The sequence below is a fragment of the Sus scrofa genome, chromosome X (genome assembly GCF_054392235.1).
Source record: "Sus scrofa isolate SSC_HxYL_T2T_F1_AM1 chromosome X, Sscrofa_HxYL_maternal_Yorkshire_Landrace_v2.0, whole genome shotgun sequence".
NCBI classification, from domain to species: domain Eukaryota; kingdom Metazoa; phylum Chordata; class Mammalia; order Artiodactyla; family Suidae; genus Sus; species Sus scrofa.
This window is the reverse complement of record NC_139401.1, coordinates 3954826-4097700: the sequence shown is the minus strand read 5'-3', so window position 1 is coordinate 4097700 and position 142875 is coordinate 3954826. Positions and strand designations below refer to the sequence as shown.

The window sequence follows — 142875 nt, the reverse complement described above, 5'->3', positions numbered from 1 at the left end:
TCAGATATATAGGATAGGGATTCACAAGTTTTACAGATTATATTCCATTTATAGTTAGTATAAAATCCTGGCTGTATTCCCTCTGCTGGACACCATATCTTTGTTATTGATTTCCTTTTCTTTTCTTTTCTTTTAAAGGCCACCCCCCCGGGGCCTATGGAAGTTCGCAGGCCAGGGGGTTGACTCAGAGCTGCAGCAGCCAGCTTACACCACAGCCACAGCCATGCAGGATCTGAGCCACCACTGCGACCTACACCACAGCTCACGGCAACACCAGATCCTTAACCCACTGAGCGAGGCCAGGGATCGAACCCACAACCTCATGAATACGAGTTGGGTTCATAGCCTGCTGAGCCACAACTGGGACTCTTACTGATTTTATGCATAATAATTTGAACTTCCTAACCCCCTAACCTCTCTCTCTCCCCCCTCCCTTCCCTCTCCCCACTGGTCCCCATAGCTCGTTCTCTAGATCTGTGACTCTGCTTCGTTTTTTTTATATTCACTAGTTCATTGTCCTTTGGGGGTCTGGCATATAAATGATGACATACAGGATGTGGCTTTCTCTGACTCATTGCTCTTAGCATAATGCCCTCCAAGTCCATCCACGTTGCTGCCTCCTTTGCATGGTTTTCAAGGGCCTGTGAGAAGGCCAGTCTGTTTTGTTCCGAATACCTCAGCACTATTCCACCCAGAGACCCTCATGAGCTGTTTGTCCAGCTGGATTCGTTCTCCTGGTTTATGGTTTTGGAGACCCTCTGTGCGCTATAATAATTACCTTTTGATCAGTAGTTGACTAAACACTTTCACTTACATCGTTTAAGCCTCAAAACATTTCTGCCAAAGACATCTCATGCCTAATGCTTTTTTTTTTTTTTTTTTTTTTTTTTTTGCTTTTTAGGGCCACACCCCCAGCATATGGAAGTTCCCAGGCTAGAGGTTGAATGAATCAGTGCTGCAGCTGCCAGCCTAGGTCACAACCACAGCAACGCGGGATCCGAGCTGCGTCTGTGACCTACACCACAGCTCATAGCAACGTTGGATCCTTAACCCACGGAGCAAGCCCAGGGATCGAACCCACATCCTCCTGGATCCTAGTTGGATTCGTTTCTGCTGAGCCACGATGGGTGCTCCCCGCCTAACGCCTTTAAGCAGGAAGCAGTACACACTGGTGAGCTTGGATTATGTAATTCTGGGTTTTCCCACTGAGGATCTTCAGGATCCAACTGGACTCACAAGCAATAATATTTATTATTTAATCATGAAAGAAGATTGAACTGAGTCTTCCCTTCTCGTTGTGGCAAACACACCTCATCGGTCCCGTGTCACGGCTCTTCTTAGAGATTTAAACACACCGTGTGAAAAAAAAAGATTGTGTTTAGGACTCACGGAACAGAAAAAGACTCCAAGGTTTAGAAGCCAAACTCATGGCCACCAAAGGGGAAACGTGGGGTGGTGGAAGGGCAAATTAGCTGTTTGGGATGATCAATGGATACCACCACCGATCACATAGATACATAGCGAGGACCCACTGCAGAGCACAGGGGAATATTGTTATTCAATAATATTGAATATTGTTATTGAATATTATACGTATATGTTCATGGATAACTTGTGTGGGAACAGAATCTGAAAAAAATGGATATATGTCTATGTATCACTGATTCACTGCGCTGCACCCCTGAAATAAACACAGCATGGTAGGTCTGCTCTACGTCCATAAACTTCAAAAGAAAAGAAAGAGAATCTAATAAAGGGTACCTAAAGTAAAACAAAGTAAAATAAAACCTTCCTTTCCTTTTTTTTCAAACCACAGTAACAGCAGTACAGTTACAATGCCAACACACACACACACACACACACACACACTTTTCCGTGCAAAGACTGTGCTCCCATTAGCTGGAAAACTTCTGGTGATATGTAATTATAGAGGAATTAGGCGTGTAATGGTGTTTTTATTGTGCACTGGATTAGATGGTTAGCATAATTATAGCAATCGTTTCACTCTCTGTGAAGATCATGTAATTGCTGTTGGGGCTGGGTGACACACAACAGAGCTGACAGTCCCCGGAAAACAGAGATGCTAAATCAATCCGCCCGCCCACCGAGAGCTTATGTCAAACACGGTCGTTTCAGAAAAAGCAAGGTTTTAAAAAAGCATCAAGGGCATTCCCATGTTGGCTCCATGGATCATGAACCCAACACAGTGTCCTTGAGGAGGCGGGTTCCATCCCTGGCCCTGCTCAGTGGGTTAAGGATCCAGCATTGCTGCACGTTGCCATGCCAGTCACAGACACATCTCAGATCTGATGTGGCCGTGACTGTGGTATAGGCTGGCAGCTGTAGCTCCGATCCCACCCCTAGCCTGGGAACTTCTATATGGCGCAGGTGTGGCCCTAAAAATAATAATAATATAATCATAATGCCGTGTGCAGCAACATGGATGGACCTAGAGAGTCTCATACTAAGTGAAGTGAGTCAGACAGAGAAAGTCAAACACCTTATGAGATCACTTCTGTGTGCAATCTAAAATATGGCACAAATGAATCTCTCTACAGAACAGAAACAGACTCACAGACAGAACAGACTGACGGTTGCCAAGGGGAGGAGGAGGGAGTGGGATGGACGGGGAGTTTGGGGTCCGTAGATGCAAACTAGGGCAGGGAGATCCTGCTGTCCATGAGGTCCTGCTGTCCAGCACAGGGAACTCGATCCAGTCTCTTGGGACAGAACATGATGGAAGATAAGGTGATAAAAAGAACTACGCACACACACACACACACACACACACACACGCGTGTATGCCTGTGTCACGTTGCTGTACAGCAGAAATTGGCCCGACACTGTAAATCAACTCTAATAATAAAAAGACTTGGTGTGGGGATCCCCCCGCGCCCCTCCCACACACCACGCACACATCTTGGAAGCGGCGCTGGAATGATTTTCCCAGCAAAGGAGATGGTCTTACCCCACGGTGTGGGGTTTGACATGTTGCCGGCCGAGGGCAAAGCAGCATAAACAGATGACCAGGGTTATCAATGCGGCTGCCTTGTTGGCCTGGTCCTCCTTATGCCCATTCTCTGCCAGAAACGCAGGGCCCACCAGGTGTCCACTGCCCCGTCTGGGCTCCAGCGTGAAGTCGCAGGGAGGAAGGCAGGCGCCCACCAGAAATGGGGACTCCAAGCGATCTCCGTTATGATCAAGGGTCTGATTTTTCCAGACCCTCTGGGGGTTGTCCTCATGTCTCTGGAGCAATGATTCACAACCAGGCTGATGTTGCCCCCCAGGGACACTCACCAACACCCGCAGACGTTGTGGCTGTGACAGTCATGGGGGGGAGGAGGTGCCCCTGGCGGGTGGAGGGGTGGAGACCAGGGAGCTGCTCACCCTGTCCCCTCAGCGCACAGGACGCACCCATTAGCGTCCTCCAGCCCCCACGTTACTGGTGCTGAGGTGGAGAGACTCTGACTTAGTGCGAGAGAGTCTTCTGTCTGTGTATCTGTCTACTATCTATGTATCTATGTATCTATCATCGGTCTCTATCATCTATGTATCTATCATCTGTCTCTATCATCTATGTATCTATGTGTCTAGCATCTATCTCTATCATCTTTCTATCTATGTATCTATCATCCGTCTCTATCATCTTTGTATCTATGTATCTATCATCTGTCTCTATCATCTATGTATCTACCTACAGCTATCGTCTGCCTACCTATTAGCTGTCATTTATCTCTCAATCATCTATCACCTATCTTTTTATCTTTCTATAATCTCTCTCTCACACTATCATTTGTCTATCATCTATCATCCATTTATCTATCATCTATCTACATCATCTGTCTGTCATCTTTGTCTATCTATCATCTATTTATCTATCATCTATGTCTGTCTGTCTGTCCGTCTGTCTATCTTTCCACCACTCGATCTATGGCACTTCTTTGCAACCCAGGACATTTTCACCACCCAGGACAATTTCATTTATCCATGTCTGGGGACATTATTTGCTGTCCCAACTTGGAGGAAGAGGGATACTGGCCCATGGGGGGTGGACACGACCACGGCGGCAGCTCAACCCTCACAGTGCCCAGGACACGCCCCACCCCACCCTGCCTCCCCCTCCAGAGTCCTCCAGCCCCAGTGTCAGTCGTGCTGACGTCACAAGGCAGTGGCTTTACACACAGTCGAGTGAGTGTCGTTTGTGGGAGAACGACCCCGTGCAATTTCCTAGCACTCACTAAGTGCTCTGTTTTAGACCTTCCCGTCCAGACAGAAAATGTTAGAGTCCTTTTCTCTATCATGTGCCAGATAACAAAGACCGCGTTGGACCTGTATGTAAAACGCCTTTCCAACAGACCCTACAAATATACTTAACGTTTCGATTCTTAAGGATGTACATTGCAGACTTTTTTTTTTTTTTTTGCTTGATTGGTTTGAAGCATTTTATTCCACTCCAGTACCCAAAGTGTATTTTAGGAAATGCATTGGGGTTTGCAAATGTGTTTTTGTAATACAGGTTAGTGCATTTGGAGAGGAGCTCATGACTGTTTTCCTCTACAGGGGATACAAATTGAAGTTCCTAGTTCTTGGTAGAGTCAGAGGATGTTTCAGAAATGACAGAGTGACTGCACCAGCCCCAGAAATCTCGGGAAAATTGAGAGGACGTAGGCCCCACTTGGGGTGAAGATGATAAGTTTCAATTCCCTCTTCTTAAATCAAGGAAGGTGTATGCATTTTAGCTGCTGATGCTACGTGTAGAAAAATGCCCACCACACCTGCCCGTGTCTTCATAAAAGTCACTTTAAACACTCCAGACGTAATGATACATTGTTTTTTATTTCAAACGCCTTCTATTGTCATAATCAGCGCAATAACTTCAAAGACATCTCCCCCCCCCTTCTTTGTCTTTTTAGGGCTGCACCTGCAGCACATGGAGGTTCCCAGGCTAGGGGACGAAACGGAGCTGTGGCTGCCTGCCTACGCCAGAGCCACAGCCACACCAGATCCAAGCTGCAGCTGTGACCTACACCACAGCTCACAGCAACGCCGGATCCTTAACCCACCAAGGCCTTGGATCGAACCCGCATCCTCATGGATCCTAGTCGGGTGCGGTACCACTGAGCCATGACGGGAACTCCCTGTTTTATACGTTTAATGTCCTTTGTTACAAGTGTCACGATAATAACTTCGAAGACATGTTCTTCCTTTTAAAACTATGTGTGAAGGGAAGATTCAATGAGTACAAGCAGCCACGTGTCTTTGTTCACAGAGCTTGGGGATGCCTTTGCCTTTTTTTTTTTTTTTTTTTTTTTTGTCTGTGTGTTAAAAAGTCATCCAGGTCCATACAAGACGGATAGGTGGGACCCCTGACCCTGGATTTCCCCTCTGAGTCACTCTGAGATAAACGATGACATTAGGAACAGTGAGGGCTGCCGACAGAAACCCTGCCAGGAACTGCACAGGCTCCCCCAGGAAAGTCTCGTTGGACAGACACGATCGGAAGCCCATGGTTGGAGGTGATTGCTTCCCGTCTAAATCTCAGTTGCTCAATGCAAAACAAACACACCAGAACGAAAGAATATACACATCCACAGATGCCCTGAGGGCCATCAGCTCAAACGTTTGAAAAGGTTAACCCTAGAAAGTTCCCGCCTTGGCTCAGTGGTAACGAGACTGACTAGTATCCATAAGGATGTGGGTTTGATCCCTGGCCGCTCTCAGTGGGTTAAGGATCCAGCGTTGCCATGAGCTGTGGGGTAGGTCACGCGGGGCTCGGATCCCACGTCGCTGTGGCTGTGGCATAGGCTGGCAGCTGCAGCTCCGATTCGACCCCTAACCTGGGAACCTCCATATGCCGTGGGTGTGCCCCCCCACACACAAATAAATGAATAAGTAAAATAAAAATGTCAAGCCTAAAATTTCAGCATCAGAGTCTCAAGATTTTAAAGCATAATCATTCCCTGGCTTCTACCTAATGTGCAGCTGCTCATTTACCCAAAGTAATTTTACCACTGAGACAAAATTTATCTGGAGGGTGTCATTATGCTGCAAAGAGGGCTTTTGAGATTACGTCGCCGCCGAATCCAGAGAAAAGCTGCATTTGGCGATGGCTTCGCAACGATGCCTTCTCCCTTCTGCTCTGGACCGCTGATGTTCTAGGGCATTAATGAAATGAGCTCGAGAGAGCTTCAGAGACAGCAAGCTAATGCATCTTCGTCTTCTCTGAGAAAGCTTTGCAAATGCAAAGCACCTCTCCCATATGTGCGATGGGGGGACAGAGTGAAAGTCAGTGCAAACAAAAGTAGGTCTTAAAAAAACAGCAAAACTCGTTATGCTCATGGAGCCTTTACAACTTAAAACATACAAACACGGTCATTTATTTGTTTGTGTCTTTTTTTTTTTCTTTTGCTGGGGGCCGCACCTGCGGCATATGGACGTTCCCAGGGGAGGGCTCAAATAGGAGCTTCAGCTGCCAGCCTACACCCCAGCTCATGGCAACACCTGATCCTTAACCCACTGAGCGAGGCCAGGGGTGGAACCCGAGGCCTCATGGATACTAGTTTGGTTCATGACTGCTGAGCCCCAATGGGATCTCCTGTTTTCCTTATTTATTGGGGTCACCATGATTTTTGCCTTGGATTTCTGACTGCATGATTTTTCGATACAAATAACATTTTGGCCTCTCTGCATGGAGTGTCTCTCCAAGGCGAGCATTTCACCGAGCATGCGGGTTTTAGCTTTCTCTCACACACTGTCACTATGAACTGCTGAGTTGCTTAATTGAGCATGACTGTCAGAGGCCGGGTACCCGGATGCTAGCTAAGTTTGTAGGATGACTATTTCTTTTAAGACTAAATGGAGACCTGGAGTTCTCGCTGTCTCGTGCCGTCGCTTAAGAATCCAGCTGTAGTGGTTCACGTTGCTCTGGACGGGCGGGTTCGATCCCTGGCCAGGTGCAGTGGGTTAAAGGAGCCGGTGTTGCCACAGCTGTGGCTCAGTTTCCATCTCTGGCCTGGGAATTCCCATATGCCACGAGTGCCGTCATCCAAACAAAAGGGGATGGGGTCAGTAACATGTACCTGTTTCGGCAATCGTGGAGCACAAACGTTGGATGATTCGAAAGAATTTTCCAGCATTTCATAATCCTGCTTCCTACTCCTTACTGTGGACATCTAGCCCACGTTCTGAACCCCTGCTTTAGGGATTTTGGCCAGTTGTTCTTTCTGCTTACAATTTCCCTCCTCCGCAGAGCGGCTCATTAATCTTTGCTATTTTTTATTTTTACGGCTGCATGTGCAGCATGTGGACATTCTCAGGCTAGGGGTCAAATTGGAGCTGCCGTGGCCACACTGGATCTGTGACCTATGCCAAAGATTGAGGCAATGCTGGATCCTTACCCCACGGAGTGAGGCCAGGCATGGAACCCACATCTTCATAGATACGAGTTGGTCCTTAACCCACTGAGCCACAATGGGAACTCACTCCTTTTTTTTTTTTTTTTAACAGCAGCGTAAAAACTGGAAACACCTCTCCTGAACCCCTCCAACCTCCGAGCATGTGTAGTTTACACACTGGGATTGACTGCAAGAGTCTGATGGGTTTTGACGGCACCCTGAAGCAGGAAGTGTGAGGGCGGGGCTGGCCGGCAGAGGCCCCAGGGGTTTTAGACGTCAGGAAGACGGTATTAAGAAAAGGCTATCCAGCGAACTTTCGTGCCTCTCAGGAATATGCCTGGCGCATACTGGAAGTTCCCAGGCTAGAGATCGAATCGGAGCTGCACCTGCCAGCCTGCGCCACAGTCACAGCAATGCAGGATCCGAGACGCATCTGTAACCTACACTACAGCTCACGGCAATGCTAGATCCTGAACCCACTGAGCAAGGCCAGTCGGGTTGGTTACCGATGAGCCAAGACGGGAACTCCACAGGCATTTTAAAGGGGGTACAGCTGAGGGCCATGCTCCAGAGGGGACCTGGCCTCTGCCACCCACATCTTGTCCTGCCAGTCCTCCAAGACCTGGAGGCTCAATGCCCTCCCCTGGCCTTGAAGATAAACATCCTACATCCCACAGGACTTGATGCACTAAGGTTCTCAGAACAACGTGCCAGTGACTGATGCATTTCTTGTCTCTGGTCCCGGAGGCTGGAATTGGAGATCCAGGTCTCAGTCTGAGCCGCAGCAGGAACTCCGGGGTAGACAGGCTTTGACCCCGAGATGCTTGCTTGTGCTTCCTCAGGTCACTAAAAGGTTATGAAGGTGAAAGCCTGAACCCACACACAGCAACTGCCATTGCACTGGGGAGCTTAAATCTGTGAGCCACTGGCCTTAGGGCTCTAGGACCTGGCTCTGAATTCCAGCTTCCACATGGGTTTCTGTTCCCTTGGGGCTGGAACAAAGGACCACAGATGAGGGTGGGGGAGCGGTGGGTGTTAAACAACAGACATGAATTTCTCCATCCTGGAGGCTGGCGCCTGAGCCCCAGGGCGGGCAGGGTGGGTCCCTCCCGAGGCCTCTCTCCTGGGCATGTAGGCGGCTGTCTCCTCCCCGTGTCCTCACAGAGTCGTCCCTCTGTGTGTGTCTGTGTCCTGACGTCCTCTTTGTCTAAGGAGCCCCGTCCTGGGGGATCAGGACCCCCACCCCCTCGTGACCTCATGAATCTCCATCCCCTCTTGAAAGACCCCGTCTCCAAACCCAGCCCCATCCGGAGGTGCTGGGGGTCAGGGCTTCTACAAAAGAATTTTTTTTTTGAAGTTTTATTTTTTTTAATTTTATTGGAGGGTACTTGGTTGACAGTGTTGTATTAGCATCTGGTGTTCAGCAGAGCGAATCAGTTATACACATATCCATGCTTTTTTTTTCCCATATAGGTTATTATGGAACATTCAGTAGGTTTCCCTGTGCCGTAGAGCGCATCCTGGGTAGTTCCCTCTTTTATACAGGAGAGAGAGAGAGAGAGAGAGTGTGTGTGTGTGTGTGTGTGTGTGTGTGTGTGTGTTAATACCCTCCTCCTCCCTCCCCGCTCCCCTTTGTTAACTGTATCTTTGATTTCCAAACCGGTGACTTTGTTTCTGTTTTATAAATACGTTCTTTTGTATCCTTCTTTATTCGATGCCACACCTACCTGTTAACACCTGATATTTGTCTTCCTCTGTCTGACTTCACTGAGGAGAATCCTCTCTCTTTCCATCCATGTTGCTGCAAATGAATTTTTTTTTTTCCTTTTTAGGGCCACACCTGCGGCACATGGAGGTTCCCAGGTGAGGGGTCCAATCAGAGCTGTAGCCGCTGGCCTACACCACAGCCAGGGAAACACGCGATCCAAGCCACGTCTGTAACCTACACCACAGCTCACGGCAATGCCGGATTCTTAACCCACTGAGCGAGGCCAGGGATCGAACCTGTGTCCTCATGGAGCCTAGTCAGGTTTGTTACTGCTGAGCTATGGCGGGAACTCCAGGACTTCATTCCTCTAAATACAAGACCAACCTCATCATACTTCCTGCCACACATTAACCTGAAAACCAGGAAGATAGAGGGCAGATCCCTTTCCATTCCTTATGGGTGAGAAGAAACCCAGTTACAGTCCGGAATAACTGCATTCGACTCTCCTAGATTCAATGTTCCAGCAGCCTTTATTTTCATTTTCACAAGCTGGCACTGCACAGGGTATAGCCTGGAGACAGAGGCTCCCTCTGGCCCCACACAGCCCTGATGCAGGCGCTGCCTGCAAGCACCCCAGCAGACACCACGGGAGCTCAGAAGCATAAACACCCCACCAGGTAACCACAAAGCTGGGCAGCCTCCTAACACCCCCACCTCAGGAAGTAAGAACACGCCCCTATCAGTGAACACGAAACACCAGGACCAAGGATGCTGCTTGTCACCTCTCCGTCTCATCTCAGGGCTCACTGCAGACACAATTCTAGGAAGCTCTTTTTCTCTCTTTTTATGGCTGCACCTGCGGTTTATGGAAATTCCCAGGCTGGGGGTGGAATCAGAGCTGCAGCTGCCAGTCTACACCATAGCCACAGCAACGCCAGATCCAAGCTGCATCTGCCACCTACACCACAGCTCACGGCAACACCAGATCCTTAACCCATTGATCGAGGCCAGGGGTCAAACCTGCGTCTTCATGGATACTAGTTGGGGTCATTAACTGCTGAGCCATGATGGAAACTCCTAAATTTCAAAGTTTTAATTGAAGTACATTTGCTAAAATTAATGAGGTACATATAGTGATTCACAATTTTTAAGGGTTTTCCTCGTGTATAGTTGTTATAAAATAGTGGCTATATTTCCTGTCTTGTACAGTATATCCATGTAGCTTACTTTATACCTAATAGCTTGTACCACTTAAAACCCCCTTCCCTGTCCCCACTGGTCACCAGTAGTTCGTTCTCTGTATCTATGAGTCTACTGATTTTTTTGTTCCATTCCCTAGTTTGTTGTCTTCCTTGATTCCATCAATGAGTGCGACCGTGCAGTATCTGTCTTTCTCTGTCTGACTTACTTCACTTAGTGTGAGAATCTCTAGGTCCATCCCTGTGGCTGCACATGGCATGCTTGCATTCTTTTTTATGGCTCAGTAATATTCCACTGTGCATATGGACCACATCTTCTTTATCCCTTCATCTGCTGATGGACCCTTTGTTGCTTCCATGTCTTGGCTACTGTGAACAGTGCTGCTATGAACATAGGGGTGCATGGATCGTTTCACCTGAGAGTTTTGTCTGGAGAGGTGCCCAGGAGCGGGATTGAGGGATCCTATGGTTATTCTCTATTTAGTTTTCCAAGGAGCCTCCATCCTGTTTCCCACAGTGATTGCATCAATCTCCATTCCTACCAACAGTGTAGGAGGGTTCCCTTTCCTCCACACCCGCTCCAGCTGAAGCCGTCCTTGTGTGGCAGGTGCATGCTTTATCTTAGGTAGGCAGGACCCTGGCCCATGCCTGCCCCATCAGTCTGAGCTGTGACCCTTTTGCAGATCCCCGGGGGCCCCAACCTTGTCCTGTTGCAAAGAGGAAAGCCCACTGCCTGCTGGCTGGAGGTAGACAGATTTGCATTGGTTTTTAGAGATTTTGTGCAAAAGATTTGTTCCATGCCCTTGGGGCGACAGCTAGGACTGTCTTCCCCCAAACCGCCCAGCTCTAGCCCTTGCACACTCTGCTGTGACTCTTTGGGGAAACAGAAACGCTTTCCCCTGTCTCTGGACAAGCCCACATCGACTTGTCATGGCTCCCGTTTAATAGCGAAAGCCCTGTGCCTGGTGTGCAGGGAACTCCGCTTCTGGGCATGTCTGCACATGTTGAAGAGCAGATGACATTCCTTTCTAAATTGTGGTTAGTCCTGGATCCTTCCCAGATGTCCCAACACAGAAGGTCACCACCACAAAGGTCTTTTCCCCCTCGTGTGCAACCTCAAGCATATCTGTAACCTCAGGTCATCTTGTCCTCATCTTTTTCCTCAGCAGCCATGAATTCAGCAAGACCCCAAACAAGAGATACCAATCCCTCATTTCATCACAGCATTCCCCAGCTCATGAGGCAAACGCATTGTTTTATTGTTGGTGGTGGCGGCAGTAACAACCGTGATGGCCCCAGAGACAGCAGGTGGGTGCCTGGCGAACACGTCCTCTTGTATGTCTTATCCTGCAGGCAGATCTTTGAGGAGAACTCCAGGCGTGAGGGCGTGGTGGCAGGCTTATGCAACCTCTTCTCCTTCAAGATGTGGGATGGGACGATTCAGGGCTCCTTGTGGACACCTCCAGTCTTGCCTGTTTTCATTCGTGTCTACCCACGCTTTCTAGGACCGTCCCGAATGGCCCTTGTGCCGAGTGGGCGAGCGAGCCCTTCCCCGATACTGAATCGCAGCATCTTCGTGGTCAGCCACCTGTTCTGCAGGTTTCCCACAAAACAAAACAAACCAAACCCTGTGCCCTTCTCTACTTGGGTATCATCTCCCCCAAGAATACGCTGCCCCTTCAGAGGAGAGTGGCATTTTGTTTTTTTGTTTTTGTAAAATTTTATTACTATAGTTGATTTACACGGTTCTGTCAAATTCTACTGTACAGCAAAGGGACCCAGTCACACATGCATATACATTCTTTTTCTCACCTTCTCCCCCATCCTCTTGCCTCCCAAGTGACTAGGTAGAGCTCCCTGTGCTGTACACCAGGACCTCATGGCTCATCCACTCCAGATGCAGGAGTTTGCATCTCCTAATGCCAAACTCCTGGTCCAAGAGACTGATATTTTCGTCACAGGCATATCTTCCAGGATGCGTTTCAGTCTCACTCTTCCATGGGGTCTCTGTCTAGAGCCATAGGATGTGCTGCCACCTCACCCACGGGGGAGCTGTGCAGTGGGAAGGCTGCCCCACTGGGGTCGGAGTTTTCCTGCTCTTCTGTATCATCTGTCTATTGGACTCAGAAACAGCTCCTACATTCGAAACACCTTGCAGGTGGCTCTTCACCTGCCCTCCTTCGGGGCTGTGCTTCCTTTTTTATGACACCAGGTTATTGAATAGAGTTCCCTGTGCTCTTCAGTAGGACCCTGTTGTTTATCCACCTGTAGGTTAGGATCTGCTAATCCCAAACTCCGCATCCATCCCACTCCCCCTTGGCAGCCACCAGTCTGTTCTCTGGGTCTGTGGGTCCGTTTCTGTTCTGTAGATCGGTGCATTTGTGCCCTATTTTAGATTCCACATAGAAGTGAGACCCTATGGTATTTGTCTTTCTCTTTCTGGCTGATTTCACTTAGTATGAATATCTCTAGTTGCATCCATATTGTTGCAAATGGTGTTACATATGCCATTCTTTTTTATGGCTGTGTAGTACTCCATTGCGTATATGTATCATGTCTTCTTTATCCGTTCATCTGTCAATGGACATTTAGGTTGCTTCCATGTCTTGGCTATGGTAAATAGTGTTGCAATGAACATGGGGTGCGTGCATCTTCTTCAATTATAGTTTTGTTTGGATAGATGCCCAGGAGTTGATTTACAATATGTTGTGTCAATTTCGGCTTTACAGCAAAGTGACTCAGTCATACATATATATCCATTCCCTTTCTTATTATTCTCTTCCATCCTGGTCTATCCTAAGAGACTGGATAGAGTTCCCTGTGCTGGACAGCAGGACCTCACGGCTGATCCATTCTCAATGTCACGGTTTCCATCTGCTAATTCCAACCTCCCCCTCTACCCCTCTCCTCCCTACTTTCTTTACCTCTCTCGCCCCAAATTCAGATCCCAGAAAAGCTCAGGCTAGATCCTGTGCTCTCTTTCCCAAGAGCAGAGCTGGGTATTATCTTAAAAACCAGCTAGTCTAGTCCTAAGGAAGATACTCACTTAAAAACCAGCTAGTCTAGTCCTAAGGAAGATACTCACTTAAAAACCAGCTAGTCTAGTCCTAAGGAAGATACTCACTGCATTGTTTATTTTTTTTCTCTGTGTGTATTTTCTTTCTCTCCCATATCTCAAGCCATCTTATAAAGACAACGGCGCTTATAAATTCAAAAATAAATACACCGTAATTAGTGGCTTGAGTTACACTCAGCCCATCATTTTGGGTCTCACGTGGGTTGGTTTAATCATATGTGAGAAGCCATAAAACATTAGAGCGGGGAGATGGTTAACTCCAACAAACACGGATGCTTTGGTGGTCTACTGTCTTTGAGTGTCTTTTGGTTTGGTGTGGTTTGGTTTGGCCCCATCTTCTTCATGAATATTGGCTGACTTGTAGGAATGACCAAAATTCTCCTGGTGTGCATAGGTGTAATTAATCTGTACTCTCCATTTTTTTTTTTTTTAATGAGGATGCTTGGTGAGCTCTGTTAGGCATTCAACATAATATTATCTCCCTGTGTGTAGGAAATAGACCTGCACCCATCATCAGTAAAGAACGCCCCTTGAATTGTTTTTCTGTGGACAGTGGCATGTCTCCTCTTGCGTCCCCTTGCTGGGGCCTTGCTAACTTTACGACCCTCAGCATGTCTTGGGCATTTCAGGAGAGTGGACTTTGAGGGCCCAACACAGAAGCCCCAACACAGAAGCCCCGCCCCTGGCAGCTCACCCAATTCACTGATGCTAAGACCTATGACCCAATAACATCTGGTAGGGAACAGAAACCACGTGAAGAGGGTGAGATGAAGAGGAAGGTGCCAGCTGCGCCATTGAATGCCCACCACCTCGAATCAACGTCCCTCTTCACGGGAAAGACGTGTTTGGGGGACTCAGGCAGGGTTTTATTTTTATGTTTCCTTTTTTAGGGCCTCACCTACCGCAGATGGTACTTCCCAGGCTGGGGGTCTAATTGGAGCTGCAGGTGCAGGTCTATACCACAGACAAGGCAACACTGGATCCAAGCCACCTCTGTGACCTACATGGCAGCTTGTGGCAACGGGGATCCTTGACCCACTGAGCGAGCTCAGAGATGGAACCCACCTCCTCACAGACACTGTGTGGGCTTCCTAACCCAGGGAGCCACAACTGGAGTGCCAGAATATTCCATGACTATAGAGACATCTGCTCTTTTACACGACACAGCTAGTTCTTATGATATAACTTGTCTCTTATTCATATTTGTTGGAGATTTTCCCAACAAATACGCCCATAGAGACCATTCTCATTTATTTTTTCAAATGAGTACAGCACAGTCTGGTGTAAAGCCATGCATTGGTTTATTTTTACTTTTTTTTTTTTTTTTTTTTTGGTTTACCATATCGTATTAGTTTCAGGTGTACTGCAAAGTGCTTTGCTTATATGTATAGATACACGAACACATATATGTATGCATATATACACCGTTTTTAAAGATTCTTTTCCATCGTAGGTTATTATAGGATATTGACTTCAGTTCCCGGTGCTGGACAGCACGGCCTTGTGGTCGATCTGCTTTGTGTATAGTAGGTGTCTGCTAATCCTAAATTCCCAATGTATCCCTCCCTTCTTTGCCCTTTGGTAACCGGTACCTTTGTGTGTGGGTGTTGGGTCCCACCCTGCTCATCTCTGCTTTATTCCAACACCCACATCTCGCGGTCGGCAAAGGCACTCCCCCAGCACCCGCGCAGCGACAGACTGCAGCCCGCTGGTGCAAAGCTGGAAGCGACCCTCTACCGCAGACAAGCTCGCCGCACCTGCTGCGCGCACCTGGGCGCGAGTCCCGAGCCCCGCCCCCGCCCGGAGCGAGCGCGCACCCGGGGAGGTTTTCACAGTCGTTTCCCAGGTGGTCCATGAAGCCGCAGCCCTGGATGCCTGGGTGGGTGGGGTCGCCAGTGCCTGCCGTCCCCCCAAGGCCAGGCCCTCAGGGTGCCCCTCCAGGGAGAACAGGTGAGGGGCGTCCCCGCCCTGGTGAGGGGCGGAGTCTTTCTCAGGTGTGTCCGCACAGATGCTGCAGGCTCGCGGCCACACCTGAGGACCTGCGGGGCCACACATCGAGGCCCTGGCGTACCCTTTCTCAGCATCAGTGGTGACACCACCAGGTCCCGGCTGCTGTCCAGAGGGAGGGAGGCGAGGCAGAAAATGGACCACAGCCCGCGAGAGACCCAGCAGGAGGTTTGCGGGCCTGGGGCGCCAAGGATTTTCCTTTTTACGCTTGCCTTTAAAATGAGCGTAAATGAAGCTTATGTCAGGGAATTATGCAGACAGAAGAACAAATATATATATGTATCTGTATATACATAGAGACATATACACACGTGTAACATGTACCCATATGCATTACATATACATAATACATATATATGCATATACACATGCTTATATACTCATGTATGAAAGTTTATATACATTTGTCTGCTATATATGCTCTATATACATGTATCTATGAGACATTATTAATTGCATTGTATATATTCTTTATATATCTGTATACACATGCATGTACAAGTCCACGTAAAAACATATGTATATTTTTCCTAGGCAATATAAGCACAGATATGTCTTTATTGTGGTTTGTTGGAAAACCATCCCTATTCCAACATTATATACTTATGTATAGATGGTAATGTTTCATATATCAATTTTGATATATAATATGTATAAATTATATAGTATATGTAGTATAAAGTACATAAATTATATTAAATTATATGTAGTATAAATTTTATACATATAATTGTATGTAGTATAATTGTATACATATATCACATCTATACATTTTATAAATTATTATACATATAAATATATGTATTTTATTACACATATAAATTATTTTCTATACATTATAATAGAAATCACATATTATGTAATAGTATATTGTATATTATATATAATACTTATATAACATAAATTATACATTATATAAATTACATATATTATAAGGCATATGATTATAACCATTATATAAAATAAATGACGTATTTTATATTAATTACATCAAAGTTGTTATAAATTATGTATTTTACATATAAAACATGCATTACATGGGGTCTACAAATATTTATTATCACTCTCGTACTGTAAAAGTCCGCATTCTCATCCAGGATGCCACGGTTTTGTTTTACATGTGCCTTTTGAAACCGGAAGATTTTATTTTGGCGTCAGTGTTCAGAGGCCGTCCTGCTGGGTTTCCATTTAAGTTGTCCTGCAGTTTTCCGAGTAGCACGTCCTGGGTGAGCCTGTTAAAAGGGCAGGTGCTTCTCCCAATGTCCTTCCTCTCCAGTCCCGAACTCTTTCCTTTTTTCTTTTTTTCTTTTTATTATTTTGCTTTTCAGGACCACACCTACGGCACATGGACGATCCCAGGATAGGGGTCTCATCAGAGCTACAGCTGCCGGTCTACACCATGGCCACAGCCACAGCCACACAAGATCCGAGCCGCATCTGTGACCTGCACCACGGCTCAGGGCAACGCCAGATCCTTAACCCACTGAGCAAGGCCAGGGATCAAACCCACGTCCTCAAGGATGCTCATCAGGTTCATTTCCACTGCACCACCTCGGGAACTCCCTGAAAACTTTGGAAAAATCCTGGCTTTCTCCTGAGAACAGCTAGTGCCCACCCCATGACCAGTACGATTTGTCTGGATTTCAGAGCCCAGCTCTGCCCTGTGTCCTTCCAGATGCACTGTAACGTGACACTGCCAGGTTCCAGCCGCCTTGGAGGGGGGGCGGTGGGAGAACGAATGGCCACATCATCGCTGGAGGAAGAGTAGACCCAGCAGACGCCACCTCCAAGGTCGAGGCACGTGTTGCATCATTGTCACAGCTTCTGTACGGCCTTCAGCGTCCTCAGACTTTCCTCCTGGTACCAGTCAGTACCGGTGACTAACGCCAAACATCTCTGTCTCGGATAAGAATTGATACATGTTTTCTCACGTCTGTCTTGGAAGTTAAGATTAACTACAGAACCGCAAGGTCTAAGATAACTCTAATCTAATCCATCACCTTCTACAAAACAAAACAAAACAAACCCCAAACCCCCAGATTTCCTCACTCAATCTCTGGTGAAATCTTTCTGTTTGTTTCTTTCTTTTTGTAAGAATGCTGTCCTCAGTGAAGAAATGAGTGTTCTTTCTTTCTTTTTCTTTTCAGGGCTACACTGGCGGCATATGGAAATTCCCAGGCAAGGGGTCGAATGGGAGCTACAGCTGCCAGCCTACACCACAGCCACAGCCACACTGGATCTGAGTCACGTCTTCAGCCTCCACCACAGCTCACGGCAACGCTGGAGCCATAACCCACCGAGCGAGGCCAGGGATCGAACCCGCGTCCTCATGGACACTAACTAGTGGGGTTCGTTTCCACGGAGCCACAATGGGAACTCCCATTCCTATATTTTTGGATATTGAAAGCATCTCTGTTTATTTCTGCATAATTAAAACTGCCTTAAATCGTGGGTGTCATTGTCGGGCAGGGTCACTACCACACAGTATCACAGACTTGGGAACTTAAACAGTAGAAATTAATGTCCTCCAGGCCTGGAGCCTGGAGTCTGAGCCCCAGGGGCGGGCAGGGCGGGTCCCTCCCGAGGCCTCTCTCCTGAGCAGGTCAGTGGCCGTCTCCTTCCTGTGTGCTCACAGGGTCGATCCTCTGTCCATGTCTGTGTCCTGACCTCCTCTCCGTCAGAGGACCCCGTCTTGGGAGGGGTCAGGATCCCCCCTTGTGACTTCATTTACCTGCACCCCCTCTTGAAAGACCCGTCTCCTAAGACAGACCCATCCTGAGGTCCTGGGATTTGCACATGTGAATTTGGGGAGCCCAGAAACCCATTTCCGTTCATAACCATGGGCAACTCTGAACACAAAGCTTTTGATAGTCTCCCAAATTTATTTCTTTTTTTTTTTTTTCTTTTTTTGTCTTTTGTCTTTTGTTGTTGTTGTTGTTGTTGTTGTTGCTATTTCTTGGGCCGCTCCCGAGGCATATGGAGGTTCCCAGGCTAGGGGTCTTCAGAGCTGTAGCCACCGGCCTACGCCAGAGCCACAGCAAGGCGGGATCCGAGCCGCGTCTGCAACCTCCACCACAGCTCACGGCAACGCCGGATCGTTAACCCACTGAGCAAGGGCAGGGACCGAACCCGCAACCTCATGGTTCCTAGTCGGATTCGTTAACCACTGCGCCACTACGGGAACTCCCCAAATTTAATTCTGAAAAAGAAATTTCTACCTGTAGCGTTACAGGACACCCTGACGTGACAAGGAAAAGTCAGCTGATGGAAGTCTCTCCGCAGCAAGGAACACTGCATCTTTATGACGTCAAGGCGACTGAAAAAAACTGAAAAGCAGGAGGAGTTCCCATTGTGGCTCGGTTGTTAACGCACCCAACTAGGATCTGTGAGGATGGGGGTTCGATCCCTGGCCTCGCTCAGTGGGTTAAGGATCTGGTGCTGCTGTGGTTGTGGTGCAGGCCTGCATCTGCAGCTCCAATTCAGTCCCTGGCCCGGGAACTTCTATATGCTGCAGGCGTGACCTTAAAAAAGAAATGACATTTTTTAATACAATTTTTAAAGGCTACCTACGCTCCATTTATAGTTAGTCCAAAGTATTGGCTCAATTCCCCGTGTTGTGTGATACATCCTTGAGCCTCTCCTATGATTTCTCCCTCCTTCTTTATTTTTTATTTTATTTTATTTTGTCTTTTTGCTATTTCTTTGGGCCGCTCCCGCGGCATATGGAGGTTCCCACGCTAGGGGTCCCATCGGAGCTGCAGCCGCCAGCCTACGCCAGAGCCACAGCAACGTGGGATCCGAGCCGCATCTGCGACCTACACCACAGCTCACGGCAACGCCGGATCGTTAACCCACTGAGCAAGGGCAGGGACCGAACCCGCAACCTCATGGTTCCTAGTCGGATTCGTTAACTACTGCGCCACGGCGGGAACTCCCCCCCTCCTTCTTTAAATCCAGTCCTTGTGAAAGGCAGTTTTCTTTCATGGCAACGCCTTTGTGGTACGTTGTACTAACACTGAAGCCATCTGAACTAGGTCACTGCTGCTGGAAATTAAGATAACTCTGGCTCAGGTCGTCAGTGTTGGAAAGTGAGACACCTGGACAAGGACAAATCTCGACAAGGCTTTTGACTTCTGCAGAAGGGTGTGGGTGCTCCAAAAAGCTCTCGCCGGGAACAAAGGACCCTCCCGTATTTATCCCTAACGCAGGTGATGGACCTGTCCCCTTCCCATGGGTCAGGTCAGGGCGCACACTCTTCCCAGTTGGCTCATTTGAAACAAATTGTTACTGGGAGAAGAGCGGAAACAGGAAGGGGGCGGGGGTGGCAGGTGTGTTTCAGGCTGAAACCAGAGCAAAATGGAGTCACCAAGATTTCCTTTGAGAGAAGAGATATCATGTTGCTTTCCTCACAGTGGATATCTCCATGGCGAAAACTGCACTTCCCCCAGCACAGAGGGCCTCTCCAGGTCCGCCTTTGGCCGGGTGAACGTATATCTTGGGTCAAAGACTTGAACCGCGAGTGAACTTGAAGCTGTTTGACAATGTATGACTGGGTCTCTTTGCTGTGCAGCAGAAACTGACAAAACATCGTAAATCAACTCTAATTTAAAAATTTTTTTAAAAAGAAAAAAAAAAAAGAAGAGGGGTCTGTTTTGCAGGAAATACCTCTAGGGAGCCAGATGTGGGGTGGCCTGCAGCCAGCTTGTGCATGGCAGGGATCCAGCTGGGCACCGGCGGGGCAGCCCCCGGAGTCCTGTGGGTGTACGTATCATAATCATCAAACGAGTGGCACCATCGTTGATTCGTTGTGATGGGCCTGGCTCCACCTGGGGAGGCACAAGGACCCCGGGATTGGAATAGAACGTAGCCAACTCACTAAATTATTGTGATTTCCTCACCCAGCACGAATCCATCACAGGGCCAACCCGACAAGGAAGAAGGAAGCAGAGATGGCCCAGCCACCAACGGTAAGCGCCTCCAAGTACAAGAATCATTCCTGGCCAGGAAGACGGTCCCTGGTGATGAATGACAGCACCCAGGCTGCCACCTGTGGCCTTGCAACAGTGCATCTGAGAAATGGGAACAAAGGTACTGAGCCCAGGATATAATCTAGCACAGCCTCAGTACACAGTGACTTCATCTGAATGACGGTAAAATCAGAAACCGTGTCCTGTAACCAAAGACTGCTCTGTGTTAGACTCCATCCTAAAATACATCAGAATGCATGAGGGTCATGGAGAAATACAGCATCAAAGCATCGTTTTTTCTTAGGGACAGGTTCCACAAGAAGAGGAGTGAATGGGATTTGCCGTAGAGCCGACTTCAGCGCGCTACTGGAAATCAATGATATGTTAACCTAAAAAATAGGTTTAGGGAGTTCCCGTCGTGGCCCAGTGGTTAACGAATCTGACTAGGAACCATGAGGTGGCGGGTTCGGTCCCTGCCCTTGCTCAGTGGGTTAACGAACGATCCGGCGTTGCCGTGACCTGTGGTGTAGGTTGCAGACGCGGCTCGGATCCCGCGTTGCTTCGGTTCTGGCATAGGCCAGTGGCTACAGCTCTGATTGGACCCCTAGCCTGGGAACCTCCATATGCCGCAGGAGCGGCCCAAAGAAATAGCAAAAAGACAAAAAAAAAAAAGATTTATTTTAGGAGTTCTTGTTGTGGCGCAGTGGAAACGAATCTCACAAGCATCCATGAGGACGCATGTTCGATCCCTGGCCTCACTCAGTGGGTTAAAAATCCAATAGCTGTGGTGTGGTGTAGGTCGCAGAGGCGGCTTGGATCTGGTGTTGCTATGGCTCTGGCGTAGGCCAGCAGCTACAGCTCTGATTGGACCCCTGGCCTGGGAACCTCCATATGCTGCAGGTGCGGCCCTCAAAAAACAAAAGACAAAAAACAAACAAACAAAAAACCAAAAAAAGCAAATGTACCTGCGAGAATACACTGGAATACAATGAATCATATAACATAGGTAATATCAAATGTAATCTATAAATTGTAGCATCTGAAGGCAGCTGAACATTTCTTTTGGAATATATATTGGAACACATAGTAAAACATACTAGAATATAGATCTGAGACTAGAATGTATGTGACATAAATAATATCTAATATATATAAAAATGTAGTCTGTGAAGGCAGTTGAACACTTGTTTTGGAATATATATAATAGAACATCCAATAAAACATTTTAGAATATATATCAAGGGATAAGTTGGAATATAATACATGATACATATTATCTAATATACATATATAAATTGTGGGAGTTCCCGTCGTGGTGCAGTGGTTAACGAGTCCGACTGGGAACCATGAGGTTGCGGGTTCGGTCCCTGCCCTTGCTCAGTGGGTTAACGATCCGGCGTTGCCGTGAACCGTGGTGTAGGTTGCAGACGCGGCTCGGATCCCACGTTGCTGTGGCTCTGGCGTAGGCTGGTGGCTACGCCTCCGATGGGACCCCTAGCCTGGGAACCTCCATATGCCGCGGGAGCGGCCCAAAGAAATAGCAAAAAGACAAAAAAAATAAATAAATAAAATAAAAAAAAATAAATTGTGAAGTCAGTGCAGGCAGGTAAACTCTTAGTTTAGAATGTATGTTAGAACATACTGGAGGAGTTCCTGTTGCGGCTCACTGGAAGTGAATCTGACTAGTATCCATGAGGACGCAGGCGTGCACTGAGCTGTGGTGTAGGTCACAGATGCAGCTGGGCTCTTGCTTTGCTGTGGCTGTGCCCTAGACCTGCAGCTCCGGTTCGACCCCTAGCCAGGGAACTTACAAAGGCTACAAGTACGGCGCAATAGGGAAAAAGAAAAAAGAAAAAAAAAGGGATTAGAGTTCATTATTACCTCACCTCCCCACAACCTCATCTGCATCATAAAGGCGCGGTAATGACCCTATCACGCCTCGCTGGCGGGAATTTTTCCCTTTTTTGCCCTGCAAATAGTATGCTGTGGTTTCTCAAGCATTTTTATGATCCTTCCAGAGGAAAGCTGCTTTGTTCCTCTCGGGTTGCGAAACCGCCCGGGATATTTATAGGAACAGGTAGGTAGGTATGTGATGGAGCCCAGGGCGAGAGAGGGTCAGGTGGCCTGTGGAACCCAGAGCTTAACTCTGAAAGTTTCTCTGCTGCCTTTGCCTCGCTGTCTGCCTGCCATCGAAAAAGGCGTGCCTTTCATTGGGTGTGAAACCCCAGCCGTGACCACCGACCCGCGCGCCCGCAGTCACTAGGTCGAATCCCCGGGGAGAGGGCGCGCCCTCCTCCGGGGAGACACCCACTTGCCCCTGGGGACCGTCCTGTCGCCCCGAGCCCCTTGGCCAGGCAGGGCCTGGTGGCCTGATCGCACGGGACTAGCCCGTGTCTAATCAGCTGCTGGGGCGCACGCGGCCGGCTCTCTGAGCGCATTTTTCGCATTCCAACTCAAGATTTGGCGACCAGCAGCGAGCAGGCGTCACGCCCGGGGGAAAACACCACCCACAGCGTGCAGAGGGGGGCTGGGGCGAGGCTGGCAGCCGGGGGCCTGAAAGCCACACCCAGAACCACTTCTGATTTCCTGTCACCCCCTTCCAGTTGGCCAAGCGTGGCAGCCATGGCCTGGTCCCTGTAAAAGGCGTCCCTTCTAAAGTTGGTCCAAGCTGACCTCACGGGTTCTAGCCTCTGCGACAGACCCCCCCTCCCACCCGGACCTGAGGACTCAGGGGCTGGACACTCCTATGCAAGGGCGGGATCGCTGGAATCTTGTTACACGAGAGGACAGGCAATGTGCCCTCTTGCTGCTCAAACTGTGGTCCGCGGCCCGGCGGCCCGGATGGCCCGGATGGCCCTGGGCACGGCTCAGAAAGGCCGCTTCCAGGCGTTCCTTGCCCGGCTGGCTCAGGTCCAAGGCGCATTTTAACCAGATCCCCGGAGAAACAGGGGCCGGATAAAATACAGGACATCTGCCTACATTTGAATTTCAGATACGCCCACGACACTCTGGTATAATTGTAATCAAATAGGGCCTGGGGCACACACTAGAGAAAAACCGAAACGACCGTGTGCCAGAAATTTCGACGTATCGGATCGTCCCGGGTTTCTTTGTCCACGTTGTCCCTGGCGTGTTTAAACCAGCGTTCCGTCATGCGGCAAGGCACTGCATGTGGTTGTTCTCTAATCATCTGGCTCTTAGTATTTTTTTTTTCTCAAATAGTTGTTTAGAAGTAATTGTAGATTTGTCGGAAGCTGCCCAGACACGCACCGGGAGGTCCCGCGCAGCGCCGCGCCTCGCTCGGTGCACATCTTACATCACTGTAGCCCAACAAGCCAGGGCTGGAAGCCGCCTTGGTCCGGGGGCTGATCGTGAGCGCAGCGCAGTCTGCTGAGCGCCGGGTCCCTACGGAACTCCTGTTTTATTTTTTTAACTTTACTTTTCTTTGAACCACGCCCTCTCGCTCCCCAGCCGTTCCCTCCTCCCCACCTTCCGGGCTGGGGCTCAGAGAGCGCCGGGGCACGCCCGCGCGTCCCCCGGAGGAGTTTGGCCGGGACCCTACTTTCGGGCGCTCCGAGGCGCGGAGGGCGCGTGGGTAACTCCACCGCCCCGCTGGGGCGGGAGCAGGCCCCGCGGGCCCCGAGCTGGGGCGCGGGCCACGCCCCCAGCCGGGCGGGCCACGCCCCCAGCCGGGCGGGCCACGCCCCCAGCCGGGCGGGCCACGCCCCCAGCCGGGCGGGCCGGCGCCGGGGCTGGCGGAGGGCGCGCGCGGCCCCGCCCAGGCCGCTTCCGCCCGGCCCCCCAGCAGCGCGCCCACAGCGCCGGCGCGGGTGGCGGCGGGCGCGGGACACGAGGAATGAACAAGCAGCCGGGCGCCCGCGGCCGGGACCCCACCTCGTCCCAGCCAGTCCGGGCCGCGCCCCCAGCCGAGGCCGCGCCGCCGCCCCAGCCGCCGCCCGCCCCGCCGCGCCCGCCCCCCGAGGCCGCCGGCTACTCCCATCAGCTGCTGCTGCTGCTGCTGCACTGAGCGCCGCCCCGCGCCCCGCCATTGTCCCCGCCGCGCCGCCAGCTGCGCCCGGCCGCCGAGCGGGAGGCGGGGGCCGCGCATGGGTGGGCGCCGCTGATGCCGCCGCCGCCGCCGCGCCGCCCTCCGAGGCTGCGTCCCGGGAAGCCCGGCCCTCCGCGCCCCCTGGCCCGGCCCGGCGCCCCGGCCCTGAGCGCGCCCCCATGGAGGCGCCCGGGCTGGCCAAGGCGGCCGCGGCGGACGCCGACCCGCGAGGGAGCCCGCAGGAGACCCCCGACGGAGCGCCCGCGCACGTCCCCGGCCCCGAGGCGCCGGAGCCGGAGCCTCCCGCCTACCGCCTGCAGGACTTCGACACGCTGGCCACAGTGGGTGAGTGCGACGCGCGGGGACCCGGCCCCCAGGGGCGCGCGGCGCCGCCCGGGACGCCGGCGTCAGACAAAGGGGTAGTGTGCAGCCGCCCGGCCGCCTGCGGGGGGGGGCCCTGCCGGGTCCCGCCTGCTCGGGGTCCCCAGGCCGGGCTGCCCCTGCTCGCAGGGTCCCCCGGGCGCCCCGAGACTTGGACGGTTTCCCCTCGGCCCCCCTCGAGTCCCCCATCTACGGGCGCTCTGCCCTGCGTCTCCAGAGGCTCCGTGTCTAGATCTCCCTGCCCGCCCGCCCCCCACCACCGACCTGGGTGTCTGGGAACCCAGGGAGGGGTGAGGATCTCCCCTCAGATTGGAGACCTCGCGCCCCCTCCCAGGCAGGGACTTCCCGGGACAGAGGTGGTGGCCCTGAAGACACCTGCAGACACCATCTTGGCCAGCCTCCCCCTTGCCCAGCGGTACGATACTCCCTTTTTAGCCCCTTTCTGGAGTTTGGGGCGTCCGGTGTTCCGTGGCATTTTGGGGGTGCGGGATGCTCCCGCGGGGACTTTTAGACCCTCTCCGGGGTTTGAGGTGCCGGCGTCCCGTGGCAGTTTGGGGGTGTAGGGCGACGTTGGGGCGGATTACACGTTTCTCCACACCCCCGGAGTTTTTGTCTGTGCATCTCAAACTTGGCAATTTTTTATCAGAGCTTGTTTCCTTTTATCATCCACCTTTGAACCTGGCTGCTCCTAAGTAGCTGGAAGTGTAAGTTTCCAGTTCCCTGGGCGCCTGGTTCCCGTGCTGGTTTATGGGGTTCTCCCCCCACCCCCCCAGAGCCGTTAGAATGTCAGGGGCCCCACCAGGACCTGCATTCACGCTGTGGGCTCCTCCAGCCTGTGGCTTCTTAGCAACTCTTTGTTGCTAAGGGGACTGTGCTGCCCTGCTGCTTGTCAGGAGGGAAAAATGAAGGGGGAAAGGGCTGTGCCCTCTGTGACTGTGGGGCAGGTGTCCAGGTACTTTCTGGGGTCCTCTCCCCCTCTTTTTTTTGGAAGCATTGGCCTCAAGGTCATGGCTTGGGGCTCAGTAAGACCGAGGGGCACAGCGCTGAGACTTTCTCTTTTCCTTCAGGAACCTCTTCCCGTGTGCAGCGAGTTGTGAGGAAGGAAGGTCCCCAGGAAGCCTGGTTTGGGGGGAGGAAATCTGATTTGAGACTGAGAGGGTATAGAAGGCACCCTCTCTCTCTCCTGCTACTCTCCCTCCCTCGGAACCCTCGCCCCCTGCTCCTCCTCCATCTCTGTCCTGTCTCTCTCCATCTTCCATCTCTCTCCCTTTCTCTTTTTTCTCTAATCCCTCCCTCTGTCTCCCTCCCTCCCTCTGGGACCCCCTTCTGGGCTGATTTAAAAGCTAATAGCCCTGTTTTGCAAGGCAGCAGGGTAGGACAGAAAGCCTGACCGCCGCAGGCACACTGGGTAGGTGGAAACACAGGTCCACAGTGGAAAGTTGGTGCAGGACCCACTACTGGCCTTTGGCACACAGCTCCAGCCATCCTATCTGTTTGGGGCCCTTGCTCGAGTCTGTTGTGAAAGGTGCCTGTGCGACGGGCGGGGCACCAGGAGGTGGGTGGGCTGTAGACATGGTGACACCTGCTGTCTGCAGTCCTGTGGGGGCCCTGTGGGTGTTGCCAAGTCGGCATAGGGTGCCTGGCCTCATCGTGTCCTTAAACATAGAATGTCCCTTAAACATAGAATGTCACTGCCTCTGGGGACCGGGCAGTGCCGGGTGGGGGGAGGGGCGAAATGAACTCTCCAGTTGTCTTTTCTTAATGAAGATGATGCTTGTTTCTCAAGGATAACTTCCTGTGGGCTCCAAGGGTGTGAAGGGAGAGCCAGGTGGCCCATGTTTAGGATGTTGGTCTGGGACCTAGGGTGTGTGTGTGTGTGTGTGTGTGTGTGTGTGTGTGTGTGTGTGTTGCTTGGCAGCTTTGATGGCTTTTTTTTTAAAGTCACCTTCCCCTCCCCCTGTCCAAAACCTCTTTCTTTAATATTAAAGCTTAATCTGAGCATGATTTATCGAAGAGGCAGGATAAGATTTAAAAAACCCCAAAGCCTTCAGAGCTTACTGTCACAGTGTCCAGCAACTTGAGATGGTGATGGGTAAAGGACACAGGCGGGGGAATATCTTGAGCTCTTTACCGGCAGTGAGAGCCCCGTTGGGTCTGGCATGATGTCTTTTCATCCTCAGCTTCTGGCTCAGAAAGTCAGTTGCCTTTTCTCTGCCCTTGGTCCTTATTGCTAACGGCCCCCATCAGAGACAGGTGCCCTCAGGGGCTTGGAGTTGTGCGAGGGTGACTATACACAGTTTCCCCGCAGAGCAAGGCTATTTTCCGTGATGGGAAACTAACCCACGCACAAAACAGACAAGTAAACAAAAAACCTCCCAAGCGTCTCGACCTTTTTTGCCTTATCACAGTTCCCATCCTTTGGAACCTTCCAGAGTGAGTCAGGGTTGGAATGACCATGTCGCTGGCTGGGCGTGTCCTCCACCCCGAAAGATGTTGGAAATCCTGGCCACACACACTTGTGTGTTTTCATCTGCTGTGGTCTCCACCCTTGTGGGGGAGCTCTGTTTTTTCTCACCAGCTTGCGTTTTTTTTTTGTTTCGTTTGTTTTCATCCTTTCCTTTTGCCCGTGAGCTGGGCCCCAGGGGGAGGTGCTCTGGGGACAGACTTGCTGACTCATAGTCCCCCAAGGACACTTCTGATGACGTAGACATCACAGCGCAGGTTGCATGCTGCAGGTGGACCCAGGTGTGCCTCTGCCTGATTTAGCAAAACCCACAGCGGCCCAGCCGGTGGTGGGTCCCCTGGGCGAGGTGTGTGGAGTTCAAAATCCAGCCAAGTTCATGGCCACGACCCCTAGGAGGTGGAATAAAGAGGAAAGGCAGTGACGGGTAAGGTTGTAGATGCCTTTATTCGGTGCTCCCGGAGAAACGTTCTCTGGGAAATTGTCAGTGTTACAGACTGACCGCTTCTACACACAGTCAGACAGCCTGGGAGAGAGAGCGCTCAGCTCTTGCTGAATGGGCATTTTTAAGAGTTCGGCAGGAACTTTGGGGCCGCTGTTGGCTAAACTGTGAAATGGTTTGCACCTCCCCGGCCTCATTCCCCATCTGTGGCTTGACGGACGGCTCGCCGTGAGCACGAACCGCAGCCCTGTTATTAAAAAGACGCTTTTGACAACGTGTTAGATGCACAGGGGATTCCTGAATCCTCGCTGACAGTCGTGTGCGCCCGTCACGAGGCTCTCAAACCACCATGTCAGCGTGGGTTCCAAGAAAACTTTTCCAAGAAAAGCCCTTTTGGGGTTTGTGAGTAGGGGGCAGGTGTGGTGTGTAGTGTGGTGCAGTTTTATCCCATGCGTCCATCTGGGCAGCCGCCACCGCTGAAATCAAGGTGCAGAACTCATTCACTGGAGTTGCCTTTGTGGCTCAGCGGGTGAAGAACCCGACACAGTGTCCATGGGGATGAAGGTTCGATCCCTGGCCCCACTCAAGGGGTTAAGGATCTGGCGTGGCCACAACTGTGGCGTAGGTCAAAGATGCTGCTGAGATTTGGCGTGGCCGTGGCACATGCAGGCTGGCAGCTGTAGCTCCATTTGACCCCAAGCCTGGGAACGTTCATATGCTGCAGGTGCAGCCTTAAAATAGAAAGAAAGAAACTCATTCCCTCACCCCAGACAGCAGACAGCATTCTCATGCCTGTCTCTGTATTTACTACCCCAGGTCACGCTGCCAGGTAGTTGTGTTTTCTTGGATTCTAGGAGACCTTCCACGATGCAGAATGAAACCTCCTCGTTCTGTCTCACCCCCGGATCCCTCCCTGCTGCAGGGCTCCCAGCATCAGCCCTAGTTGTGTGGTCCCCAGCTGCCCTGTCACGTTCTCCGTCACACAGGCACGCCCTCCTGGGCAGCCGGAACCTGGGCGGGGAGCCTGTGCACAAGAATGAGCTTCCGTGGGGGCGGCGCTGTCAGGGGGATGGAAGGTTGCTTCTTGCTTCACGATACTCAGAAAGTTGCGTGGCCGTCTCCTCTTAGTCACCTGGCGTGGGTGCCTTAGAGGACCTTGGTTGAACACCTGTGAATGGCAGGTGCTACTTCAGAGCATTGCGGTCGCTTTGAAAATGTGGTAAAATACTAGGAAAACACTGTCCCGAGCACAGAAGCCCTGCAGGCTGTTCCTCCTGGTGTGCAAAAATTGAAGTGAAATCTGCGTGATGTAAAAGGAAGCATTTAAAGCGACCATCCAGGGGCCTTCCGCACACGCACCAAGGAGCACCCCCAGCAGACTCTGTCTGGTTTCGGAGCATTTTCATCACCTGCACAGGAGACCCCCCCACCCCGACCTGTGAGCCGTCCCTCCGCGTGTCCTGCTCCTCCAGCCCCTGGGGAAGCTCCATCAGCTCTCTGTCTCCGTGCATCTGCCTGTTCTGTGTTTCTCTTCTTGTCACACCCTCTGCGTCCTCTCCATCACCAAGGGGCTGGAGGTTTGGGACGACAAACTGAGGAGATGCACAGCCAGTAGTTCCTGCTCCAGGAGAGAAAAGAAAAAGGGGCCTTGGGAGAGGAACTGGGGCTGGGAAACACCAGAGGAAGACAAAGCTGGGGTAGAAGGGTCCCGTCCCAGAGAGACAGGCTGTACAGACACGGCACAGGTGCAGGAGATCGGCTATCCTGGGCATGATAGAGACCCAGCCACCCCCAATCTGTGTCTCCCAGACCCTCAGAACCGGATCTTATCTGAAAACAGGGTCTTTGCAGATAGGATGAAGTGCAGGGTCTGAGAGGAGGTCCTCCTGGATGAGGGGGGCCCTCCCTCCAAGGACAGTGTCCTCCCAAGAGACAGAAGAGAAGACCCAGACACAGAGGAGAAGCCACGGGAAGACGGAGGCAGAGACGGGAGGGAGGCGGCCACCAGCACGGGGCCTCCTGGAGCCCCCAGAATGTGGAAGAGGCAGGAAGGACCCTGCCCTGGAGCCTCAGGAGGGAGCATGGCCCTGGGACCCCTTGACCTCAGACGTCTGGTCTCCAGAAAGGGGAGAGAACGTAGCTGTCTGTGGTTTTAAGCCACCACGTTGTGGGAGCTCTAGGAGAGTAATACACCTGCCACCGAGAATTGCAGAGTCCACTTCCGTGGCTTGAGAGCTTGGTCCACCAAGTGGTGTCTCCCAGATCCTTGGAGGTGAAGGACGTCACGTCACGTCACGTCGTCACGTCCCCTTACGTCACCACATCTGCCGGCGCGTCCCAGGTGCCCCCTCATCCACGCAGCCTGGGGTCTGGTGGCAGCAGAAAAGGCAGACGTCCATTGCCGAGGACGAGGCATCCTAGGTCACTGCTGGACAGAGGGACCCCCCTCAACACGACACAGCAGAGTTAGAGCCAATTTCCCACAGGGCCGGGCCTTGTCTTGACTCGGTCCCCACTGGGGCGTCTTGGCGGGCGTGGGCTGCGGTAACAAAACACCGTCCACCGGGTGCCTTCTGCACAGCATGGGGTGGTTTCCCACGGTTCTGGGGGCTGGGAGTTCGAGGTCAGGGTGCCAGGGTGGTGGGCTTGGGGCGAGCGCTGCCCCAAGACACAACGTTGTCTTGTGGCTGCGTCCTCGGGTGGCGGAGAGCGCAAAGGCGAAGATGCTCTCCCCGCACTGGAAACACCCGCCTCGTGATCTCATTTAATCCTAATCGCCTCCCAGAGACCCGCCCCCAAGCCCCGTCTCCCTGGGGGAGTGTGGGTCAGGGCTTCCACCTAGGATTTTTTTGGGGGGGCAGACATCCCGTCGGGCACCCTCTCCTTGCATGTTGTGCTGCCTGCCCTGTCCAGAAGGCCTGCCCGTCGGGGGGGACCCCAGAGCACCCTCACCTGGTCACACTCTGAAATTCCTACAGGAGGACACCTCAGTCCCGGGGGCTTGGGGGCCACCAAGGATGGCGCCATGGTGCCCTGATGCTGGCATCCGACCTGCTTCTGGGATGGGTCCCTCCACATTTGAGGTCCTCCTGGGAGGCCCCCTCTGTCACTTGCAGAAAAAGGCACCAGCAGCACGGGACACAGACCAGAGCGTCCCCTCCCTGGGCTTGGTCGCAGCGTGTAGCCTCTGTGTTCTTCCTGGGGAAAAGCGTGATCGCTTTCTCGGTACGCCTTGATCGGTCCCTCTGGGAACGGCTCCGTGGGGCTTTCTTGGTATTTTTCCCACTTTTTTTTTTCCCTCCCCCCAACATGCAAGCATCACCTCCTTCCCTGCCATTAAAAAGCATTTCCCTGGAGTTCCTGCTGTGGCTCAGTGGGTTCATAACTGGACTAGGATCATGAGGATGCAGGTGCCATCCCTGGCCTCGCTCTGTGGGTTAAAGATCCAGTGTTGCCGCCAGCTGCTGTGTAGGTTGCAAGGCGTGACTTGGATCTGGCATGGCCGTGGCTGTGGTGTAGACTGGCAGCTGCAGCTCTGCTTTGACCCCTAGCCTGGAGACTTCCATATGCTGCAGGTGTGGCCCTAAAAGGAAGCACACATGTCCCTTTTTCCTCTCGTCTTTGAAGCTGTCCACGTGCTCTTTCTTGCTGGAAGAACCGTGAAGTCCTGGGAAGCTTCCTTCACATTTGCTTCCTTCCCGGATCACATTTGCAGCTTATACAACCTGTTCTGGGTGGAGCCCAGTCACCTCCCATGATTTTCAGGGGGTCTCTGGCGGGGAAGGGCTGACCCTTCCAAGGGGGTTTGCTCCCCACACGTGTGCTCAGGCTGCTGGCTGGGTGGGTTTCTGGTCACAGCGCCTGGCTCCTGGCGGGCGGGTGGCCATCGTCTTCTGCGTCCTCTCATGTCCTTTCCTGGGGGGGGTGTGTTTGGGGACAGAGCTGGAGCAAGGGACGGGGGATGGTCGTGGCTGCGAAGGAGGGGCCGCTCCCCTCTGCCCCCTCTTTGCCTCCTTAGGGGTTTGTCTCCAAAGGCAGTCACCCCGGGAGTGGGCGCTGCCCCCGGGCTTCGTGGGGAGACTAGCCCAGGGGTTCCTGACGGTGTTGGAGACAGAGTCAGGGCAAAGTCCCCGGTTTGGGGGCTGTCATCGGAAGGCCGGTGCTGCCGTTCGGGGACATGGGCGGAGGGCGTCCGGGATGGAACAGCCTTTGGGGGAAAAGACCAAGAGTCCTGTCTGGGGCGTGTGAAGTTTGCTGTGTCTGTGCGACAGCTCTGTGGTCCCAGCCTCATCACCACAGCCTTCATCAGCACCTCTCCTCGCCGGTGGCCACGTGCCCGCATCTCCCTGTCTTTATCCTCATACCTCTGCCATCATCCCCATCTTCACTTCCTTTCTTTGTTGTTTTAGGGCAGCACCTGCGGCACATGGAGGTGCCCAGGCTAGGGGTCGAATCGACCTACAGCTGTGGGCCTGCGCCACAGCCGCAGCCACTCGGGATCTGACCCGCGTCTGCGACCTACACCACAGCGCACGGCAATGTTGGGTCCTTAACCCACTGAGCGAGGCCGGGGATCGAACCTGCATCCTCCTGGTTTCTAGTCGGATTTGTTTCCACTGTGATACAACAGGAACTCCCTGGATGGACTCTGTTGCAGGAGTTTGCTTGGAGAAGCCATGTACCACAGACCTGGGAGCTTAAACAACAGACATTCTTTCCCCATCCTAGAGGCTGGAGTCTCAGCCCCTGGGATGGGCAGGGCGGGTCCCTCCCGAGGCCTCTCTCCTTGGCGTGTCAATGGCTGTCTCCTCCCTGTGCCCTCACAGGGCCGTCCCTCTGTGCGTGTCTGTGTCCTGACCTCCTCTTCTTCTAAGGACCCCCGTCCTGGGGCATCAGGACCCCCCTCGTGACCTCATGTATCTCATCTCCACTTGAAAGACCCGTCTCCTATCATAGCCCCATCCTGAGGTCCTGGGGGTTAAGATTTCAACATGAAATTCTTTGGTGAGGGGTCACTGTCCAGCCCATAATCCCGTGAACCTGTTAATGCATCACATGGTACTGCAGTGCCTTTGGAGTTTCCCATGATGCATAGTTGGCCATCACTCCAGGTAGACTGGGCTGATCAGAAGCAAGACAAGCATCACCCTCCCCCCACCCGCACCCCCACCCCCATCATGGTCATCTTTTCCAATCACAGGCTCATCTCATCTTTAGGGCCGGATGGCGCTGGTCTTTGCATGGAGTTGGCGCTTGCTCCTTGCAGCCGACCTGGTGCGTCCACACCTCATGCACAGAGTGCCTCCTTGTGACGCCACCCAAACCGCCTGGAAGGAATTTGCATGGTGCCTGCGCACGAGACAGGCTCAGAACACGAGGCACACATTGCGAGGAGCTGGTGGAGGTCGTGCATTTGAGCAGGGACTCCCATTACACATTAGCCCACCCTCAGTGGCGTAAAACAGCGTGCATTCATCAGCCTGCAGTTCCCAGGGTTAGGAATCTGAAAAGCAGGTGTCACGCGGTGAAAACTCCAGGTGCGGGCAGGACCTTCCGCCTTTGGGAGGCTCCAGGACAGAATCTGTTTTCTGGCCTTTTCCAGCTTCTGGAAGCCGCCCGAATGCCTGGGCTTCTCAAGGAAGAGGGCACTGTTGAATCGTATCCTTCTTTTTTTTTTTTTTTCCTTTTTTTCTCTTTCCTTCTTTTTTTTTTGGCCACTGCACAGCACATGGAAGTTCCTGGACCAGGGATCAGATCTGAGCTTCAGCTGCCACGGTGCTGGATCTTTACCCCACCATGCCAGGCGGGGGATCCAACCTGCATCTGACGCTGCCCCGACGCCACCCATCCCATGGAGGCACAGTGGGAACTCTGGGCCGTGTTGCTCTCATGCTGCTGTTTCTCCATCTCCTGTCTCTTTCTTACTCTTCTAAGGATCCTGGTGATTCCACTGGACTCCCAGAATCCTCTTGCACTTCCACCTGTTTAAGGATGAACTGATGAGCATCAGTAATGAGCCCCGGAAACCCAGCTTGCCCTGTGCCCTGTGAACAAAAGTGTCCCCACGTTCTGGGGAGGAGGACCAGGACATCTTATCCTGTGTGCCACCTGCTTCTTCTAGGGGACTGTGGATGCCTCTTCTGGGTCATGAAGGCTCTTGGGAGATCGTGCTGGCTGGACAGCTGCTCCCAGCCTGGCCTTGATGATGCGGCAGCATGGCTGTCTGTAAAGGGAGAAGCCACGGTGATGATAAAAAGCTTGTCTGTTGGTTTCTAGGAGAAGAGCTGGATCCAAGGACCAGCGGATGGATGGGGCTGGAGGGGTGTGTGTATCTATGTGTGTGTGTGCATGCACGCACGCTGGGGTGGACAGATGAGTTAATTGAGGCTTTCTTGGATGTGCCCTCTCCTGTGGGACTGGACCTGTGTCCCCCTCTCATGGTCCCTCCCCTGGTCCCTCCCCTGTGCTGGTCCAGCAGAACTGGTTCTGATGTCACAGCAGACAGGATTGCTCCGAGGTGAGGTGACAAAGCCTGACCTCAAGAGTGTCTGGAACCTTGAGGCACGCAGCTCTGACCCCAGGGGACAGCAGGCTGGGCAGGCATGTTGGGCGGGTGGCCATGCCCACATGGGATCCCAGAAGCCAACACGCAGGCGCGTGGAGGAGGGAGATGAAGGTGACAGAGGGAGGATTGTCCTCAAGGAGTCTTGAGCAAGTTGACTAACTTGACAACACAGGTATGTTCTTACGTAAACAGGCAGGTTCTTTTTGCCCAGGCGACCCTTGCCGGAATGATAAAACCGACACTCTGGAGGCTTCTGCCACACCAATCCCAGGAGCGTCCCCTTCCCCCCACTTCACAGGTGGGATCTCCGTTCTGTGCGGGGTTGGGGGGTCACGGTGCCACATGGGCTGCTCCATCCTTAAGGCACAGAGGCGGAAGTCCCTTGGGTACCTGGCTTACGTTCTTATAGGACAGAGGGCATGAACAGACACCTGGTGCTTTTGTTTTTGCTTTTTGGGTTTTTTCCCCTCATGCAGTCCCTTTATTTTTTAAATTACTTAATGCATTTTATTACATTTATTGGTGTACAGCAGTCATCACAACCACATTTTACAGCATTTCCATCAGACACCCCCAGTGCATCCCCCCACCCCCCAACCTCTCTCCTTTGGAAACTATAAGTTTTTCAAAGTCTGTGAGTCCGTATCTGTTCTGCAAAGAAGTTCCCTGGGTCCTTTTTTCAGATTCTACATGTCAGTGATAGCATTTGGTTTTGGTGTCTCACTGTCTGACTGACTTTACTTAGCATGATAATTTCCAGGTCCATCCATGTGGCTACCAGTGCTGTTATTTCTTTCCTTTTCATGGCTGACTAATATTCCATTGTGTCTATGGACCACATCTTCTTGATCCACTCGTCTGTCGATGGACATTTATTTAGGTGGTTTCCATGTCTTGGCTATTGCAGATACTGCTGCAATGAACATCAGAGTACATGTGTCTTTGTGAGTCATGGTTTTCTCTGGATAGATGCCCAGGAGTGGGGTTGCTGGATCAAATGGGAGTTCTAGTTTTAGTTTTCTGAGGCATCTCCATACTGTTTTCCACAGTGGTCGCACCAATTTACAATCCTACCAACAGTGAAATAGGGTTCTTTTCTCTCCACACCCTCTCTAGCACTTATTGTTTGTGGACTTTTGGATGATGGCCATTCTGGCTGGTGTAAGGTGGTACCTCATCGTGGTTTTGATTTGCATTGTCCTAATCATGAGTGATGTTGAACATCTTTTCATGTGTTTTTTGGCCATCCGTATGTCTTCTTTGGAGAATCATCTCTTTAGATCTTCTGTCCGTTTTTTGATGGGGTTGTTTGTTTTTTTGGTATGGAGCGGGAGGAGGTGCTTATAAATTGTGGAGATGAATCCCTTGTCCAGTCGATTCCTTTGCAAAGATTTTCTCCCATTCTGTGGGTTGTCTTTTCGTGTTGTTTAGGGTTTCCTCTGCTGTGCAGCAACATTTAACCAAGTCCATTTGTTTATTTTTGTTTCTATTGTCATTACTCTTAAGAGGTGGATCTGAGAAGATGTTGCTGTCTTTATGTCGGAGAGTGTTTGGCCGGTGTTTCTCCTCTAAGAGTTTTATAGTATCTGGTCTTATATGTAGGTCTTATCCATTGGGAGTTTATTTTCGTGTCTGGTGTTAGGAAGGGTTCTCATTTCTTTCGTGGACAGTGGCCGTCCAGTTTTCCCGGCACCCTGTATGGAAGGGGCTGTCTTTTCTCCACTGTACATTCTTGCCTCTGGCACCTGGTGCTTTTGAAGTTGTCCCCCGGCTCCTGTGTTCAAGCCACCCCAGCGTCCCCAAGACTCGCCCCGTCGGATGCGCCTCATCCGCCATGACCGCGGATGGAGCGAAGGCGTGGGGGGGTGGACCGGGGCACGGGAGATTCTTCTTGTGGGCGGTTCCTGCCCGCCCTGTGCGTCAGCCTTGTCCCCACGTGGGAGCTCCCTGTCAGACACCGCTGGGTGCTCCTTCCAGCCTTTCATCTCCAGCCAGGCGCCTCCAGCACCCTCCCCAACCCCTGCTTGACCCGTCCCGTCGCAGTGAGTCCAGGAGGGCTGTCCAGGCTGGACCCTGGGCGTCGGAGGTGCCCGCCCACTGGTTCATTGCGCTTCTGAGCAGAAGCTCCACTTCTGGCACCTTGCACACTGCTTTATCCCACGTCCCCCGAGCAGAGTCCCACAGGGTTTTTGAGCAGGTAATAGAAAGCAGGCAAGCCGTCTGCCACCGTCCGGGTTCCCGTGCATGACTTCCTGCACACCCTCGCCTCCTGAGCCCGGCTCATGTGCAGGTGCCCCAGGTGGTTTGTTTTGGCGGATCGGTGATGACAGGCTGCGAGTCAGGGAGGTTTGGCAGGCAGAGCCCCCCAGGGGGCAGCCCGCCCCCCCCAGGGTTCTCGCAAGCGCTTGACCTTTAATTCGGTGGATGATTTTACCCGGCGGGATCCTTACCTCAGGAGCCCCTTCACCTCACAAAGGGCGGTGTAGATCTGAGGCTGGGTGAGGCTGGCGGGGCTCAGGCTCTGCTGAAAGAAAGCCTTTGTGAGGCCGAGGGCGCCTGGGATCGGCATCTTGGGGTGTGGGGGGGGGGGGGCAGACACGTGGGGCTCTGTGTGCTGAGGCAGAGCCGGAGCTCACGCCCGGGGCTCGCAGGGAGGGGCGAGAGGTGGGTCCTCGGCCACCTTCTGTTTGGGGTCGATTCCAAAGATGACCATTCGGCAGAGGGCAGAGATGGAGAACGCTGGCCTTGGAAGGACCTCCCCAAATCGGAAAGGCCATCACCAAGGCAAACTCTCTCTAGAGTTTTCCTCTTTTGGAAATTCTGCCTGGGCAATAGGTGCCATTTATCTATCCTGACACCTTCAGAAAACAACTTACCTGGAAAAAAGAAAAGCAGTGAGTCAGAGACTCACCTGTCTCCTTGCACATGAGTAGTTCTTGTTGGGGGAGGTTTTACTGCCGAAGCCTGTGATCTAGCTCATCCTTGAACGGGTGAGTTCGCCTTTCATTTGGGTGACAGATTCTGCTGCCGCAGGGGTTGCCTTGCTTTTGGTCAGAGCCCTTGCTTCTGGTCACCGTGGTGATGACGGTATTGAGTTTGTCTTTCGAGGGCGGCACCTGCAGCAGATGGAGGTTCCCAGGCTAGGGGTCCAGTCGGAGCTGCAGCTGCAGGTCGACCCCACAGCCACAGCCCATGCCAGATCTGAGCCACGCCTGCAAGCTACACCACAGCTCACGGCAACGCCGGATCCTTAACCCACGGAGCAAGGCCAGGGATCGAACCCGCATCCTCAAGGTTCCTAGTTGGATTCGTTAACCACTGCGCCACGATGGGAATTCCATTGTTGTTACTATCTGTGTGGATTTCTGCTTTTCACCTTCATTGATTTCTGCTCAAATCTGTGTTAGGTCTTCTGCTTGCTTTGGGTTTGTGTTCCTCTTTTTTATGTAGTTTTCTTTTTCTTTTTTTTCCTTTCCTTTTCTCTTCTTCGCCCCCCTTTTATTTTCTTTCTTTCTTTCTTTTTCTTTTCTTTTCTTTTTTTTTTTGGTCTTTATTTGCTTTGGCTGGTATTAAAGTGCTTTATTTTGATGGAGCTTCTGGACTGCGGCCCTGAGTGTCTCAGACAACCATGGAAGAAATGGAACCTTCAGCGCTCCCATTGTGCCTCAGCGGGTTAAGGATCTGACATAGTGTCCGTGAGGTTTCAGGTTCGGCCCCTGGCCTCAAGCCCCGGATGAAGGACCCGGCATTGCCACAAGCTGTGGTGTAGGTCGAGGATGTGGCTCAGATCCCGCATTGCTGTGGCTGTGGTGTAGGCCGGCCGCTGCAGCTCTAATTTGACCCCTAGCCTGGGACCCTCCATATGCTGATGGTGCAGCCCTAAAAAAAAAAACAAACCTGTGACCCAGGAGACCTGCTAAGCCGGGGGCATCTTTGCCTGCCGCCGTCCTGGGCAGCCCAGCTCCTCCAGGTCACTGGCCAATCCGCTGTGCTCTGTGTGCTGGGGCTGGGTGACCCTCCTCGGCAGCTGTGCCTTCCTGTGGGTTGACGGGTCCCTCTTCCAGCCTGTGCTCGTTCCTCTCCCTCCTCCTTGTGTGAAAAGCCCCAGCTGCTTCCCCTGGGGACCAAGCTGCAGACATAAGCGCGGAGAAAATGAGGCATTGGCCACCTGCTCCAGAAGCCGGGCCCGCATGTGCAGGGCGTTTCAGGGCAGCTGCTTGTCTTCCTGAAAAGCCAGAGTCACGTGAGGGCACAGCCCGTCAGGTCGAACTGCTTGCAAGTGTGTGGTCTTGACGTCGAGAACTCCTGTCTAGTCTAGACCTTGGGATGCTCTTGACAGATGGCTCGGTGGGCAGGTCGGGTGCCTGCGGTATCAGCGGGCTCTGCCTTTGCAAAACGGAAAACCTGCATCTTTATGTAGTTGGCTGGTGATTTTGTGGTGTGCGTTCCTGTCTACGTTGAGCGGTACGTGTGCGCCCGCGATGGTTCCCGGAGCAGACATAGGTGCGCACACCCACGGGCACCGGTGGCTGATGGGGTGGCAGTCTGGCGCACTGTGGAAAACGCTATGGGTCTTTGGACTTGGACAATTACTCTGCTGAAACCAGAGCACCGCCGCCTCGTCCAAGCTCGCGGCCCCGGCTGTCCCCTTGGGTCAGCAGGGCAGGTAGTTCCCAGGTAGATAGACCCCAGTTCGGCCCCCAGAGGGGGCGTGTGAATTCTTCCTTTAGAAGGGAGCCACGGTACGTGGGACGGTAGGGTTCCAGGCTGCTTCCTTCTGCCCCCAGAAAAGACACCCAGGAATCGTGACACACATCGCATAGTGATCGGAACGTTCATAGCAGCATTATTATAAGGTGGGGGGGACCGAGTCCAGCCCAGGAATCACTCAGTTGCACAAAGAGCAGGACTCTTGGGTGTGGGTGCTTGAAAGAAGGCATTTAAAAAAATTTTGTTGTTGTTGGCGTCCAGTTAACTTTCACGTCGTGTTGGTTTCAGGTTCCTGCAAAGTCTGTCTTTTATATATATATATATATATATATATATACACACACACACATATCCATTTGTTTTTGGATTCTTTTCCCATAGAGGTTATTACGCAGTGTTGATTCATTATCCTGTGCTACACAGTAGGTCCTTGTTACCTATTTATTTTACTATAGTCGCACATGTGTGCCAATCCCAACCCCCTAATTTATTCCGTCCATGCCGTTTCGACTCTGGTCACCATGACTTTGGTTCAAAATCTTTGAGTCTGTTTCCGTTTTGGAAGTTCTTTTGTATCATTTTTCATTAGCGTCCACGTATTAGTGATCTCCTGTGACCCCTGTCTTTCTGTCTGATTTCACTTCGTATGATAATTTCTAAGTCCATCCGGGTTGCTGCAAAGGGCATGATTTCATTCTTTTTGATGGCTGACTAGTATTCCATTGTATTTCTGGGCCGCATCTTCCTCATCCACTCCTCTGTCGGTGGACATTAAGGCTGTTTCCATGTCTTGGCTCTTGCGAATAGGGCTGCTGTAAACATAGGGGTGATTGGATGTTTTTGATGATGGTTTTCTTTGAATAGACGCCTGGACAGGGGACGGCTGGATCCTATGGTGGTTCTATGACTAGTTTTCTGAGGAATCGCCCTGCTGGTTTCCATAGTGGTTGTGCCAGTTTGCATTCCCACCCACAGTGTAGGAGGGTTCCCTGTTTCTCCACACCCTCTCCAGCTTTTATTGTTTGTAGACTTTTGGATGATGGCCATTCTGATCAGAGTGAGGTGACACCTCATTGTAGTTTTGATTGGCTCATTTCACTTCGTAGCATAATTTCCAGATCCATCCGTGTGGCTGCAGATGGACATTATTTTATTACTTTTTTATGGCTGAGTAATATTCCATGGTGTATATACCACAATTTCTTTTTCTGTTTTTTTTTTTTAATTAAAGTATGGTGGATTTATAGTATTTGGCCTATTTCTGCTGTACAGTAAAGTGCCCCAGTCATGCATATACACACATTCCCTTTCTTATAGTATCTTCCATCAAGTTCTTTCCCAAGAGACTGGATAGAGTTCCCTGTTGTGTAGACAGGTTCATTCGTGTCATTTAAAAAAATTTTTTTTAAGATTTTTTTTTTTTAATTTTAGTTGAGTTACAGTGTTCCTTCGAGTTCTGCTGTACAGCAGCGTGGCCCATACATGGTCACACATAGATAGACATTTTTTTTCTCATATTGTCTTCCGTCATTTTCTAGGGAAGGCACAGTTTACTGGAGGGCCTTCAGGATGGGGTGAGTAGCTTTCATCAAGATTCTTGAGCAACTGAGACACTGCCTTTCGGTTGATTTTATTGGCTGCCGGTGTTGTGCCTCACCTCCCGAGTGGCTGGTGTGGCGTCGCCCTTTGGAGCAGGGCTGTGGCATGCCCGCCGTGCCCAGGGCTGTGGCATGCCCGCCGTGCCCAGGCTTGAAGGACAACATGCCTTGGGCTGGGAACGCGTCCCCTGGCTCCGGCCGGGCAGGAGTCAGGCACGGGCACTGGAAGACAGGCTCGCTTTTGTTTTCTAAGCAGACGTTAAGCTCCCCGTGCTTGCCCAGGACACGGTTCACCTGCAGCACACAGTGATGGGTGCTCACCCAGCGTAGGGCCGGGGGGCTTTTAAGACACCCTCAGGTCTCCCTCCCGAACCCCACTGGGGGACGATGTGGCTTCTTAGTCCTTGGTCTGGGGAGACAGGGTTTTGTGGGTGGCATTGGATATGTGGGGAGCTCGAGGCAGTCCCAGAGGAAGACGGTTGATGGGAAGGAAGCATGTTTTTGTCTCAAATGACGCCTTTGATCTTGAACAGGTGCTGTTTTCTTTTTTGTTTTTGTTTTTTGTCTTTTTAGGGCCGCACCCGGTGCGTATGGAAGTTTCCAGGCTAGGAGTCCAATCGGAGCAGCAGCTGCCAGTCTACACCACAGCCCCAGCAACGCGGGTTCCCAGACGCATCTGTGACCTACAGCGCAGCTCACAGCAGCACTGGATCCTTAACCCACAGAGCGAGGCCAGGGATCGAACCCGCATCCTCATAGATCCTCGGGTTCGTTAACCTTGGAGCCATGACGAGAACTCCACGGATGGTGCGTTGAAGAGGGAACCTTCAGAAAGGCTTCGGAGACGTGGGTTCGATCCCCGGCTGGACAGAGTGGGTTAAGGATCTGGCGTTGCTGCTGTAGCAGCAGATCTCACAGACTCGACTTGGATTCCACCCCTGGCCTGGGAACTGCCACATGCCTTGTGAGTGTGGCCGTTACGAAAAAAGAGGCAGGATTGCACGTCACATTTTCAAGCAGCTTATACATAGAAATTCATATCAGGGAAGGGCAGACATTGTGAGGCGTGGAATCGGGGCCGACAAGCAGGCGAGGCGTTCACAGCGCAGGTGTGGCGGTGGCCGGGATCGGGGCAGGTGTGATTGGAGGGGAGACGCACGGAGCCCCGAGCTCGTGGGGGCGTTGGGGTTGAGCTGTGTGAGTCAGAGAAGGCTGGATCTCGACATAGGTAAGATGCAAATAATGGGCATCTTTACTGCCAGGCGAAAAGTTTGTAGGTGTTTCTAAATACAGGGGGACCATATCATCCAGCAGTCCCCCTCCTGGGACTTCAGTTCCAAAAGACACAGGCACCCCAATCAGTGTTCATAGCAGCACTCTTCACAAGAGCCGAGACATGGAAGCCAGTTACGTGTCCATTGACAGAGGCATGGATGAGGACGTGGCATGTGTGTGGGGTGTGTGTAGATACATAGATGCTTTTTAGGGCCTCACGTGGGGCATATGGAAGTTCCCAGGCCAGGGGCAGAATGGAAGCGACAGCTGCCGGCCTGCACCGCAGCCGCAGCGACGTCAGATCTAAGCTGCATCTGTGACCTACACTGCAGCTCACGGCAACGCTGGGTCCTTCACCCACGGAGCGAGGCCAGGGATTGAACCTGCATCCTCACGGAGGCATGTTGGGTTCCTAACCTGCCGAGCCACCACGGGAACTCGGACCTTACACAGTTTTAGTACTACTGTCTGTGACCAAGAATGAGTTTTGAGCTGAATCCTGGCCTTCTCCTATCATGAATTATAAGGATCATTGTAGCTCTGGAGCCATCTGGTGGCCTCAGCCCTGACTGTTATGCAGACAAGACAGGCTCCTGAGTAGACTCAGCAGGACTAGTTGAGCCTGACCGGTTCACCAGGTTGGTATGACTAGTTCCAGACTCACCCGTCTCTCCTAGACGGTAGGGTAGCAGACTTCTTGGTTTCCTTCTAGCAGCGCGTCCGACACGCCTTGGTGCCCTGAAGATGGTGTGTGCGGAGTCAGTGTTGCTATGGCAACCCCCAGATACCCCCAACTTCTTTTTTTTTAAATTTATTTTATTGAAGTAGAGTTGACATACAGTGTTGAGTTGGTTTCAGGCATACAGCAAAGGGACTCATTTATACATAGGTATTCTTTTTCGTGTTCTTTTCCGTAATGCTTGATCACAGGTGAATAGGCTGCCCTGTGCTGTGCACTAGGACTTGGTTGCTGTCCTCTGTGTCCTCGGGTGCATCTACGAACCCCAAACTCCCCCTCCATTCCGCTCCCCCCCCCCCCCCCCCGCCCTTGACAACCACACTCTGTTCTCCTGGTCTGAGTCTGTTTCTGTTCTATAGTTAGGCTCCTCCGTGCCGTAGTTTTGATGCCATGTGTAAGTGAGATCATACGCTTTTTGTCTTTTGCTATCTGACGGACTTCATGTTGTATAAGAATCTCTAGTTGCACCCGTGTGGCTGCACGTGGCATGATTCCATTCCTTTTTTATGGCTGAGTAATATTCCATGGTGTACATGCACCACATCTTCTTTATCCGTTCCTCTGTCTGTGGATGTTTAAGTTGCTTCTGTGTCTTGGCTGTGGTGAAGAGTGCTTCAGTGAACATAGGGGTGCATGGATCTTTTCTAATTAGGTTATCTTTGGAAAGATAGATGCCCAGGAGTGAGATTGCGGGATCATCCCTGTCTTCTTTCTTTGATTCAAGCTCACGTCTTTTGACTTTAAAGAGCCCTAGGGGTTTGCCTTCCATCTTTCAGAACCTTGACAATCACATACGTAAACAAAATCAGACATCAGAATTCTATCCTCCTGGGGGGGCCTGCACCTCAGGATCTTTTTAATTTTTTTTTTAGGGCCACACGCATGCCATATGGACGTTCCCAGACCAGGGGTGGAATCGGAGCTGCAGCTGCCGATCTACGGCACAGACACAGCGACGTGGGGTCCAAGCCTTGTCTGCGACCCACACCATAGCTCACGGCAACGCCAGATCATTCACCCACTCCGTGAGACCAGGGATGGAACCCGCATTCTCATGGAGACAGTGTTGGGTTCTTAACCCACTGAGCCACACGGGGAACTCCCGAAACAGCTTTTGAATAATATTCTTGGCTCTCCCCCAATTCATTTGACACCTGAGATACACGACACACCCAAAAGACCTTTCCCTAATCGCACTGAAAGTCCAGAGATATAACGGGTGTTTTCTGAAAGCCATTAAAACCAGCTCCTATTTTCTAAGCATCGCTGGTGCCTGATCCTGCACGGAGCCCTCTTAGTGTCTCTGCTGTTTCTGTACGGTCCGAAGGAAAGGTGACGTGAGGATTTCAAAGCAAAACATCTTCCTCACCGAGGGGTCGATTGAGTTCGCCAAGGGACCAGCGGGCTTTCTTGAGAACTTGTCGGGAGACTCATGGTTTACTCCCTAGAGAACAGGTATGCAGGTGGAGCATGCCTGCCTGCGCTTTGCTGCTAATTGCATTTTTCTGTGATGGAGGGTTTGTGGTAACCCTCCGTGAGCAAGCCTGTCGGGGCCGTTTTTCCAACAGCGTCTGTCCGCTGCGTGGCTCTGGGTCCCATTCCTGTAATTCTCGCCGTATTTCAAATGTGTCCGTATTTGTGATCCGGGAGCTTTCACGTAACTATGACAACAACACACTGAAGGCTCAGGATGGGTAGCATGTGTTATTTATTGATTCATTTGTTTTTCTTTTTACGGACGCCCCTGTGACATCTGGAAGTTCCCAGATGGAGTCCCAGCAGAGCAGCCGCTGCAAGTCTATACCACAGCCACAGCCACAGCGGATCTGAGATGCATCTGCAACCTCAACAGCATAGCTCGCAGCAATGTTGGGTGCTTAACCCATGGAACAAGGCCAGGGATTGAACCTGCATCCTCACAGACACTATGTCGGATTCTTAACCCACTGAGCCGCAGCGGGAGTTCCAGTTCACATATTTTAGCAAGACAGCCTTTTAAAATGAAGGTCTCTGCCTTGTCTTTTAGACATAAAGTGTTGTACACTTAGTAGACTACAGGGGAGAGTGGACATCAGTTTTTTTTTTTTTTTTTTGGCCACACTTGGAGTATGCAGAAGCTCCTAGCCAGAGATCAAACCTGAGCCACAGCAGTGACAATGCTGGGTCCTTAACCCCCTGAGCCAACAGGGACTCCCTCAGCATCACTTTCACAGGCACTGGGAAATCAAAAAAATCTCTCTGGCGCGTTTTATTGTGACGGTTGATTTATTGCAGTGGTCTGGAACTGAACCTGAAATATCTCCGAGATCTGTCACTGTGTGTGTGTGTGTGTGTGTGTGTGTGTGTGTGTGTGTATTATTCCTAGTCTCTCACCATCGTGAATACGGTCGGAGACTTTCATGTGTCAGTCTGCCTGCACACAGTTGTCTACCTGCACACCCTGCACACGGGAACACACAGAATTACACACACCCACAAACACAGAAACACACACAGAGAAATATACACTGCACAAACACAGAAGTACACAAGCACACAGAAATACACTTGCACACACAGAAACTCACATAGAGAAATACACATACACACAGAAATATACCTACACAAAGGCAGAAATAGAAATACACACAAAAACACACACAGAAACACAGACACACAAACACAGAAACTCACACAGAAATACACACACACACACAAACATACACACAGAGAAATACACACAAACACAGAAACACACACAGAAACAGAAAAGTATAAACACACACACACACACGCACACACACGCTCACAGTCTACCTTTTCCAAGGTTGCGTTAAACTGATACCACAGTGCATTTCCAGGGACACAGGAATAACGTAGGTGTAGACACCCAGCAAGAAGGAACTGCACGGGTTGAGGCTCAAAGGGAACTTCTCTGGCGACCACCACGTCCCCCTGTTGTGAACACAGTGCCCAGGGAACCATCCGCACCGTTGGAAGTTTTCTCTGTCCAGAAATGCAAGGCAGGAGTGCTTGCTGTGGCTCAGCAGAAACGAATCCAACTAGTACCCATGAGGATGCAGGTTCGATCCCTGGCCTCGTTCAGTGGGTGAAGGATCTGACATTGCCGTGAGCTGTGATGTAGCTGGCAGACGAGGCTCGGATCCTGCATTGCTGTGGCTGTGGTGTAGACTGGCAGCTGCAGCTCCAGTTGGACCCCTAGCCTGGGAACCTCCCTATGCTGCAGGTGCAGCCCTAAGAAGACCAAAAACAAAACAAAACAAACAAACAAAAAAAAGCAAGGCAGCAAGAACTGGCTGTTCTTTCAAAGCCAAGCATCCCAACCTCACTCACACACGAAAACTTGAGTGGTCCTCCAGAGACTCATTCTTTCTTTTTTTCTTCTCTTTAATGTCTTTTGTTGAAGTGGAGTTGACAGACAGCGCTGTTTTAATTTCTGCTGTACAGCCGCGTGACTCAGTTACACACATAGATATTTTGCCGTATTCTTTTCCATGATGGTTGATCACAGGATATTGAATATAATTCCCTGTGCTCTGCAGGAGGACTTGGTGGGTTATCCATCCTACAGACAATAGTTTGCATCTGTCAACCGCAAACTCCCAATGTATCCCTTCCCCTTCCCCCTCCCCCTTGGCAACCACACGTGTGTTCTCCATGTCTGTGAGTCTGTTTCTGTTCTGTAGATAGTGCCGTATTTTAGATGCCACATAGAAGTGATCTCGTATGCTCTTTGTCGTTCTCAGTTTGACTTACTTCACTTCGTGTGATCATCTCTAGGTCCATCCATGTTGCTGCAAGTGGCATTATTGTGTTCTTTTTCATGGCCGAGTAATATTCCACGGTATGCACAGACCACGTCTTCGTTATGCACTGTTCTGTCGATGGACATACAGGTTATTTCCATGTCTCGGCTGTTGTACCTAGTACTGCAAGGAGCATTGGGTGCATGGATCTTTTCAGAGGATTGTTTTCTCCAGAGAGATGCCCAGGCGTGGGGTTGTTGGATCCTACAGTCATTCTCTGTTTAGTTTTCTGAGCAGCCTCTCGACTGTCCTCCATCGTGGTGGAACCAATTTCCGTTCCCACCCTAACCCTCTTCTCCACACCCTCTCCAGCATTTACTGTTTATGGTCTTAATAGGAAAAGACCATCAGCCTTGTCTTGATCAGTAGGTTCCTCTGTCCGAGACATCAAGACGGCAAAAGACCCAAGATTCCAGAAAAAGCACATAATTCGTGGAACCCGAGAGACCATTAAAACAAAAAGGGAACATAAGGTTTTTTGTTTTTTTTTTAAAGTTTTCCTTTGAGTCATAATTTCGGAGAAGTGTGACAAGATTCTGTCTCCATCAACAAAAATAGGATGTTCCGGTGAAGGAGCAACAGGAAGAGCTTCTTGCAGGACGGCTGGACGTTTCAAGGAGGGATTTTTCAAGGTCCAAAGGGGGAACTTGCCCATCCTTGTGACGTTAGCTGTCGTCCTGCAGCTGGTGGCTCCCAAAGGCGTGGCTCTCAGCTACACCTTTGTTTGGGTGCTGGCGGCCACTGCCTTTGGGGGTGTCTGTCTGCCCTGATATCGACGGGGTCCCTTGTGTTAACTTCCTGAGGCTGTTGTCACAAGCCGTGAGAAGCCAGGTGGCCTAAAACGACAGATCTCCACCCTCTGCCCAGCCCTGGAGACCACATGTTTTGAGGTCAAGGTGTCACAGGGCTGGGTTCCCTTGAGAAGCTCCAGGAGAGGGTCCTTCCTGCCTCCGCCAGCTTCTGGGGGCTCCAGGCAGCCCTGGGCTGGTGGCTGCCTCCCTCCCGTCTCTGCCTCCATCTTCCCGTGGCTTCTCCTCTGTGTCTGGGTCTCCTCTTGTGTCTCCTAGGAGGACACTGTCCTTGGAGGGAAGGCCCCCCTCATCCAGGAGGACCTCCTCTCAGACCCCTCACTTCCTCACACCTGCAAAGACCCTGTTTCCAGATAAGATCTGGTTCTTCCCAGAACAGACTTCCATCCAGATAAGCAGACTAGGGACTTAAACCCACAGGCACCCACGCTCCCCCATCCTGGAGACCAGGTGTCTGAGGTCAAGGGGTCCCATGGCTGAGCTCCCTCTAGAGGCTCCAGTGGAGGGTCCTTCCTGCCTCTTCCAGCTTCTGGAGGCTCTGTCTCTTTGTCCGTCCGTCCGTCCGTCCATCCATCCATCCATCCATCCATCCATCCATCCATCCTCCTTTATTTTTCTCTTTCCTTCCGTGTATGTGTCCGTCTCCTATCTGTGTAATCTGTCATCCATCTCACCCGTTTTTCTCTCTCTGTTTCTCTGTCATCTCTGTGTCATCTGTCATCTCTCTTCTCCGTTATGTATGTATCTATATCTGTCGTCTGTCCGTCTGTCATCTCACTACTGTATCTCTCTGTCGTCATTGTTACTTGTCTCCCACTGACCTATTATCTTTTATCCATCCATCCGTCCAGCCACCACCACCTGTTTATTCTCTCATCTGTCTCAATCATCTGTGTCATCCATTTACATCTGTCTGTATTTCTCTGTCATCTCTGTATCACTCTGTGTTTATTATGGATGTATGTGTGTATGCGTATAAAGCATCTTTGTATCTGTGCATGCCTCTACCTAGTATTATTTTTATTTCTTCCACCTGTCTCTCATCTGTCTTTTATCCATGCATCCATCCATCCTTTTCCCATCTTCTGGAGCAGTTGTTTTGCAGCCGAGGGCATTGCTGTTTTCTCTGGACACTTGGAGACATCGTGATTGTCACACAAGCAGAAAGGGGGCTGCTGCTGGCCTGCGGTGGGTCAACTCCCCCCCACCCTCCGCCCCAGTGCCCTGGACACCCCCAGCACACAGGATCCTCTAACCCAGACTGTCCATCATGCTGAGGTGGAGAAACCTGCTGATGCACTGTTGGTCATTGGAGCTGGGGGGCTGTTTCTGTGACTTAATCACCTCCCCCTGGGGGCAGTTTAGGGCTGCTGCTCTCACTTGGCCGGCTTTGCGCAGTGAACATACAAAGACCAAGCACATCTGCTGAGAGAAAGCGAAGGCGGGGCCGGGAATTCCAGGCATTTCCTGGTGTGGCCTTTGTCCGTGTTGGGGCTGGAGCTGGCACGGTTGGTATTCTGTGATTCTACATTTCGTATCCTTGCCATCAGGGAGTAGCACTCAGTAAGTCATCTGTCAGTGCAAGAATTGTGGTTCTATCAGCTCTGTTGTTATCTTTTAAAGCAGGACACGGTGAAATGGAATGTTGGCCTCAGCAGCATTTGGGAGCAGTTACTTGGTGGTTTTTTTCGCGCTGTCTAGACGCGTGATCTCACAAAGCCCACTCCTCCCCGCCAGCGCTCAGCGGAACCGATCTTTGAAGTTCAGGCTCCAGGCTTAGTTAAAAAGCCTTCATAACTTTATCCAAAACAAACATCATTTGGGATAAATTTTGCTTATTACGATATGATACGCAAGCCATAAAATTCACTCTTTCAAAGTGTCTAGTTCTTGGTTTTAAGTTGAATCAGACTTAGCACACATTCTTTTTTTTTTTGTCTTTTTAGGGCTGCACCTGTGGCATATGGAAGTTCCCAGGCTAGGGGTCGAATTGGAGCTGTAGCCACTGGTCTACACCACAGCCGCAGCGACGCCAAATCCGAGCTGCGTCTGCAACCTACACTGCAGTTCACGGCAACATCAGATCCTTAACCCACTGAGCGAGGCCAGGGATCGAACCTGCATCCTCATGGATGCTAGTAGGGCTTCTAACTGCTGAGCTCTCACGGGAACTCCCAGCACAGGTTCTTTAAAACACCTTCTAAAGGTTCCTCCCTACCCCCCGATAAAACAGAAGTTTGTCTAAACTTGTTTGCAGCCGTAAATTCCAGAATCCAACTTTTGAAAGAAGTACCCACGTTACCCACTTACGATGTCCTGTAATGTAGTTTACAATCGTTTCTTTAAAAAAAATTTTTTTTGGGGTGCAATGATGTCATGTAATGTAGTTTATTATCTTTTCTTTCTTTCTGAGATTTTTATTTGGCTGCGTCTTTTGGCATGTGGAAGCTCCCAAGCCAGAGATGGAATGCACGCCACAGCAGTGACAGTGATGGATCCTTAACCCACTGCGCCACCAGGAAACTCCTGTAATCTTTTCTGATATGACTTTGGTGGAGAGGAATCCTTAAGGCAAAGAGATAGGTTTGACAGCAGTACATTCTTTCATCAAGGCATCGTAATTATTTTGGCATCCTTGTCTAATGTGTGCGTATTAAATTGATCAGGTAACATATATTTAGCTATTGTGTACGTAAGACATTTCTATAGTTCAGAAATAAAAAAATTTAAAAAAATTTGGAGTTCCCTTTGTGGCTCAGCAGGAACGAGCCCAACAGTAGTATCCGTGAGAATGAGGGTTTGATCCCTGGCTTTGCCCAGGGGGTTGAGGATCTGGCGTTGCCTGAGTGGTGGTGTAGGTTGCAGCTGTGGTTCAGATCTCATGTTGCTGTAGCTGTGGTGTAGACTGGCAACTGCAGCTCCAATTTGACAGCTGGCCTGGGAACTTCCATATGCTGCAGGTACGGCCCTAGGAAAAAAAGAAAATTGTTCAGGCAAAGGCACCCCTGTTTTTGGCCCCCATCTGCCCTCATCCCCTCACTCCAGGCCTGCAGCTCAGTGTCTTGTTCTTTTTGCAAACACCTTTTCAACAGACAGAAGCAAAAATCACCATCAAGAGGGGCATTTTATTAAGATGCGGCCTCCTTTCAGTCTCCTTAGAAGTTATATATCCTTTTTCTTTTTTAAATTCTTTGAAACATTCCTGAACGAGTTTCACCAGTCTAAATGTTGAAAGAGATAAAACCTTAGCGTCCCGGAGTTCCCGTCGTGGCACAGTGGTTAACGAACCCGACTAGGAACCATGAGGTTGCAGGTTCGATCCCTGCCCTTGCTCAGTGGGTTAACGATCCGGCGTTGCCGTGAGCTGTGGTGTAGGTTGCAGATGCGGCTTGGATCCTGCGTTGCTGTGGCTCTGGCATAGGCTGGCGGCTACAGCTTCGATTCGACCCCTAGCCTGGGAACCTCCATATGCCGCGGAAGCGGCCCAAGAAATGGCAAAAAAAAAAAAAAGACCAAACAAACAAACAAACAAAAACCTTAGCGTCCCTTGAATGGAGGGGAGCTTGCAGCCAGTGTTGCAGGTACAGGGAGGTGACGGCCGACACTGGGCCGTGTGGGTTCCACTGATGATGGGAGGGCTTTGGAAGGGACCCTCAGAGCCCACCCACCAGGGACCAGCCTCCCCTGAGGTGTCTGGGAATTTCTTCCTAGCTCCAGGAGCACCTGGCGAGTTAGGGGTGAATGAGACCTGCCCTGGAGTCCCCATCTTGCAGAATTGCTGCATCGGGGGGTGGCGGCGGGGGCAGGGGGGGGGCTCAGATCCTCAGGCACCCTTGGGGCTGAAGCGCAGTCAGGATCTGTCAGACGTGTCCCAGTGGTGATCTCAGCACAAACGTCCTGGGGTGACCTTGGTATCTTCATCCCTCCCGCGCAGGAGGAAGGGTGAGGACAAAGAGTGTTCCCTGGAAACCCAGGGGCTGGCCGGGTTGTAGAGTGGGGGAGGGGAGCCCTGCTCCCTGGGGGTGAGGGGGTGGAACCTGTGTTGAAATGCTCCCAGGCTCTCAGAGCCCCGTGGACAGGAGCCGCTGTCCCTGCTGGACTCTCTGCGCCTGTGGCGGTGTTCCGCCCTGGCTGGCCTGTTGCCTGAACTTCCGCCTGCCTTTCGGGCAAGGTTGGGCTTCTCCATCCCCACACTGAGCCCTTGACTGTGCCTGGCTCTGCTTTGGTAGCATCCGGGATGCTCGTGGGCAAGGCACAGGGGGCCTTGACGCTTCAAGTGAGAATGACGGAAGACGGAAGACAGTGGAGGAAGGATGGGGTGGCTGGGAGACAAGTTAGGGGGTTGCGTTTAACAGATACCCAGTCTCGTATGTAAAACAGACAGAGAACAAGGACCTACCGGGCAGCGCAGGGAACTATACTCAATGTATCGTCATCACCTAGGAGGGAAGAGAATCTGCAGAGGAATCGATATGTGTGTGTATAACGGAGTCGCTTTGTTGCACGCCTGAAACAAGGGCAACGTGTAATTCAACTATCCTTCCATATAAAGGTCCAAAAATATCTTTTTTCCCCCTTCTGTTTATAGCTGCACCTGCAGCATATGGAAATTCCCAGGCGAGGGGTCAAATTGGAGTGGCCGCTGCCAGCCTACACCACAGCCACGGCGACCAGATCCGAGCTGCATCCGAGACCTACACCACAGCTCACGGCAACGCTGGATCCTTAACCCACGGAGTGAGGCCAGGCATCAAACCCTCATCGCCCGGTGGATACGGTGTCAGGGCCTTAACCTGCTGAGCCACAATGGGAACTCCTCCGCCAAATCTTTAACTTAGGGCAGCTGCTTTTCAAAGCCCGTCTTCGCCCCCCATGGAGTTTCGAATTTCCATAGTTGAGACGAGGAAGAGCAAAACCATACATCGTACTTTGTGCACATGTGTGGGTGTGGCCGCGTGTCATTTGGGGAGAGTATTTTCTAATGCAAAAGGACACACGCACTTAGCCTCTCATACTGAGTGACGTCAGTCAGACAGATACTGTAAGATATCACTTCCATGTGGAATCTAAAATAGGGCACCAATGAACCTGTCTGCCGAACAGAAACAGACCCCCAGCCACAGAGATCAGACGTGGGGTTGCCGGGGGGGGATGGGGAGTTTGGGGTCCGTAGGTGCAAACCCGGACCCTGAGAACGGAGAAGCCATGAGGTCCTGCTGTGCAGCGCAGGGAACTCTGTGCAGTGTCCTGGGATAGATGGAAGATCGCGTGAGAAAGGGCATGTGTGTCTGCAAATGCCTGGCTCCCTGTGCTGTGGGGCAGAAATGGACACAACATTGCAAATCAACTGTACATTCATTTCAAAAAGTATCAATAAAAGTGTTACTTGCGGGACAGGGATGAGAGGCGAGGTGAGTTTAGTAGCGTCCAGATCCTGGGCATCTTCACCTGTGAGGGTGCGGATGCCAGAAGCCAGGTGATGGCTGTGTTTAATCTCTTTTTTTAGGGAGGGAGGATTGCCTATAGAGATTCAATTTATTTTTTTTAATGATTTTTATTTTTTTCCATCATAGCTGGTTTACAGTGTTCTGTCAATTTTCTCCTGTACAGCAAGGTGACCCAGTCACACATGCATGCATATATATATATATATATATATATATACACACACGTTCTTTTTTCTCACATTATCCTCCATCGTGCATGACTAGATAGAGCACAGCAGGAAGCTTGACAGGTCTTAAGGAGGAGTTGGGGCCGTCCTGATGTTGTGTGGGCTGTGATTAAGTCCAGGCAGGGATTCTGGGTCGTTGTCAGGTGGGTCGTGATGTGGTTTTAGCTCCTCTTTGGGAAATAGGCTGACGGAGCCGTCTGTGCTGATTGTGTCTCTCCATCCATCCCAGCTTCTGTCTATCTGTCCATCCTTCCCTTCCTCCTTATGTAAGGGGGGGGGGGATACAGGTAAGAGAAGACAGGTGGGAGGGGGGTGTTTCCTGCCACTGGACCGCCAGGTAAACAGACGGGAGAGGTGGGTGAGCAGGAGGGGACCTTCTTTACGGATGCCCTTAGCAAATGTCTCCAGTCCAGTCTGGAATCTGAGTGGTGTCCACGTGGCACAGCAGCTTAAGGATCCCTGGTTTCCGCAGGTTGCAGTGGCGGCATGGGTTCGATTCCTGGCCCCAGAACTTACACATGCCATGGGTGCAGCCAGTTTTTTTAAAAAAATGGGGACTCTGTGGTTGTAAGAGACGGGGCGTCCTCAAAGATTATCCTGAGGTTCGTAGTACTCGTCAGGGTACCAGATAGGGTTGATTTGTTTTTTTGTTTTTTTTTTTTGGCTCCATATGGAGCTCACAGGCCTGGGATCAGATCCAAGCTGCAGCTGCAGCAACGCTGGATCTTTAACCCACTGTCCCAGGCCAGGGGTCGAACCTACATCCCAGCACTTCCCAAGACCCATTGCTCCACAGTGGGAGCTCCAGAGGTTTTTTTTTTTGTTTTTTTTTTTTAAAGAATTTTTTATAGGCATTCCTATGGTGGCTCAGTGGGTTAAGAACTCTGCTAGGATCCATGAGGACACGGGCTTGATCCCTGGCCTTGCTCAGTGGGTTAAGGATCCGACGTTGCTGTGAGCTCTGGTGTAGGTTGCAGATGCATCTCAGATCCGGCGTTGCTGTGGCTGTGGTGTAGACCTGCAGCTAGCTGCAGCTCCAGTTGGACCCCTAGCCTGGAAACTTCCATATGCCACAGGTGAAGCCTTTAAAAAAAAAAAAAATTACTTTTATAAGCTCCTACCAGCCCCTCACCGTGAGGACGAGATCTCATCCGAGGTAGAGCAAACCCTTCACAGTGGGAGCTCAGGCCTTTTTAGGGAACCATGACTTATTTCTGAATCTCTGAAACGGGAAGAACATATCAGGTGATTTCTTGTTAGGTGCAATGAGCGGTTCAATTCCTTAATATTTAGGCGCATACGGGAAATAGTTGTTTTTTTTTCTCCCCTCCCCCGCCGGGGCGAGGGATTGCATCCAGTTGCGGCTGCAATCTGTGCCACCGGTGTGGCAACACCAGATTCTTGAACCCCCTGTGCAGGGCTGGGACCCGAGCTGTTGTCGTCGGATTCTTAACCCCTGGAGGAACACGGGAACGCCTCTCTGAATGCTGATCCACACGTCATGCCAGGGGTGGTGGTATTTCAGGTTGCCCCGTCCGTGGTTGGGAAAGTCATGGATCTTCTTAAACATGCCCTCAAATGGTGTGTTTCTACCCCTTTCATCCTCACAGCGTGGATACGTGCTTTGTTACGGGGCCTTTTCCCTTCGAACCCAAGAAGAAAGTGTGTCAGACACTGTTACTTGACGGTCTCGGCCTTATAAAGCAGTGAAAGTGCAGTGTTTCTGAGAAGTCCCCAGTGTTGGGGTATCTAGGCAAAGATAAGGGGATAGGAGTTCCCTTGTGGCTCAGTGGTTAATGAAGCTGACTAGGATCCATGAGGATATGGGTTCGATCCTTGGTCTTGCTCCGTGGGTGAAGGATCTGGCGTTGCCGTGAGGTGTGGTGTAGGTTGCAGATTCGGCTCAGATCCTGTGTTGCTGTGGCTGTGGGGTAGACCGGCAGCTGCAGCTCCGATTCGACCCCTGGCCTGGGAACCTCCATATGCCGAGGGCGCGGCCCTAAAATAGCGAGGGATAAAGGGATATTCCATATCTTATTTGATATTTCTGCAATCCCAGAGATTAAAAAAAAAATAGGTCTTGGCAAAGAAGCAAGACTTTCATGTCATAACTGTTCATGTAATTACCTCCACGTTTAGGGCAGGACGTTATGCATGTATACACATTGACAAAGTGAAAATGCAGTTCCTAAAAGGGAATGTGGGAATTCCCATCATGGCTCAGCGGGAAATGAATCCAAATAGGATCCATGAGGACGTGGGTTCGATCCTTGGTCTCGCTCCTCAGGTGAAGGATCCAGCGTTGCTGTGAGTGGTGGTGTAGGTCGCAGATGTGGCTGGATCCCGTGTGACTGTGGCTGTGGTGTAGACCGGCAGCTGCAGCTCTGATTCGACCCAGGATCTAGAACCCTCCATCTGCTGCAGCCCTAACAAGACAAAAAAAAAAAAAAAAAAAAAAAAAAATCAAGGAATGTGGAATCAGGCTGCCTTCTCAGTGAAACTTCCTCTTGTCAAGTCGCCTGGAGAAATTCCCCTTTTCTGGCGGGGGCGTCTCCCGGCCAAGGACCGGGGGACTTACCCACCCACCAGGGTGGAAACCCAGCACTGCTTCCTTTGCCCAGCACATGTTGCTATTCTTAACCATCTCTTATCCTCTCTGGGAACAGACTCACAGTTTGCAGGCTTCTTTTGATAACGCTTTTGGAAAGTTCATCACTCTTCTAGAACAGACGGGCTTTTCTTTCTGGGAATGCTCCTGGTTTTTCTGGGAGTTTCTGCTCGTCAGCGCCCTGCAGAATGACCGCGCATTGTTTGGGGGTGTCTTCCGCACTGGCCTGCAAATTTCCCCACAATTTCCCAAACCGCATCAGTGTATCAAAGCCGGGAACGGAACCCTGGGGCTCTTGGAAACCTGTCAATTTTGATTTCCAAACGTGTCCTCAAAAAAGAAGGGGGATAGCAAGGAAAACGCCTGTTGGGTTCTGCCTGCAAAACCGTGAACAAATAACCGCCACACTGGGAAGCTTAAAACAGCAGGACTCCACCCCCCACCCTGGAGACCAGACATCTGAAGTCAAGGGGTCCCGGGGTCCTGCTCCCTCCAGAGGCTCCAGGGGAGGGTCCTTCCTGCCTCTTCCAGCTCCTGGGGGCTCCAGGCGGCCCTGGGCTGGTGGCCGCCTCCCTCCCGTCTCTGCCTTCGTCTTCCCGTGGCTTCTCCTCTGTGTCTGGGTCTCCTCTCTGTCTCTTAGGGGGACACTGTCCTTGGAGGGAGGGCCCCCCTCATCCAGGAGGACCTCCTCTCAGACCCCTCACTTCCTCACACCTGCAAAGACCTTTTGTCCAAACAAACTCCCTTTCCCAGGTACCGGGGTTAGGAATTGAACCATTGTCTTGGGGGACACACTTGGACCCTCCAGAAGGGGGAGGATTTAGAATGACCATGTGCAGGTGACCCCAACAGGACCAGGCTCGCTGTGGGGTCCCCTCCCAGCACAGGGGCCGGGATGGGTGGTGGTGGCTTTCTGGTGTTTGGTTCCTTGATGGGTTTTCCTTAGAAGGTGCTGTGGGGGATGGGAGGAGAGCAGAGGGGGATGCAGGGTCCTGCCTGTTTGGCTGAAATCGGAGCAGGTGGCCTCCCTGTTAGGTCTGTCATCACCCCCTCTGACCCCCGGACCTGAAATGAAGACCAGAATTGTGTCTTTTGTCCTTGGCATGGCAGCCTACCCCTGCTGTTCTCATTCTCTGTGGATTTTTTCCCAAGTGATTTCAGTTCCAGGTAACTTAAAACAACCGTCTTCCCGCGGCTTCTCCACCAGCTTCAACCAATTTAAAGCAACGCACAGCAGGTTAAGCCAACTTAGAGCCACCCTTAGTGGCTTAAACCCACTTGGAACAACCCCCACCAACTTAAACCAACTTAAAGCAACCCATACCAGCTTAAACCAACTTAAAACAACCACCACCAACTTAAAGCAACTTAAAACAACCTGCACCAGCTTAAACCAACTCAAAACAGCCCCCAAACACTTAAACCCACTTAAAAAAGCCCCCACCAACCGGGACAAACTTTAAACAACCCCCACCAATGTAAACCAACTTAAAACAACCCACACCCACTTAAACCAATTGCAGACAATGCACGCTAGCTTAAACCAGCTGAAAACAACCTGTGCCAACTTAAACCAACTGAAAGCGGTCCCCACCAACTTAAACCAACTTAAAACAGCCCCCACAAGTGAAAACAACCCTCAGCAGCTTAAACCAACTGAAAACAGCCCCCATCAGCTTAAACCAATTGAAAACAGCCCCCACCAGCCACAACAGGAGTTTGCTGTCACACGTGCTTCCCTTTGTGGGTTTTCAGAGATCAACTGGCGGTGGGGGGCGCTCTTCCACGTGGCGTCTGAAGGGCCCAGGCTTTGCCTGGGGTCCCTCTGTGACCTTCCTGCCCTTGGGACCGTTTGTGGGTTCGGGGCGGAGGGAGAGCAGAGGTCCTTCCCCACTGATGAGAGGAAGGTGTTTTTTTCCGCCTTTGCCACGCCTCCCCCGGGGCGGTTTCTTCCACCCTCTGCTGTGACCTCGGGGGCGGAGATGCCTTTTCCTTCCCTGTGAGCACAAGGCCGTCCCTGTAAGAGGGGAGCTGTGCTTGGCTGTCGAAACCTCCAGGCGAAGGTGCCCGGTTTGTGCTGTCATGGGGTGTGTGTGTGTGAGTGTGAGAGAGACAGACAGACAGAGGGAGACGGAGGCTCGGCGTGCGCTGTTTGCAGGGACCTTGGAGCGCGCAGATGGGTTGTGTCGCCTGGGCTCCGCTTGCATCCCGCTGCTGACGTCCGCCGTCCTCAGGTCTTATTTCTCCCGCTCCCCAGATGCAAGACCCACATGACGTGGGGTGTGTCGGAGTTTTCGGGGTGTGTGGGGCGGGGGACGGGAGGCGGGTGGGGTGGTGGAGAAATGCCAACAGCCTGGAGAAGGTGGCGGAGGCTTGGGAAGGATGGAGGATTCTCCAGAGAACTGGGAGCCCTTTCCCTGTTCTCTGCTGGCGCTGAAAGATGTGAACCGCGGGGAGGGGGAGGGAGTGGGCTGGACGCAGAGTTTGGGGGTCCGTAGATGCAAACTGTGACAATGAGAATGGACAAGCCATGAAGGCCTGCTGTGCAGCACAGGGAACTCTGTCCAGTCTCTTGGGACGGACCAGGATGGACAATAGTAAGAGAAAAAGAATGTAAATCTGTGTAGGACGGGGTCACTCTGCTGTATGGCAGACATGGACACAACACTGCACATAACTGGACTTTAATAAAGGCACAGAGAAAGATGAGACAGGTGAGTATGTTGGGGAAGACGAGACAGACTTGGGCAGGCAGAGGTCCCCCTCGCATGCGTCATGCAGTGTGATTGTCTTGCCTGCAGACACGGGTACGAGCATCAGCCAGGCATCCCACAGAGGAATAAGAGGTATGACCCGCCGTCCATGTATGGCCACGCCGCCCTAGACTCTGAAGCATTCGAGGGACCCCCTGCGGGAGTCATACTCCTCAGCCTGACCTTTTTGAAATCAGAATCACAGAGATGGAGCCAAAAGGGCCAAGGGGAAAAAAAGGACATCTTGAGAGAGACCATGAGATCAGAAAAGGGCTGTGTTTACAGGTACGACTGGGTCACCTGGCTGTACAGCAGACACTGGCACAACGTTGTGAATCAACTCTAATTTTTTAAAAAAAGACACAGAATGGCCCAAAAATCGAAGCCACCTGCCTTATCTGGAAACAAAAGCCTCTTTTTTTTCTTTTGTTTCTTTATTTTTAGTTTATGGATAGATAGATTGATTTTGTCTTTTTAGGGCTGCACCCTGTGGCATATGGAGGTTCCCAGGCTAGGGGCTAAATCGGAGCTACAGCCACAGCCACGCCAGATCCAAGCCGCGTCTGCGACCTACACCACAGCTCACAGCCATGCCGGATCCTTAACCCACTGAGCGGGATTAGGGCTTGAACTTGCGTCCTCCTGGATGCTCGTCAGATTCGTTTCAGCTGAGCCATGATGTGTTGTTGGAGGAAAAGCCGGTGCATTAGACCAACCAGGAAAAGGACCTTCCCCCTTCCGTGTGCTCCAGCCTTCCTAAGACAACGTAGTTCTGAGCCTCAGAAAGCCAAGGGCCAGCTGTGTCTTGGAGTTGGGCATTTTTCAGAATCTGGAAGGATCACCGTGGCCAGGTGCCGGTTATTTGATGAGCCCCTTGATGGCGGTTGGGCATTTCAGGCTGTTAGGAACACAGACACGTGATTTTAGGAACACGTAACTATTTCTCCAGCGAAATGAATGAATAGTCACCCAGAGATGGGAATCAAGACCCAAGAGCTTCCTGCATTTTATTTTATTGACATATAGTTGGCATACAAGGTTGTGTTAATTTCTGCTGTACAGCAAACAACTCAGTTTTGTGTGTGTGTGTGTGTGTGTTTTCCTTTTCACGCCTGCACCTGCGGCACATAGATTAGAATTTCCCAGGCTAGGGGTCTCAGCGGAGCTGTGGCTGCACGTCTACACCACAGCCACAGCCACACGGGATCCGAGCTACATGTGTGACCTACACCGCAGCTTGAGGGCACGCCGGATCCTTAACCCACTGAGTGAGACCAGGGATCCAGCCCGCGTCCGCACAAGACGCTGTGTCGCGTTCTTAACCTGCGGAGCCACCGTGAGGACGCTGGCCTTCTCCGTCACCCTCTTTTCTGTGATGCTCTGTCACAGGAGAGGAACGCAGCTCCCGGACCTCCTCCCTTGGACCTTGCTCATCCCTCATATAGACATAGCTTTGCATCTGCCCGAGCTCCCAAACCAGGCTTTTGTAGCTGGCGGAATCAATGAAGACACTTTCAGACGTAGGAGCTGTGTGTGTAAAGGGCTGAGGACCCTGTGGTTGGTTTTCCCCTGAGAGTTTTAAGGGTAGGAAGAGCCACTGAGTGTAGTTTGTCCCCGCGTGAATCTCTTTTGCTTTATTCCATGGTGAGCCAGAGCGGAAGAGACGAAATGTTTTCCTGAAAGCTCTCTCTCATCAGGGAGGAAAACCTTGGCCTCGAAACACTTCAAAGACTTCTTTAAAAGTGCTGCCCCGTTAGATGGAGACGCATTGGACAGAGAGCGTTGGCTATATGCGTTGCAGGTGTGGGAGACCACAGAGGAATCTTTGCATAGAGGGCGGAAGGATCCCCATTGGCCTCGGTGACACCCGTCGCCTCCCCTAGTTACGGATTTTTTTCTTGTGCTGAGAACTGTTCTCTGAGCCACTTTCAAGCGTCTCATGCAGTCTGATGCATTGTAGTCTCTCTGAGGTGCACTGTATCCCCATGACTTTATTTCGTAACTTTGTTATTAACTTCTTTATTATTTATGGTTGTATTTATTTATTTTGTAACCTTGTAACCCCTCACTCCATACCCCCCACCTCTGGGGACCACAGAGTCCTCTGTATGTATGAATTGGCCTGTGTTTTGAGATTCCTCATGTATGTTTGTCTTTCTCCGTCTGATTTATGTCACTGAGCATAAGATCCCCCACGTCTCTCCATGTCATCCCAGATGACAGAATTTCCCTTTTTTTTTTTTTTTAATGGCTGAGTAATATTCCATTGTGGTGATGTGGTACAAATACATGGTGGAATATTACTCACCCATAAAAAATAATGAAAGCATGCCATTTGCAGCCACCTGGGTGGACCTAGAGATGACCATACTAAGGGAAGTAAGTCAGACAGAGAAAGACAAACATCACACGAGATCACTCAGATGTGGACTCTAATAAAAGATACACAAGAACGTCATTTGCAAAAACAGACTTGAAGATTTTTGAAACCAAACTTATGGTTACCAGAGGAGAGATGCTGGGGGAGGGACACATGGGTTGGGATTGGCATATATACACTACTGTATACAAAATATAGTGTGTATACACCATTGTATGAAAATCGATGGGACCTACTTCTAGCTGGGGGGAAATCTCATCAATAGTCCCTGAGAGCCTCTGTGGGAAAGAATCTGATAAGCTGTGGATGTGAGGATATGTACAGCTCATTCACTCTGCTGCACACCTGAACTGACACAATACCGAAAGCTACCTATACGCCAGTAAAATTTATTCTTAAAAAACAGACCCTGTGGAGCACCCCCAAGCCCTGGAAAAAATACATATACCCCTGTATCATTTATTGGAAGCCTTAACAACAGAACATGAATTCTATTTTCTGTCTTTTTTTGCAGAGGTAGGTCCCATGGCCACCCTTACATGCAGCAAAGCTAAAAGATGGACGCTTCCACTTTTTTTGTTTTGTTTTTTTTCTTTCTAGGGTTCGATCCCTGGCCTCGCTCAGTGGGTTAAGGATCCAACGTTGCCGTGAGCTGTGATGTTGGTCGCAGATGCAGTTCGGTTCCTGCTGCCTTGCTGTGGCTGGGGCTGTGGTGTAGGCTGGCAGCTACAGCTCTGATGGGACCCCTTGCCTGGGAACTTCCCTGTGTTGCAGGTGCAGCTCTAAAAAGATAAAAAAAACCCAAAACCCCGAAAACGCTCTCCCTCCATGCCTCTCTGTGTTGATCTAATTCCACAGACTTTTGTCAACATGATGTTGCCGAAGTGTCATAAAATTCTATTTTTACTTCCGAATTATCTTTTGATGAGACTATACTTAAAATATTTATTAGGGCTCTTCATTCCTGGCTTCTGACAGAGCAGTTTCTTTTCTTCGTGTTTGTACATCACTTTCTACTTCTGCATTGATAAAATATTCATGATTGGAAACTTCCTTCCAAAGCCAAGGTGACTTGTTGGCGTTCCTCTCCCCGGCTGCATTGGCAGGGAGGTGTATTTATTTATGTTACAGCTTGGGAATTTTAATGTATAGAACATGCTCCCCTTCCCCCCAAGGTATGGCTTAACGTTAACTGTGTTTTCTTTTTCATGTTAGCATGTGCCAGAAGGGGCATTCGCACCTCTCTAATAAAAGAAGCAGAGGTGGTTGTGTCATTGTGTTGGAGGTCCCTCTCCTCGAGCCACCCTTGAATTCCGCTTTCCTGGTTTGTCATCAGATCGACCCCTATTTTTCCAGCCAGGGAGCCCAGTGCCTCCCCAGTTTCCCACGCCTTCTTCCTCAGGGAGACGCCTTCCTTGACAGTATTTCTTTCATGAACAGGGGCGGAAAAGACAGCCCACCTGTCTTATATAAGCGTGCAGAGCATCAGGCACCCAGAGGCTCCCACATACAGATTTGAGTGTTTTTGTCCCTGACTTTACCTCTTCGCTGGGTGTCGATAAAATTCCTTTGGATCTTTGATCTCTTTGATTGCCAGGTGGATGAGGAGTAGAAGGCGGATCTGATCCCCTCACCGTGAGGCTCAGAGGATACGGAGGGGCTGGAGGGAGAGAGAGGAAGAGGAAAAGGGGAAGGAGCAGGAGTGGGAGGGAAGGGGTTGGAAATGTCACACCAGGAGTTCCCGTCGTGGCGCAGTGGTTAACGAATCCGACTACGAACCATGAGGTGGCGGGTTCGGTCCCTGCCCTTGCTCAGTGGGTTAAGGATCCGGCGTTGCCGTGAGCTGTGGTGTAGGTCGCAGACACGGCTCGGATCCCGCGTTGCTGTGGCTCTGGCGTAGGCTGGCGGCTGCAGCTCCGATTCGACCCCTGGCCTGGGGACCTCCATATGCCGCAGGAGTGGCCCAAGAAATGGCAAAAAGACAAAAAAAAAAAAAAGAAAAAAAAAAGAAAATGTCACACCAGGGTACAAAAGAGGGTGTGACTTCCCCTTGTGTGTATTTGACTGATGTCCTTTTGTATTTATAGGGGTGGCAGTTTTTTATTGAGTCTTAGCCGTGGCAGTTTTTCAGATGGACGTACGTGCGTTTAGCTGGCATAAATGTATAAAAGAAAGAACCTTGCGAGGAGGGCAGTGTGATCCTTGTCTGTCTTTTTCTGAACAGGACCGTGACAGTTACCGACATGTAGCAATAAACTTTATTATTTATTTATTAGCACTCTCCTGTAGTGGGATATGTAGGAACTGGGCAGGAATGTGCCACATTTTTCATGGGAAGAATTATCTTACTGATACTATGTTTTCCAGTTCATTTTTTTTTTTATTGACGTCGTGTTGAGTTTGCCGTGTGTTAGTTTCAGGTGTGTGGCTGAGTGATTCCGTTATGTACACACATATATAGATGCTTTTTCTCCTTCTTTTCCATGATAGGTTATTACAAGATAAGGAGCAGAGTCCCCTCTGCGATGTAACAGGTCCTTGTTGTTTATCTCTTTTATATACAGTAGTGTGTCTCTTTTAATCCCCGACTCTTCATGAATCCCTCCACCACCCCCGTTTCCCCTTTAGGAACTGTAAGTTTGCTTTCTAGGTCTTGGGTTGCTCCTGTCTTGAGGTGGAAAACCTGAAGAGATAAGGATGCAAGGAGAGGGTGCATTTACCAGGCTTTTCGAGGCTCCCTCTCTCCCTGTGAGTGTGTGTTTTCTGGGATGGCTCCCTTGCAGAAATGATGGCCCGTCACAATTGGGGGTTGTGTGATCTGCGAGTGGGGGATTTCCATCGTCCAGCCCTGGCACCCGACATATCACACGGGATTCAGCTGTTCGAGCCGCCAGGCCCTCTTGCGGTTGGGATGCGGGTCTCGGGTCCCGGGTACCCGCGAGCGCTGACTTCGCCTCTCCCTCTGCAGGCACAGGGACGTTCGGCCGCGTGCAGCTGGTCCGGGAGAAGAAGGCCAAGCATTTCTTCGCCCTGAAGGTGATGAGCATCCCGGAGGTCATCCGCCTGAAGCAGGAGCAGCACGTGCACAACGAGAAGTCCGTGCTGAAGGAAGTCAGCCACCCCTTCCTGGTCAAGCTGTGAGTCCTCTCCCCCGGCCCCCACCCTCCCGGGCCGAGGCGGGATGGAGAAGCCCTGGTGTGGGACTCGCCTGCAGGGGGGTCAGGCTTCGTAGACGTCTCAGCTCCTGATCTCACAGATGTGAAGCTGCGAGGACCACTGACCCTCCCGCGGGCTGCGTCTGCAGAGGCGGGTGCTGTTTCCAGGGTTGCCTGCCCCTAGTGCCACCCTGCCCTCCGTAGCCCCCCATCCCCAGCTCTCTGGAGAACCCCTCTGGTCGGCTTTTCTGGAACCTCCGTCCCCCGCTCAGCTTTACCCACGCTGATCCTTTCTCGGGCTCCTGGTTGACTTTTATTTTTCGATGCAGCGCAGAACCTTCCTCCAGTTCCCGGAGCTCCCCCCGGACCAGATCGGTCCCTCTCTCTCCCACACTGTTTCCTAGCCGAGGCGAAGGCTGTTTCCCACCCGGGGGCCAGAGACGTGGGTCCACAGAGGGCTCCCTCCCCCCTCCCCGGGGTCTTCCACCCGGTTCCCAGCTCTCTGCTCAGGCCCCTTCCCAGCCCGCGCCCCCTCCCGCAGCCCAGCCTGACCTGGGTGCCCCCCGCCCCCTGCTCCCTCCCCGACTAGGCTTCTGCAGGCTCCTTCCCTCTCCTCGCTCACCCCTCTGGCGATCTGCTTACAAATCCCGAGGGGCTTAGTGGCCCCAGCGACTTGGCTTCCTAGAAAGGGTCGTCACGGGCTCTCGGGCTATGTCTCTCTTCCAGTGTTCTTCCCTCCACGGTCCCGTCTCGGAAAGTGACCAGCAGTCGAAGGCCATCCCCGTTGTCACCCCAGGGCCACCCGTCCCCCACAGCGCCGCCTCCTTCCTCTGCCTCCCCTCCCCTCGCCCCCCGCCCACCTCCTCAGCACCTGTCTTTCCTGTGCGATGCACCTGCCTTGCGCCAAGCCAGCTGCCCCCCGCCATGATCTTGATGCACCTTGCCTGTCCCCCAGGGCAGGGAGATACACCTGTCCCCCGAACGCCACCAGAGCCATGTCCCCAGGGCCCGAAACTGCGTCTTCCTTGGAGTAGGGACGTGTGACATGTTGAATGAGTGACAGAAGGTGGGCAGCTGACTTCTGGTCTGACTCTCCTTTGACGGAGCTAAAAGGCAGTCTTGAGCGGACGTGGAGGGGTCAGTAGAGTCTCATGCTGCTTGAGTCATGAAAACAAAAGGCGCTGGGACATCAGCGTCAGCACTCCTCACTGGTTGGGTCTGAGCGTCCGCTCGGCTGGTGGTCAGAAAACTCAATCCACATAGACCCTCTTCTGGGATGAAGCAAAGCTTTTACGGATGGTGTCTCTTCTGTGAGCTGAAAGAAGTGATTCTGAGAAAGGATTGCTGTCAGTTCGCCAGGGTTTTCAATTAATGTTTTGTAAAGGGGAGGAGGCTCCTTTGCTGCCAAGTCATCCTCACCTGCTTAGGACATGACAGTGGTCTCGGGCTTCTACCAAATACAGGAAGTCTTAGACCACAACCCCAGGGTGTGTCCCAGAGGGTGCTCGGTGGTTGACTTCTCCCAGGAAAATGGTGCACCCTGTGGCTGGATTCTGGTTTGTTCTGGAAACCAAGTAGTGTGATCTGTTACGTGTCTGCCGTGAAATGAGGAGAGCACAGAAGAGAAGCAGACGGAGTGGACGGGGAGAAGAAAAAGGCTCAGACGTTATTGAGGAGGCACGAGTTTGGAGAAGAGGGAAGAAGCCAGTGGGCGACGTGCTTTCCAGGGCTGAGAGTGGGCGCGGGGATGCTTCGGAGCGGCTGGCGGGGGTCTTGCTGCGTGGCTGGTGGGACTGCTGAGTTCACCTTGTTGCATCTTTTCTGGGGTCGGGCTCACCCCCCTGGAAGCATAACGGTCATGCTACAGGAAATCTAGGGTGAGGCTTCCATTTCTGAAAATTCCACCTTGTTGTGAGTTGAATTCTGTCCCCCCCCTACCCCCACAAAAAAAATTTGTGTTGAAGTCCTGCCCCCACTCTCTGTGAACGTGTCCTTATTGGGGAATTGGATCTTGGCAGGCGTAATGAAGATGTAAGTTGAGGTCTTTCGGGAATAAGCCCCAAGAAACTAACACCCCATCCCCTCCTGGAGTGGGTGGGGACCAGCCTGGGTGATGCGTTTCCAGGAGAGAATCCTTGAGCTTTGGGTGGTTACAAAGGAGCAGGGAGATAGAGGAACTTGCAAAACAGAGCTTGCGTCAGATGCCTGTGCTTTCTTTACCAAGGGCAGCTGAACCGAGGGTTTCATTCTCCTGTGTGGTAACTTCTCGCATCCAGAGGGACACCGATTCTGTATTCGGATGTTCCCCGCTTTCAGAAAAGTACCCAACTGGTTTCTGTCACAAACTAGGCTGCTTTCAGTGGGATGGAGTTTGACCCTAGGTTATCTTCTGCTCTGTAAGGTGTGTGATTGCTCTGGACTGTGCTGGCTCCGTAATCTGACAGCTTCTATGCAGCATCGCTGTTCCTGCGGCTCATGCAGCTCATGCAGCTCACTGGGGGCAGGACGCACTTGAATGCAGCCTTTTCCTACGTCAGGTCCAGTTAGGAGCGTGGCCGAGAGGCAGGAATTTTTCCTGGTCAGGTAGTTGACAGGGTTGTCCCTCTGGGTCCTTGTGTCCTGATCTGTTCTTCTAAGGACCCCAGTCAGCTTGGATCGGGACTCACCCTAATGACCTCATTGCATCCTCGTCCCCTCTTTAAAGACCCCATCTTCACACACCCCATGCTGAGGTCCTGGGGTTAATTCAAGATTTGGGGGGAACACAGCTCCGCCCGGAACACCTGCTTGGCCACTTAAAAGTAGACTTTTGAACGCATGAGGGTCTCAGGATAAGGGACGGGTAGCATCTGGATATGTTCTGTATGTTACACTCGGTGCTTGAAAACTGAATTAAAATTCATCTAGTGGGAGTTCCTGTTGTGGCTCAGCAGGTTAAGAACCTGAATACTATCCATGAGGCTGCGGGTTCGATCCTTGGCCTCGCTCAGTGGGTTAAGGATCTGGTGTTGCCTTGCAGACGTGGCTGGGATTTGGCGTTGCCGTGGCTGTGGTGTAGGCTGGCAGATAGAGCTCTGATTCACCCCCTCGCCTGGGAACCTCCATATGCTGCAGGTGCAGCTGTAAAAAGAAAAAAAAATTTTTTTGATCTAGTGTAAGGAGGCTCCTGAAACGCCCCATACGTGGCACGGGAGAGTGTGCTTTATCTGTCCAGCCCTGCGTACCAGGGAAGGGGGGTGCCCGTGGCCATGGGGAGATGCTCACAATTTAGGGGGAGGGGACCATGGGTGAGGCAGGTAGTCCATCCACCCCGCTGTGCCCTTTCTCTTGATGCGAATTGGGTCACCCAGCGTCTGTGTCCCACGCTGTCCACAGTTGTTGACCGGCTTTTGCTTGCGTTTCAGTGAAGCCGTGTTGAAATACTCATGACCCTGAGCAAAGACTTGGAAGTTCCCCTCGGATGAGTTGGCACGTCTGCCCCCGGTGTTATCAGTGCTCGGTATGTGAAGTGCTCCTGGTTGTATTGTTGAAAGGGAGCCAGGGCATTCGTCACATACCCGCGGAAGGTGGCATTCTGCTCTGCGATAAAGCCGTTCCCAACGCCAGCTCAGCCAGCGTAGAGATAATTTCAGAAGCCCGGAGTCAGTCCCCGTCCAGGGTGCAGAGGAAGCGTGAGACAGTCAGGACTGCCCAGGGAGCCGTCTGGCTTTGTGTCCTGCCCCGAGACCATGACCCCAAGGTCTGCTCCTTGCCCTTTCGGTGTGTCGACATTGCTGGCATCTTAGAGCTGTTGGGATCTGGGACAGTGTTCACAGCTTCGTAGCGCTGACCCCGGGGACTGGAGATTCTTTGTGGTGGGGGCTCTTCTGTGTCCCATAGAATGGATAACAGCATCCCTGGTCTCTGCCCACTCAGTGCCGGTAGTGCTGCCCCGACACAATGGCAAAAAAAAAATGTCTCTAGACCTTGACAGAAAGTGTCCTAGGGAGGCAAATGGTCCTGATTACAGAGCACTCCCGGAGATGAGATAGATGATAGCTAGCTGGCTAGTTGGATGACAAATACATTGGATGGTTGAGTACATGGATAGGTAGATGATGGATGGATAGATAGATATAAATAATAGATGATAGACATATACACACACACATAAGATAGATATATGGATAGATAGGTAGATGTAGATAGATAAATAGATGGATGGATACATAAGTAGATGGATAGATGGATGGATAGATAGATGATAAATAGATGTGTGGATGGATGGATAGAGAGATACAGAAATAGATAAATACATTGGTGGGTAGATAGAGTGTTATTAGGATGGATGGATGGATGGAAGAAAGGAAAGCGGGATGGATAGATAGGTTGATGATGTAAAAATAACATAGATGATATAGATAGATAGATGCTATAGAAAAAGGTAGATAAATAGATTGATGGATAGGTATTTGGATGGGGGGATGGATGGATGGATACCTGAGCTAGGGAAGTGACACAGCCTGCAGGGTAGTCATCTCGTGCCAGCGTCCGGCTTCCTCCTGCCCCACCGTCACAGCTCCCCACGCTCGCCCATGCTGCTCCGCCTGACCCTTTTCCTGGCCCATCCCAATGCTTCCTTCTAGACCTTGCTACGTCTAGATGCCAAACCAATCCCAGAGCTTCCATGTAGCTCAGCTGTTTGCTCTGCAGAGAAACGAGAAACTACCAGCCAGACAGGGGCTGAGGCAAGCACCCGCCCTACTGGATGCCTCTCATTCCCCCACTCGGTACCCGCAGAAGCAATAATCTGGAACGTAGAATTCTAATGAAATCATTAATTCAGAGAAGTCATGCTGAGCCAGGGAATAGCTTGAAAAAGATTTTAACTTGATGGCAGTCACAGATCATGTGAGAAATACATATTGCCTCGTTGTTACATGTTGCTGTTGGGTGGCAGGCTAACTCCTTTCATACATATGTGATCAAGAAGGAACTGACTCATGTGATTTTAGGGGTCAGTGAGTCTGCAATCTGTGGCTAGTAATTCAAGTTAAGAGTTGATGTTGCAATCTTGAGTCTGAATTCTGCAGAAAAGCCCAGGAAGCTGAATTTCTATAAGACAGTTTAATCTAGATGCCAGATTCCTTCTTCCTTGGGAACCCTTGCTTCCTGGCTCTTGAGGCCTTCACCTGATTGGATGAGGCCCACCCTTATGATGGCAGGTCATCTGCTTCCCTTAAAGTCACCTAACGGTAGGATGCTAATCACATCAAGATGTGTAGAATTCTGCCAAAAAGTCCAGGAAGCTGGGCACTGGGGCAGAATTTCTCCATCACAGTTCCCTCTAGATGCCGAATTCCTTCTTCCTTGGGAAGCTGTGCGTCTTGTCTCTCGAGGCCTTCAACTGATTGGATGCGGCCCACCCATGTGGCAGAGGGTTCTCATCTGCTTCTCTTGAAGTCAACGAATGGTAGCTCTTGACATCAGCACAGGTTTCTTCCCAGTGCCATCTAGATGTATGTTTGACTGCATGTGGCCTAATCAAGGTGAGGCCGAAGATAATGAGCCATCACAGTGGGCCGTAGCCATCGAGCTTGAGAAAGAGACCAGAGCCGTTCTGTCCCTGTGACAGTGGAAGTGCCCGGTGCGGTGGTCTCTGTCGCCAGGCGAGTTGATGAAGCAGTTGTCTCGAGGGGAACCTGAGAGTCCAAAATCTGAGCCACGGCTAGAAATGCCATTGGGCTCCTGGCTACAGGCTTCGAGAAAAGCTTTCCTAGGCGTGTTCTGGCGGTAGTGTCCCATGCCGGGTGCATTTTCTTCTCCTTGCTTCTCTGGGGTGTTCCTGTTTCCTTCCTCTGGGTGCCACCTTTCACGCTCTCTTCAATTTCCCTTTGATGGACAAGAGGTAATCCCTTTGTCACCTTCTAATTGGTAACATGTTCTCGGTTTCGGGTTTTGCCTGAGTTGGCTGTTGCCTTTTTTTTTTTTTAGGGCTGCACCTATGGCACGTGGAATTCCCAGGCTAAGGGTTGATTTGGAGCTGCAGTTGCTGGCTTACACCACAGCGACACTAGATCCTTTCACCCGCTGGTGACGCCAGGGATCGAACCCGCATCCTCGTGGATAGCAGTCGAATTCTTAACCTGCCGAGCCACAACGGGACCTCTGCTGCTGTTCTTATAAAGGAAACTTCTGAGCTGCGGGCTGGCTAGGTCCCAGTGACCTTGAATGTGGCCGCAGAAGGTAACAGACAAGAGAGCAGAGGTGAAGGCTTCTGAATGAGACTAGGCTCATCCGTCCTGAGAACGTTCCTGTTACGGATGAAGCATGTCACCTGCCACAGCGGTGAACAAAGGATGTCGCAACTCTTGCCCTCAGCCGCTGCCGCTGCCCTGGACTGTGTGTGCCGAGGACTCAGGATGGGAAAGGGCAGGACCACCCCGGCCCTTGATGGCCAAGGCGCGTATCACGGCAGCGACGGCCACGAGCCCAGACGCATCCATCGTCCCACCCAGAGAAAAATGCTCAGTGTTTTCACGTGAGAACTCTGGTTTTCTTTACGAGGAATCTTGGATGTTTTGACTACCTGGTTTTTGTTGGTTGGTTGTTTTTTTTTTTTTTTTGCAAAAATGCATATATTCTGGCTGGTCCCTCGCCTCTGTGGAACAGACCCTCAGAACTGTCTGAGAGGCTGCCTCCTGGGCTTACGTCCTGGGCAAGGCTGCCGACTAACACCTCATTCTCTGCTTTTCAGGTGGGGTATTTTTTTTCTCTTGACGCTCTGTCTTCTTCCACTTTCCCTGCCGCCTCCTGTATCATCCGACTCCGCTTCTGCTTCTCACTCCCCCCATTCCTCTTTCATTTCTGATTTGGGCTCATGATGCCGGGTGTTTGTTTGTTTGTTTTTCCCTCGGTAGGAGAACGTGCCTAATCGCTTGATCATCCTTGTGGATGGTAGCCCTTGTAAATGATCGAGCGTCACTTTGCTTTATCAGTGACATCGTGTCTTAAATGTAGGAGTTTGTGTTGATGAACTTTGGAGACCGAGCTGGGAGACCTTTGTCCAACCCGTGCTTTGGGGAGCAGGTGAGAGGGCTTCCTTCATGGAGACGTTGCTTCCAACCAGGGGTCCCCACGTGGTCGCCATTCTCGGGGGAGCGCGTTGAAAATATTCAGTTTTGCTTCCCTCGTGTCATCCACAGGGCCGCCCGCGGTGTGACCCGTTAATGAGACTGTGTCTTGGCCAGATCGGGGGTGGGGTGGGGAGGAGAAGGGAGCAGGGTCGAGGGATGAAGTCGGACTGCTGAAACCGGTCGCCTTGGGGCCATTGCTGGACGTGCTTCTCTGGAAAGGTCACAGTTCTGCCTTCCTTGGGGTGGAGTCGCCTTTCCGACACAGACCTCAACCATCACGGTGCGGGATTTTCTCTCGCAGGGCGGAGGGCAGACCCACAGTCTCGGTTCCTCACTGGACATCTCCATCCGTCTCTGCCTCTTCCTGCCCTCGCGGCTCTTGGCCTTTGACTCTGCAGAAGGTACACCTTCAGGCTTCCTCAGCCTCTCGACCCTGGGGTTTGGATGCCTGTCTGGAGGGGGGCGTCCTGTGCACTGGTCTCATGGTGAACCTGACTCCCGGCCCCTCCGTCCACCAGAGGCCAGTCGCCGTGACCCTTTCCCAGTGTCACCAGGCCGAGCGTCGTCTGTGGGAGCAGAATGACCCCGGTTGATAACGGCTGCGATGGGGGCGCAGGCAGAGGCACGTGGGCGGGGGCTCCGTCCGCCCTCACTTGTCTTGCTCCCGTGCCGGGAGCTCCGTCCTCAGTCTTGATGATGAGTCCGGGCCTTCCCCGCGCTCCCAAGAGCCATCGCGCCCCGAGTCCCGTGAAGCCCCCGCTGGCGGGCTGGGTTGCTGCCCGTGTCCTGCCCACATCTGGGAAGCAAGATCTCAGAAGCCTGTCACCCACGGCACCCATCGGTCCCATACCCGGTGCGGTGAGCGCTTGATCTGCGCTTGGAGGAACTCGGGAGCAGACGAGCACCGAGCCTGAAGGAGCCGCTTCATCCCTGCCCCAGCCTTGCGTCTGCTCTGCGTCTCGTTGGCCCGTGGCGTGGGGCCAGGGCGCTTTGCTTTTCTGAGTGTGAGGGAGGGAAGAAAGCCCAGTCTGACTTCCTCTGCCCGCTCTGCGCTTGAATGCGAAAAGCAACAGTGTAAAAATAGCTCTCCTTCTGCTCTTCCTCACTGCCTGCAAGGGGCCCACGTGACACAAGGAACACAGCCGCCTCCCCATGCCTTGTTCCTGGGCTTTATCCCCAAACACTGGGAGGTATGGGGGGCATGGTGGATGCCAAGAAAAGGGAGCTTTGAATTCCCCGGGTGTCGAGTGAACCGGGAACTTCCCTGTGGGGCTCTGGTCCATACGGGCGGCCTGGGCCCCGAGGGAACCACCAGACCCCGGGGCCGGCTGTGCGGGGGCAGGGCCATGTGGCTGCTTCAGCAGAATCTCGCAGAAGGAGAAGGGGGGGACCCACGGGGACAGCAGCAGCAGAGAGACCGTAGGAAGGAGGGCAGTGAAACCAACAGTCCAGGTGCCCTTGAGGCTGGGGACTGTGGAGCCGGCTGGGAAACGGCAATGAACTTTCTAGAACTTCATATTGCACAGGGCAGTGGGGCGCAAGGGGATACGATGACGCAGTTGGGTTTTCGTTTTTCTTCTTTTAATGGCAGGAGTTTGACTTTCCTGCTGCATCTGGAGAGATGAGGACAGTTTGAAGTTAGGTGTCTCCAAATGAATGGGGTTGACTTTGAGTTTGTTAGGACGCCGGAGGGTGGGTGCTGGCTGCGTGTAGGTTGCAGATGCGGCTCGGATCCTGCGTTGGCTGTGGCTGTGGTGTAGGCTGGCAGCTGCAGCTCCAGTTCAACTCCTAGCCTGGGAACTTCATATGCCGCGGGTGTGGCCCTAAAAAGAAAAGAAAGCGAAAGAGAGAAAGTCCTTCTTGGAGCTCAGAGCTTAGGTTTGTGCCGGTGTGTGTGCTCCTAGCTGTTGTAAATAACAGCCGTGTTTGGCTGTTCGAAACATCGTAGGTGAATACCTACGCTTGCCTACAAACATTTTTCAGTTTCAGTTTTTGATTGTGGTGAAACCTCCCACGATTGACCATCGTTGCCGTTTTTTAAGTGTGTAGCCCAGTGGCTTGAAGTACATCCACGCTGTTGTGCAACCACCACCATCACCACCACCGTCTCCAGAACCTTTTCATCTTGCAAAAGTGAAACTCTGTCCCCATGAAACACTGACTCGTCACTTCCCCTCCTCAGCCCCTGGCCCCACCGTCTACTTTCTGTTTCTGTGGATGTGACAATTCTAGGGACCTCCTCTAAGTGGAATCCCACACTGTGTGTCCTTCTGGGTCTAGCTTCTCTCCCTGAGCATCATGTGGTCAAGGTTCATCCGTGTGGTAGCCTGTGTCAGAGTCTCACTCCTTTTCATGGCTGTGTAATATTCCATCACATGGATGGACTCCATGCTGTGTATCCATCTGTCCATCCGTTCATCTGCCCACCCACTCATTCATCATCCATCTGTTCTTCCATCGTCTACCCATCCATCCATCATCCATCCATCTATTCTTCTATCATCTACCCATCCATCTGGCCATCCGTTCATCATCCATCTATTCTTCCATCGCCTACCCATCCATCCGTCATCCATCCGTCATCCATTCATCATCCATCCATCTATCCATCATCCATCCATCCATCCCTTATCCATCCATCCTCCATCTGTTCATCCATCATCTACCCATCCATCATCATCCATCCATCCATGGACATTAAGGTTGCCTCTCCTTCTTGGGTGCTATAATGAAATACCTGTGTTCACATGGGTGTACAAAGTCTGACTACTTTCGAGTCTGAGTAGGGCATTTTCAATGTCTAACTCTCTTTCCTGCTTGTGGAGATACTTAAGCAGTTTCTCTTGTTTGTGTTTCTTCTTCTTCTTTTCCAATTTGCCTCTTTGCCTTCTTTTCTTCTTTCTGTCCTCCATCCTCATCAGGCCATCATGTGGGCAGCCTCTGTCCTTTTTTCTGTGCTCAAAGAGCTCTGCATGCGTGCACGCGACAGTCAGGCATCCTGCAGCATGTTATACAGGCTTTTTTGCCTCTCGCAGTTGTTAACTCAGCTTCATGATGGTCCTCCCTGGATGTTCTTGGGTGGACTTGTTCCAGGATACAGGGTGGGGGTGAGAGAGCACTCTCAGGCTTTCCGCGGAGAGCACCTGGGCAGGCAGGCTGGAGGCGAGAGGACCAGAGAGTGGACATGGATGTCGGGGACGGATGGGTGTGCATTTGGGCACGTGCTCCCCACCCCCAAACCATGCACCCTGATCACGCTCACTCTGTATCTGAGTCTCCTCCAAGCTCTGCTCCCTCTCCGCTTGGCTTGCCCATCCAGCTGGCTCCTGGTCCTTCTGCCCCAGTGCCCCACAGGTGCATCAGATCCCCAAGTCCAAATGTGAATTCTTGACCTTTCTGCGTGCCCCCTCCTTCCAACCAGCTCCTGGGGCCCAGCAGGTGCCGTTTTTCATTCCCTTTTTCCTCTGTATTCACTCTAACCAAGGCTCCTGCCCTTTTCTTTCTTTTCTTCCATTCTTTGAACTGTAGTTGATGTGTAAGGTTGTGTCAGTTTCAGGTGTGCAGCAAAGCAAATCAGGTATAATATACCTTTATTCTCATCCATCCTGGTCTGTCCCAGGAGACCGGATAGAGTTCCCTGTGCTGGACAGCAGGACCGCATGGCTTATCCATTCTCAGTGTCATAGTTTGCATCTACGAACCCCAGACTCCCCGTCCGTCTCATTCCCTCCCCCTCCCCCTTGGCAACCGCAGGTCTGCTCTCCATGTCCACGAGTCTTCTTCTGTTCTGTAGAGAGGTTCATTTGTGCCAGATTTTAGATTAAGCCAGAGAAGAGCATGGCATCACGCCATTTGCAGCCACAGGGATGGACCAAGAGAGTCTCATGCGAAGCGAAGTCAGTCAGACAGAGACAGACGATACCATAGGCTGTCATTTCTACATAAAGGTGTCTTTTCTTAGGTTCATGAGGTGACTTTTGGAAAGCCCCCCGGTCCCCTCAGGATGGGGCTGATGGCCAGGGGAACCAGCCCCTGGAGGGTTGACACTGTCAGCCCAGCCCTGACCTTGGGAAGGGGACAGGGGCCGCAGGTTGAGTTTAGTCCCCAAGGACCCAGGCGGTCATCAGGTCTATGTAATGCAGCCTCTCGCAAAATCCCAAAAAGCTAGGGTCCAGAGCTTCCGGGTTGGTGAACGCGCGGAGAGAGGGGGAGCGTGGCCCCCAGAGTGGGTGTGGGAGCGCCCCCCTTCTTCATAGCTTGCCGTCCGCACCTCTCCCGTCTGGCCCTCCCTGAGCTGTATCCTTTTATAATAAACAGGTGATCTAGTGCATGAATGGCTGCCGAGTTGTGTGAGCCGTGCCAGCCAGTTCATTGAAACACCCGGTGAGGGGGTCGTTACCTTCCACCTGGAGCCCGTCGGTCCCAGGACTTGCCGTGGCGTCTGACGCGGGGGACAGTCCTAAGAGGCCGGCCCTTACCCCGTGGGGTCTGATGCAAACTCCGGGTGGGTGGCGTCAGCGCCGAGGTAGTGCTGTGGCAGGAAACCCAGCTGGTGGCCGAGCGTGGCGGGTCAGGCGTGGGAGGGACCATCCCACCCCCTGCAGTTGAGCGCTGATTACACATGCTCAAGCCTGCCTCTTTCCTCCGTGGGTCAGCCTGCCCGGGGATGGCATTGCAGTCCCGCCGGCAGCCAGGTGACCGAAACAGACTCTGACCCAAGGCTCTCCTGCCCGCATCACCTGGTCTCCACCCGCGCTGTGTTTAGGGACGCACATTCCACGTGCTTGCTTAACCCTGGTTTCTCTCACTCCTCGGTGGTGCCCTAATGTCCCTCGTGGTGAATTATCTGATGCCCCTGAGGGGTGAAGGGACTGGCTTTGCGGGCTTGCGATGCCTTGTTCCTTGGAGCTGAGAACCGATTCCTTGGAGCTGAGAACCAATCCAGGTAGATGCTTGTCCTGGTGCTGGAGTAGGTCTGGGAGCTGTGCGGACAGCGGCTTGACCGGCCAGGGAGCTGTAGCAGAGGGACCCGATCCTGAAAGACGTAAATCGTAACGCATGATGCTTATATGTGCACATGTCTGAACGCGTGTCTGTTTGCCGTCTCCATAGCATTGGTCTCTAGCAGATCTTAACATCAGCCGAGACACAGGTGCTGGCATCTTTCTACCGCTAGCCCGTCTTCGCATGTGTCTGTACACGCATCTCGGCGTCTGTCCATCGGCAGAGGCGTCGTCACCTCACCTAGGGGTGAGTCTTGTCCTAGAGTAATCTGTTTCATAGGTAGCTTTGCTTTCCTAATACGTATAGATGTATCTTTTTAAAAAAATGTATTTTGCATATATTATTTATCTATTTATGTATTGCTTTTTAGGGCCGCACCTGCGATATATGGACGGTCCAAGCCTAGGGGTCGAATGGGAGCTACAGCTGCTGACCTGCACCACAGCCACAGTAACGTGGGGTCCAAGCTGCATCTGTGACCTACACCCCCACTCACGGCAATGCTGGATCCTTAACCCACTGAGCGATGCCAGGGATTGAACCCGCAACCCCATGGTTTCTAGTCGGATTCGTTTCCACTGAGCCACAATAGGAAGTCCTGCATATGCTTTTAAGTTATAGTGGATTTCCAAAGGGACCCAGTCATACGTTTACGTACATTCCCTGTCTTATATTATCTTCTATCATGGTCTATCCCAGTAGACCTATAGAGGTGCCGTAACCTGCAGCTGTATCCAGAGCATGGGTGTCCACCAAACCTTAGCATCGGTCTGTGCACCCATGCTGGCATCTGTCCATCTTTTTGAGTATCCCAGCATCTACTCAGGGCTGTATCTTTTTAAAAGAATGATACTCTGTTTCTCTCTTCTAATCCCGGTAGGCGTATCTTAAGCTGTCCACGAAATTTTAACATCGGTCCATACCCAGATGCTGGCATCTGTCCATCTACGTGAGCATCTAAACATCTCTCTGGGGGTGTATCTTCTTTAACCATAATATTCTGTTTATAGGTTTATTTTTCCTCTCCTAATACCTATAGATGTATCTTTTTTAAATTTTTTTTATTTTTATTTTTTGTCTTTTTGCCTTTCCTTGAGGCGCTCCCACCGCATACAGAGGTGCCCAGGCGAGGGGTTGTATTGGAGCTGTAGCCACCGGCCTATGCCAGAGCCACAGCAATGCGGGATCCGAGCCGCCTCTGTGACCCACACCACAGCTCAAGGCAACACCGGATCCTTAACCCACTGAGCAAGGGCAGGGATCGAACCCGCAACCTCATGGTTCCTAGTCGGATTCGTTAACCACTGAGCCACGACAGGAACTCCAAGATGTATCATTTTTTTAAAAAAACCCCTCTACATGTATTTTTAAAGTACAGTTGATGGACCACATTGTGCCCGTTTCTGCAGCATAGCGAAGCGTCTCAGCCATACATATATACACATTCCCTGCTCTATCATCTTCCATCCTCTTCTATCCCACTATGTGCATAGCTGCATCTGCACAGGCATCTGCGCCGTACCATTGACCTCTGGCAAATCTTAACATCAGTCCGGAGCTAGATCTTGGCACCTGTCCGTCTCTGTGAGTATCTTCCCATCTTCCTAGGGCTGTAACTTGTTTTAAAATAATAGTGTGTTTAAAGGTTGTTTTTCTCCTCATACCTGTAGATGTATCTTAACACACACCTGTCCCAATTCATTCCTGCCTGCGAAATCCTAACATCCGTCCATGCATAGATGCTGGCGTCTGTCCATCTATACGAGCATGTGAACCTCCAGCAAGGGGTGTATCTTTTTTTAAAGTAAGAATCTGCTTATAGGTTGAGTTTTCTAAGAGCTATAGATATGTCTGTCTTAACGTGCACCTGTCCCATGCCCTTCGTGCTTGCGAAACCTTCGCATCGGTCCACACCCAGTTCTCAGCCTCTGTCCGTGCATATACCCCAGTGTCCACCTGTAGACACATCCTAACCTGTCTGAACAGGTAACCCCGCCTCCATCTCCAGCACACGGATCTGTGCAGGTGTCTCACCACCCCTGAACACGTCGGGGTCCGTGTCTGCCCGCAGGTTCTGGACGGGCCACGACGACCGCTTCCTGTACATGCTGATGGAGTTCGTGCCGGGCGGCGAGCTCTTCAGCTACCTGCGCAACCGGGGCCGCTTCTCCGCCACCACCGGGCTCTTCTACTCGGCGGAGATCGTGTGTGCCATCGAGTACCTGCACTCCAAAGAGATTGTCTACAGGGACCTCAAGCCGGAGAACATCCTGCTGGATAGGGACGGGCACATCAAGCTCACCGACTTCGGGTTCGCCAAGAAGCTGGTGGACAAGTAAGTGACCGTCCCCAGCCCCGTTTTCCCCTCCCGCCCCTGCCCTGCCTCTGGCCGCCACCACTCTGTCCTATTCTGGGCGTTCTGTTGGTGCCAGAGTCTGTGTAGACGTGATAGCATCGTGTCTTTCACCCTCTGACGTCTCGGAGTATGAGCATCTCTGGGTCCATGCTCGTGGCTGCAGGTGGCGTGATTTCTTCTTTATGGCTGCGTCCTATTCCCTCATGGATCGGTAGCACCGTTGTTTTTTTTTTTTTTTTTTCCTTTTTGCCGCTGCATCTGTGATAGAGGGACGTTCCCAGGCTAAGGGTTGAATTGGAGCTGCAGCTGCCGGTCTACACCACAGCCACAGCCACGCCAGATCTGCGCCACATCTGGGACCTACAGCACAACTCATGGCAGTGCCAGATCCTTAACCCACTGAGTACAACCAGAGATCGAACCTGTATCCTCACAGACTCTACGTTGGGTTCTTAACCTGTGGAGCCACACCGGGAACTCCTGTACCATGTCTTCTTGGTCCATTGCTCTGGTGAGGGATGCTTAGGTTGCTTCCATGTTTCAGCTATTGCGAATAGGGCTACTGTGAACATTGGGGTGCACGTATTTTCTGGAATGGTCTTTTTTTTTTTGTCTTTTTGCTATTTCTTGGGCCGCTCCCACAGCATATGGAGGTTCCCAGGCTAGGGGTCCAATAGGAGCTGTAGCCGCTGGTCTACCCCGCAGCCACAGCAACTCGGGATCCAAGCCACATCTGCAACCTACACCACAGCTCATGGCAACGCCGGATCGTTAACCCACTGAGCGAGGCCAGGGACTGAACCCGCAACCTCATGGTTCCTAGTTGGATACGTTAACCACTGCGCCACGACGGGCACTCCAGTCTTTTTTTTTTTTTTTTTTAACGTGGGAGGAAGTATGCCTAGGAGTGGGATTCCAGCATCATAGGATAGTTCTATTTTTAGTTTTTTTTTTTTTTTTCTCCTGTTTTCCTTTTTTTCACAGCTGCATCTGTGGTCGAGGATGCAGCTCGGCTCTGGTGTTGCCGTGGCTGTGGTGTGAGCCTGCAGCTGCAGCTCCGATTTGACCCCCATCCTGGACCTTCCTTTTGCCACAGGTGCAGCCATAAAAGGGAAAAAAAAAATCTTACATCGCTTATTATAAAATACTTCTTGGATTTTTCTCCCTGAGAAGCCTGAATGCTGTGTTTAACTGAGAAACAGCGTTTATAGCAAATGTCTATCCTTATATGATACAAAGCTTAGAAACGGACAGTATTCAGCATAAGTGAGGCTGATATATTTCAAAGCTGTATGTGTTGAATTTTTACGAGTGTTTTAGTCTCTAAAGAGCATACTCTTTCCTTTAGGATCGTTGCTGCCTTTAATATATAGGATAAAAGAATAATTGGTGACATTTTAAATCCTGTGCCCTTAAGCCAGGAGGACCTGTTACTTGAAGCGCTCGAGGCTTCTTCCGAGTCTAAAAGTCTGGTGAGAATGCAGTTCTAGATTTATTTTATTTTATTTATGGTCACATCTGCAGCATATGCAAGGACCTGGGCCAGGGATTGAATCGGAGCTGCAACTGCCATGTATGCCACAGCACTGGCAATGCAGGATCCTTCATTTTATTTATTTATTTATTATTATTATTTTTATGTTTATTTTTTTAATTTTATTTTTTTATTACTCAATGAATTTATCACACCTGTAGTTGTACAATGATCATCACAATCCAATTTTATAGGATTTCCATCCCACAACCCAAGCAACATCCCCTCACCCTCCCCAAACTGTCTCCTCCGGAGACCGTAAGTTTTTCAAAGTCTGTGAGTCAGCATCTGTTCTGCAAAGAAGTTGTCTGTCCTTTGTTCAGATTCCACATGTCAGTGAAAGCATTTGATGTTGGTGTCTCATTGTCTGGCTGACTTCACTTAGCATGATAGTTTCTAGGTCCATCCATGTTGCTAAAAATGCTGGTATTTCGTTCTTTTTAATGGCTGAGTAATATTCCATTGTCTATATGGAGCATGTCTTCTTGACATTTAGGTTGTTTCCATGTCTTGGCTGTTGCAAATAGTGCAATGCAGGATCCTTTCATGCACTGCACCAGGCTGGGGATTGAACCCACATGTCACAGCAATCTAAGGTGCTGTGCTCGGATTCTTAACCCACGGTGCCACAGTGGGAGCTCCTCAATTCTAGATTTTAAAAAAATTTATGTAAGGATTTTAATTTTTTCCATTGTAGCTGGTTTACAGTGTTCTGTCAGTTTTCTGCTGCACAGCAAAGGGACCCTATCACACACACGTATGTACATTCTTTTTCTCACGTTATCCTCCGTCAGGCTCCATCACAGGGTGACTCGGTAGAGTTCCCTCAAATCTACCTTTTTATTCCAAAGAAACGAGTCACATCAAAGTGATTAAAGGCAGGAGATAAAACTGCCTTATTTTCCACGTGGGCAGTTTCTCTTCCTTCACATCAGACGTTCGTTTTCTAGGTTTTTGGTTTGTGGGGTTTTTTTTTTTTTTTGTGTGTGTGTGTGGCAGGGGGTTTGTTTTGCTGTGGTTTTGTTGTTGTTGTTTTGAACCCCTGATAAAATGGAAGCTTTTTCCCCCAGCATCCCCCACGGGCCACCCAACCAGGTGGTACACCTAGGCATTAAACAGAGACAGCGAAACAGAGCAGGAGACACAGGGGCCTCTTGTTTTTCTTTTTTTCGTGTTTGCTGGACGCGTCGTTCATTTATCACGTGTTCGTTGCTGCCTGAAGTAGCATCTTGTCGTTTTTCCGTCCCACGTATGAGACTTTGCATCCGCGAATCCCAAACTCTTGCACCATCCCCTCAAGCTCTCATGCATTTAAAAAAAAAATACTGTATCAAAGGAGAAGAAACATAACAATGTCGTGTTAGTTTCTGCTGCACAGCAGGGATGCAGGGATCCATATGGATACATGCGCTTTCGTCTCCGCCCGCCTCTGCATCTCTCCTCGGATGCGGCGTGTATCTCTCTGGGCCGGACAGTGGGACCGTCTTATTTATCCGTCCTATACATGACCGTTTGTATCTGCTCACCCCAGGCTCCTCTGCCTCCCCTCTTCATGCGTGTTTTTTTTTTTTTTTAATTATTTTATTGACGGATGGTTGATTTACCATGTAGTAGTTTCTGCTGCACAGCTGAGTGATTCAGTCACACAGACGCACATATGTACATAATATATGTGTGTGTATAAATATATACATTGTAGCATCTTGTTGCTGATTCATTCATTCACTAGTTTGCATCTACTCACCCCAAACTCCCCGTCCCTCCCCTCTCCCCTCCCCCTTGGCAACCCCACGTCTTTTCTCCTGGCTCGTGTGGACTCTCCCTTTTCTGATGTCATCACAGCTTCTGAGGATAACTCGCAGCCCTACCGTCTTCTGTTTCCAGGGACAAAGATGTGTGTTTTGTTCCTCTGGACAGTTTTTGCCAGCGACCTTTTGCACGTTGCTGCCCCTCTCGAGTGGTGCGGTCCAGCACACACCCAAGGCAGACCCCACGAAGTATTGCACATTACCAAGTGGCCGTGCTCGCAGCAGAAAAACAGGGGTAGCTTATGTGTTGAAGAGAGTGGATTTAATTCATTATATCCCACAGAGGGTCATTGCCGCGTATACTCAGCATCGGCCTTGAGACGGCACATGCCTTTTTGCTGCTGAAGTTTGGATATTCCAGGCGCCTTGCATTTTTAGGACACGTCTCAAATCAGGGCACGGAGTGTTTATCAGCAACCCTTGGTCTGTACTTAGGGTCCTTAATCCTTAGAGCTGGGCAAAAATTCGCTTCGTGTGCCGAGATCTCCAGAAATAGTTTTTTTCTGGCACAGCATCGAGTATAGGTTCCAGCACGGCATCCGGTACAGGTTGTTAGATTTAAATTCACATCCATTAAAATTGATCTAATTCATTGCAGGTAGATCAGCTTCAGCTCCTCTGTGCCTTTAAACTACTCAGATGCTCCATGTAGCTAGTGGTTCCCATATGGGACGTCGAAAACTCACCCGTGGTGTCCTGTTCCATGATGAGACGGGGCTGGGTCAGGTGATAGCTGTATCCTCTGCTGTAGAAACACCTGTGTTGCTGGAAATGATTTGGAGACAGTTTTACATTCAATGACTCCTCTCTGTTGGTTTTTAGAAAGGGACCGTGCTAGGATCAGGTTTATGATGCAGTTAAATTCACCTCATTTTTCCCTATAAATTTTCACCCATTGCACGGCTCAGAATAAAACTCCTAGAGGAGAGAAAACTACATAATTTTAAAGATTGGTTTTATAACGTTGGTGCTGCCCCCTATTGGCAGCACGTGGTATATGGTCCGCCTGGTTTTTTTGTGTGTTTTTTCTGTTTTGGGTTGTTTTCATGGCGGCACCTTTGGCATATGGAAGTTCCCAGGCCAAGCAAAGGTTGATTCGGAGCTGCAGCTGCAAGCCTATGGCACAACCACATTCATAGCAACATCGGATCCAAGGCACATCTGCGACCTATGCTGTAGCTTGTGGCCACACCTGATTTGTAACCTCCTGAGCAAGGCCAGGGATGGAACTCGCATCCTCATGGACACTATGTAGGGATCTTAACCCACTGAGCCACAACAGGATTCTTTTTTTTTTTTTTGTCTTTTTTGGGCTATACCTGTGGCATATGGAGGTTCCTAGGCTAGGGGTCAAATTGGAGCTGTAGCTGCCCGCCTACACCACAGCCACAGCAACATGGGATCTGACCTGCATCCGTGACCTACACCACAGCTCACGGCAATCCCGGATCCTTAACCCGCCGAGCAAGGCCAGGGATCGAACCTCCGTCCTCATGGATGCTCGTCAGATTGATTTCCGCTGAGCCACGATGGGAGCTCGGGGACTGATTTTGTTTGTTTGTTTGGAAGTTGTTTCTTTATCAACACCACCTCCATCATCTCAGCAGCAGCACCACCACCACCACCGGCAGCATCACCATTGCTGGGGATGGACTTTGTGTTCCTTCAAACGTCCCGTGTTGAAGCTCTAACCCCCACTGGGGCTGTATGTGCAGAGGGTGTTGTTTGGAGGTAACTAAGGTGACATGAGGTCGTGAGAGCAGAGTCCTAACCCCATAGGACTGGGGACCTTCTAAGACATTTATTTCTCAGAGTTCTGGAAGTCCACGGTCTGCGTGTTGGCGGATTGGGCTCCTGCGGAGGCTTTCTTCCTGGCTCGCAGGTGCTCTCCCGCTCGCTGTGGCCTTCCTTACGGGGTAGAGAAGGCTCTTCCTCTTCTTCCTTCCTCCGTTCTTTTTTTCTTTCTTCTCTCTTTCTCTTTTTTTTTTCCTTTCTTTATCTCTTTTCCTTCCTTCTTTCCTCCCTTCCTCTCTCTTTTTCCCTTTCTTTCTCTGTCTTTCTTTTCTCTTGATCTCTTTTCCTTCCTCCCTCCCTCCCTCCCTTGGCGTGTGGAAGTTCCCAGCCCAGGGTTTGAACCTGTGCCTCAGCAGTGAACTGAGCTGCTGCCGTGCCAGTGCCGGATCCTTAACCCCTCACGCCGTGACAGAACCCCTCTTCCTCTTCTTAAACAAGGACATGCGTCATCGGACCTGTCCCCGCCGTAACTTGATTGCGTCTACAAGACCCTGTTGCCAAATAAGATGACATTCATTCACAGGTACCAGGATTTGGGACGCGGGGGGGACCACAGCCCAGGACGGGTGCCGTTGAAGGCGGCGGGCCGTAGGAGCACGTGAGCAGCGTGACCTCGCTTTGACAGAGAGCCCTGTCTTTCCTCGGAGGACGGCCTCCAAACCCCGGGTATCGTAGGTATGGAAACCGCGAGAAATCGGAGAAGAGCGAGTGTCACCTTGCCCTTCGCTCCAGGAGCCAACCGAGCAAAAAAAGAGATAGACCAGGGGCATGGAAAATTCACAGCCCAGACCTGCAGTCTCCCAGCAGCATCCGGGGCTGTCTGCTGTGTCTTAACGTCTTTATTGCAGTCGGAAGCTCTTTCTGGCTATCTGTGCCTGTGTGTCCAGGAAGCATGGGAGCTTTTCCCAGGAAGCTTTTCCTGGAACGAGGGAGCAGGTCCCCGAGTTTCCGTAGAAACTGGCAAGTCATCCAGCCTTCGAGCTGTGCCCCTGACCCTGGCAAGAGGCTCACCTTTCTAGCTGTAAGTGGAGACACTGTGCCCGAGGCAGGTACAGTTACCTGCCACCACCTCCACCTGGTGTTGGCATCCCCAAAGAGCCAGGCTTCCAGCTGGGGTCAGGCCACCTTGGATGCGCCACCCATCTCGGAATGCAGTATGAAGGGGCCAATAACTCGATTGTTCGACTGAATTAAAGACGTTTGTGAGTCTAGGCAGCTGGGGTTGACTTTGGGTTGATTCAGTTGGAGGGATGCTTCTGGGGTGGGGTGCGTGGAAGCTCAGGTCCTAGACGCAACTTTGGGGGACGAGAAACTCTTCATGGGTGCCTCCGGGCACCCAGATCAGATCCGCCTTGCCCAGCCCAGCAGGTAGAGCGCGCCCCTTCTGCTCTTCTCCACGTGGCGGGTCCCCCGTCCTGCGTCTCCTTCCGTTTCTGGCATTCCTGCTTTCCTCTGAATCGTACTTCCTGGCTGGCTTCCAGGCTGCACCATCTCCCCCTGAGCCGAGGGCCTGTAACCCCGTTCCTTCCATAGGATTTGAAATCTGAATGGGACTTGGTGTCACAAGGGGCTGTGGGGAAAGAGGGGAGAGTGTTGTGTGACCACAGGGAGCTGGGGGGCGGGGGGGTGTCCTGGGGGAGGGAAGCAAAGAGAGACTCAAGTGCACCTTCGGGTGGGTTCCCAGAAGGAGCCAAAGTCCCCCCGCCGACCCCCAGACCTTGGGGGGCAGGGACGGCACGGCTGGATGCTGCTTTTGTAACAGCATCAGCGTGGGCTTGGTGACGGGCACCGAGACACAGAGCAGACAGGCACACCTGTGAGCCGACGCTCTTGTTCTCTTTACATTAAACCTGCAAGATAGGGTCTCTTGGGAGCTCCCTGGTGGCTTCGTGGCTTAAGGATCCGGCATTGTCACTGCAGCAGCTTGGGTCACTGCTGTGGCTCGGGTTCCATCTCTGGCCTGGGGACATCTGCATCCCTGGGCCTGGCTGACAAAGAAAAAGCTCAGACACAGGTGTGTCTCCAGTTACTGGTTCCAGATTCCTTCCAAACCCACCCTTTGTCCAGCTTCTGCCAAGGTCCTGATCCCCTTACCTTGATTTTGGGGATCAGACACTTCTTCCTGGGCCTCCCATCCATGGGGACACCCTGCTTCCTTAGCCTCTTCTGTCGCTGCACTTTTTTGTTCTCTTTAGGGCTGCACCTGCAGCACAGGGAAGTTCCGGGGTATACCACAGCCGCGGCAACTTCGGATCTGAGATGCACTTGCAGCCCGCGCCACAGCTTGTGGCAGCCTCGGATCCTGAACCCGCTGAGATCCCGCCCAGCCTTGGCGGGCGAAGGGTTTAGAGAGATGCATGCGGACACCTACGAGGACCGCATTCTTGACATTGATCATGAGCTTTTCATCGTCACACAGCTCAAGGCAGGATCCAGGGTTCGAACCCACACCCTCACGCACCCTGTGAGGGTCCTTCACCCACAGAGCCACCACGGGAACTCCTGTCTCTGCCCGTGCAGACGTTTGAAGTGTGGCCAACATAGACCGTTCTTCACCAAGTTCAAGGCTAAGATTCAGCGGGTTTACCGCTATCCCTAACATGTGGTGTGACCGTCCCCGCCATCCTTCTCCAGAACATTCCTCATCTTGCACAGCGGAACCTGTCCCCATTAAAATGTGCTGACTCCCCACTGCCCCAGCCCTCAGCCCCAGCAGCTACTCTTCTGTCTGAATCTGACTCTCTAAGGACCGCATGGAAGGAGAAGCCTGCAGGATGTTCCTTTGGCGACTGTGTCTTCAGGGTCCGATGCAGCCCCGATCCGAGTTCCTTTCTTTGGTGGACTGGAGATGATTCCGCTGTGTGGATGTGTTACGTTTTGTGTATCTCCTCATTCACGGGGGCACTTGTGTTGCTTCCGCCTTTTGGCTGTGGTGAGGAGTCCTGCTTTGAATGCGGGGGTTTAACCATCTCTTCCAGACCCTGCTTTCATTTCTTTGGGATAAACGCGCCGGACCAGGGTGGCTGCATCCTATGCCAGTTGTCTGTTTCCTTTTCTGAGCAACCGCCATGCGGTGCTCCATCGTGGCGGCACCAGTTGACATGCCTGCCAGCCGCGCAGGAGGGTTCCCTTTTCTCCACACCCCCTCCAGCGTGTGTCATTTGCAGACTTACTATTCATAATGGCCACTCTGACAGGTGTGAGGTGCTCCTGCGTTGTGGTTTCGATTTGCATTTCTCTAATAATCTGCCACATTGAGTATCTTTTCATGCACCTGCTGGTCATCCGTATGTCTTCTTTGGACAAATGTCTATTTATGCCTTCAGGCTTTTTTTCTTTTTTGGTCTTTTGTCTTTTGAGGGCCGCACCCGTGGCATATGGAGGTTCCCAGGCTAGGGGTCAAATCGGAGCTACAGCTGCTGGCCTGCACCACAGCCACAGCAACGCAGGATCCGAGCCGCGTCTGCAGCCTACACCACAGCTCACGGCAACGCCGGATCCTCAACCCACGGAGCAAGGCCAGGGATCGAATCCACAACCTCGTGGTTCCTAGTCGGATTCGTTAACCACTGAGCTTTGACGGGAACTCCCGCTCCCCCATTTTTTGATTGACTTCTTTTTTTCCCTTGATAGTGAACTGCATGAGCGGTTTGTATATTTTGGATTATTCATCTCTTGTCGGTTGCATCATTTGCAAATGTTTTCTCCCCCTCGGTGGGCTGGCTTTTTGCTTTGTTGATGGTTTCCTTTGCCTGCAACTCTTTTAGGGTTCCTGTGGTCATGCCTTGGTGTACGTTTGCTTTTATTTTCGTTGCTCTCGGGGGTGACTCCCAAAAGCTCTCCCCATCCTGTCAACACGGGTCTCTGTTGTTTTCATCATTGCCCTCCTCCGTGGGGGACATGCTCGCCTCTGCACTTTTGCCTCTTTTTCTTCCTGCTGCTCGGGGGACCGTCCCAAGGAGGATGTGAAGGTCTTTGTCACGGGAGACTCAGCGCATCCTTTTTCTGAGCTGTCGCTTCCCGCCTTGATGACAGGCTGTCGTCTCTCCAAGCCTTGGCCAGGTGTTTAAAGAGCTGAGCATGGTCTTGACGTCAGAGGCTGCGTTTGCAAATGCCTTGGCTCCCTGCTCATCAGGTGGCTTTTCATCCCTCACTAGCACAAGTGGGGATCCACATTCTGCAGCAAGACACCCTCACGTGCTCTAGGCGCGGAGGTGAACTGTGTAAGCGGTGAGAGCTGTGGCCAACAGGGGGGTGGCTGTTCAATTCCTGGGGCTGCCGTGACAAAGTGCCACAAGGTAAGGGGCTGAACACCACAGAAGGTTATAGCACCCTGGTTCTAAAGGCCATGGGAGGACTCACATATACGCAGAATCTAAGATAGGATGCACGTGGAGCGTTCCCGTCGTAGATCAGCAGTAATGGACCTGATGGCATCCATGAGGTTGCAGGTTCGATCCCTGGCCTCGCTCTGTGGGTTACGCATGCTGCGTTGCCGTGAGCTATGGTGTGGGTCGCAGATGTGGCTCGGATCCCACATTCCCATGGGATGTGGTCTAGGCCAGCAGCTGCAGCTCGGATTCGAGCCCTAGCCTGGACCCTTCCATATGCCATGGCTGCAACCCCCCCTCCCCAAATAAGGACACACATGAACATATTGACAAGACAGAAACAGACCCACAGACATAGAAAACAAACTTACTGTTACCAAAGGGGACCCCAAGAGGGGAGATGGATAAATTAGGAGTTTGAGCAGGTGCACACTACAGTGAAGAAGATAAACAGCAAGGACCTACTGTACAGCACAGGGAGCTCGATTCAATATCTTGTAATAACCGGTGTAGGAAATGAAGGTTTTAGCAGAGCCATGGTCTCTCGAAAGGCTCTAGAAAACCGTGTGTTCTGTGCCTCTCTTCTAGCTTCTGGTAGCCTCACATGTTTTCTGGCTTGTAGGCACAGAAGATAGGAGCTAGAATATTATTCAGCCATAGAAAGAAGGAAATCTGGCCATTTGGGACAACATGATATAGATCTGGAGGGTTTTATACTGAATGAAATAAGTCAGACAGAAGGACACAGCCCGTAGGATCTTGCTTGTATGTGGAGTCTAAAAAAGCTTCCTTGGGAGTTCCCGTTATGGCTCAGCAGGTTAAGGACGCTGTGGGGATGCAGGTTTGATCCCTGGCCTTGCTCAGTAGGTTAAGGAACCGGCGTGGCCCCAAGCTGCAGTGTAGGTTGCGGGCATGGCTCAGGTCTGGTGCGACTGTGGCTGTGGCATAGACCTGCAACTGTAGCTCTGATACAACCCTTAGCCTGGAATTTCTGTATGTCACAGGTGTGGCCTTAAAAAGAATAAGAAATAGAATGAAAAATGAAAAAGCTCAATTTGAGATCCTGCTCTTGGGTATGTATCTGGCAAAGGTGAAAACTCTTAATTAAAAAGATACACGCACCCCAATGTTCACTGCAGCACTGTTCACAGTAGCCGAGACATGGAAGCCGCCTAAATGTCCATTAGCAGAGGAAGGGATAAAGAGGATGTGGTCCATAGACACAGTGGAATATTACTCAGCCATGAAAAAGAACGAAAGCATGCCATTCGCAGCAACACGGATGGACCGAGAGATTCTCATACTAAGTGAAGGAAGCTGGACAGAGAAAGACAAATACTACATTGTATCGCTTAGATGTGGAATCTCAAATATGACACAAATGAATTTATGAAAGAGAAACAGACTCATAGACATGGAAAACAAACTTAGGGTTACCAAAGGAGAAAGGAGAGGAGGGAGAAGGGAGGAGTTTGGCGTTAACAGATTCCCACTGCTCTGTAGAAACGAGATAAACAAGGACCGACTCCATAGCACAGGGAACCATATTCAGTGTCTTGTGATAACGCGTAATGGAAAATAATTCGAAAACCTGAAACTCACACAACTTTGTCAATCTAAACAAACAAACAAAGAAATAAAAGTAAAAGCAGACGTCCCTGAGCTGGAGAGCAGCAAGTGGCTGCCAGGGGTGTGGGAGGAGGCAGGGGCCAGCGGTGCAGGTACCAGTGAAATGATGTAATGTCTCTGATAGTGACAGACACGTGAACAGAAACCAGATGAAACAGGCAGAGGCCCTTGATGGCCTTGGGCTTTGATCCTAGATGAGACGATAGGATAGAAAGAGCCAGGTGAATTGCACACCTTGCTTGCTCTGGAACAGCCCCGCAAACAAGGAAACAAACAGTCCCACTTACAGGAGAATTGCTCTTGTAGGAAAAGAGAGTCACCTCTCCTGACAAAGGTGTTATCTAAAAAATGTGTTTTCCTAAAAAAGGAGTTTTGCTAAAGGATTGTGGCCCTTACAGCAACAGTGTCAGGGAGTGATTCTCCTCTGCTTTGGACACGGGGGTTGAAAATTTTAATTTTCCTTCTTTCTTGCTGACGGGCTGCAGCATCCAGGGACTCAAAAGGGTGCCGTCCTGAAGCAGAATCTGTTCAGAGCTGCGTTAATGCAGTGGGATTTTTCGGGGACCAGGTTAAACCATCATCCTTGGGGTGTGGCACAGAAACAACGTAGCTTTTCCGACATTGTGTGAAGACGCCTCTGACATAAAGCTCACCATTTTAAAGTGAAGAATTCACTGGCATTGACTTTGGCACATTCTCTGTGCTGTGCAACCCTCATCTCTGTTTAGTTCTAGAAGTTGTCACCCCCCCCCCCAAAGAAACCCCAAACCCATTATCCTGTTTCCCCTCCCCCAGCCCGTGCCAACCGCAAATGCACTTCCTGTCTCTCTGGACTGCCCTATTCTGGATGTTTCCTGTCTGTGGAATCACACACTGTGTGTCCTCATGGGCCTGGCTTCTCTCACTGAGCATTGTGTGTTCAAGGTCCACCTGTGTGGCGGCCTGCCTCAGAGCTTCACTCCTTTTCATGGCTGCATGATATTCCACCATGTGGGTGGATCACATGCTGTGTATTCATCCACCCATCCATCCATCTATTTATCCATCTACCATCCACCCATCCATCCATTGTCCACCTATACATTGTCCCCCCCACCCACCCACCCATCATCCATCATCTACCCATCCATCCATCCATTTTCTCTTCACCCATCATTCATCCACCCACCCGTCCATCTGTCATCCACCCATCCATTATCTATATCCTTCCATCCATCCATCATCCATCTGTCCACCTGCCAATCCATCCATCATCCATCCACCTGCCCATCCATCCATCATCCATCCTTCATCCATCCATCCATCCATTTTCTCTTCACCCATCATCCATCCACCCACCCGTCCATCTGTCATCCACCCATCCATTATCTATCTATCCTTCCATCCATCCATCATCCATCTGTCCACCTGCCAATCCATCCATCATCCACCCATCCATCATCCATCCATCCATCTATCCATCTACCATCCACCCATCCATCCATTGTCCACCTGTACATTGTCCACCTACCCACCCATCCATCATCCATCCACCCATCCATCATCTACGCATCCATCCATCCACCCACCCATCCATCTTCTATTCATCCATCATCCATCCATCCACCTACCCATCCATTATCCATCCATCCATCATCCATCCGTCCACCTGCCCATCCATCCTTCATCCATCCATCCGTGACACTCGGGGTGTTTCCCCCTTTGCTGCTCTTGTGAATAATGCTGCAGTGATGACTCTAGTGACCTCTGTGGATGGACCCCAGTCCGTTTATCCATCTTCCACTGGTGGCTCTTTATCTTTTTTGTTTCTTTGTTTTTTTAAGTGAGGGAAGAGTGCCGTATGACATTGTATTGGTTTCAGGTGTACACTGTCATGATTCAGTATGTGTATATGTTACAAAGCGATCTTTCCGGGAAATCTAATTAACATGCATCACAGGTACACATTTTTTCCCTCCTCTTGATGAGAACTTTTAAGGTCCACTTCCTTACCACCTTTCCACTATGCAGTGGTATATGCTGAGCCAGAGTCCCCATGCTGGGCATGGCATCCCCAGGACTTACCTTCTACCTGGAAGTTTGTTTGTACCTTTTTCACCTTTTCACAGGTGAATTGTTGTGAGCAAAATCCTCCAGACTGACATATACCAACGAGGAGAAAATTAAGAAAAGCGGTGTGTTATTTCCCACAGGGCATAGACATTTAGTTATTTTAGCAGAAACATTAGAAATCTCAAGGTTTTGAAGTTCCTGTTATGACTCGGTGGTTAGCAAACCCAACTAGGATCCATGAGGATGCGGGTTTGATCCCTGGCCTCGCTCAGTGGGTTATGGATTCGGCATTGCCGTGAGCTGTGGTGTAGGTCGCAGACGCAGCTCGGATCCCATGTTGCTGTGGCTGTGGTGTAGGCTGGCAGCTACAGCTCCGATTGGATGCCTAGTCTGGGAACCTCCATGTGCCGTGGGTGTGGCTTCAAAAAGACACACACACACACAAATCTCAAGTTGATACATTAAAACTTTAGGGTATAAAAAAAATTAAAAAATTTAATACTTTAGGCTTTTTTTAAGTACAAAGAGGAGACAGTGAATGTTTCTCTCTTGTTTGTTGTGAAAAACACATATCCTACAAGGACCTATTGTAGAGCATAGGGAACTATATTCCATATGGTATTAACATAAAGGAAAACAATCTGAAAAAGAAAAAAATATATATATATACACATACACAGTTTTATATATATATTCAGTTTTATATCTATATAAACTGAATCACATATACTTATATATAAATATATACTTTTATAGGTATTTCTATTTTCTATAAAATATATATTATAGCTATAATTATATATATATATTTGTATAACTGAGTCACTCTGCCGTACTGCAGAAAGTAACACAACATTGAAAATCAACTCAACATCAATTAAAAAAAAAAATGAAAAACACATCTAAGGAGGAGATGCATCCGAGCAATCAGAAATTTCCAGCTTCTCCGCTGGTCGCCGTGCTTGCTTTCAGCCAGCTGCCCTCTAGGTGGCGCTAAAAGCTAAGGTTTGTTTTGTTTTGTTTTGTTTGTTTTGTTTTTTGGGGGCAAGTCTCAACGCACCTTTCTGAAGCTCTCTTCCCTGTTTAAGCCCCACACATCCCAGAGGTCCTCAACCTGAGGAATTCCGAAAGCTGCCACTGATGCTAAAATGACCTGAACACACAGAAGCATGGAAAACACTTCAGACCTTTTGCAGAGCAGGTGGCAGAAACACGCACTCTGCATGTCCTCCGGGGCGACCGAACCAGCTGGCGTGTGGGTTCCTGAGGGTTCCTCCCAGGCGGGGGGTTCATGCATCCATCCTTGAATCTTCCTTTTGCACCTCATTTTATGGGAAAGCGAGGACTGAGTGGCACAAGCAGGCACCAAGAGCAACGCAGCGCCGGGAAAACAGGACCGTTCTGTTTGGGTCACTGAGTGTTTGTAAGGGAATCAAGTCAGCTGAGACAGTGTTACCGCATCTCTCTTTTTGTGTCTTTTTTAGGGCTGCACCTGTGGCACAAAGTTCCCGGGCCAGGGGTTGAATCAGAGCTGCAGCTGCCAGCCTGCACCACAGCCCCAGCAACGCGGGATCCAAACCACATCTCTGACCTGCGTCACAGTTCACAGCAACGCCAGATCCTTAGCCCACTGCGCGCAACCAGGGATCTAGCCTGCATCCTCATGGACGCTACTGGGTTCTTAACCCACGGAGCCACAGCGGGAGCTCCGGTGTGACTGTCTGGAGCCACCGGGTGGTGGTGATCCATTCCGATACCGACCGTGACATTCAGGGCTTGGAAGATGCATGCATTCTCCAGGCACAGCTGACGTTTGTGGACCCCCTCACCCCTTTTTCTCTGTCCACAGGACGTGGACGCTTTGCGGGACCCCCGAGTACCTGGCCCCGGAAGTCATCCAGAGCAAGGGCCACGGTAGAGCTGTGGACTGGTGGGCGCTTGGCATCCTGATATTTGAGATGCTCTCGGGGTGAGTAGGGCTTCCTGGGGGACCTGCCGGTACATTCTTCCCCTGATGGCTTGTCCGCGGATGCTCGGTCTCTACACCTGGGCGGGGCAGACACTTGGGGTGGCGATGGGGGTGGACCATTGGGTTTGTTTTCGGAAGAATAAGATGCAGGCTTGAAGGACCAGCAATGCATGGCATCTTAATCCTGCTTCTCCACTGTCCCTGAGTCCTGAGAACATACCATTCATCTTGGAGGATAAATGTCCTAGAAGGTCCCCAGTCCTATGGGGTTAGGACTCTGCTCTCATGACGTCATGTCACCTTAGTTACCTCCAAACAACACCCTCTGCACACACAGCCCCAGTGGGGGTTAGAGCTTCAACACGGGACGTTTGGAGGAACACAGATTCCATCCCCAGCAGCGGTGCTGATGCTGGTGGTGATGGGCTGGTGATGAGGACAGTGTGGGGCGTGAAGGTAACGAGAGGCAGTTCGGGACTTGATGAACCAACAGCAGGCTGGGCGGCGGGGGCGGGGAGAGACTGTTCTTCCCTGAAGCCTCCAACCTGCCTTGGAGATTGGGAGTCAGGTCCCCTGGTCCAGGTATCTGAGAGGCGGACCGTTGGTCAGGGGGTGGGCGGTGTGTGAACTCAAGTGTGGCTTCTGTGAGAGACGGGTTTGCTGCTTCTCTGGCAGAAACGCAGTGCCAGCCTCCCTGTTCTTGGTGGTTGTGGACCTGGGGTTCCTTGTCCTGTGACCTCAAGGCTGTGCGGTCTGAAGGTGTGGCCGGCAGGCAGGAGGTGCCCAGGACCCTCGCATGGGGCCCTTGGACGTGGCCCCTGCTCTCCCTCCCCTCCCTTTGTCCTGCCTTCATTGGCATCTGTGCCCTTTGCTGGGTTAGGGTTAGGGTTAGGGTTAGGGTTAGGGTTAGGGTTCGGGTTCGGGTTCGGGTTAGGGTTAGGGTTTGTCTGTCTGTCCATCTTTCTATCATCTGTACATTTCACTTGTACAGTGTCTTGCAGGCACTCTTGAGTTTGCTCCCCAGTGGAGCAGCAGCTGGAGCCTGTGCCAGACGCCCTTCCAGCTGAGGGCGTCTGGAAGGGTGTCGGTTGCTGCCCTGAGTGTGTGGCCAGCCCGGGGGGATCTGTGCAAACCTCTGTCTGTCTATCAGTCATCTGTCTCTTAGTCGCCCATCATCTGTATCTCTCTATCATCTGCTTGTCTTTCTTCTCTCTGCCTATTTATCTGTCACCTGTATCACCCCTATCTGTCTGTCTGTCTGTCTCTCTGTTTATCTGTTGTATATGATGTGAGCTCTGCAATCTCTTGTCGTCTTGTCAACCGTATCACCTAGTTATCCTATTGTATTTACCTATCGTCTCTATCATTTGTGTTTATCCGTCTTTCACTCTTAGCATCTTTCATCTACCTGTTAACTCTCTGTATCTCTATCTGTTGTCTGTAGACATATTCTACAGACAGTCTATTCTGTGTATCTAACAGCTGTTATCTATTAGGTATTCTGTCTGTATTGATCTCTATTGATATCTGTCATCTGTCCATTTTTCATCTATATCTGTTTATCTATCATTGATAGCTACCTCTCCATGTGTTTGTCTGTCTGTCCATCTTTCTATCATCTGTACATTTCTCTCTCTCTCTCTTTCTCTCTGGTCTTTTGAACTTTCCACACATTTAGCAAATCACATAGACAGAAACTTCTTGACAGACACCCCAGTGCATAGATGGAAATGTCTTGACAGACAGCCCTGCCCATAGATGGAAATTTCTTGACAGACACCCCAGCCCAGAACGTCGCAAGCAAGGCAGAGGGTGGAAATAAGTTCCCTATACAGCCAGCCCACCACCAAGATAGAAAAACTGCCAGTATTTGTGCTCCCTGTGTGGTCAGCGTCCACACGCACGCTGGCCGCCGGTTTTCCGTTCTTACCATCCCTCCCTGACCACTGGAGGGCAGCATTGCCCGCGGAGCGCCGAAGCCCGGTGCTCAGTGATTTTTACAGAATGGGGCTCTTGCGTCCCCTGTGCGGTCTGTGTTATTAGGATGGAATATGATAGGATTCTATTCCCGTTGCGCCTCAGGAGTTCCCGTTGTGGCTCAGAGCTAATGAGCCTGACTAGTATCCATGAGGATGCAGCTTCCATCCCTGGCCTTGCTCAGTGGGTTTAGGTTCCGGCGTGGCCCTGAGCTGTGGTGTAGGTCACGGACATAGCTTGGATCCCGTGTTGCTGTGGCTGTAGTGTCAGCCAGCAGCTCCTGCTCCGATTCGACTCATAGCCTGGGATCCTCCATATGCTGCAGGTGCGGCCCTAAAAAAAAAGAATAAAATAGTGCAGAGTATAATGATAGGGAATATCATTGGTAAATAATGTTAGAATCTAATAAACTCTCAGAACATAACTTTAATAGACTATAATAGAAAATTATTTGAATACAGTAGGGTAGAGTTGAATTAGACTATAGTATTAGGATGTATTAGAATCATTATTAGACTTATTAAGAAACATAATTATTAGGATTCCAATATTTTAATATAACCTAGTTGTCATCTGTTTACCATTAGGATGTACTTTTCTAAAATAGTATATAATCTATTAAAATAGTATTCTTTTTTTTTTTTTTTTTTTTTTTGGTCTTTTTGTCTTTTGTTGTTGTTGTTGTTGCTATTTCTTGGGCCGCTCCTGCGGCATATGGAGGTTCCCAGGCTAGGGGTTGAATCGGAGCTGCAGCCACCAGCCTACGCCAGAGCCACAGCCACGCGGGATCCGAGCCGCGTCTGCAACCTACACCACAGCTCACGGCAACGCCGGATCGTTAACCCACTGAGCAAGGCCAGGGACCGAACCCGCAACCATGGTTCCTAGTCAGATTCGTTAACCACTGCGCCACGACGGGAACTCCCTAAAATAGTATTCTAATTTCTATCAGGATGCAGTCTCTTAAAATAGGTTCTAATTACTATCAGACTATAAGATAGTAAAACAGCATTCTAATTACTGTCGGTATAAGATATTAAAATAGTATTCTAATTTATATGAGGATATAATCTGTTAAAATAGTATTTCTCATGACTGTTGGGATAAAATATAGTAAAGTAGTATTTTCATTACTCTTGGGATAAAACATGTTAAAACAGCATTCTCATTACTATGGAGATAAAACATGTTTAAAATAGTATTCTCTTTACTATCGGGGTAAAACGTTAAAATAATAATAATATTCTTATCGAGATAAAACATATTAGCATTCTCGGAGTTCCCATCGTGGCGCAGTGGTTAACGAATCCGACTAGGAACCATGAGGTTGCGGGTTCGATCCCTGCCCTTGCTCATTGGGTTAAGGATCCAGCATTGCTGTGAGCTGGTGTAGGTTGCAGACCTGGCTCAGATCTTGCGTTGCTGTGGCTCTGGCGTAGGCTGGTGGCTACAGCTCCGATTAGACCCCTAGCCTGGGAACCTCCACATGCCGCGGGAGCGGCCCAAGAAATGGCAAAAAGACAAAAAGACCAAAAAAAAAAAAAATAGCATTCTCATTACTATAGAGAAAAAACATGTTTAAAATAGTATTCTCTTTACTATTGGAGTAAAACGTTAAAATAATATTCCTATTGGGATAAAACATGTTAAAATAGCATTCTCATTTCTATCGTAATGTAATCTATTAAAATTGTATTCTCATTTCTATCAGGATAAAATATAGTAAAATAGTGTTTTCATTACTATCTGGATAAAACATTAAACTAATACTGTCGTTTCTATTGGGATAAAGTCTATTAAAATCGTGTTCTCATTACCATCTAGATGTAATAAATTAAACTAGCACTTCAATTTCTATCAGGATATAATTTATTTAAATAGTATTCTTATTTCTGTCAGGATATAACATTCAAACAGTAATCTCAGTATTAGGATAAGTCATATTAAAATAATACTCTCATTTCTGTCAGGATATAATCTATTATGATGATATGCTCATTTCTATCAAGATAAAATATAAAATAGTATTTTCATTTACAATTGGGATAAAACCTTAAAATAAGATTCTCATTTCTATTGGATATGCTCTATTACCATAGTGTTCTCATTACTATTGAGATATAATTTCTATCAGGTTATAATCCATTAAAGTAGTACTCTGATTACAATTGGGATATAATCTATTAAAATAGTATTCTCATTACTGTCAGGGTAGACACTATTAAGGCAGTGTTCTAATTACTGTTGGGATCGAATATACTAATAATAGAACATTAAAAAGTAGGAAGTTTCTAATAGAAAGTTAGACGATATTTCTAATACTCTAGTAGAATGTTAGGAATTCAAAAGCAGTGAAATCCTGCTGTAACAGCACAGGGAACTATATCTAGTCACTTAGGATGGAGCAGGATGCAGGATAACGTGAGATAAAAGTATGTCTATAGGTATGTGTGACTGGGTCACTTTGGTGTACAGCAGAAAATGGACAGAACACTGTAAACCAGCTATAATGGAAAAGATAGAAATCATTAAAAACAAAGCATGTTAGGAATTTAATAGAAAATAATGTAATTAGAATCTAACCTGTTATTGGGTTCTATTATGAGAGTAAGTGGAGATTAATAATAAAACCATCTCCCCACCCAAAACTCCATACGCCTCCCTGAACCTTGCATTTTGCAGAAGGGAACTCTGTTCATGGCATATTTTTGTTGGCTGCATTTTCAGTTAGAAGCTAGGTTTTCTGGGTGGATATTTGCAGAGCCATCAGTCTGCCCACACTGCACGCCTGTCTGACTCTCAAGTCTGGCCAGCCTCCGCCCTCGCCTGGACCAGCCCCGAGGGTCCTCACGTCTCCTCCAGCTGCACCTGCTCCTGCTGGGGCCACCTTTCCCTGGCAGCTGCTGGAGGGGTCCGGAACGGGCACCATCCAGCCCATGTCCCCCCCCCCGCTCCAGCAGCCCTTGAGTGGAAAGACTCAGAGCTGCTTCTTATTCGAGGCTCTCAAGTGGTCGGTACAAGATCTGCCCACATAGACAGTGACCTGGCTCCTCTCCTGGAATCGTGGTCCTTCCTGCTGACCCTTTGATGTGCCCCTCGCTGCTGGGGTCCCTCTGCCTGCCCGTCTCCTGACAGCATCCTAGGCTGGTCCCTTCTCGTCTGTTGCTCACAGTTCAGAGTCACCTGTACCTTGTCCTAAGAGCCTGCCCCCCCCATTCCCCCTGCTGTCCCCCTGTGCGCATCCGTGCATGCACACACGCACACACACACACACACACACACACACACACAAACACTCTCTCTCTCTCTCTCTCTCTTTCTCTCTGCCCAGCATCCCTTTCTGTTCTGTCTCTAGCACTTACTGGATGTGAAACCATCAGGTTACATGCTTTGATTGCCCACAGGATCACTGGCTGGGCTCACAGCTGCTCTTCTTGCCCCTTTGAACCCAGAAACTTTTGGTGGCTGGTGGGAGGGCGTTACCATAAGGGACGTGGAAGATGGCTCTTTCTTCAGTGTCTCCCGCTTTCCAACCTAGTCCTTCGATTTCCATTTTCTGTTTTTGCAACTGTCTTGTCAAGCTACACAGGCTAGCCGGTCTTATCTGTTTGTTCATTGCTTCAGTGGGTCGTTTAACTCTTTCATGAGAACAAGAGCAGCCGTTTAGTGGGTTCGACCTGGGATGAGGTAGGAAAGCCTATCACAACTGGGCTGTATTTTCGTTGAATGAGAAATGCGTAGGTTGGGTTGAAAATGCATGGCCCATTCCAGAACAAAATGACTCCTGGGCTTGCCCCGGGGTCCCGCAGCTCAGCCTGGGACCTCCACCTGTGTGGGGGAATTGAACCCTCCTTTTAGGGAAGATGGAGCATTTGTCTGCATTCAGAGCCACATCCAGGTGGAATATTAGCTACAGGGCAGGACGTTCTCAAACATTTTGGCCACAGGACCCTTACATTTTTCAGCAGCCATCTATTCTGAAAGTTATTACCATGCTAACAGTTACAAACACTCCTCCGTGTTCGTACGGACGTCAGATTCCTTTCGTCGACGAGGGTTCTATCTGTCAGTGTTTATTACTGCATGTGAAAATCAAAATGAAAATATATATCACCTTACCACAAATAGTAAACTTACAAATGGGGAACGTAAACCAAGTTTTTAATGAAAAAAAGTAAGTATTTCCTGAAATTGGAACATAAACCAAGTTTTTAATGAAAAAAAGTAAGTATTTCCTGAAATTGAAACGCTTCTAGAAGAGCAGTCTTGTTTCACGTTGTCTTTAATCGCTTTCACGTCCAGCTTCATCAAGGGCCACCTAGTTCTCTTCTTTCAGGCTCTGTCTGGCATGATTTGTTGTTTGAGTTGAGGAAGAAAACATTTCGAGGAAGAAAATGCATCTGCTTTCAGATGCATCGTCGGAAGAATGGCATCACTAAGCTCCCCAAAAGGCCTCCAGGGACCCCAGGCTTCCGTGAGACCCCCCTACTTTGAGCATCTCGGCTGCCACACCCGAGGTGCGGTGCCCCCGGGACTCTTGGTCGCAGTACTTTCTGCCCCAACCACCACTTTGTTCTGGTCGCTTTTTCCGAGGATCCCAGAGTGTTGGTTTTATAGGCGTGTCCGAGGATGGGGCTGTTGGAGGGAAACCTCAACACGGAGTGAAATTGGAGCAGCTTCTCCCTTCCTTCTCGTCTCCCTCCCCCAAACCTCTTTCTGCCTTCCCTAGAACCCACTTCCAGCGTACCTGCCTTCCCAGGTCCATCCCCTGATAGGACTGGCTGATAGTTTAGAACCTCATAACGCAAGGACACAAGCACTTTGGCACCTGTTTGGGGACAGTCCAGTTTTTACTGGACGATTTAGGTAGGTCTGAGGTGTATATGAGAGTAGATCATGGAGGACTTCCCAGGGTGGCACAGCAGGTTAAGAATTTCATCCCTGGCCTGGGAACTTCCATTTGCCATGGATGCGGCCCAAAAGAAAAAAAAAAAAAAAATCATGGGTAGATGATGGAGCCAAGGGCAAAGCTGGCATGAAGTTTTAGGATGAAATTCTTTTTTTTTTTTTTTTTTTTTTAAAGATCTTTGTTTTTTTCTTTTTTTCTTTTTACAGCCACCCTGTGGCATAGGGAAGCTCCCAGGCTTGGGATCGAACTGGAGCTGCAGCTGCAGGTCTACACCCCAGCTACAGCAGTGTGGGATCCAAGTCACATCTGTGACCTGTGCCACAGCTTGCGCAACACCGGATCCTTAACGCACTGAGCGGGGCCAGGGATCAAACCCACATCCTCATGGTCACGGTGTGAGGTTGTTAACCTGCTGAGCCACAGCGGGAGCTCCAGGATGAAATCCTCGAACGTGCCTTCGTGTAGATACACAGATAGCTTGTCTTTCCTTTGAGTCCAGCTCCCCGTGAGTGTCGCAGGGTTCCCGTGGCACCTGCTTCTGTGGAGCGGACGCTCCTGGCCGGTCGGCGGAGGCGGAAGGATTCTGTTGGGTGGGAGACAGAGATATAAGCGTTTCCGGGAGCCCTTTGCACACCCCGGGGTCTCAGAAGCGCCTTCTCTGGGCTCCTTCCTTCAGGCAGGACCGCTTCGTGCTCACCGATGCGTGTTTTCCCCCCTCTCCCCGCTCCTTAACCCGCCGCTGACACGCCTTTCCCGCCACGGGGTTCCGTCACGCCAGCCCGCCAGCAGCACGGCGTGTCCTCTTGCGCCTAAATAGGGGGACAGCCAAACGACACGCTCTTCTCCCCGCCCCACTGCTGAATGCGGGTTCGTGCCCGCCGATGAAATCCTCCCACTGCCTGTGCCCGGACGGGGCCGCAGCCAGGGCAGGAGGACAGCTGGCTCTTCCGCCCTCCTACCCAGGGCTTCCGTGACCTCGCCGATGCTCTCACCGGTCCTGTGTCTGTGCTCGGGCCCCCGCGGGCAGCCCGGGAACCGAGGGATCCTTTAGGGAAAAAGGCTGCTTGACGCCGCGCGGGCACAGCTGCTCCTGCCTGTCCCGAGAGGCTTCCGTTTGTCCAGGGGGCCAGCCTCGTCTCCCTGCACGCGCTCAAGTCCTTTCGATTTTTAGGCCTCGTGGTGCTCTTCTTCTGCCTTTTTTTTTTCTCTCTCTCTCTTCCTGCTCTCTCTTCTCTGGAGTATACTTGTGTATTGGTTTCCTGGGGTGGCAGTAACAGGACCCCAAGTGGAGGGCCTTAAAACGACGGGCACCCACCCTCCCCCATCCTGGAGAACAGGTGTCTGAGGTCAAGGGGTCCCAGGGCCGCGCTCCCTCCAGAGGCTCCAGGGGAGGGTCCTTCCTGCCTCTTCCAGCTTCTGGGGGCTCCAGGCGGCCCTGGGCTGGTGGCTGCCTCCCTCCCGTCTCTGCCTCCATCTTCCTGTGGTTTCTCCTCTGTGTCTGGGTCTCCTCTTGTGTCTCTTAGGAGGATACTGTCCTTGGAGGGAGGGCCCCCCCGCATCCAGGAGGACCCCCCTCTCAGACCCCTCACTTCCTCACACCTGCATTGAGTCTGTTTCCAGATAAGGTCCATTCAAGGTAGTTGAGGCGAGAACATGGCTCCAGCTTTGTGGAATTCCCACCATTCCACTGGCTCGTCTCCCTTTCCCTTAAAAAACCCTCAGGAATTGATTTGGCATCATCATCACTCTCATTGTCACCATCCACGCCTGCAGCCTGCAGACCTTCCTGGGACAGGGAGCAAACCCAAGCCACGGCGGTGACAACTCCAGACCCTTAACCTCTGGGCCATCGGGGAACTTCCCAGGCATTCGATTTGGTCACCGAGGTTGCCCCTCGTCCATCTGAGTGTCATTGGAAAACTCCGTAGGGTGTTCCCATTGCTTATTCCACTGAGGTAGCAGGTCTGGTTCTGAAGAAACTGATGGAGGTTGTGATTTTGAGTCGAAGGTCTCTCTGTCTCGGGCACGATGAGGAAAGTATACCTTTGTATCCAGGGACGCATATTTAGTGTGTATTTAGTGGTTAACTTCTAGAGCTTCTTGCATTGGTCTTTGCAGTTTAAGTATATTTCTTCTTTAGCTTATGTCACTTTTTTTCCCCTTCCCCGCAGATATTAAAAGAGATAGTTCTGTTGGGTTGGGAAGTTTGCATTGCGGCTCAGCAGGTTAAGAACCTGACGTAGTGGCTCTGAGGATGCGGGTTCGATCTCTGGCCTTCCTCAGTGGCTTAAGGATCCAGCTTTGATGCAGATGCAGCATAGATCACAGATGTGGTTTGGATCCAGTGTTGCTGTGGCTGTGGTGTAGACTTGCGGCTGCAGCATTGATTCAACCCTTCACCTGGGAACTTTCATCTGCCGCAGGCGTGGCCCTAAAAAGACAAAAATGAAAAAGACAGGTCTCTAGGTTTCCATACCTGAACTACAGCCTTCGCCGTGGTAACCACGCTGCAGATGCTACATAAGTGGATGGCGTGGCCGTGTGCCAATAAAACTTTATTGACACAAACAGGCTAAGGGCCGTCCTTTGCCCAGCCTCTAGGCTAGGTCTTTGGGCCCAAAGCTGCAAGCTAGGCACCAGCCACCACATGTAGGACATAAATAGGTGCATTGACTTCCTGTGGAGATTCAGATGTTGCCTTCTTTAACGTTAGAGACTTCTTGAGCCATAAAATATGGGCCAGAGTAAGCCAGCCTCTTCCTGTTAGCCTGTGTGTATATTTAGGGAGCATCTATTGGTTGACACGCAGTCCTTAAAGCAGGAAGCCTGCAAAGATGTCCACTCATGTTCTGCTGGCGGGGGGGAGGGGGGACGTTTCCTGTGGCCCCCAAGTGACCACCCCCTTGGTCCCGTGGTCTCATGGTCATTGCTTTTTCTTGGCGGGCTCATCCTCCTCGTGGGGCGACCGTGCCTGACGTTCCGCCTCTTGGAATCAAGCCCTTGCCGCCGGTCCCCAGCGAGCCAGGACCCCGGGGCCCAAGGCAACGCCTCCCGTGCAGCACATGCTGCTCGCCCGCCTCCAGCCGCCAGAACCTTCGTGACGACGCGGGATTTTGTGCCCTTGCCACTAAAAATAGCTGTTTGTGCTTCTCATAGGTTCCCTCCGTTTTTTGACGACAACGCGTTTGGCATTTATCAAAAAATTCTTGCGGGCAAGATCGATTTCCCCAGACATTTGGATTTCAGTGTCAAGTAAGTAAACCCTTGGCCTCGTTCCGCATGTTTCTTTGGAAAGCGGCTCGGGGAAGCCCAGGCAAGGCACCTGCCGGGCCGGGTACCATCCTGGGCTGGGCTGCAGCTTCTCGGCACTGTCGTTTTATGCCATCACGGACTCTGCGGGCGTGGGACGTCACCTCTGCATGGCTCTCGGCCCTGCGTTCTACCTCAGGAGGTAAATGGGATGTATAGCCAGCAAATAAGAGCATGTGTTATCATATTTAATGAGACAGCCGTTTGATTTTTTTGGACACAACGGCTCCCCTCTCCTTTCCCGGCGAGGGTTGAGGTTGGCACCCCCAGTGTGGATGGCTGGAGGAGCGTTGGTCTTTCCTCTCGGGCCGAAATGATGGTCACCCCTGAAAACGTTGAGTTCCGACCTTCTTGCTTCCCGAACGTCCACGGTGCTTCAGTCTTAGTTGGGGAGGCGTTTGTGTGGCCATGCGGGGGAAAACACCTTCATTTTTTAAAACATCGGCATGCTTTCGGAGTTCTTGCTGTGCTACAGTGGATGAAGCAGCCGACTGCAGCAGCTCAGGGCACTGCGGAGCCACGGGTTCGATCCCCAGCCCGGGCGTGGTGGATGAAAGGATCCAGCATTGCTGCAGCGGCAGCTCAGATTCAGTCCTTGGTCTGGGAACGTCCATGTGCTGCTGGTGTGGCCATAAAATGAAAACGAAAAGCAAAACGACCTGGCTCAGTGGGGCCAACTTTTAGCCGATAAAATGAGCCCTACGTTCTAGTTGTCTTACTTTATCTCCCAGGTAAATAAGTGTGTTTTTTTTTTTTTTTTTTTAAATCTCAGGTGGACTGATGGAGACCCTCAGATGATCACAATCCACTGATCGTCAGAGGGACCTAATTGTGTTGGGTTGAAAACTCAACTGTGCTCTCTTTTTCTGGCTACATTTTTTTTTTTTTTTTAAATCGGCTGCCCCTGTAGCATAAAGACGTTCCCAGGCTAGGAGTCGCATCAGAACTGCAGCTGCAGGTCTACACCACAGCCACAGCAGTGCAGGATCCCAGGTGCACCTGTGACCTAGGCTGCAGCTTGTGGCAACATTGGATCCTTAACCCTGTGAGGGAGGCCAGGGATCGAACCCATATCCTCATGGATGCTATGTTGGCTTCTTAACCTGTTGAGCCACAATGCGAACTCCATGGCTACATTTTTTTTAACACACCCGTGGAAATTGCATTCAGAAAACCACTTGTTCAGCTCCTGGGCCCCCTGGCTGCATCCAGGTTTTGTTTTGTTGCGGTCAGTGTGTTGACCCGCCGTAGACTGGAGCTGGCGTTGTGATGCCTCCTCCAGGCGGGTTTGGAAAGATTTTGGCAAAACGTGGAGGCTCCAGGGAGACATGTGCCATCCCGAAGGGACCGTCTGTCCCATGAGTGGTCGGACAGTCAGCTGACGAGGGGAGTACAGCCTCACAGGAACTCTCCCCGATAGCGTGGAAGAACCTAGATGGGAAAAGGGTCTGGAAAGGAGCAGACGGACGTCCATGAGTCACTGACGCATTTTGCTGCAGACCTGAAACGAACGCAACGTTCTATGTCAGGGCTACACCCGTAAAATTGATTTCTTTCTTTTTCAAAATGTCTATTCGCAAAGAACAGACTGGTGGTTGTTGAGGGGGAGGGGGAGGGCGTGGGCTGGACGCGGAGTTAGAGGTCCGTAGATGCCAACTGGGACGTTGAGAATGGATCAGCCGTGAGGTCCTGCTGTCCCGCACAGGGAACTCTGTCCAGTCTCTTGGGATGGACCAGGATGGACGAGAGTGTGAGAAAGGGAATCTATATATATATATATATGTATGCCTGGGTCACTCTGCTGTATAGCAGGAAAGGACACAACACGGGACAGCAACTGTAACAGAAAATATTTTTAAAAATAAAAATAAAAAAATATTTTTTAAAAAGTCTGTTGCTCTAGAAGGAAACGAAGACCACTGGCTTTTTCTCCCAGGCCCCTGATCCCATCATTGTTGGCTGGTAATTATTATTATTTGGCCAAGTCTGCAGAATGTGGAAGTTCCTGGGCCAGGGATCAAACCCGAGCCTCAGCAGTGACAACACTGGTCCTTAACCATTAAGCCACAGGGGAACTCCTTAAGCATTATTCATTTATTTATTTATTTTTGTTCTTTTTTTTTTTTTCTTTCTTTCCCCTTAGGGCCGCACCCACAGCATATGGAGTTTCCCAGGCTAGGGATCCAATCGGAGCTACAGCTGCTGGCCTACCCCACAGCCACAGCAACGCAAGATCCGAGCCACATCTGTGACCTATACCACAGCTCACGGCAACACTGGATCCCCAACCCATGGAGCGAGGCCAGGGATCGAACCTGCATCCGTATGAATCCTAGTTGGGTTTGTTTCCACTGTGCCACAATGGGAACTCCTCAGAAAGAAAAAATAAATAAATAAAATTGAATTGTAGATGTGTTAGCGATTTACCAATGATTGGATCCAATTAATTTTCTTGTCCATATGCACCTCCTTGTTGTAGGCAACACAGCAGGTGGTCAGATTGAATCCACTTTCTCTTCCGAAGAAGGGCTTAAATTTTTCCGGGAGCCACTTCCCCAAGTCAAGAGGGCACCTACAGATCCTAGGTTATGTATTTGCTCGTGTTAATATCTATTTTTTAATGGCTAAAATAGTAAATTTTACTTATAGTGTAGCATCATTTTTAAAATCCATTTCATTTTGGAGTTCCTGGAGAACCTGACTTGTATCCATGAGGATGCGGGTTCAATCCCTGGCCTCTCGCAGTGGCTTAAGGATGAAGCGTTGCCATGAGCCGTGGTATAGGTCGCAGAGTTGGCTTGGATCCCGTGTTGCTGTGGCGGTGGTGTAGGCTGGCTGCTGCAGCTCCAATTGGATCTCTAGCCTGGGAACTTCCATATGCTGTAGATGCAGCCCTAAGAAGACCAAAAAAAAAAAAAAAATCTATTTTGTTTTACTGAAGTATAGTTGATTCACGCTGTAGGCGAGTCTCAGCTGTACAGCTCAGTGACTCAGTTATACACAGATTTGTTCTTGTCCATATGCAGTCGAGGTCCCTGTGCTGGACAGTGAGTCCTTGTTTAGTTTATAGATAGTGGTGTGTCTCTCTGAATCTCCCGTAATTCCTGATGTATCCTGTCTCCCACCTTTCCCCGTTGGTAACCCTGAGTTAGTTCTCTCTGTCTGTGCATGCGATGCTGCATGTATTTTTTTTTTTTTTTAATGTTTGAATTTATTTTCTTGAGGTAGAGTTGATGTCCAGTGTTGTCTCAGTTTCAGGTGTACAGCAAAGGGACTCGGTGATCCACAAACATAGTCTTGCTCGTGATGGGGTAACACAGGAAACCGAATAGAAATTCCCGGTGCGGGGCAGCAGGACCTCACAGCTCATCCATCCTAAATGTCCTAGTTTGCATCTACCAACCCCACCTTCCCCATCCATCCCACTCCCCCTGCCCTCGACAGCCACACGTCTGTTCTCCATGAATGCTCATTTTTAAAAAAAAAATAGATACATTTTACTGGTGTACTGTGGACTCAGAAGGTTGTGTTAGTTTCAGGTGTAGAGCAAGATGAACCCGTGATATGTGGACGGCTGTCTGTGCCTTTCCAGCGCCTTTTCCCATCTGGGTTATGACACGCTTAGGGGAAGGCGAGCACGGCCACGCAAGGATCCCAGAACTCACTAGACCCCCCAGGGCAAACCATCACCGTCGCTTTGGGTGAAAGCACATGTCTTATGTTTTATCATCGAGCTGGGTGGCCCGATGGGTGTGTTTGAAACGAGCCTCCCGGCCCCCAGGGCGGGCCTGTTTCCTCCTGTTCCTGTTCCAAGGCTGTGCTTCTCCGCCGTGATGTCATCACCCTCTCACCCTTAGCTGGGTCCCTGGGTGCTGGCTGCTCCAAGTCACATCAATTATCGCAGAAGGGACGTGCTCGAACACGTCCAGCCATTGGGAAGTCTGAACCCACGAGCCAGTGTCCCGGGCGCCCTGTGGACTCTCTCGCTGCCGTGTTTGTGTGGGTCCATCTCAACGCGTCTGTGTATCTGTCTCCCCCCCAAACAGAGACCTCATTAGGAAGCTGCTTGTCGTCGACAGAACCAGGCGGCTGGGGAACATGAAGGTGAGTGTGTCTGTGTGTCCTACGCTGTGCTCGTGATGAGGGCCCATCGTCTGAGTTCAGACGTGACAGCAAAGGCAGAACCTTTGTCGTCGATCATCGGCCACGTTTCAAATCCACATTTCCACAGAAGGAGCCTGGGGCCGAGGAGCCAGCGACTCAACAGTGATCGATAGGGGACTCATCCTTCTTTAATTTACTTTTGTGTTTTGAAAGAGTCTTACTGAGGTAGAATTCCCACACCATCCAAATGACCCATTTAATGTGGACAGTTCGATGGCTGGTAATGGATTTGCCGAACTGTGCGGCTCTCAGCCATGGTTCGTTTGAAGAACACGTTCATTCTCTTCCAAAGAAACACGCATTTTGTAACTGTCACCTCCTTGTCCTTCTTGCTCTTCTGGCACTAGGCCAGAGAAAGTAGCCTGCGTTCTATCAGTGATCCTATTCTTTGCTTCCATAAAACATGGAATCATGTAAAACACGTTCTCTTTGGCTTCTCCCCCTGAGCATCGTGGATTCAAGGTTCGTCCACATGGCAGCCTGTGTCAGAGCTTCACTCCTTTTCTTGGCTGGGTCATAGGCCATGGTGTGCATGGACCCCATGCTCTTTATCCATCCATTATCCATCCTTCCATTCATCTACCTGTCCATCCATCCATCATCCATCCATCATCCACCCATCCATCCATCATCCATCCATCCATCCCTCCATCCATCTCCCCATCATCCATCTATCATCCATCCATCCATCATCCATCCATCCATCCATCCATCCATCTCCCCATCATCCATCCATCATCCATCCATCCACCCACCCATCCATCCATCATCCATCCATCATCCATCCATCCATCATCCATCCATCCATCCATCCATCCATCCATCCATCCATCCATCATCCATCTATCCATCCTTCCATCCATCCATCATCCATCCATCTATCCATCCATCCTTCCATCCATCTCCCCATCATCCATCCATCCATCCATCATCCATTCACCATCCATCCATCATCCATCCATCCATCCATCCACCATCCATCCATCCATCTATCCATCCATCCACCATCCATCCATCATCCATCCATCTATCCATCCATCCACCATCCATCCATCATCCATCCATCTATCCATCCATCCATCATCCATCCATCCATCCATCCATCATCCATCCATCCATCCTTCCATCCATCTCCCCATCATCCATCCATCATCCATCCATCCATCCATCCATCCTTCCATCCATCTCCCCATCATCCATCCATCCATCCATCCATCATCCATCCATCATCCATCCATCCATCCATCCATCATCCATCCATCCATCCATCATCCATCCATCCATCCATCCATCCATCTCCCCATCATCCATCCATCATCCATCCATCCACCCACCCATCCATCCATCATCCATCCATCATCCATCCATCCATCATCCATCCATCATCCATCCATCCATCCATCCATCCATCCATCATCCATCTATCCATCCTTCCATCCATCCACCATCCATCCATCATCCATCCATCTAGCCATCCATCCTTCCATCCATCTCCCCATCATCCATCCATCCATCCATCATCCATTCACCATCCATCCATCATCCATCCATCCATCCATCCACCATCCACCATCCATCCATCCATCTATCCATCCATCCACCATCCATCCATCATCCATCCATCTATCCATCCATCCACCATCCATCCATCATCCATCCATCTATCCATCCATCCATCATCCATCCATCCATCCATCCATCATCCATCCATCCATCCTTCCATCCATCTCCCCATCATCCATCCATCATCCATCCATCCATCCATCCATCCTTCCATCCATCTCCCCATCATCCATCCATCCATCCATCCATCATCCATCCATCATCCATCCATCCATCCATCCATCATCCATCCATCTATCCATCATCCATCCATCCATCATCCATCCATCCTTCCATCCATCTCCCCATCATCCATCCATCCATCATCCATCCATCCATCATCCATCCATCTATCCATCCATCCACCATCCATCCATCATCCATCCATCTATCCATCCATCCATCATCCATCCATCCATCCATCCATCATCCATCCATCCATCCTTCCATCCATCTCCCCATCATCCATCCATCATCCATCCATCCATCCATCCATCCTTCCATCCATCTCCCCATCATCCATCCATCCATCCATCCATCATCCATCCATCATCCATCCATCCATCCATCCATCATCCATCCATCTATCCATCATCCATCCATCCATCATCCATCCATCCTTCCATCCATCTCCCCATCATCCATCCATCCACCATCCATCCATCCATCATCCATCCATCTATCCATCATCCATCCATCCATTATCCATCCATCCATCCATCCATCTATCCATCATCCGTCCATTCACCATCCATCCATCCATCCATGGATTGTTTCCACCTTTTGGGCTATTGTGAATTGTGCTGCTGTGAATATGCAGGTGCAGGTTTGTATGTGAATTAATCAGAATTTTAGAAGATGAACTTCGTGTGTGATTTTTCTCCATCTTACCATCTGGAGGGAACTACAGGTCAGGGATTCAGCTGTGTAAATGGTGTGATGTCCTAGATTCAGTTTTGGCTCCACTGAATTTGAGACAATCCAGCAACATCTTCTCAGCTGTTTCCAGCTCTGAATGTCCTTGGGTAAACTTAAGATGTGCACCAGTGCCTTGACCCTTCGGTGGCCGTCTTAAGGGACCAAGTAGACCTGCATGTGAGACTTGAACCCCACACATCTCTCAGGGCCCACTGTTTATGTGGTGTGTTCATCTCCTGGGGCAGCTGTGACAAAGGAGCACAAAGTGGAGGCTAAAAACCACAGAAACCCGCCTTCCCCCGTCCCAGACGTCTGAGGTCAAGGGGTCCCAGGGCCGCGCTCCCTGCAGAGGCTCCAGGGGAAGGTCTTTCCTGCCTCTTGCAGCTTCTGGGGGCTCTAGGCGGCCCTGGGCTGGTGGCCGCCTCCCTCCCATCTCTGCCTCTGTCTTCCTGTGGCTTCTCCTCTGTGTCTGTGTCTCCTCTTGTGTCTCTTAGGAGGACACTGTCCTTGGAGGGAGGGCCCCCCTCATCCAGGAGGACCTCCTCTCAGACCCTTCCCATGGCTTTTTCTCTGTGTCAGTGTCTCCTCTTCTGTCTCTTAGGAGGACACTTGCTGGTGGATTAAGAGTCCACTTCCAATGACTGCATCTTGTTTACATCTACAGAAACCCTGTTTTCCAAACAAAGTCACATTCACACGTCTGGCGGGGGTTAGGGTCAGGACTTCTTCAGGACCTGTCGGGCAGGGGGGAGTCTGCCCGCCGGCTGTCGGTGCCCCAGCTGGAGATGAACTCGATAGACCTTCACACACCGGGTTAATTGGGAGGCAGTGTGGGGTAGTTGTTACCGTCTCTGAAAGCTGAACATCCTGGGTTTGAGCTGTAGTCACATGACTTGCTTGCCAGGCCATACTGAGCAGGTGACATCACTTCATGAACCTCCATTTATATGTTTATAAAATGAGCATAATTTTTTTTTTTTTGGTCTTTTTGTCTTTTCTAGAGCCGTTCCCACGGCATATGGATGTTCCCAGGCTAGGGGTCGAATCAGAGCTGTAGCTGCCAGCCTACACCACAGCCACAGCAATGTGGGATCCAAGCCGTGTCTATGACCTACACCTCAGCTCATGGCAACGCCGGATCCTTCACCCCCTGAGCAAGGACGGAGATCGAACCCGCAACCTCATGGTTCCTAGTCGGATTTGTTAACCCCTGAGCCACGACGGGAACTCCCCAAAATGAGCATAATTTTATCAGAAGAAAATTGTCAGGACGAAAGCAGGTGACAGACTCAGACCTTACCCGTAAGTCCGTCTGATTTTCTGTCCAGCGGCTGAACCGTCGTTAAACGTTGGTCTCTGTGGTCCAGAGAGCTGTGCCCGTGGACGTCATGGCTGCATTTCTTGCTGTGACGAAGGAAAGCAAGCAAAACCCGCATGCGTTCGTGCACGGTTTTCCCGCATAGCCTCCTCTCCAGGGCCACAGACGCCCCGTGTTGCCCGCTCTTGCGCGTTTGCTGCGCTCTGGGTGGCATATCCTGTAGACTTTCTTGGGCGGCTTTTCTCTCCTGTCCTGTGGGTGTTCTCGTCACTGACGGTGTCACGTGCTTCTGTTGAAGAACGGGGCCGAGGACGTCAAGCGGCACCGGTGGTTCCGGACGGTGGACTGGCAGACTGTGCCGGAGCGGAAGCTGAAGGTACAACCCGCGTGCGTGCGTCTCCTTTCTCCCTGGGCCCTGGGAGCAAGAGGCGGGTTCCGCCGCGTGCCCTGCCTCCTTGGGATGCAGAAGAGGGTTGGTTCCGTCCAACCCGCCACCCCACGTCGTCCCTAAGCCAGGTTCCCTGTTCACGGGGCACCTTAGCCAGAGACTCTCCTAAGTCCCCTGGCTCGTGCCGTGCTCTGCGGCTTCGATGGGGCTTCGGCTTTGCTTTTGTCACAGGGGGGGAACACAGCTAGGACGCGCGCCTCCTGGTCTCTCTTGGGGACCCCGCCTAAGGTGCGTTCATCCGTGGACTGGCCCCGTTTGGTGATGGGAGTTGTCTGCTGGGCGTGTCAGGTGGGAATCCCACGGATCAGGCTTCCTGGCGTGGTTATTGCCGGGTCACCTTGGGAACGTGGCATCTCGGCCCTGCGCTTCCCCGGGGTTTCTGAGACGCTGACCATTCAGTGCCGTTTACATTTTGATGGACAGGATTCTCACATCACTGGGCCCCCCAGAGTCTTGTCGTGAAGCATCCAGGGACAGGAGCCATCCTGCAGGGCAGGGAGGGAAGTGGTACTGGCCACATGCATTGAAGGTTCTTGACAAAGCATGGCAGTTTTATAGGATTAGAGAAAACTGGCCGGGAGTTCCCTGGTGGCTCAGTGGGTTAAGGACCTGGCATTGTCACTGTTGTGGCTCGGGTTCTGTCCCTGGCCTGGGAACTCATGCATGCCAAGAGCATGGCCAAAAAAAGAGAGAGGAGGGGAAAAAAAGGTTGGTATCTATGTGCATTACAGAATCAGAATCGGCTGCAAGAATCAGCAAACTGCAACCCTTGGGCCACATCTGGCCCCTTGCTTGTTTTTATAAATAAAGTTTTATCGAGACATGGCCACATCCATTTATTTACTGATGGTTGATGACTGCTCTCCCCCTGCAGCAGTGAATAGGCACAACAGAAGCTGTATGGCCTGAAAAGCAGTATTTTACCCCCTGGCCTTTTGTAGGAAAATTTTGCTGACCCCTCTTCTCAATTCCAGCAGCTTCCTTTTCTCCACGTAGGATTGAGGCTTGGCATCGGAGCTATGAAAACCTGAGTGGGGGGGCTCTATTCTGTCTTTCTGGAATTGTCCAGCGTGTGGTCAGAGAACCAGCCACATCAGCGTTGCCCAGACCGGGCAGGCCTGGGGGTCTGCATGGACCAAGCAGCCGGGGTGCTTCTTTAGAACTGAGGAAGCAAGTGCTGGGCCGCAGGTCCCTTCTCTTCTCCCCTAATTCTTCCCACGGCCTCCCAAGCCCTCAGCGGCCTGAGGGTGGGCACCCCATTCGCAGTATCTTCACTCCAGGCGCTTCCTGTTCATAAGCAAGGGAAAAAACGGCTCTGCTGTTTCCCCGATTGTTTCCCTCGTTGTAGACGTGGATACATGGGTAGACCTCAGACATGCGGAGGGTTCGGTTTCAGACCACCCGCTAGAGCCAGTCTCACACATTCTCTGGGGCTTCCCGGGGTGTCTGCAAGTGATTTGAACCACCCGTGAGTGTGCTGAGCATGCAGGCACCTTATATCTGAAGCAACAACGTCCAAACTGAAAATCCAGGATGGGGGTGTGCGTTGTGGCGGAGTGGATGAAGAACCCTACTGGTATCTGTGAGGATGCGAGTTCGAGCCCTGGCCCCGCCCAGTGGGTTACGGATCTGGTGTTGCTGTGGCTGTGGTGTAGACCAGCATCTGTAGCTCTGATTCGATTCTTAGCCTGGGAACTTATACGTATACATCAGCCGCAGCCCTAAAAAGCACATACACACATAGATATGTGTATACGTGTACACACACACACACACACACACACACACAGACAAAAAAGGCGTTCCCTGGGGGCTCTGTGAGTTAAGGATCTGGCATGGTCTCTGCTGTGGCTCTGGGTACTGCTATGGCTCGGGTTTGATCCTTGAACTTGAAAACTTCCACCTGCTGCAGGTGTGTCAAAAGAAACCAAACCAAACCCAAAAAATGCAGTTAGATCATTTTAATGGTAGTGTCAGGGAGCACAGGTCACTGATCAACATAACAGATAAAATCATCCTGAAACCGCTGGAAATAACGGCGAGCAGGATCAAAATGTGACCTGGAGAGACGAGGCGCGCCCAGGCCTTTGGAAAAATGACGCCGGGAGGCTTGATGGCTGGAGGGTCGCGGCAAGGCTGAAAAATATGGTATCTGCCAATTGGGAAGAAGGAGACAGGCTTGCTTATGTGTAACCTGGTGTGCACTGTCCCCTCTAACGGTGGCCTTGTGTCTTGGTGACCCCGAAGCCCCCCATCGTGCCTAAAGTCTGCGGTGAGGGCGACACCTCCAACTTTGAAGCGTATCCTGAAAACGACTGGAACACAGCCCCTCCAGCGGCACAGAAAGACCTGGAAGCCTTCAAGAATTTCTGAGGACGGGAGCCCACCTCTGGAAGGTACGTGTTGACTGTGGTTAAGGCCGGCGAGGTGGACAGGAGCTCTTGGGAAGGGGACCTTGTAGTGGCCGAGTGGGGACCCCGCATTGACTGAGTGGGGCTTCTCTCAGCCATGGGGCGATGGAGCAGGGCCAGCCCAGCTCCTCCGAGGAGCAGCCCGTGCATGCGGGGGGCGTGGCTGGATCCCCAGCGTCACCACCAGCATCTCACTCCTTACACCTGTCTCTGCATCCTCAGGGGACCCCTGGGAGGTGGGTCTGTGCCTGCACATTTGAGGAGCGAGCTCTGGTGGCTCCCGTTCTGGAATCCCTGACTTCCAAACCAAAATCTTTTTTCCCCCTTTTTTAGGGCCTCACTTGCAGCATATGGAAGTTCCCAGGCTAGGGTTCGAATTGGAGCGGCATCCGCCGGCCTACGCCACGGCCACAGCAGCGCCGGGTCCGAGCTGCACCTGCGACCTACCGCACAGCCACAGAAACGCAACATCCTTAGTGGCCTGACCAGGGCCAGCGATCAGACCTGCGTCCTCATGGATACTAATCAGGTTTGCTACTGCTGAGCCGCGATGGGAACGCTGGAGGCTTTTTTATTTTTGAATTTCTATTTTTTGGCTCTTTAGGGCTGCACCTGCGGCAAATGGAAGTTTCCAGGCCAGGGGTCAAATCAGAGCTGCAGCTACCCACCTGCAGCACAGCCACAGCAGTTGTGGGATCTGAGCCGCCTCTGTGACCTGTGTCACAGCTCACACGATGCCAGATCTTTAACCCACTGAGCGAGGCCAGGGATCGAACCTGCATCCTCATGGATACTAGTCGGGTTCTTAACCTGCTGAGCCACAATGGGAACTCCTGGAACAGACCCCAGTCCTTAACCAAACATTTTCAGCACAGCCGTTGGCTCCCTTTTTATTCAAAAGTAAGCATCTTAGCATTACCTCATTGGCTAAGCTTAATTTAAGGTTTCAAAGAGATGATTTTTAGGAGTCCCCTCAGCGGGGTAACAACCTGACAGAGTGTCTGTGAGGATTCAGGTTCAATCCCTGGCCTTGCTCAGGGGGTTAAGGATCCTGCATTGCCATGAGCTACAGTGCAGTTTGCAAACGGGGCTCAGATCTGGTGTGGCTGTGGTGTAGGCCGGCAGCTGCTGCTCTGATTCGACCCCTAGCCAGGGAACTTCGATAAGCTACAGGTGTGGCCCTAAAAAGAAAAAAACAGAAACAAAACCCACTTTTAAGACCCTGTTCAGTTTCTCTTGTCGGCATCTTCTCTCCTGAGAATTCAAGCTTGTGGTCTTGGCAATAGGCATTTCAGGGAAAAGTTTGGTTTCTTTTGTGCTCTTATTATGTAAATTTTTTTTTGAATTAAAATATTGTCCGTTTCCAATGGTGTGTTAATTTCTGCCGCGGGGCAGAGAGATTCCAATATAGGTCCATACACCCTCTTTTTTAAAAGAGTTTTTTAAAAGCAATGCATAGATTTTGTTGTTTGGTTTTTGCTTTTCAGGTCCACACTTGCGGCCTATGGAAGTTCCCGGGCCAGGGGTCAGATCGGAGCTGCAGTTGCTGGCCTACACCACAGCCATGCGAGATGCATCTGAGCCACACCTGCGACCTACAGCACGGTTCATGGCGGATCCTGAACCCACGTAGTGAGGCCGCATCCTCATGGATGCTCGTCGGGGTTCGTGAGCCACAGCGGGAGCTCCTAGTAAAGTGTCGTTGATTTACGAGGTTGTGCCGATTCCTGCCGTACAGCAGCAAGACCTGGTCACGCATATCTGTCTGTCTGTTTACAGTCTTTTTTCGTGTTCTTTCCAGAGGGTTTATCACTGGATATTGAATATCGTTCCCTGTTCTACACTGGGAGCTCTCTCTGTTTGTCCTTTCTGTGTATAATAATTTCATTTCTTTTGTGCTATTTACTTTTTTGTTGTTTTTTTTTTGGCCACCCTGTGGCATAGGCCGTTCCCAAGTCAGGGAGTCAGATCTGAGCCACCGTTGTGACCTGTGCTGTAGCCTCAGCCGCGCTGGGTCCTTGAACCCCCCTCCCTGTGCTGGACCAGGGATCGAACCTGCATCCTGGGGCTGCAGAGACACCCCCAGTGTCCTTGTGCCACAGTGGGAACTCCCTTTGGGGTTGTTGTTGTTGCTCTTGTTCTCGGATTGCAGACATTCCCCCGGGTCTTTAAAAACTAACAGCGTGCGTTGTCTTACCTCGTGCCAGAAAGGGAGGAGGCTCAGAGGCTGCCTGGAACCAGGTGGCTGGCCCAGGGCGCAGCGATCGGAGCATCTTGTTCATCGGATACGGACATTCCCCCGCGGCGAGACGCCCCGGATGCCGATAGAGAGATGGCAGAGCCGTTCACGTTCCCGGACGCGGCACGATTTAAAGCACCTGGAAATCGACGGCACAGTAGGACGATTTGAAAAATGCGTTGTAGATTTTGTCTTCTTTTAGCTTTGGGTTCCTACTGTGATACCTTGATTTTTTTTTTTTCCCCCCATAGACAGGACTTTATACGTGTGAGCGGACCTGCTCCGATAGAACCAGAAAGCGTGTGTGCGTGAGTGTGCGTGTGAGCGCGGGCGCCTGTGTGTCTAAAACAAGGACGGTGTTCCTAGAGCATGGAAATCAGGCATCCATGTGTCTGGTGGTCCTTTTTCCTGAGCCTGTGATGTTTATGCTTCAGATTTTCTTTTCTTTCTTTTTTTTTTTTTTTTCCAAGCATCTATGCTCTTGGGGACAACATGTCGAAAGTACGATATGGGCATTTTTTTCATTCATCTTAAGTCCATTTGATGGTTGTCCGTGACGAAGATAATATCCACGCAGCATCTTTTTAATGCTTTCTGTCCAGTAGCCTTCGGGCTTGAACGCAGAAGGGTTTCCCCGGAAGGATATGTGAGCTGGAACATGAGGGCAGGACTAGCCATTGGTCGGGAGTGTTAGTCCAGCATCTTCTCTGTCCCTGAAAAAGATTTCGTACGCTGGAGAGAACTGGCTCCAAGTTAAGAAGGCAGCCTGGATGCCTTGACCAAAGGGCATCCCCCAGAGCAGACGGGCCGCCATCCCCCAGCTCAGTTCATGCCAAGGTGCTCCCTTGCCCTTGGTTTGGGGGAAACGCCTCCAGGCTGGACACGCTGGACCCTTGCTCACTGCTGCTTCGTCTCGTGGCTCCGTGCTGACCTTCAGCCTGAGTTCCTCGGTTCCCCTCTGACTGAACAGACCCGGGGGGCTGGCTCGTGCAGAATTCGCGTTCTCTTGGAATCCTGAAGGGTTTCCTCGGCTCTGTCCTTCGTGGAGTCTGGACTTCACCAAAGCTGGGCGTCGGGGGAGAGGGGTGGTGTGGCGGGTGTCGCGGGTTCCATGTGCATCTTCCTGGGGGCAGGGGGGTGGGGGGGCGGGAAAGGACCTCAGGGTCCCTGCTGTGTCTGTCTTTCCTTTCCTGCTCTCCGCTCGGGCTTCTGCTTCCTGATGCTGAACTTGGCTGGGCCGCCTCGAGGGGCCGCAGCTCACCTGGGAGGACAGGGTTGCTCGAGCCTGTTGTGTGTCTCTGTGGCCCTGGGGCTCCACTGTGCCCTTCCCTGTGGAGCTCTGCACACCAGTTCCAGAACCTTCCCTGCCCGACGCCCCGGCTGTGCCGAGTAGACCTCTGCAACCCTTTCTGCATTCTTCTTCTTCCTGTCAGGAGAGCTCCGTGGGCAGCTGGTGGGGGCTGTGTCTCCCTGGGGGGGTATGAGTCAAGGTGAGGGGACCCCCGGCCCCTTCGGCTCCGGTGGTGTTGAGTCACGTGGCAGTTTCTTTGCCATCAATTTTGTCTTTCCTTGGCCGGGCCAGGAAGGCGCTCGTTCACCTGTCTCTCCTGCAGGTGCATCTAGGGCTCTGGGTCCCTGCTGCTCAGAAAACACATGTTTGTGTTTGAAAAGGAGCACACGTCTCAAGGGAAAGGCAGGCCCCTGTCCGACTCGGCCAGATGGCACTCTCTAATCAGAAAGCCAGGGCTGTGTGCACCCCGAGGCCACATAGACAGAAACAACACCTGTCACTGCTTTCCGCCCCGGGCAGCCGTCCGTCAGGCGCCTTGGCCTCAAGGAGCCCTTCTGCAAAGAGCAATCCCCTCGTCGCGGAGAGCGAGTCCAGGATGGAGTGAGCAGCTCAAGAAAAGATGGTTTGCCAAGGCTGCACTTGGGTGAATCTTGCCACAGACCCGTGTTCCAATCTGTGCCTTTTGGGTCAAGCCCAGGTGTGGCGTTGGGGTAACAGTTTATGCTGCAGTTTCTGAACGGAAGGTGAGAAGGTTTGATCGGCAAAGGGAGCGAGCACGGAGTCCCGAGGAGAAGCACGTCTGGGGCCCTCGGACTGTAAAAACACACCGTTCTTTGTATTTTGGAGTCTTCCGCTTGAAGACAATAAAAAAGAAATGAAACGCCCTTCTTGAACCCAAGACCCAATTGTACATACACATGGCGAGCCCTGTGCATATTTCTTGGCCTCCTTCTTCCTGGCCAGGCTGGACTCTAGGAGGTGAAAATAGCCCCAGGATGCCCGAAAATGCACGGCCTTTCATGTCCACAGACGGGTGGGAAGAACAGAAATTCGGAGGCCTTGGCGACTTGGTCGTTAAAAAAAGGCATGGTCATTGGCCGTCCGCCATGCAAAACAGATCGAAGATTCAAAGGAATTCCAAGAATCCCTGCTGGGATTCTCTCGCCTTAGAGCCGTTCTTCCCAGTTTCATCATCCCAAGCGTTATCTGCCTGGGGCTGGGCTGTAATTTTCATGGTCTGATGTAATGCAGGGATGATGGCATCGAGATGTGCTGTGAACACACGGCGGGCTCACGACAAACGAGCAAAACCCAATCACCCTGTGGGCGGGTTCTGAACGGTTCCCGCGTCCGCTCAAAAATAATCAGGGTGCAAAGGTTTGGAAGAAAATGCCCGGCACTCCCCACAACATTCCGAGCCAGAATAGGACAGATTGTCTTGTCTTAGGCAGTTTGACAGGTTGGCGGCGTTGCCCTGGATGAGAACGCGATTTGAAACGTCTTTCAGGAAACAGCAGAGATGGCAAGAGGCGGCCCGAGGTGGGTCTCCTTTCGCTAAGGGGATGGATGGCATCTCTACAGCCACAAGGAGGTAGACCCACAGCTGGTCGGCCGGGTGTGGCACCATGGTCACGGGCCGATGTCCAGCTCCTTCGCTGCCCACCTCAGAATCCCCTGCTCAGCAGGAGCAGATAGGTCTCCAGCAGTGGCAAAAGCGTGACGTCTGCTGCGGACACGTGAGAATGTGCAAAGGAACCCCCAGCGACCAGATCCCGAGGGTTCATGTCACACCCTCCTGCTGCTTTGACACCGCCCCCTGTCCCATCCTGCTCCTGGAGCAGATGCGCCATCTGCTGTGTGGCAGCGCCTGCTGCCGTGGTTTTGTTTCCTTCGGTCCGTCTGGGCATCGGGACTAACCTGCGGCCGGTCCCAGGGGCCCCCAGAGCGCTGAGCACGTGAGGGCTGTGACGGGCATGTGCTGGTTCTGTGGACCACCCAGGATGCCTCTCCATCCGGAATCACTTTCACCAGGAGCCGTAGCCCCATCCCGTTCAGGAAACTCCTGGGCAACCGCTCAGGAGGCCCTGCATGCAGGCTGCCCACAATCTCATCAAAATCTTTGCTCTGGTTTTGGGTACAGGGAAGGTGGGATTTTTTTTTTGTTTTTCTTCCAGCCCTTCAGGAAACTGACTCCATCCTAGAAGCCCTTGGTGGCTCCCCATGGAGATTTGAAATGGAACGCCTGCATGGCCCTTTCTTCCAGAGGTCCATGTCCCCACCGTGCAATTTTGCAGCCCTTGGGCGCATCCTAGATACTGGATCCTGACGCCTGGTTTCTGAGCAATGAGTTCAATGCCAGTGAATGTTGTTGACCTACCAAAAACAGAGAGAAAAGCACATACACAGTTGTCTTCATAATTTTTTGGTGTGTGTGTGTGTGTGTGCGTGTGTGTGTGTGTGTGTGTGTGTGTGTGTGTGTCTTGGTGGAGGTCGAGGGCAGGGGGATGCCTTCACCAAGCATCCCGTGTACACAGCAGGCTGGCTTTTGCTGACCCCGGGGCGTTGCCTCCCAGGGCGCCGTCCCTCCGCATCCAAAGGAGATGCTCTGTCCTGGTTGCCTCCAAACGGTGGTGTTTTGGGACTTTTCTGTTGATCTTCTGTTGGGTCTTCCGAGGTGGACGCCTCTGTGATTGAAGTCAGAGTCGTGACAGGTGTGGTTTTGCACGTGGGATGTGAAGTTTTTCCACTTGCAGCCTGTCGTTCCCGGCGGCCGGTCACTCTGGGAACCCCGCCAGGTCAATAGCCTTTGTGGATGGGCAAAAAGAAAAAGGAAAAAAAAACACAAAAAAACCCGAAAAACAAAAAGCCTGTTTCTAACCCTGTCAATTCCTTGCACAATGAAAATCACTGTGATTTGTATATATACTCTAGGAAAATTTTACTGCTGTCTAATTTATGGAATAATGCTATTGATTCTAGGTTTGTTTAATAAAACTTTGTATCTTTTACGATAAAGTCTGAGTCGGGTCTGCTTTTTCTGTCGCGGGAGGAGCGGGTATCTTTTCCGCTCACATCTCGTTGAGGTGTCGGCAGTGTTTCTTATTCTTTTCAGTTTCTTATATTTTAGTGAGATGTAATTGACAAAAACTTGATGTTTGTTTCGGGTTGACAACATGACGATTGGATAGATAATGATTGATATGTAGATTGATAAATGATTGATACATATGATGGGCGAATGATAGATGATAGTTATGAGTGACTGATAGGTAGGTAGGTTGTAGCTAGTTATAGCTAGATGACTAGATAGCAAAAAACACTCCCATACAGTCTCGGTACCACCCATCTCCCAACCTTGTTACAAAGTGTTTTTCTTGGGCTGAGAACTTTTAAATTTTACTCTCTTAAGATAACTTACAAATATATGATACAGTATTCTTGTAGCTTCTTCTGCAAGGGGCCAGATGGTTACTAATTTTGTTACCACAGGATACGCACATGTGCAAAAGCATCCCTAAGCATCGTGTGACTGAAGGAGTGTGGCTGTGTTCCAGTAGAGTTGTTTATTTACAAAAAGAGGCTGGGGGGGCCAGATGGGACCCCCTGGCCGTGCTTTCCCAAGCTCGCCTCTCAGGCCTGAGGGTGACGTTGCAGCTCGTGCTCTATCCCGGGTCCTCCCTAACTGAAATATTTGCTCGTTCTCATCACGCACTTAGCCGGGTACCAGCTTTCCGAGTTGCGGTTGCAGGTGGCGAAAAGCAGCCTGCCTTTCTCGTTGTGACGTACGACACTGCTGTCACTTTGTCACAGCCGGGTACCGGCTATCGCATCCAGGAGAGGGTCGCACAGGAGCGCTGGCGAGCACACTGGTCACCCCTGCGGGGGGAATGCCAACTTTGGGATCCTGTCTGCAAACGGGCCTGCATGGCAGCTTTAGGGTCTGGCCCCGAATCTCCAGGGAGTGACAGTGCCAGAATTTCCTTAGAGCAGATGCTTAGGAGGTGATGTTCTGGTTTGCGAGTGTGTGTGTGTGTGTGTGTGTGTGTGTGTGTGTGTACATGTGTCCATGCATGTTTTGGGAGAAAGTGGGAAGAGCGTTTTGAAGGACCAGTGGAGGTTATTTGTGGAGTGTGTGCTGCAGAGGAGTGAAGTTCTTTTCTCGCCTCTGTCATTTTGGATGCTCTCATTGAGTGCCTTTTTTTTTTTTTTTTTTTTTTTCCTGGTTCTGTTCATTTGTTTTTTCTTCTTCTTTTTTTTTTAAACTGTGCTGTCTGTTCATGGACGCCTGGAAGCCCGTCTCGTTTGGCGTTCTCGCTCAAGGACCCCGTGACCTTGTCTCAGAGAGTTCAGGAAAAACAGGGGTACCCCTGTGGTCTCAACCAGAGGCTGCACAGGTCTTAACCTGAAGAGAAAAAACAAACCAAAACAATTCCTGTCTTCGGAGCACCCCGCCCCACGCAGGACAAGGGTCATTGTTTTTAAGTATTTTTAAGTTATTTTACTGTTTCATTATTATTTTACGAAACGGTAGTCATACGATGGCCAGAGTGAGAAGGACAAACCGTGGAGTGCTTTGCATCCGACTGGCTTGCCAGCTGGGTGTTGTGGTCTCTCGGATCAGTTCAGCGCTGTCGGAATCCTGATGCTTCAGCCGAGGCTCCAAAGCTTGGCTTGGATTACGTGGGGCTCTTCATGCCTAGGTCTTCCTCGCTTCAAAGTGGAGGTCAGGTCACGTGTACCTACTTCCGAAATCTCGGACCGTGAAGCTTAGATGATGTACAAGGCTTTTCTGGCATTATTTCATAATCTGGGTTTGGGGTGCATACCTCGGGCATCTAGAAGCCCTGAACCCCTGCTTTAGTGCTTTCTGCAGCTCTCATTCTCTGTGCCTAGAATTCCTCTCCTCCATGGAGCTGCTTATTCATTTTTATGTCTGTGCCTGAGGCACGCGGAAGTTCCCAGGCTAGGGGTCGAATTGGAGCCGCAGCCGCTGGCGCCATCCACAGCCGCACCAGATCTGAGCAGCATCCGTGACCTACGCTGCGGCTTGTGGCAACGCTGGACCCTTAATCCGCTGAGCGAGGCCAGGGGTCCCATGTGCATCCTCACGGAGACTGTATTGTGGTCTTAACCCACTGAGACACAGCGGGAACTCTAAGCTGCTCATAAAGAGCTCATCTCTTTTGAAACTGTCATATGTTCAGCATAAAGCATGCTTGTAATTTGTTCCATAGGATGTTTTGGTGGATTTGTGTATTGCAGTAGCTCACATCTCCATCAAGTCTCAGAACGAGCATTTCTTTCTCGGGATGGGATCATGAAGATTGAGTCTCAGAGTTCCCTGGCGGCTCAGCAGGTTAAGGACCCAGCATCGTCACTGCAGTGGCTCTGGTTACTGATCACTGGTCTGGGAGCTTCTGTGTGCCAAAAAAAAAAAAAAAGGACAAATCTCATAGCAAGTGTGATGGCGGTTATAATACAGAAGTTTGTTTATAATCACTGCTGTGCTTGGATCTCCAGGCCCTATTTACATGCTAGTTCCAACTCTAACCATCTAACCAACATTCCTTCTATGCCCCCAGCCCCCAGCCCGTCGTAACCACCTTTTAACTCTGTTTCTGTGCATTGGGCGTTCTCAGAGGCCACGTATAAATGAGATCATACAGGATTTGTCTTTCTCTGTCTGACTTCTTTCACGGAGCATAATGCCCTCAAAAGCCGTCCATGTTGTTGAAAATGGCAGGATCGACTTCCTTTTTGCTGGCTGAGTAATATTCCACTGCAGGCCTGTACCATGTGTTCTGTATCCATTCATCTGTGGATGGACGCTGAGACTGTTTCCTATCTTGTCTGCTGTGAAGAGTGCTGCCATAACCCAGCGCAGGTACCTCTTTGACATGCAAATCAAAATCGCAATGAGGGAGTTCCTGCTGTGTCGCAATGGAACTGGGGGCATCGCTGGAGCGCTGGGACACGGGGAGGTTAAGGATTCCAGTATTGCTGCAGCTACAGCGGTGGCTCAGATCTGATCCCTGGCCCGGGAACTCCATATGCTGTGGGGTGGCCCCAAAAGGAAAAACAAGCAAACAGACAATGAGGTACCACCCCACACCAGGCAGACTGGCCATCATTAATAAGCCTACACATAACAAATGCTGGAGGGGGTGCGGGGAAAAGGGAGCCTTCTTACAGTGTTGGCGGGAATGTCACTTGGTGCAGCCACTGTGGAGAACAGAATGGAGATTCCTCAGAAAACAAGATAGAACCACCCCAGGATCTCGCAGTCCTACTCCTGGGCACATTTGATGTTTAAAAATCCTGCGAGGTGGGGTATCCGCCCCCCTTTAAAGCTAATGCACGCGAGGGTGAGAAAAACTCAATAACTCACACGAGGTCTCACAGTTGATCGATCATGGAGCTGAGATCTAAACTCCATCTGATTCTTGCTCATGCCAGCTCAGCCCGTGACTCTGCCCCGATACGTGTATTGGGGCAATGATTGCCGCAGGAGCAAAGAAGCCAGTGTTCTGTATTCTGGTGAAAACACCAGATGCTGGACCAGCTCCCGAGCTGCAGACCCTCAGTGCGGGGGCTCCAGGAGCACAGAGGACCTGATGCTTTGCTGTGTCTTACGGCGGAGAACTGTAATCTTTTTTTTTTTTTTTTTTTTTTAAGGGCTGCCCCTGCCGCATATGGAGGTTCCCAGGCTAGGGGGTCAAATCCGAGTTGTAGCCGACAGCCTATACCACGGCCACAGCCACACCAGATCCGAGCCGCGTCTGTGACCTATATCACAGCTCACAGCAACGCCGGATCCTTCACCCACTGAGTGAGGCCAGGGATCGAACCTGCACCCTCACGGTTCCCAGTCGGATTCGTTTCCCCTGCACCATGACGGAAACTCCCGGAGAGACTTTTAACAAGAATTTTCATTGATGGGTAGTTGATGTACTATGTTGTGCTAATTTGTGCTGGGCGGTGGTTCGGGTATACATAGAGATACATTCTGTTTCCTATTCTTTTCTGTTAGGGTTTGTCACAGGTTGAATATAGAGAGCTCCCTGGGCTGGGCAGTGGGACCTTGTTGAACTTTTTTGTTGTTGTTGTTGTCGTTTTTTAAAGTTTCATTGCGGTGGACTTCATGTGCAGCGTTGGGATCCTTTCTGCTGTGTAGCAAAGTGACTCAGGCATCCGTGTTCACATATCCGCTCTCGCTCAGATTCTTTTCCCACAGAGATGATCAGAGAATATTGGGCGGAGTTCTCTGTGCCAACAGCAGTTCCCCGTTAGCCCGTCATTCCATAGACCTGAGGGTGCACGTGCCAACCCCGCACCCCCCATCCATCCCTGCCCCCACCTGTCCCCTTTGGTCACCGAAAGATTGTTTTCAAAGTCTGTGAGTCTTTCTGTCCTGCCAATAAGGTCATTGCTGTCCTTTTTTCTAGATTCCACGTGTAAGTGATATCATGTGATGTTTACCTTTCTCTTTCTGACTTACGTAGTGTGACAATCTCTAGGTCCATCCATACTGCTGCTGATGGCATGATTTTGTTCTTTTTCATGGCTGCATTGTATTCCGTTGTATGTATGTACCATGCCTACACGTCCATCAGCAGAGGACTGGATAAAGATGTGGCACATATACTTTATGGAATACATCTCAGCTGTAAAAAAGAATGATGGAAGGTAACATAAGAAAGGGAATGTGTGTGTGTGTATCTGACTGTTACTTTGCAATGTAGCAGAAATTAGCATATTGTAAATCAACTCTAATAAAATTTTTTTTAAAATAAAATTCTTCTACCACCACCACCAACAAAGAATGAAATCATGCCATTTGCAGCAACATGTATAGACCTGGAAATAAACTATTTGTTTTTTTTTGAGCCACATCTGCTGTGTATGGGAGTTCCCAGGCTAGGAGTCAAATTGAGCTCCAGCTGCCAGCCTACACCACAGCCACAGCACCACCAGATCCGAGCCACATCTGCGACCTCCACCACAGCTCACAGCAGTGCCGGATCCTTAACCCACTGAGCGAGGCCAGGGATTGCACATGCAACTTCATGGGTGCAAGTCGGGTTCTTACCCTGCTGAGCCACCATGAGAACCCCCACCACTCGACACAGTTTGAGGTGCCAAGGACAGGAGTGTTTACTGTGGGTGTCACAGATGTATCAGCCTCACAGAACCGAAACCATACACCTGCTGAACAGTGAGTGACACCCCCCTCCCGCACCCCCACCCCCACCCCCGGCTTCCACATCAGAGCTGCCTTTGGAATTTTACCCAGAACCATTGTCAGTTCTCAGGACATCCTGTATCTGGTTGTAGAGGTCTGGCTTGGAGTTCCCGTTGTGGCTCAGCAGGTGTCAAACCCAACTAGCATCCACGAGGATGCAGGTTCGATCCCTGACCTTGCTCCGTGGATGAAGGATCCAGCATTGCCATGAGCTGTGATGTAGGTCGCAGATATGGTCGGATCTGGCGTGGCTGTGGCTGTGGTGTAGACCGGCAGCTGCAGCTCAGATTCTACCCCTAGCCTGGGAACTTCCATATGCTGCAGGTGCGGCTCTAAAAAAAAAAAAATTAATAAAAAATAAGGGCGTGGCTTGAGCCCAGTGCCAGCTCAGCTTTTCTGTCTCCCTGGGGGGCACTTGTGGGAAAGCCACTGGCCTCCCTTCTTCCTCCTGAGTCAGAATTTGTGTGCGGGCTCTTTAAAGCCACTGCCTCAGAGAAAGCAGTGGAAAAAAAAAAAGACTCCACAAAAGGCAGAATTTTTACAGTGATGTCATTTCAGTAGTGGGAAGGACCAGAGGTTAATTTGGCCCTCGGAGACCTGAATTTTGGCTCTTCTGGTCAACTGCACATATTTCTGTGGGGCTGGAAAATCATGACCCAGATGCCCAAAGGCCGGAGACAGGGCACCGGCCTCGTTCCTGAGCCCTGTCACCCCCACCCCCGTCCCCGGAACACACGCTCACGGCCTGTCTTCTGGGACCTGTGCTCTTTCTCTCCCGACCCTAACGGGGTCGCCCTGTGACCCATTAGGGGGAGCGATGCGGCTTTCAGAATATCACCTGGGAAAGACTTGGGGCTGCAGCCGAGACCCCCTAATTCTGACTTTGCAAACCTTTGCTGGGGTCCTGGTGAGAAGTCCGGCTGGTGTATTTGGCAGAAAACATCCAGAACTCACTATCTGTCTTTCTGTCTGTCTCTCTTCTTCCTTCCCTCCTTCCTTCTCTCTTTCTCTCTCCCTCCCCCACAGCCCTGGGTCCTGCTTAGCCATTGAAACCCCCCGAAGTCCCCAGGGTGTCTGTCTGTCTCACATCGAATCCCATTCTTCCCCCACGTGCACCTGGACTCGGGTTACTGACCTCACGAGCCAGGCCGGGCTCAGAAGGAAGCTGTAGCTCTCTGTCCCTTGACGTCTGAATTTAAAGCTTGACACCTCCCCCCCCCTTTGGGAGGCTTTATCTGCATGTGTGCCCCATACACCCTGGGGTCCTGCAGGCCATGAGGGCAGGCAAGCGCTCTGCTCTCCAGCCCTGTCCCCCAGTCCCTGCGAATCTGTACTCTGACCAAAGTCGCTCCAGCATGTTTTAGTTTTGGTTTGGTTTGGGGGTGTTTTTTCCCCCCCCCTTTTTTTTTTTTACAACTGCTGGGTCCACATTGCCCGGGCCGCTGCCTGCGGCGGGGACTGTTTGGCGACCTGCTCAGGGATGCGGTTGCGTGGATGTGCCTTCCTGACGGTGGTGGAAGGTCCTTGTCAGCGGTCGGCCGCGGGGGGCAGGCAGCCGGCCCGCGGGAGCCTTGCCCAGGTCCCACTGCCCCCTGGAGGGACGGATGGACAGATGGGCGCCGCCCTGGATGCAGGGAGCATCCTCTCGTCAGAGGGAGAGGAGATGCTGCTGGGGTTCCGCACGCCTCCTCCCCCGCCCCCGAGCACAGCTGGAGGTGTTGGGGCTCCAGACCTGAGTGTGGCCTGGGCGCTGGGGGGGCCCTGGCGTGCTTAGCCCTCTCCCTGTGCCTCCGTCCCCCGCTTTCGATGCCCTGTGACTCCTCCCTGGCATTTTTCTCTTGGTTGTCACGGAAAAGTGCCGCGTGTTCTGCACCCCTAAAAATATCCGTTCAGCAAGGACACACCGCCCCCGTTCGGAGGGCTGCATAGATGGGCCGTTGCTCCGAGTCTGATGACCTGCTTGAAAAGGCCTTTCGGTGCGTTTCGAGGGGCCCCTTGACCCCTCCGAACGGCGATGTTGAAGCTGGAAGGCCGTTGTTTAAAACAGTGGATGTACCGGGGAGGTTAAGTCTGTGGCTCTTTCATGGACAGTGGAAGCAGAAGCCAGAAAGGCCTGCTGGTAGCTCCGGGGACGCGGAGGGTCCTGCCGACAAGGGCGGGGAGGAGGAGACCCCGCACCAGGCACAGGACACCCCACCACACCCCGTCAGAGTCCTGCAGCCCCAGTGGCAGTGGGGCTGAGGCTGAGGAATGAACGCCCTCTAGCGAGGGCCGCTTTCCGTCACCTGTCTCTCTGCCTGGCCGCCAGCTCTCCATCTTTCTTGCGGTTTCTCCATCAGTTCATCCATCCACCCATCCACCCACCCGTCTTTCGCTATATCTCTGCCTCTCCATCCATCCTCTGTCCCTTGATCTTCTGTCATCTGTCAGTCAGTCTATCCATCCATCCAACCCACCGTCTTTCTATCTCTATCCACCTGTCCGTCCATCTTTCTTTCCTTCTAGTATCTGTTTATGTCTGTTGACCTCTGACGTCTATCTTCATCCTTCTGTCTATCCATCATTTCTGTTTCTTTCTTTCTACCTGTTATATATATCTATCTATCTCTATGACCGATCTATTGATTATCGATCTATTACCTATAAATCTGTTTCTTTGACCTCTCTATTGATCTGTCTCTCCCATCTGCCTATTACCTATCTCTCCATCCTGGGAGGTACAGCCTCCTATTAAACTCTGTCAGGGTGACTCCCTGTCACTGTGCACGGACGCTGCACTGTCCTTTGCGGTGCTGGGGTGCGGTTCTAACTGATGGGTGAGGTGCCCTGTAATTGAGAGGATGTCTCTGCATTTTGCACAACACAAACCATGCTTTATATCAAATAGCATGCATGGGTATACAGGTGTGGGTGCATCTGTGCACATATGAGGATGTGTGTTTGCAGTCTGGGGTGTGTCTCTGGGGTGTGTGTGTGTCTCTGTGCTGTAGGTTTTCATGTCTTGTGAGCTTGTACATTTCTTTGCTTTTTTGGTTTTGTTTCTGAATCACCTATGCTTTGCTTCATTTTTAGCGACTGGGGTTCTAGAAAAAGCCTTACTGCTTATGCAGGGTTTTTTGTTTTGTTTTTTCCTTTTTTTTTTTTTTTTTTTGGTGCTCATTTAAGATTCCCAAGAAGTTGCAAACGGGAGTTCCAGGAGTTCCCTGGTGGCTCAGTGGGTTAAGGATCTGATGTTGTCACTACTGTGCCATGGGTTCAATCCCTGTCCCCAGAACTTTTGCTTGCCTCAAATACAGTCCGAAGAAGAAGAAATTGCAAACATAATGAATCCAACCTCCCCAGGTAACAGCGTTTTACACCATAGCACAGTGTCCAAACTAGAAATTTACTGCCCTATCAATTGCAAATATCTTTGAGTTCATTTCATTTCAAAAACTGATAGAAGTAATACAGACACATATATTTTACTCAAAATGTTGCTGTGCTTTTATGTAGTGCTGCCTGGATGGAATAACATACACAACATCTTGCAAAATTTTTAATGTAACTGAATTTACATTTTCTGGCACTTGGGTATCACTTAGGGTTTCATCCCAGTTATAGTATGATGCTGGACCTGGTTTCTGGTTTTATTTATTTTTAATTCAAGACATGAAACCCGTTGTCAGTTATTGGTATATGGTGCATCGTAGAGATTGTTTTTTTTTAATGGAGTGCTTTTCTGGAACTGTTGATGGAATAGCCTATCTTTTCCCTGCTGTATGAGGTCTCAACTCTCCCACATTCTCGTTGCCCAATGTATTTCCCTTTTTGTTTCCATCGGTCTTATCTTTCACCTGCACCCAAAACAAATCAGGGAGTTCCTGTCTCTTTGCTGGAAACACTGACACTCCATGGGAGTCATATTTTGGAGCAAAAGCTGGCAAGAAGTCCTTAGAAACCCCCCTTTGCGATTCTGTCCACGTCTGAACCTAGCCAGTAATCCCCTTGCAGAGGGTGTGCTTGCGCTCGTAGGCTGTTGATGTCATATAAAACTTGCATTAACGTTATTGTTTATTAGCACCCAGTCCCGATTTTGTTTTACAGTCCATGTGTAATGTTGGAACACACACCAGCAGATGTCGATCTGCAGTATTTCTGTCACCTCTGAAAGCTGACAAGCAGATGCTTGGAAGCACGTTCTTGTTCTTGTTCCCAGTTGTTCTCAACAGTAGGGGGTTGCCGTGTATTCTGTTTCTATGCTGAGATGTAGAATAGTCACATTCTCAGATTGTCTTTTCTGCTGTTTAACTGAAAGGTGTCAGTGGAAGTCAATGAGCTCCTAAAAGTCCACATAAGCCTCCTGGGTCTTCGCCTTTGTTTTCAGAACCTTTTGGTAGACAAGACTATTTCCTTGAGACCTCCTGGGTTTTCTCTCCATATTTATTTTTCCGTGGCTCCCCACCATCACCAGCATCCTGATCTCACGGGGAAAACTATTTCACATCTTGCCAAGCATGAAAAACCCCATAAATACTGGGCTGCCATAATCTTCTCAAGACCCAGCATACAGAACTCTGCTGTAGGGGTGTGACCACACGCAGGTCCAGCTAGCTGCTTGCTGCTCAAAAGCTGGTACACACAAGGCAGGTGTTGGTAAAAAGGAAAGTTTGCTTTATTCCAGAGGCCAGCACCCTGATGAGAAGGTGGACTCATGTCCAAAAGCCAACTCCCCATTACTGACCATGGGGCAAGAACTTTGAAAGGAGAATTTCACGTAGGCTACAGATGCAGCTTGGATCCAGTGCTCCTGTGGCTCTGGTGTAGGCTGGCAGCTGCAGCTCCAATTCAGCCCCTAGCCTGGGGTACCATGGGTACAGCCCTAAAAAGAAAAAAAATGGAGAGGGAGTTAGAGGAGTTCCCGTTGTGGCTTGATGGGTTAAGAACCCAACATAGTGTCCTTGAGGATGCAGGTTTGATCCCTGGCCTCGCTCAGTGGGTTAAGGATCCAGTGTTGCCACAAGCTGCTGTGTAGGTCACAGATGAAGCTCAGATCCGGTGTTGTTGTGGCTGTGACATGTGCCAGCAGTGGGAGCTCCAGTTCAACCCCTAATCTGGCAACTTCCATATGCCACAGGTATAGCCCTTAAAAAAAAGGTTGGGGGCTGTTTCAGCAGAGGGAAGTGGCTACGTGCAGAGCAGCACAGACAGCTCTGACCGTCCTCTTGAAATTGGTCATGGGGTCATCTAACCAGCGTCATCTTGATTGTTTTAAGTACCATTCATCTTCAGTTCCAGGCTAATGTTTTCCCATTTCCTTGAGGCCAGTTCTCAGAATTGTGGCAGCTGATGTCACAGCTACAGTCTGGTTATCATGCAGTGAACTATTCCACCTGCTGGGGGGTTTCAGTCTCTGGAAAACAGCTCACAGCGCATGGCTCAGAGGATGGTCTGTGCCCCTGGAGGAGGACCCAAAACTCCTTGACTTTATTGAATGACTCACCTGTTATTATGGGGTCTGGCCTGACGGCTTTCCTTTGCTTCTGCACTTTCTCATGTCTCTGATTAAATGTATCCTTTGGCTAAAGTTTTTCTACAGGCAAGAGGCAGGCAGAGGACATTGGGGTTGGGGGGGAGGAGAGGGGAAGCCCTAGGAAGGACATAGGGTCCTGCCTTGTTTCAGTGGTACAGAGGTTTCGAAGGTCTTACTGAGGTGGGGGTGGTAGACCAGTTGTCTGGGCTGAAATAAGGCCCTGATGTGTAGCTCTTGCCCATGACAATGGTGTAAATACTTGATTCTGACTGGACTGATTTCAGGCTGTGGATCTTTGAGCCGCTGGGGTGCAGAATTCTTTAGAATTTTCCAGTCCCCTTTGAAGAGCTGGAGGAGGCACCACCCGCCCCTTCGTGATGCAGGAAGCCTGGGGGTGGGGCAGAAATGTGACTCCCCCACCAGTTCTTTATCTGTCCACCACCAGGGGTTTAACGTGGACCGTGGACGCATGACTGGGAAACTAGAAAAATGCCTCACTCTCCCCTTTCCTCCCCTACACTTCCTGCTTATCGACATCTTAAAAATTATTATTATTTTTTATTTTATGGCTGCACCCACAGCGCGTGGAAGTTCCCAGGCCACAGATTGAATCTGAGCCACAGACGCAGAAACAACCGATCCTTTAACCATTGCACCAGGCTGAAGATGAAACGTGCACCTTGGGTCACTGCAGTCAGATTCTTTTTTTTTTTTTTTTTTTTTTTTATAATTTTTTTTTTTTTCCAACTGTACAGCAAGGGGGTCAGGTTATCCTTACATGTATGCATTACAATTACATTTTTTCCCCCACCCTTTCTTCTGTTGCAACATGAGTATCTAGACAAAGTTCTCAATGCTATTCAGCAGGATCTTCTTGTAAATCTATTCTAAGTTGTGTCTGATAAGCCCGAGCTTCCGATCCCTCCCACTCCCTCCCCCTCCCATCGGGCAGCCACAGGTCTCTTTTCCAAGTCCATGATTTTCTTTTCTGAGGAGATGTTCATTTGTGCTAGATATTAGATTCCAGTTATAAGTGATATCATATGGTATTTGTCTTTGTCTTTCTGGCTCATTTCACTCAGTATGAGATTCTCTAGTTCCATCCATGTTGCTGCAAATGGCATTATGTCATTCTTTTTTATGGCTGAGTAGTATTCCATTGTGTATATCTACCACATCTTCCGAATCCAATCATGCAGTCAGATTCTGAACCCACTTGGCCACAGTGGGAACTCTGAGTATTCATCTTTTAAATTTTGATAGAGTTTGAGAAATTCACAGAGAATATCCCTCCTGTTCTACTCATGTGATGGTTTAAGGGAATGCCTTTCTGCAGATCTTAGCTGCTGTACATGCTAATTTTTTTTTCCTTTTTCTTTTTTTCCTGTTTTTTTGCTAATCAGGAGAATAAAATCTACTATTTCCCATTGATGTGCATTAAAAAAAAATTCTGGAATTCCCTTTGTGGCTCAGCGGGCTAGGGACTCAGTGTTGTGTCTGTGAGGATGTTGGTTCGATCCCTGGCCTTGCTCAGTGGGTTAAGGATCCGGGGTTGCTGGAAGCTGTGGTGTAGGTTGCACGTGGGGCTCGGATCTGGCATGGCTGTGGCTGTGGTGTAGCTTCAGCTGCAAATCCAATTTGACCCTTAGCCTGGGAGCTTCCATAGTGCCGAAGGTATGGCTGTAAAAAGAAGAAAAAACATTTCTTAGGTGAATTCTTTGCTTTTCTTTTTAATTTTTTTTAATTTTTCTACAGATTTTAAAGGTTATACTTCATTTACAGTTATTACCAAACATTGGCTCTATTCCTTGTGTTGTATCCTTGCAGCCTCTTAACCCCCAAAACTTTGTATCTCTTCCTCCCTCCCACCTGCTACTCCTCCTTCCCTCTCCCCGCTGGGAACCACTCGTTTGTTCTTTAGATCCCGTGAGCCTGCTGCTTTTTTTCTTATATTCACCAGTTCGTTGTAGTGTTTAGATTCCATGTGGGATATCACAGAGTCTTTGTCTTTGGTTTATTTCATGGAGCGTAATACCGTTCGACTCATTGATGTGCTTTTTTTTTTTCCTTTTTATAGCTGCACCTGCAGCATATGGAAGCTGCCAGGCTAGGGGTCAAAGTGGAGCTGCATCTGCTAGTCTACACCACAGCCGCAGCTGCACAGGTTCCGAGTCACATCTGTGACCTATGTCCACAGCTTGGGGCCACGGTGCATCTTTCCCCTGCTGATCAAGACCACGGATAGAACCCGCGTCCTCATGGAGACTATGTCAGGTCCTTAACTCACGGAGCTACAATGGGAACTCCTGATGTGCATTTTTAAACGAACCACGTTGACCCCCTGTTCTGTGCATTTAAAGGGGTGAACTAATTTATATTCTCGGCCCCTTCTCTTACTTTTCTTTCTTTTTTTTAAACTTTCTTTTTTTTCTATCTTGTTTTTAAACCATTTTTTTCATTGAAATCGAATTATCTTAGTAATTTCGGTTTGCAAAACATATGCTAAAGAGAAAATCCCATACTGTTCGGTTTTTGTTTTTTGGTTTTTGTTTTTCTCTGTTTTCTTTCCTCCTTTCTTTCCTTTTTCCCGTATGGCTTGTGTTACCAAATGTTAATGAAAACTTCTCTGTAGTGGAATCAGCACATAGCTTGGTTTTTTTTCCTTCCTTTGTATGAAAAGCGTAAGAAATAAAATAACCACCCACCCAAGGGAAAAAAACAAAAAAGGTCTGAGAAATAGTCATAAAATGAGGGTGAGATGTGACTAGAAACCAGAGTGCCCCCAGGAGACAGAATTAAGTGGCCGGACTTTAAAAAAAAAAAACAAAAAAAAACTGTGGACAACCTGAATTTGGGGTTAAGGGTTGAGGTCTGTGACATGCTGGCTTGTGGAGAAGCGGCTTGCGAGATACCGTCCACCGCAGGATGCGTCTTGGGGTGAAAGGGATGCACCGGGGCGCACGCCCCACGTGTCCGCACGTCCGAACACAGAGGGTTCACATCCATGGAAAAGATGCAGGAAGCTGCACGTCAAACAGATGACACCTGGGGGAGGCCGAGGGAGATTTGCACAGAGAAACCGTGCCTTTCTCCCCTTTGTTCCTGTCGGGTTTGAGTGTTGGAAGCCAACCCGGCCCATGACATAGGGCCTCCAGCATTTTTTCCAGGACTGCGACGGTCTCAGGGCCCCTTGCACGCATCTGTGTTTATCGGGTGGCTTCCTCTCTCGTGGCGTTAGGATGCTCACCTGCAGTCCTGCCCACGCGCCCATCTGGGGAGACCACGGGAGTGTTGCTTGGTTGTGCTTCTCCGTGAGTCTCTTCTTGCCTTGAACCTGGCCTCCTGCCCGCCGCTTGCTCGCCTCCTGCATCCTGCCCGGTGGCCGGTCTCTGTCTTAGCTTGAAAACCTTTTGCCAGGAGAGAGGATCACATCCTTTTCAGCGGTGTGGTCCCTGCCTGGGGCCCCCGAGCCCCTTGTGTGGTCCAGAAACATCCCAGGCACTGGCTTGCACTCTGCCGATGCGCTCGGAGCCGACCTTGATGGAATACAACCTTGTCGCGGTCTGTCATCTTCACGGGCCGAGATGCAAACATGTGGTAGGTATTAGCATCACGCGTGCTCGGGGAAATTACCGGGGCTCAAAAAGGGGTGAATTACAGTTCTTAAAAATAGGCATGGGGCTCCTCTTAAATCAGAATGATTGGAAAATTACTGGTGCTTAAAAAGTCAGTCCGAATGATTACACATGCCAAGAAGAAGAGGGGCGGTTGCAACAGTTTGTTCTGTGACCAGATAATCAGAGAGGATCAGGAGGTCACCAAACTTCCATTCCGAGGCTGGCTCATGAAAGGAAGAATGGGTATTAGGATTATAGGGTTTCGTGATGTCTTTTTTTATAGGTGGGGCCATCAGATCTTCAGTCTGCTCATTATTGCATAAATGCCTCGCGCCAGATTGTGGTAGGGTCTGTTTTTGGGCTGAGAATGTGGTGTCTGTGGCCTCTGACAGACTCATGTGTTTTCATTTATTGCAGAAAGTTCTGGGAGCGGCAGGCCACGTGTGTTTCTAAAATACATGTTGACTCCGTCCCAACCCTTCCCTCGTGTGTTTCAAAGTGGCAGGGGTGGGGGGTCTCGTTTTCACAGCAGTTGGGCCGCCCAACCAAGATGTGGGTTAAAAATGGACATTGGTTTGGGCTTCTGTATATTCTGAAGTTCATATTTCCTGCAGTTCAGGATAACATCTTGTTTAGGTGTTAAAAAAAGAAAGAAAGAAAGAAACATGAGGTCCCATTCTAAGTGATTGGAATCTAAAGAACTTGAGTGAAAGGCAAGGCAATCAGTATTTAATCTGGGCGCACTGTCTCTCATGACGGAAGTATAAGTAAGCCTTTCTTTCTGTGCCAAGTGCAACTGAACCATTGAACAGTTAATAGACAATTAATACAGCTTCAAAAGAATATTTTCCAGCCTAAAGGATATATACTAAGCGCCTTTCAAAACATGCCAGGGTGCTGTTTGTCATCTCTCATTAAGGAAAACGCATTCCTTCCTGAAAGGGTCTTCTTTATTTATTGAAAAACAATGCATGCAGGAGTTCCCCGTTGTGGCTCAGAGAGTTACAAATCTGACGAGCATCCATGAGGACTCCGGTTTGATCCCTAGCCTTGCTCAGTGGGTTAAGGATCCAGCGCTGCTTGGAGCTGTGGTGTAGGTTGCAGGTGTGACTTGGATCCTGTGTTGCTGTGGCTTCGGTGTAAGCCTTCTCCCAGCCAGGGAACTAACACATGCTGCAGGTGTGGCCCTAAAAAGCAAAAAACAAACGAAAGAAAGAAAGAAGGAAGGAAGGAAGAAAAGCAATGGATACGAAAGAATAAAGAGCAAACATCCACGTGCCTTGGTGCCACCAGAACAAAAACAAACCAACCAAAAACACCCAAAACCACACAAACAGAATAAAGACCGAACATCTGGCACAGCGACCAAAGCTATAATTATTATTGTTTAAAAAAAAAAACAAAACCCCGAAACACCATTGTATCGTATGTGTAGGTCACAGTCAGGACTGGTTGGGAGAGGTCTTTGTCGTCGTTTGAAAAGCATTCGCCTTAAGCAGGAACAGATTGCCAGGCGGCTAAGACAACCTGGAAATAGTAGTTGCAACATCCCCAAGCCCTCCTTTAATTTGTAGGTTGTCTGCTGAAGGGGATGCGTGGAGGCAAGGCTCGAGGTTCTTGCATCAGTGATGACCAGTCCCTTCAGTGACAGGCAGGGCGCACACAAACCCACGTCCTCGCCCGTGTTGTCACTGGAGAGCATGAAGCAGGACCTGAGGGTTCCCTTCTCTTGTATTATCCGAGACGTTGCATCTTCTCATCGGATCCAGTTCTACGAAACTTGCCCTTCTCATGCACCAGATCCCTTTGCACCCTTTGGGCTGTGGACCTTCTTGGAAGGAAGTCGTCCATTTCACCGGAGGTCCTGCAGAAGGAAACAAAGTAATGTTTGAATAATGACTTTGAACCCAAGAACCCTCACAATGTAACTCCTCACTCTTGTCCTGCATCAGGCTCCCCCCTCCACCCCCCACCCCCCACCCCCCCGCATTGCAAAGGTAGCCATGGCAACCAAACTCACAGGGGCTCTTATTCCTGCATCACCGCCCCCCTACCTAGGAACATCTCAGATGGGGCTTTCTATCCAGCTCTGATCCAGCTGGATTCTGGAATGTCTTGCACCCTCCACAACCTCAGCAGTACCCATATTCCAGGCACAGCTCTTTGCCTGTTTGCACCATCCCCCAGAACCAGCCCCCACTGCTCTGGAATAGATGTGAGCCCTCAGCACCCATTCAGTGCCCGCTACTGTCACCCTCCCTGGAAATGGCTCCATCTTCGTCACGGTGCTGTGAGCTGGACGGTTCCCTTTATCCCACGGCAAAGAGAGAGAGTGACTCGCCCCATTTCAAAGGGACCCAATCGGCTCTGAAACTGGGGTCTGAGACTCTTAATCTTTTTTTCTCCTCTTTTTACAGCCGCACCTGTGGGATAGTGCCCGGGCTAGGGGTCGAATCGGAGCTGCAGCTGAAGCCTATGCCACAGCCATGGCTATGCCAGATCCCTACCCCACTGAGCGAGGGCAGGGATTGAACTCACATCCTCACAAACATCATGTCAGACTCTTTACCCGCTGAGCCACAAGAGGAACTCCTGCATCTCTGATTTTTCTTTGCCCCATAGGATGCCGTGATGCTCTGAGCCCGCCCTTGTCCAGGGCTCATCTAGACAAGCTTGAAGAGAAGTTGCTGGCAGGACGGGGACGGGGGCTGGGTGCTGGATGTGCTGGGAAGGAGGCGCATGATTTTAGCACAGACCGGGTCCAGCCCGCGGCTGTCTCGAAAGATTGTTTTTTATTCCTGGTCTCCACTGTCTGGGAATTGAAACGGCTGCTGGTTGTCCTCCACAAGGGCTTGGTTCTGAGTGGAGTTACCAGGGGTTGGCATGTATATTCAAGGTGGCAGGAATGCCCCCTTAGCGAATTATCCCTGGTACAGACTTAAGTTACGTAAGGCACATCCTGGCTGAGTTCCAGAAGTTGCTTCAGAGCCACAACGGCAAATGCTTTCCCCGAAACCAAAGTGAGTCTTATTAGAGTGCCGTCTGCTACTTCCACCCACCTCCCCCCCAAAAAGATATCATTTCAGCTCGTGCAGGTAAGATTGCCCAATAAAATACAAGAAGCTGAGTGAAATTTGCATTTTGCGTAAATGATGAAAAAGAATTTTTTTAAGCATAAGTACGTCCTAAGTTCAGTGGGATATACTTCTCCCTCTAAAAATGATTCATTATTCACCCTCAAATGCAAATTTAATAGGTACCCAACATTGTTTTGGGTCTTTTCTTAGGGCAGCATCCATGGCCTATGGAAGTTCCCAGGCTAGGGGTCGAATTGGAGCTGCCGCCAGCTCACGGCAATGCTGGATCCTTAACCCACTGCGCAGGGGCCAGGGATCGAACCCTCATCTTTATGGATACTAGACAGGTTCGTTGCTGCTGGGATGGGATGGGAACTCCTCCTTGTTGCTCACCATTGCACATCAATTCCAGTTCAGTGGATGTTCTAACGGTAGGCGTCAGTCCCTCCACCGCGATCCCAGGCTCAGCCATCCTGGGATTTTGTTTGCTAAACCAGCAGCCGTCCGTCAAGGGCACTGGTGCAAACCGTTTGTGACAGATGGCTCGTCCTCAAGGGGTCTCCATGTGCTTTTCCTCAGCAAGAAATCTAAATAGGATTGACTTAAAGAAAACAAACCGTAACCACTGAGAGAACAAGCCTCTTATTCATGCAAGAGCAGGGGGTTGGCAGAAAAAGAAATTCTACTTTCCAAGAGCTGGACGAATGTCCAGACCCGCGAATCCCAGCCTAGGTGCCCTCGTGGCTCGTTGCAGACAATGTCGTTCTCTGCTCCGGACTGGCCTTCATCCCAGACTGGGAGGCAGGCGCTCTTCCCGCGGGAGACAAAAAGTCTGTCGCACTTGAGTTTGTGGCAGGGCTGGCCGTCCCCCCAGCCCAGGGTCTGCAGGGATCCCGTCCCGCCCGTGAGAAACCCTAAACGGTTTCAGCATGAGAGAGAGTCACCCCTGGACCCCACGTCTGTGTGAGTTTGGCCCAAGCTTTATAGCTGTTCCTCTCAGGTTAGCTTCTCACATCTCGTCCTGCCGTTTCAGGGGACTGAAATATATGGCGAGTTAACAGTTCCACACAACACTCTTCTTCCTCTTCCTCCTGTCCTAAGGCTTCTTAGTAATAATTTTGGCCATTGAATATTGATACACGTGGGGCTTATTCCTCTGGGCAGAAGAAAACATTTTCAGTCAATAAATGCAATGGGGAGTTGCTGCTGTGGCTCAGCACGGTAAGGACTTGACCTAGTGTCTGTGAGGATGTGGGTTCAATCCCTGGCCTGGCTCAGGGGGTTAAGGATCCGGCATTGCCACAGGCTGCAGCGTACATGGCAGATGTGGCTCAGATCCTGTGTTGCTGTGGCTGTGGTGTAGACTGGCAGCTGCAGCTCCGATTTGACCCCTGCTCTGGGAACCTCCCTATGCTGCAGGTGCAGCCGTGAATAGAAAACAAACGAGAGAGAGAGGCTGCTGAACATGGGTTCATGTATTGGTGGAAGAAATGGTATCGTTTTGAAACGATTTATGCAACTCAAAGTTTATTCCCCATGTTTGTTACTATGCCTGTGCTGTATGTTTCACAGCGTGTGTTTGTGTGTGCGGTTTCACAGTACAGTAACAGGCCTTCTGCTGTGTGAGAACAGAAGCATCATGGTCCAGCATCATTTCCATCCGAGAAAGTCGGGATAGGAGTGCCTGTTGTGGCTCGGTGGGTGAAGAACCCCATGGGTATGCATGAGGATGCGGGTTCTATCCCTGGCCTCGCTCAGTAGGTTAAGGATTCGGCGTTGGCACACGGTGCAACAGTCAGTCACACATGTGGTTCATATCGGGCGTGGCTGTGGCTGTGGTGTAGACCTGCAGCTGCAGCTCGGATTCGACCCCTAGCCCGGGAATGTCCATATGCCGCAGGTGTGGCCATAAAAAGAAAAAACTAAAAACATTTTTAAAAAGAAAAGAAGTCAGTCTTCCCAGAGGCGTCTCAGAAGAAAGGGAGTGAGGATTGAGCCTTGCATGCCCTTAGGTGGTGCCTGGGGCTGTGCCTTCGGTGGAGACAGAAGGTGCCAGATTAGGGAAGGAGCACGTGATTCGCTGGAGAGGAAGGGGACCTGGGGGTGTACATCAGAACCCCGCTGGCACGAGCCATGCTGGGTGATGTCGTGCCCACAAGTAGTGGAGGCGTTCCGACCACCCAGCTCCCGCGCCCGGGTGGGGTTGTGTGGGTCCTGAACGCAGAGCCTTAGCTAGAGACCAGGCAGGGTCCGGTGGGACGCCAGGAAGGCTTGAAAAAAGATGTAAAAGAGGATAGGACAGTCGGTGGCAGACACTCAGAGGTCCTGCCGGATGTCTCACCCCACGGAGACCCCACGGTGGCCGCCAGACAGGTCCCTGTGTTCCTTGCCGGGCTGCATCTCTGCCCCCTGGGACCCCACCGGGGCCCCACCCACCCATCCCTTACCTGCTTTTGCCTCAGGCTCCCCTTTGGTTCCCTCCCAGGCTGTGACGATGAAGTGTGTTCTCTCTCACATGACTGCCCCCCTCAATTACGTACTCATTCCAATCCTCATTTCTGTGCAATGGTTACACCCGTTTGAAAGGACCTCCGAGAGAAATACATGTGAAAGAAAAACAAAACTCCCAAGTCTGTCACGGGGGAAAAAAAGTCACAGACTGGAAAGGAGTCCCATACACATTATGCTTAGATGCCCAAGCAGCAAGAAAACGGATGGCTCTTGGAGTTCTCATCATGGCTCCGTGGGAAAAACACCTGTCTAGTGTCCATGAGGTTGTGGGTTCCATCCCTGGCCTCGCTCAGAGGGTTAAGGATCTGGCGTTGCTGTGAGCTATGGTGTAAGTTGCAGATTGGGCTTGAATCCTGCATGGTTGTGGCTGTGGTGTAGACCTTCAGCTGCAGCTCTCACTCACCCCTAGCCTGGGAATGTCCCTCCCAGGCTGTGCCTTGGGTGCAGCCCTAAAAAAAAGAAGATAAAGATAAATGGGAGTCCTGCACGTAAAGAAGGGGGAAAAAAAGCAGTGGAAACATTATAGAAAAAAAAGCAGTGGCCAGAGGAATAGACAGTGTAACGCCTATTAATGAGTAATTAGCTAATGATCAGAGAAGTGCACCTAAAGGCAACAGTGAGACACATCAGTGCACGTGGCTGTCACAAGCTCTGTAAAGTGGGGACAGACGCGGTCTTCTCAAGGGCAGCAGAAGACACGAGTGTCCCTGCCCAGATGGTGACCGTCAGCATGGTGGCCGCCTTTCCGAAGGGCGTTCTGGCCACGCTTTGAGTTGCACTAAAGAAGCAGACATCTCACCCCAGTCCTGCCTCTTGTAGGGATAAATCCCAGAGAAGTTCTTGCAGAAGCGGGTCCCGGGACGCCCCTGGGAGACTTACCATGACTTAGGGAGTTCAAAGCTGTCCTAGTGGCCAAGACTACAATGAGGGACCACCTCACGCCTCTCAGAAGGGCCGACATGAACAAGTCTCACGAATCCCACATGCTGGAGGGGGTGTGGAGAAAAGGGGAACCCTCCTGCCCTGTTGGTGGGAATGGAAACGGGTACGACCACTGCGGAGAACAGTCTGGAGGTTCCTCAGAAAACTAAATACAGAACTACCTTGCGATCCAGCAGCCCCACGCCTGGGCATCTCTCCAGTTGCCCAGTCTGCAACTCCTGGGCATCTCGTCATTCAAAAAGATCCATACACCCCTGTGTTCATTGCAGCACAACCTGCAAGAGCCAAGCCATGGAAGCCACCTAAGTGTCCATTGACAGAGGAGTGGGTTAAGACGTTGTGGTCCATATGCACAATGGAATACTACTCAGCCATAAAAAAGAACAGCATCATGCCATGTGCAGCAACATGGCTGGACCTAGAGAGTCTCATACGAAGTGAAGTCATTCGGAAAGAGGAAGAGAGATACCACACGAGACGCCTTATGCGGGCAATCTAAACCATGGCACAAATGAACCTGTCTACAAAACAGAAACAGACTCGCCCATGTGGAGAGCAGCCGTATGGTTGCCAAGGGGGATGGGAGAGGGAGAGGGATGGACAGGGAGTTTGGGGTTGGTGGACGCAAATGATAACTTTGGGAATAGGTAGGCAGTGGGTCCTGCTGTGCAGCACGGGGAGCTCTGTGGGATGGGGTCACTTTGCTGTACAACAGAAATGGAGGAGAGATTGCAAATCAGCTCCACTTCAATCAAAAAAATATATTTAAAAAGAACTAAAAAAAGCTGCCCTGCCTGGTCATCGCCACTAAAGCCTGGAAATCGTGGTGGGTGCATGAGACAGACGGCTCCCGGGCCCCGCCGTTGCAGATGCAGCTCCTTGATGAGGTCTGAACGGCATTCTGTTGAGAGAAAGACTTAGAGGAAAGGCAGATGTCCAGGGCAAACCTCCTTCTATCCGTGAGAAACCCTCTCGAGGCAGTGTGGTAGAGGCAGCAAGGCACTGGCGCCCTCAGTGTCTGACATCAAGCAGATTGCGGTG

The 142875-nt window shown here is 50.8% G+C and overlaps 1 protein-coding gene and 1 long non-coding RNA gene across 10 annotated transcripts; one reads left to right on the top strand and one right to left on the bottom strand.

Annotated features, from left to right (window-relative positions):
- Positions 1 to 24131: 24131 nt before the first annotated feature.
- LOC106504268 (protein kinase cAMP-dependent X-linked catalytic subunit) lies at positions 24132 to 120948 on the top strand. Of its 9 annotated transcripts, none has more exons than XM_085007074.1 (11): positions 53024 to 53146; positions 61201 to 61374; positions 63251 to 63348; positions 63569 to 63737; positions 77946 to 78209; positions 93228 to 93347; positions 103390 to 103485; positions 107589 to 107646; positions 111843 to 111920; positions 114240 to 114388; positions 116611 to 120948. In XM_085007074.1, the coding sequence occupies exons 4-10, from the start codon at positions 63640 to 63642 to the stop codon at positions 114363 to 114365; spliced, it is 840 nt and encodes a 279-aa protein (XP_084863200.1). In that variant the 5' UTR covers positions 53024 to 53146; positions 61201 to 61374; positions 63251 to 63348; positions 63569 to 63639; the 3' UTR covers positions 114366 to 114388; positions 116611 to 120948. The 9 variants fall into 9 exon arrangements, with proteins under 9 accessions (XP_020935352.1, XP_020935351.1, XP_084863200.1 ...); XM_085007072.1 differs by lacking the exons at positions 53024 to 53146; positions 61201 to 61374 and adding exons at positions 57181 to 58181; positions 58269 to 58505; XM_085007077.1 differs by lacking the exon at positions 53024 to 53146 and adding an exon at positions 57264 to 57530 and having other exon boundaries at positions 116615 to 120948.
- On the bottom strand, positions 54966 to 57309 carry LOC106508248 (uncharacterized). The gene is made up of 3 exons (XR_014834954.1): positions 57171 to 57309; positions 55532 to 55648; positions 54966 to 55285 (listed from the first exon to the last, which is right to left on the bottom strand). It is a non-coding gene; the product is annotated as an uncharacterized LOC106508248 (long non-coding RNA).
- Positions 120949 to 142875: the final 21927 nt, after the last annotated feature.

Bases quoted from the DNA above. Each gene is read 5' to 3' on its own strand.
- LOC106504268 (XM_021079693.2), top strand. From the start codon at position 24,579: ATGGAGGCGCCCGGGCTGGCCAAGGCGGCCGCGGCGGACGCCGACCCG. The intron at 24,745-63,568 runs GTGAGTGCGACG...CTCCCTCTGCAG, and splicing joins CGACACGCTGGCCACAGTGG to GCACAGGGACGTTCGGCCGC. The intron at 111,921-114,239 runs GTACAACCCGCG...GTGACCCCGAAG, and splicing joins TGCCGGAGCGGAAGCTGAAG to CCCCCCATCGTGCCTAAAGT.